Source organism: Sparus aurata, chromosome 3 (genome assembly GCF_900880675.1).
Source record: "Sparus aurata chromosome 3, fSpaAur1.1, whole genome shotgun sequence".
In the NCBI taxonomy this organism is placed as follows: Eukaryota; Metazoa; Chordata; class Actinopteri; order Spariformes; family Sparidae; genus Sparus; species Sparus aurata.
The window spans coordinates 1,109,111-1,231,006 of NC_044189.1; the positions used below are offsets into that span (position 1 = coordinate 1,109,111).

The 121,896-nt window shown below is 40.9% G+C and overlaps 6 protein-coding genes and 1 long non-coding RNA gene across 9 annotated transcripts; 1 reads left to right on the plus strand and 6 right to left on the minus strand.

The window, feature by feature from the left end:
• Positions 1-3,684: 3,684 nt before the first annotated feature.
• LOC115579211 (sodium- and chloride-dependent betaine transporter-like) lies at positions 3,685-23,861 on the minus strand. Its single transcript, XM_030412771.1, has 14 exons — positions 23,723-23,861; positions 18,688-18,828; positions 17,216-17,353; positions 15,698-15,800; positions 14,890-15,022; positions 10,355-10,489; positions 10,062-10,165; positions 9,811-9,935; positions 8,826-8,938; positions 6,751-6,888; positions 6,562-6,664; positions 5,534-5,634; positions 3,928-4,098; positions 3,685-3,786 (listed from the first exon to the last, which is right to left on the minus strand). Exons 1-14 carry the CDS (start codon positions 23,844-23,846, stop codon positions 3,685-3,687), a joined length of 1,731 nt encoding a protein of 576 aa, XP_030268631.1. The 5' UTR covers positions 23,847-23,861.
• Positions 23,862-26,142: 2,281 nt separating this feature from the next.
• Positions 26,143-30,192, minus strand: LOC115577312 (uncharacterized). The gene is made up of 8 exons (XM_030410323.1): positions 30,095-30,192; positions 29,166-29,450; positions 28,768-29,079; positions 27,737-27,829; positions 27,473-27,547; positions 27,216-27,275; positions 27,031-27,094; positions 26,143-26,278 (listed from the first exon to the last, which is right to left on the minus strand). Exons 1-7 carry the CDS (start codon positions 30,153-30,155, stop codon positions 27,051-27,053), a joined length of 930 nt encoding a protein of 309 aa, XP_030266183.1. The 5' UTR covers positions 30,156-30,192; the 3' UTR covers positions 26,143-26,278; positions 27,031-27,050.
• A 2,332-nt stretch (positions 30,193-32,524) lies between these two features.
• LOC115577575 (uncharacterized) lies at positions 32,525-35,196 on the minus strand. Its single transcript, XR_003983207.1, has 3 exons — positions 35,134-35,196; positions 33,412-33,475; positions 32,525-32,835 (listed from the first exon to the last, which is right to left on the minus strand). It is a non-coding gene; the product is annotated as an uncharacterized LOC115577575 (long non-coding RNA).
• A 5,131-nt stretch (positions 35,197-40,327) lies between these two features.
• Positions 40,328-51,843, minus strand: LOC115577282 (uncharacterized). Its single transcript, XM_030410266.1, has 9 exons — positions 51,754-51,843; positions 50,664-50,942; positions 49,664-49,891; positions 46,188-46,319; positions 46,000-46,119; positions 43,114-43,167; positions 41,248-41,316; positions 41,079-41,150; positions 40,328-40,823 (listed from the first exon to the last, which is right to left on the minus strand). Exons 1-9 carry the CDS (start codon positions 51,812-51,814, stop codon positions 40,750-40,752), a joined length of 1,089 nt encoding a protein of 362 aa, XP_030266126.1. The 5' UTR covers positions 51,815-51,843; the 3' UTR covers positions 40,328-40,749.
• A 6,657-nt stretch (positions 51,844-58,500) lies between these two features.
• LOC115577219 (hemicentin-1-like) lies at positions 58,501-71,261 on the minus strand. The gene is made up of 10 exons (XM_030410188.1): positions 71,163-71,261; positions 70,067-70,345; positions 69,063-69,290; positions 65,846-66,052; positions 65,655-65,774; positions 65,395-65,460; positions 61,649-61,702; positions 59,888-59,956; positions 59,719-59,790; positions 58,501-59,462 (listed from the first exon to the last, which is right to left on the minus strand). The coding sequence occupies exons 1-10, from the start codon at positions 71,221-71,223 to the stop codon at positions 59,389-59,391; spliced, it is 1,230 nt and encodes a 409-aa protein (XP_030266048.1). The 5' UTR covers positions 71,224-71,261; the 3' UTR covers positions 58,501-59,388.
• A 21,972-nt stretch (positions 71,262-93,233) lies between these two features.
• Positions 93,234-105,325, minus strand: LOC115577285 (sialomucin core protein 24-like). Of its 2 annotated transcripts, XM_030410279.1 has the most exons (9): positions 105,206-105,325; positions 104,222-104,500; positions 99,942-100,226; positions 99,751-99,870; positions 99,491-99,556; positions 95,716-95,769; positions 93,952-94,020; positions 93,783-93,854; positions 93,234-93,525 (listed from the first exon to the last, which is right to left on the minus strand). In XM_030410279.1, exons 1-9 carry the CDS (start codon positions 105,264-105,266, stop codon positions 93,452-93,454), a joined length of 1,080 nt encoding a protein of 359 aa, XP_030266139.1. In that variant the 5' UTR covers positions 105,267-105,325; the 3' UTR covers positions 93,234-93,451. The 2 variants fall into 2 exon arrangements, with proteins under 2 accessions (XP_030266139.1, XP_030266149.1); XM_030410289.1 differs by lacking the exons at positions 104,222-104,500; positions 105,206-105,325 and adding an exon at positions 103,217-103,484.
• Positions 105,326-115,273: 9,948 nt separating this feature from the next.
• On the plus strand, positions 115,274-119,898 carry LOC115577209 (extensin-like). Of its 2 annotated transcripts, XM_030410173.1 has the most exons (7): positions 115,274-115,391; positions 116,647-116,738; positions 116,886-117,537; positions 118,821-119,099; positions 119,265-119,405; positions 119,545-119,610; positions 119,722-119,898. In XM_030410173.1, the coding sequence occupies exons 1-7, from the start codon at positions 115,331-115,333 to the stop codon at positions 119,733-119,735; spliced, it is 1,305 nt and encodes a 434-aa protein (XP_030266033.1). In that variant the 5' UTR covers positions 115,274-115,330; the 3' UTR covers positions 119,736-119,898. The 2 variants fall into 2 exon arrangements, with proteins under 2 accessions (XP_030266033.1, XP_030266025.1); XM_030410165.1 differs by having other exon boundaries at positions 116,647-117,537.
• The last annotated feature ends 1,998 nt before the right edge of the window (positions 119,899-121,896 follow it).

Genomic DNA, 121,896 nt, shown 5'->3' on the forward strand with positions numbered 1-121,896 from the left:
TATTAACATCTAAGTTTATAACAGGAGTAATACCTCAAAGCAATGTGTGTAGTGAAAAACCTTTTTATTCTGCTAAATTACATGTAAGCACAACTCAATGACTCAACCTTTATCTGTACTTACATCAAGATATTGTAAGTATTAGTGCTTCAAATGTGGCAAGCTCTAGCAAGAGATTCACCATTTATTAGAACTCATGCCCACAGCTTAACAGACGGGAAGTCTCTCCCGGAAAACACCCCTTCACTCACGGTGCCAACATTTTTATCATCTTTGTTAATTCGACACAATTTAACCACAGAACAAAGGATGTGAATTAACCCACAACCATCTTACACATCATCTTATTCACAACCACATTCACTAATCATAATTACACCAACAATAACAGAATACCCAAGAGTCTTTGCGCCACAGTCCACAGTATACTAAAGTACAAGTATAAGCTTTAGTATTAAAGTATAAGTCTAAGTATTAATGTACTTAGTCTCAGACTATTCTTTATATTTTTCAGTGTAAGCCAAGTATACTTCACTATACTTTTCTTAAGTATATAAAATGTAGTATATAAAAAGTACACTTAAAGTATACTGCCTCAGTTTTAGTATAAAATAAGTATACTTGTTGTACACTTGAATAAACTACTTTTTGCTAAGGGTGGTTCCTTTTGAAACAGTCTTTAAAGGTGCAATATAAGAATTGAATAATTATCTACAATTAAAAACAGAATGTAAAGAAATAAAAGTTTTTACTTTATGTCAAAGACGTCTGTGTCTAGTGTTGTTGAGATAAAACCTGTTTGTCCCAGCAGTCAACAGCTCCTCTCTTGCTAGCTGCACGGCTAACCGAGCTAACAAGCTTCATTAGCTACAGTCAGAACCTTTAATCTCATAAGTTACTGTTAACATTTATTGGTGTAAGCTGCTGTGATGAGATGAGGATATTCTTCAATTAAAAACAGTGATTAATACATAACACTAAAGATGCAACATCAGAACTGTCAGACACCATGCGCAGAAACTTCATTACTTTAATACCATCTGACTTTTCCATCTAATTCTATTACATTCAGTGTAAATAGTCACATTTAGTGTAAAAAGTTTTTATATGTCATGTTGAGTGTGTGTCATACATGAAGTTTGTTGATAAGTCTACATTGATTTGATTTAATTATTAAATGTATTCACACTGACTCAACATACAGTAAACAAAGGTGGCACTCTGAACTGTAGTGCTTGAATAGCTTCAGTCATAACTGTGAATAAGTAGTGCAGTCATACTCAATAATGAAACAAGGAGCGACAGTCATATTTTGTGCAACTTGATATATTTGCGAGGCATTCGTTGGAAGCTATTTTTTTGTTTAACTGGTGTTTTAGGTCGGTACACACACACACACTGAACTGTGGTGCTCAGAAGAAAGCTGGACAGAAATGAGTATGAAGTATTCATGTATTTTGCAGAATAACACAGTAAAGAAACAACATTAGAAGTCACACAAGTGTGCAACACCTATCCAAACATTTTGGACTGGATTTATATCAAGTATCATAAGACATCCTGTTACTTTCCACAACTTCAGATGGCAAAAACACTGATGAGAAAACTACAATAAAACTTAAAGTGAAACTCTCGCCAAAAAGCAACCGAGGCTTTATTTGTGATTGAATATGAGTCAAACCTTCGTATAAAAGCATAATTGCAATGAAAAAGGCACTATTTTCAACTCATTTTCAATGGGAGTGCTGCGGGCACTTTTACGATAGCATCAAAATCTCTATTTTTAAAACAGTAAGAAGTCTCGACACAACATGAAACTTTGCTCAAAGTATCACCAGGGTCTCTACACATGAGCACGAGCATTGAGAACATTGTTTGTGTACACAGAGATTGCAACCTAACAGGCAGGAGAGTAATGGTGGACCTCCTACCTGTTAGGTCGCACTCGAGGATCGACACTTTTTGTCTTACACGATGGCGGCGCGTCGGAGGTGCTACTGCTAACGTGCGTTGTCCGAAAACTTTTTTAGTAAACTCTGTCTCACTCAACAGAAACAGAAAGTCACACCAGGCATGCCTCTTTTCCCTTAACTCAACTTTAACTCACTCAGTGTTTTTGCAATGTTTTTTTTTCTTTTTAAAGAAAAGGAACATGTTCCTGTAATTTATTTTCAATATTCAAAGACATCGACTACAGCACTGGATATTAGAAGTTGACACCTTACTATTACTATAACTTTCATACAAAATAAACTGGACATACTTCATACAAGCTTCCATAAAACGCATACACACGAAAAACACAAAAACTAAATATATTTATACAAAATAAAAAACAGTCAGAGTCTGCACCATGATTGCCTTCCGCAGTTTTAATTCTGAACAACAATCACAAGTGTTTGAAAGAGCTGTTGGCAGTCTTTGTGCTGAGCTAATATGTGGCATTGGTACATTTCTATGATGTAAAACACAGAAGTCACCATTCAGTATGTATCTCAGTGTTTGGCATCATGGTTCAGTAACAAACATCAAGAATGTTTTTTGTGACAAAATAGTATGTTTGGCTAGGATGTTCCACTCATTCATCACAGAAAATGTATGTATATGTATATATGTAATATATGTATATATATATAAATATATATATTTTAGGGCTGGGTATCACCAGGTACTTGCAATATGATACTATCACGATATTTTGCCAATTATAACCATATTATCACGATACAGCGATCCTGCGATAATCGAGATATTGCAAGAAATTTCATCCACGATAGCCTACATCGCGATATCGGTCACTGAAGAAATTCAGAAATTATTGACTGCAATGAATCCATTTCACAGGAATTTCAAAACATTATCAATCTATTTTACATGAATGACAGCCAAGTAAGACAAATTGTATATTGCATAGTGGCTCTTCTTAACACACACACTGACTGCAACTTAAATATGATTAACTATAGATATTTGGCACCAGTGTATCGATAATGTGCCTCAAAATATCGCAATATATCGTAGTATCAATATTTTGGAACATCCCTAATACATACACACATATAGACATATAGACAGACAGAGAGAGAGATAAATAGATAGATAGAGAATGTGGTCCAGTTCCATTCAAAAAGACACTGATATGTAAATAGTGACAATAACATTTCTATGATTCAATATTTGAGATCGTCCATGTGTAATTAGTTTGTAAGTACTCTATTTTCTTCTTATATAAAATGGCTTCCCTCAGCTGGGTTGTGCAGAGTTATGAAGGAACACTTTAAGTAGATCATTTAATAACACATACAACTACATAGCTGATTGACACGTATCATATTCAGCATCTAAGTGATATATTACTTTCATAGAAATCAAACTTTTTATTCTTTACCTGACCAACAGCTAGGTTAATTTAGTATCAGGATGGTAACTTACTGTTAAATTTGAGAATCATTGTTGCTCAGTTCTGACATTTCTGTCATTAAAACCTCAAAAAGCAGTCTGGTATACCCTACTTACTAATTGTAGAGGCCAGTATCCCGAGACAAGATGGCGGCAGCAAGAGGAAGGAAATGCACACGTCTGCTAATCCTCAATGTTTTATACAACACTTAATGGAAACATGACGAAGAACTCCACAGCGTGCCTTCAGTAACATGTTCTTCTTTGGGCTGTCATACGCACATTTCATATTGACTCTGAGATCATCTCTGTTTCATTTAGGGACCGTTCTTCGATACTCTTGGGAATGACAGGATGTTTACCAGGATGCCACAGGACCGTCAGTCGCTGATGGACAAAAGGATAATTAGAGGAACGAATGATAAACAATTTCATACAATGTTTTTTTTTTATTACAGATGGCAATGTGAAATATTTAAAAAGTAAATCAGAGTAAAAATATTTAGCAGGACGTTTTGATGCTCTTACCTGCCTGAAGGTGCCCTCAGTGAGACACATCTTGACGACAGCCCAGATGGGTATTGGAACCACAGATGATAGGGCGATGGCCCAGCCCAGTCTGTAGGCCCAGTCTGGGTACACATAGCCCCCACTGGGTGTAAGAGGCTGAGAGTCCAGAAATGAGCAGATGAAGCAAACCTTAAAGAAAAAGCAGAGGAACAAACAGGCTGTAACACTAACCCTTTTTAGATAGCAAAGGTGTCACGTTTGCTCCAAGGTAAGGGCGGCAATGTGCCTTATATTCCTCCTTTTCCAAAAGCCACCTCTGAGGTAGGTGTAAACATGTGACGTGAAGCGCGAAGTTGGGCTGTGAACTGTGACAACGAATTTGTCTTCAAAATAAGAACTAACCACATTGGAGTTTAGAACTGGGTTCTCAGCGGGGGGCTTTTAATTTGAAAGTAGCAAAAGTTCCTAGCTTGCCGCTACAACAAACTGTTGACAGCTACAGAGACCGAGGTGACGCTAGCATCTCCTGGATCTCAGCGGCTGTCCAGTTGCACACACAGCTATATTTTTCACTGTCAAATGTGTACAACTCCAGAATGAATATCCTTTGTAATAATAGGATCTGATACTTACTACATCTGATACAATACTGCTAAAAAATCTATTGAAAATTCATTAAGTTGTGATAATTTGATCGGAGATTGACAGAGACTGCAACATTTGACTCAGAAATGAAAAAATCTGTTTTAAAAACAAAGTAGATACAGTATCTACTAGTTAACTGAACATATTTCAAGACAACTAACTCTGGATAACTGGATAAAACCTTCACCATCTGTAGCTTAACAGCACTCTTAATTGAGTAGGCTTTTGAACAATGCAGGATAAATGTTGCAGACAGCCTGAACCTGGTGCTTTTTGTAAATGGGATGTGTGTTGTTGTAACTTATGTAACTATGTCTGTGTGGTATACACACCTCTTACCCCGCGAAGCACGGTGTGAGGCGAAGCAGGTTCCGCCCACACGCTGCTGCAGCTGCTAGCTCCGCCCGTTGGAAAGAGTGTGCGGTGGACTTAACCATTTCTAGGAATGGGAGGGGGGGGACTACATCCTTAAAGATGTAAATAGCACATTATTGCGCGATTATTATGAGCACCGCTTACATTGTGCTTTCAATAAATGCTACTGCATTGTTCAAAAATTATTAATTGTGTCTCAAATTATGGTAAGCACGATCGTTTAAGAATAAGTAGCTGAGAACTGTGCATCACATGATTTACCGCTAAACGACGTTGTACCGGAAGCACGACTGAACAAACGAACGATATTAACGATTCTTCCTGCCGAACTGACCGACGGAAACTGAATCTAGACATCGAACGATGAAATCCACCTCTAATATATACTAAATGATATACTGAGACATGATATACTAAAAATGTTGTCATTTTGACCTTTAAGGTGAGGGTTAGGGTTGATTGGGTTGACAGGGGGCAGATTGGCCTGGCAGAGACACTATTCACCTTCTTATTGCTGGTAGTGGCCAGTTGTCTTAATTCAATTCCATTTCTGCTGTGTGTGTGTGTGTGTGTGTGTGTGTGTGTGAGTGTGTCTGAAACTCACCGTACAGATCAGAGGGGTGATGTAACGCCAGCACAGTTTGAAAATAAGCAACGGTCTCTGTCCTGTCATATCTTCAACCATGTCACACATCCGGTCAGCTCCTGCAGGATCATGACAGTTTGTTAGCAACAAATAACCGGACCTCTTGGTGCTGAAGCATGGTTTAGGTCAGATTTGGCCTGTAGTCGCCTTTTGACTCCTTATATAAAAGAGTTTTAAGCCTGGAACCAAGCCAATAAAATACGAGGTCAATCGTGACCATAAAACATTTAATTTGGCGCCAAAGAAATGTTGGAAAACTGAGAAAAAAATCTAAAGGTACAAGACTGTGTACATAATTATCTTAAGAGTAAAGGAACTACTCATCCCATAAACCATTGCGAACAGCGCCATCTCTGATTGGTGGAGCTCGCTGTTACCATGGAAATGTTTACCGAACCCGCAAATTTCATGTTCAGGTGAACCCTTTCAAACGCTTCTCCTCATCTCCAAAAAAACACAGTAGGTCAGAAAGTGACATCATGGCGGCTCTGTGGTAAACAATCGTAGATTTCAGTGGTAGCAGTAACTAGCTAACATGAAATTTGCAGGTTTGGTAAACATTTCCATGGTAACAGCGAGCTCCACCAATCAGAGACGTCGCTGTTACACTATAGGATTGTGGGTAGTGTCGTATTTGTCCATGACATATATTTCCGCGAATAAAACATGTTTTTCTTAAAACATGGTTGATATCATACAGACTTGTGGCTTCTCCAGGATCATAAACCATCATTTCGCAATCTAATAACTCGTGGTGAGTCTACTTTGGATGGTTACAACATTACAGAATATGAATGGCATTTTCACTTCCGGAACCTCACTGTTGAGCTCTTAGATGGACGTAAATTGTGAGGTGTAGAACAATCGAATATGAACATAATATGTGTGGAAATCTACACCCTTGAGACTTGGGAAAGATAAGTGGATAGTACAATTATGTCTAGTAAATTACAGAATAATTGCAACATCATGTTCACACCACTTACCAAAGGCCCAGCCGACAGCAACACACTGGACCAGGCACACAAATAAGAGAGATGCTCCATTAGAACCATAGTGGTCAAACAGCTGGAACAGGTACACTCCTCCCTGGACAACGCAGAAGAAATTGCTCCTTCAGTATGAGAATATGTTGAATGTTGGCTGATGAGTTTGATTTCACAGGTGAGTAGTACCTGAGTGATGAATGAGATCTGTATGAGGAAGCAGAAAGAGCAGAAGAAGATGAGGAAGATTTCTCTGCGCCAGGGTCGACGCATCTGTCCTGGGAACATGTCAATCACTGACGATGTTAGAGTCTCCAAACCTGCAAACTAAGAAAACAACTTTATCAAACATGTAGTGTGGAGAGGCCTGCTACTGACTGATGTCTGCTCTTCAATCTCTCTAAACTTCACTCAGTATTTGATATCGGAGATATAATTATTTATATCTGTGGTCTGTTTTCTCAGAGGTATTAATGCGTTTGCTGTTGTAGTTACAAACCACAATTTCAATGAAGTTGGGACATTGTGTTGTAAATATTCAATTGAATACACTACAAAGACAAGATATTTAATGTTCAAACTGATGAACTTTATTGTTTTGTTGCAAACATTCACTCATTTTGAATTGGATGCCTGCAACATGTTCCAAAATAGCTGGAACAGGGGCCACAGAAGACTGGGAAAGTTGAGGAATGCTTAAAAAACGCCTGTTTGGAACATCCACAAGTGAGCAGGTTGATTAGAAACAGGCGAGTGCCATGGTTGGGTATAAAAGGAGCATCCCCGAAAGGATCAGTCTTTCACAACCAAGGACGGGGCGAGGTTCACCACTTTGTGAACAACTGCGTGAGCAAATAGTCTTACATAGTCTTAACACAGTTTGTCGCTACATCTACAAGTACAGTTCTTACATTTTTAGCAATAAAAATGTTGATTTTTCAAAAAAGGAAACCAATTATTTGTGTCACAGTGTGTGCTGTGTCACTTTTGTTGTCACTTGTTAGCGGGTTCATTATTATGAACCTAGGCAGCAATTTCTATTTCTGCCCACATGTCATCTGCAATGTGCACAGACTCATTCCAGTCTAACCAGACAATGTTACTGGCCACTCAATAAAATAGCTTGAGATATTGACACTTATATAAATTGAATTTTAGCAGTAAGGCTTACAGGATCCATAGTTCATCCTCATTACTCCTGCTATAATACCTACATCAATGCCTTCTGTTTGTATTATTTGTGAAAATCATATTAAGGTTCAAACATATCGGCTAGGTTTCTTCTTTGCCTCATAGTTGCTCAAGTAAGTTTCAAGTTGAGTAAGATATTTCACCAAAAAATCAAAATGTCAACTTCATGTTGGCAGTGGAGGAAAAGTCGGTAGAAACTATCTTCTATGGACAACAAATATCCTTACAGAATACATCCAGTAGTTAAAGATGCTTTAGTCGCTGGAACTAGTCACTGCTAAAAAGGGCACACAAACAAAATGATAAAAGGATATAATCTACTGGGTGCAAGTATATAGCAAATAATCTGTCTGTTCTCAAAAATATCCACACACATATCTGACATGTCTGAAACCCCATCAAGTCTGTGAGCAGCTCAACAGGCTTCAGACTGGATCCTATGAAGTTACACTCTCCATCATAACCGCTGTGGTTACACCAACACTAGCAAATAATATGCCAAAATGAAGAACTTTGCTAACAGTATGCAGTTCAACTTGACAATGTTACAGACTTTTCTAAAGCTTAAATACACACTGCTACGACTGGGAAGAAAGTGGAATTTGAACACACACTGCTCAACAAATTCTGTACCATTAGGCAGCGCTGACCAAACAGGAACCATGATTTTGTTACTGCTCTGCCTCACAATACTGCATTTGTTGCATCAAATGTTTTTGAATCATATTTCTGTGTACTGTTCATATTTTAGCTGTTAAAACAGAATGTGTATGAGCAGAAAGCTGCTTTGGGTGCTTTGTAGCTTTCTTGGCTGTGTTGTGGATTATTGAAGAGGCAAATGTCTTTATTTCTAATTTAATGCTGAATAGTTCAATCAACAGAAATACATTATATGTTTGAAGAGCATCTGTTGAAAGGGCACTGCACTAGTTAAATTAAATACTCCACATATGGGCTTTTGTAATCTGCAGTCTGCAGTTGTTGTTCACTGAACTAGCATATCTTCGTATATTAAATGAATATTGTGCAGGTCACCAACAGTTGGTCTATGTGGTGAGTCTTCTTCGTCTTACCACTGTGTCAAGTCCCAACAGAAAGAGCATAATGAAGAAACAGGCAGCCCACAGCTGAGGAAGAGGCATCATGGTTACAGCTTGAGGAAAAGCGATGAAAGCCAGCCCGGGACCTGCAGGATCGAGGGGACATTTCAGTAGTTGTCCTCTCCACTTGCCATAGATTTTTGTTTATTCTCTTGCAGACTTGTGTAGGGACCAGCTCTAGAAGATAGATTAAGTTCTGTAAATTCTGCACTAGGAAGTTCCTGTTGTTTTGTGAATTCTATTGTGAAGATGAACCCTTTGAAATATTAGAACATGCTTCGCAGTGGTGTAGATGACTTACTTCTTAACGTGATGTCATGAGGTGGCCCATTCTGCGATACATTTTTCCCCCCATAAGTAATCTAATATTGGCTCCTGACGACACATTAAAATGAAACTCTCACCAAAAAGCAACCAAGGCTTTATTTGTAAATCTAGTCAATCCTTTGTGTAAAAGCATAACTACGACGAAAGAGGCACTTTTAAGATTTACTGTAGTTTTGTTTTCAGGCAAGCTAATTTTCAATGGGAGTGCTACGTGCACTCGTACGCTAGCATCAAAATCTATATTTTTAAAACAGTAAGAAGTCTCGACACAACATGAAACTTTGCTCGTAGTATCACCAGGGTCTCTACACATGAACACGAGCATTGAGAACATACTCAGGTTAGCAGTAGCATCTCCGGCACAACACCGTCATGGCGCGCTGGAGATGCTACTGCTAATGTGAGCTGTCCAAAAACCTTCTTTTTAGGAAACTCTGCGTACACAAACAATGTTCTCAATGCTCGTGTTCATGTGTAGATTTTAGTTTGACCCGAAAACTAAACTCCGGTAAATCTTAAAAGTGCCTCTTTCATCGTAATTATGCTTTTACATGAAGGTTTGAATCATATACAATCACAAAAAAAGCCTTGGTTGCATTTTTTGGCGAGAAAGCAGCGTTGGTCTTCATACCTGACTCGACCACCATGTTGATGGGCATTCCCTGTTTGTGGGCCATGAAGCCCAGAGAAGAGAAGACTGCGAAGCCTGCAACAAAGCTGGTGCAACTGTTGAGCGCACACAACCACAGACTGTCCCTGCACACACACACAGACACACACACACACACACACACACACACACACATACGCACACACACACAGCATTACAAAAAAAGCTTGGCGTTAGCTTGTGTTAGTTGAACTACTGATCACATAACTCACCTGTAACAGTTGTTTTTGACTTTGTTGTAGCTGCCCAATGTGATGATGGATCCTGATGCAACACCGTATGAGAATAATACCTGAGCACAAGCCTCCAGCCACACCTAATCAACACACATGGAAAACCACAGTGTGTCACACACACACGGGTTTTGTTTTGGTCAGGTAAATTCTTCACACATATCCAGTAATAACAGCCCAAGGTAGGTGTGACACTTACAGTTCATTATAAATAATAAAAAACCCTTCACCTTATACACCACTTCTCAAACAATTTGTCCAAGGTGTCTCACCTGGAGGTCTGCCAGACGAGAAGGATCTGGATACAGGTAGTATTTGACGCCCTGCAGGGCTCCTGGCAGGGTCAACCCCCGAACCAGCAGGACGGCCAGCATCACATAGGGAAACACAGCCGTGAAATACACCACCTGAAATATAAGTGTTATTCAGCATATAGCTAGCCATATACAATCACTGCATTAGGTTCTAGAAACATTCATTATTTTCTTCTGTTAGTGCCAATGACCGATTTGGTGCCCCGAGGAAAGATTCTAGCTGGTGCCCTATTGCATCGTGTCGTGGTTCTGTGTTTTGTGGTGTCTTGTATTTGATTTCCATTTCTTATGTCCTTTCAGTGTCTCCTGTGTTCCTCCCTCTGTGCATGTTTGTCTCCCTCTGTCTGTCAGTGTTTTCTGCTCTGTGCTTCCCTCCTTGTTACCTCACCTTGCCTCCTCCCTCCTCTCTCTCCTCACCTGTTCCTCGTCTCATCGTTAGTGTCTGTGTATTTAGCCTCTGCTTTCCCTCGTGTCTTTGTCCCTTCATTGCTTTGGTCTGGTGTTCGTGTTTGAGTGATGTCCTTCTTGAGTTCCTAGTGTTTCCTCACATTTCTCTAGTCTGCCAGTGGTATGTATTTTTTGGATTTTAATTCTTGCAGTTTTGCATTTTTGATTAGAAATTTGCTTTTGTTTGCACTTTGTTTAGCTGCTTTAGCCTTGGTTGCTACTTTGCTTTTTGTCCCCTTTTGTCTGTTTTTTGTATCATTCAGCTTTGGAAATAAAGTTAGCTTTGTGTTTCTCCCTGATCCTGCCTCCTGTCTGAGTAACTGCATTTAGGTCCACCTGCTATTTCCCTCAACTGCGTGACACATCAAAGTCATTTTCATAATCAATGTTCAGAGTCAAAAATATCACACCAAATAAAAACTGAAGAAAGAAACAAGCGATAAATTAAAAGTACAGTGTAAACGAGGCACAAACATTAAAGAATATTCTATTTACTTAAATAAAATAAAAACAGTGAACACAAAAGCAAGTGACAAAAATCAGATACCTACGGTGGCCCTGAAGGGCAAACGACAACGACAAAAAGAAAAACACAACAACATTAACAAAAACACAACCACAAAAACAAAAACACAACAACATTAACAAAAACACAATTACAAAAACACAACATTAACAAAAACACAATCACAAAAACAAAAACACAACAACATTAACAAAAACACAACAACATTAACAAAAACACAACATTAACAAAAACACAATCACAAAAGCACAACAACATTAACAAAAACACAACATTAACAAAAACACAATTACAAAAACAAAAACACAACAACATTAACAAAAACACAATTACAAAAACACAACGACATTAACTTCTACCGGAAAGGGTAGGTACCTTCTACGACACGGATCAATGCTGATTGGACAAAAGCACGTCCGTCTTTCTAACAGGTGGGAAGAGCTGCTTTACGCCACACCTGAGGGCTGTACTGCAAAGCCAGTTTAGTGGGTTTGCGAGGTATGTTGAGTCTAAAGCCAGGCTTCTCTGTACTACAAAGGTGGCTCTCTTTTAACCCGGCTAGATCACCATGGTAACTTATGCTTAGCTCATAACCTGGTCCCGACCAGGTTATGTTCAGAGTTTCAGCTCAAAATCGGCTATAAAAGCGCCGCTGTTTCACTATGTAACTCATTCGGAGATGGTGTCACCATTCATTGAGAACCCGGTGGACCTGGGAGCAAGAATAATTTGGGCAGCACTACGATGTGAGCGGCTTCTTCGAGATCGCGCTGATCCGCTGGCATTTCCTGATGAAATTCTCTATGAGCGATATAAGTTTTCAGCCGAGGGAATACGGTACACTCACATATTGAGCCGAGTGTCAGGAATGCCACTGGAAGAAGCTGTGCGCTCACTGTCGGGCAAACTGTTTGTGTAGCCCTTCGTTTTTTTGCCACGGGAACCTACTTACATTCAGTTGGTGATGCAGAAAATCTGAGCAAGAACACACTCTGACAAAATGATGGGCAGCTTGGCTACATAACACTTTGAATGATGTTTTTGTATTTGGCTCTAACTTGCTGCCATGTCCGACTTCTGCTACCACATCTTAATAAAATGCAATATGAAATATTAATTAGGCCAACCTAGTATTTATTTGTCACAGATAATGAGTAGAGTTAATGATTTCTTTGATGTGTCCATGAATAAACTGATGAACTGATCAATGTTTCACCCGTTGTAGGGCAGTGTACGCCCAAACACAAATCTTACAGGCTTGCTCCGCTGGCTGTTTCACGGAGGGGGGAACTCCCGTTTTTGTTTGCCCATGGTGCCAACCAGGCGATATAATACAACTATATAATAATTAACTTACAAGTTAATTCGCAAAGAAGCACAAACAATAACAATGAAACCCCGCAACATGATGTGCGGTCAATATGACCACTTGTGGCTGAAATAGGTTAAACATATATTGTCTTTGTCTTGCGTGTGATTTATATAAAAACTATTCTAAAATAAAATACAGACAAAGTTCTTGCACATTTGAAAATGGCCAAAATGACCATCTCTGCAGTTGAACTGCTAGCAAGCCCTCACTTGAACTCTTCACTGCTACTAATTATTACTCCGTGCTTCGATCAGCTGAGCTGGCTTCTCTTTTGTCAGAGTTTACAGAAACGGAAGTAAATTAAAATGTGGCGTTACATCGTAACGGTTGAACAAAGGGGATAATTAAGTACAGTAATTTCTATAGCTGCAAGTAGATATTGTTATATATTACTAACCTCCTAATCGCCTAATGATGCAACTTCCACTTCCTTTGTGTGGGTCCAGTGCAGTTGAACATGTGAAATAAGTTGACATTTGTAAATTCCTGTAAGACGCAGGGAAATATTGATATAGATTTCTAACCATCTAACCTTCATTTCTTCATTCATGACCTGTTATTTCACAGCCTAGTAGATGACCCTTGAATAGTTTCACCCCTGTAATCATTTATTGGTATTTCACATAATTACTGAATAATCAACTCTGGTAACAAGTACTGATTGGGAAGTGCTATGTGCATGCCATGTACAGGAAAATATGTTTCTAGGCATTGTACTGTACACATCAACGCTTAAATATAAAAGTGGCTGGTTAAAAATGTCGAGTGGCTGGTAGATTTTAGAATTTACCAGCCACAGTGGCAGGTGGACAAAAAAGTTAATTTCCATCCCTGCTACGCACACTCAGTCTCACTTTCAATAAAACACACACGCGCATTCTATAACTGAGATCAGTAAAATGTGAAAACAATATAGACATCATTCAAAAATGAAAAAAGATAGTTGTTGCTTCAGTTTATTTATTTTTAAATGGATGAGGGTTAATATGTAAAAGTTGCACAATATTGAGCATTCAGAAAATAAAACACTAAGGGCTTAATATAATATTGATCTTAATATTAATCATTGTTAACTTACGCATTTACACGGTCAGCAGTTTTCTGCCAGCAGCCCTCCCTCGCTCTATTGGCGGCGACAGTTTTACTTTTTGCCGTGATGGTTTCTTTGAATTCTTCATAGTCCTGCATAATAAGAATCTGCTCATCTTGAGTAAAATATGTGGCCTGGGATCGATCCATTTTCGCATGGAAGTAGAATAATATGACGTCAAACGCCCCCTTTTATGTGAACGCGCGCAGAGCACAAAGCAGAGAACCGGACTTGACAAATTAAGTTGATAACCACCGTCGCAGTACCGTTTAACTCTGACTGGGGACTTGGGGCTTTGTTGAGCTGCATCATGAGCACAAAGCCTGGCTATGTTGAGCCCCCTTCGCAGTACAGCCCTCTGGTGTGGCGTAAAGCAGCCCTTCCAACCTGAAAAAAAAGACGGACGTGCTTTCGTCCAATCAGCATTGATCCGTGTCGTAGAAGGTACCTCCCTTTTCCGGTAGAAGTTAATGTCGTTGTGTTTTTGTTAATGTAATTGTGTTTTTGTTAATGTAATTGTGTTTTTGTAAATGTTGTTGTGTTTTTGTTTTTGTGGTTGTGTTTTTGTTAATGTTGTTGTGTTTTTGTTAATGTTGTTGTGATTTTGTTTTTGTAATTGTGTTTTTGTTAATGTAATTGTGTTTTTGTAAATGTTGTTGTGTTTTTGTTTTTGTGGTTGTGTTTTTGTTAATGTTGTTGTGTTTTTGTTAATGTTGTTGTGTTTTTCTTTTTGTCGTTGTCGTTTGCCCTTCAGGGCCACCGTAGATACCTCCTGATCTACTGCTGTTTACAATGACTCCAACAGAGGGAGCTGTCTGCATGTTTGTATCAAAGACCTCAACAAACGCACTTTACAGCCTTACTCTTCACTTTCTTGATGCAAAGGTGCTAGTCACTGCTGAGGTGCCCATGAGCAAGGTACCACACTCCTAAATTCTATGTGACAGCCATGTCTCTGTGTGCATTTTGGGCCCATGTATGTGTAGTTAAAATAAAATGTAAAAACTGAATTATTTACCCAAGTTAGATTTAAACTACAGTGTGTGGTTGGTCCAGACCTTTCCTGTGGAGTGGACTCCTTTCCAGATGCAGAAGTAGCAGATGACCCAGCTGGCCAGGAGACACAGCAGCAGCTCCCACTGGACTGAACCCACCTCCTCGATTCCCCTCGACATAGACAGCACTCCTCTCCTGAGTCGACACTCCAGACAGTCAGTGATGTTACATGCATGAAGAGTTACTCGTAACACTCCTTTTTACAAGTCACCAAATGAGGTGAACTGAGTTAACAACTATAGCACCACTCGATTGAAGTATTGGTTTATTATGAATACCCTCCAGAACAACGCCATTATGTGATCGCTTAATTCAACGCATAATCAGCCGAAGTCAGCACATTTATGAAAATCACTCATTTGCCAACAAAAATAAGCGCAAAAGATCCAGCTAAGCATTATACCGGTGTGTTACATGACAGTGGAGCTGAAAGAGTCAAGGTCAGTAGCCTACAAGGTCAGTAGCCTACAAGATTAAAGCTTATAAAAGTATGAATAGGTTGGGTTAATAAAACAAGATGAGAACTTAATAATTCCCAGCACTTTCTGTGATGTAGTATGCTGCTTATCATAGGAAGTCAATAGAAATGACTCTTTACATTGAGGAAGTAGCCTTGTGAGAACAGAGTGTTGAGGGAATCACAACCGCAGTTTTTGCAAGTTCCTGCAAATGTAATTGCATAAAGTTGCATAAATATCCTCCTTCACATTTTTTAAGAAAATGAGCCTCATAATCAAGGATTTTTGCCCACAACAATCACAAAAAAAACTTTGCATTTTTGTGGAAGGACTGATTATGACTTTTACTCACTCCCAGAACTCAGAGACTGAAGACTTGTGTGACGTCCAGTTTGCTGTCAGGTTGCCACTGTTGACTGCAGTCCTGTTTGCAGAGGTGAGCTCCACACATCTGTCTGTTGATGGGAAGGCAAATCAATCTTAATATCATGTGACTGAAATGCTCATCAGAATGATAATCAGGTGGTTCTTATTTTCAGCCTCAGCACATCATTTTTTGGTAGTTGAATTCATTTAAAAAGGAAGACGGAAAGGACAGGAAAGAACAAATGGTGGCGTAAAAATGATTTTTAATCATATGTAAAACACTACACCAGGCATTTATGTGTTCACATAATTTTTAATACACACATAGTCTGGACTTGTACGATTAAGATTCAGAAGGAAAAATAAATATAATCTGTTCCCTTTTCTTGCTACAGCATTGACATTTAGCAGACTTGAGATGTGTTTTTCTGGTCTTTCTATTGGATTGTCAGTGTAAATCATTGAAGCTTATATGGCGAAGTTTCAGGAGCAGGACCACACCTCAACAGCACCAACTTCCGATACTCCTATAAATAACCACCTGACCCTCTCCTCGTCTTCAATCTCATATTCTGTGCCCCTCCCCCCCCACCCAATTTCTCTCTCCCTGTTTCTTCTTTCTTTTCTCTCCTTCGTAGGACCATGAGGGGGTCCGTCGCTGCCCGAGTGCGGCGGCGGCTTCTCTACAGAGCTTCCCCACAACGCGCTAGAAGAACCAAGCTCTTCAACGTTTTCGCTTTCTCTTTTTTTCATAATAAATCGTTCAAACGTATCTTGTTGAAGGTGTGGTCCTTGCTGGTGAAATGGCTGTTTTAAGGTTTTCACCTTAAGTCAACATTACTGTTTGTCTACCTCCTTTTCATATACAAACACAAACACACCACACCACTTACACATGCATACACACATTCACATTAACACACGCGTATATCTGGTTTTGTTTCTTCAGTTGGCAGCTGTCAGTCCTGCTGGGGGAAGTGAGATGCTAATTGTGTTGTGCAAGAGATGATTGAACTGGTGATGTCAGCTGACAATAACTGAGCCTATAGATTTCCCTCATAGTTACAATTTCAGTTAATATTTATATTTAAAGCTCCTGTTTGTAAGATGGTAAAACTGATGCTTTTGGTTTCCCAACTCGGGGCTTCTGTGGGAAATGCCAAGTCTGGGCCACAGTAACTTTACTGTCTTTGTGCAAGAGAGATTTAGATTGAAATGTTATATTTATGACAGTGATCTCAGAACGTGGTACACTGCATGCATTTCTCTCTGCATGCTTTACCTCATGCTGCTGCAGCCTGTAGGCGTTTGACAGCATTTAACTAAGACTTGTGCTGTGTTGAAAGTGACACAGTAATATCAGAGAGACTGCCATCACAACTTCTGCATAAAGGTGATCAGTTAATGTTTGGAGATGATGCCAACATGTAGTCATGACATTAATGTAAAGGGGTGCATGTCTGGTAGCTATGTAATCTGCTGCCCGCTCTGATCTGACACCGACCTGTGTTCCATGGATTGCTGCAGCTGGTCCAGGGCAGAGGGTCTCTGAAACAGTAGATGAGGTAGAGGAGCGCCCAGGCCAGAACGATGCTGTATAGTCTGGCATACAGCTGGACCATTATGATAGAAAAGCCAGTTCCTGGAGGGAGACGACACACAAAACACCTCAGTTTCAGCTTTACTGCGATAAGTCGTCCCAAATACTTTCAGGTAAATCATTTGCTGTGGCTATGCTAAACTGTGATTTGTGTTTAACATATTTGGATAATGGAATAGTTTGTAAATGTTGTGAAATTGCATTTGTTGTGTGGTTAAGTAGACCTGGAAGATACATTTAACATTATAATGTGGAACTGGTGAGCTTCGTTCAAGCTAATCTGCTAAATAAAAGTAGATTGAAAGATAATTTTGTATGTGGCTAATTTGAGTGGTACAGTTTCTCATTTTAACACAGGGGAGCAAGAAATGACTGTAATGTCAGTAAGCAAAGTAGACATCGTGTTTACAGAAAAGATAATCATTGTTTTTCCGATGTAGGTGGATGGGGGACGGCTGTGGCTCCGGGGTAGAGCCGGCGTCTTGTTATCAGAAGGTCGCTGGTTTGATTCCACTGGTCTGCATGTTAAAATGTCCTTGGGCAAGACACTGAACCCAAAACTGCTCCTGATGTTCTGGTCGGGAACTTGCACGGCAGCCACCACTATCAGTGTATGTATGAATTACTGTAAATCAGTTTGAACTGAAGCTTCTGCTAAATGTAAGTGTTCATAGCCCATTTGAAGTTTCCCTCCCCGTCCCACAGCTGCCAGTTCAGGAGCAGCTGACTGGAATCTCTTTTTGCCCTTTGATATGTGTTTGTGAGCCTAAGGCCTGTGATAGTCTGTGTTCTTTATAGGGTGGATCACATGGAACTTTATTGGGATTTAATTGAAATTGCTGCAACATCTTTAATGACAGCACATGACAGACGGGAAATCAAGAATGTGCTGAATGTTTTTGTCCAGTATGAATGGAAAGAACTCTAGTTTGAGATAAGACGGTGATTAGGTTCATCTTTGTTGTTTGCTAAAAGACAAATTATATTCAGTAGGTATATGGTTGTATTTTTTCCTTCAGTAAGTAAAATAGAGGTAAGACTATTTGACAACTTAACAGTTGATTTTATTCATTATTACTCTAACAGCTGCCATGTCTCCCAGCTCAAAGTCTGAGCTATTTGACTGTCACTTTCTGTACGAAATGGTGTCATAAGACAGGACTTTTCACCACCAGCTGTTTGCATGTTAATTCAAGTAGACATCTCTGCATCACAACACATAGACATCGAGGCGGTTGTTTCCACTCTCAAATTCTGGCCACATCTTTCAAATTGTTCCTTGTAAATGCTCAATACATTCAACATATATAGAATTGTTCAGACTCATAGAGCTGTGACATGTTGTCATTAAAGGTGACCAGGAATAATGTGATTACCCTGAGCCAGTGGGCAGAGCTTTGTCCAACAGGTAGCCGAGCCTTCCTGCGTGAACTGACCAATCACAGTCTCCATCAGGAAGACAGGCGCGCCACACAACATGGCGAAGATACAGTAGGGCAACAGGAAGGCACCTGCACAGACACAAACAAACAATTACTTTTGGAGGCCATCCACACTTCCTCTTACTAGAAATCATTAAAAGTTGGATAAATGATGCCTAATAACATGTTTATTTAATTGTAATATTCAGGTTTGATGATGTTCCACCACTGTAAACGCTGTTAATAATGTGTGTTTACTAATGAGGTACCATCTGACTTTGTATTCCCCAGAAACGACACTGATGGAAGAAGTTGCCACCATCAGTACTTCTGGAAGTCATTGGTTAGTGGTTGGTGGTTTTAATTGTTGGCACTTGATTGTATATTTTATTATAGCTGTTACTGTGTGTGTGGTTCCAAATTTCCAACAATTACTTTAATGAATAAGTTATTTGCGCTGGAGGTGAGGTTCAGATGTCGTGACACCACACCGACCAAACTGTTTACTTGTCTAGAACAAGTAATGGTGTTAATTGCAAAGCCATGTTAGCCAAGTTTCACTCATAAGCTTTGAAATAAACAAACTGATGTTAGCTTAAACAAAGGGGCACTATATAGTCTGTTGAAGAAATTCAAACAAAGAAATAAATTAAATAAGCCGCTACAAGGTGCTACGATACGTGAAATGTTTCCTATTAATTTGATCACTTAACTATTCTAACCACTAAAATACTCAATAAAACAAGCCCTTAATTATCACTATGTCTTGTAGGAAATCTATTATGAAGGCTTTTTTAAATTTCTTGTGATGTGCTCGCAGCAGACAGGATATATCTAATGGTATTGTTTTTTCCTTATTGTCACAACAGCACAACAAATACACAGTAAGGCTACGGTCCAACGTCAAAAGATATTCATTTCCATCCAGGTTAAAAAAAGAAAAAGAAGAAAAAATACATTCATCATTTTAACTCTTGTGTTACTCTTCATGTCTGATTCACCTGCAAGTGAAAACCTATAAATGTAGATAAATCTGGCTAATAGAAAGCTAAAGCGTCATTGGATGATAGTTAATGGCTTCGTATTCATAAAGCTTCCAAAGAAAATTCATGATATTTTTAAGCTTTTGAAGAAATTTGCCTTAAAATTATTCTAGTAAAGTTATTCACAAAGAGAGCTGCAGGGTGGAACTCTGTTAGAAGGGAGGAGGACTTTTAGCATCAGGTTTCTCAAACTGCTGGCCCAACTGTCCAGGGAGGAGCTCCATTACATATTTACTCTGTGCGAATATTGAACTAGAAGGAACTGTCTGACGAAGAGCTGCAAGCAACATGGTGCACTGCACACCTCCAACTCCATTCATCAGGAAAAAAGAGTTGAACTGTAAAAACTAATGTGCATACAGATGTTTACTTCAGTTTGCATTTTCTCTTGAATATGAAGAAAGTATGAGCAGAAGTGCTGTCAGGCATCTGGCAAGAAACAAAATAAAAACGTATTAAATGTGTAAGTTCAGTGCAAGGCTGCAATAAGTTATTTAAAGGAGCATTCTGTAGTTTTGGTGTAGAGTGTTTTTCTGCCTAAACAAGCTTAAAGATCAAACTCTCTGTTTTCATGACTGAATAAACAAACTTACGGAAGCCCTAAACGGCCATGCATTCATATATTTTATTTCCTCCGTTATCCCGAGATAACGGGATAATTTTCTCGAGATCTCATGATAACGAAACTTTGTTTCCCTGAGAACACACTTTTGGACACACCGTAAGAGCGTGTACCCTTTATCAGCCAGGTGCACAGTAAATCATTTCATCACGTTCAGCAAAAATCACGCAGGCACACTTCAAACACGCACACACACGATTCACAGGAACACAGATGTTCTCGGTTCACAGCGAGACGCTTTCAAAATAAAAGTCCCGCATTTAGTGTCTAATATAATTAATGAAATAATCACCTGGCTTCAAATAATATCAGTTAACTAAATGAAAACAAGATGTTCGTATTAACAATTATCACATTAAAGGTCATTTACAGTCGTTACACTAACACTAACTAAACGGAGGAAATAAAATGTATGAATGCATGGCCGTTTAGGGCTTCCGTACAAACTGACCTTAAAGGACAACAATATTTATACAGTTTTACTTTGTTTATACGTGGCGGACCCTGCCACCTTTCTAGCTTCAAACTGTGTTCTAGGACCTTATTGTCCTCCGAGAACAGCTTGTTTATTAACACATTGAAGAAGTTTGTATTATAACCTCATTAATATCATAAATATGAACTCCAAAAAAGAATGGGAAAAAGTTGCACTAACTTTGAAAAAACTTATATAGAATTGTATTTAAACTGCTGTTTAAATTTTTGTATTATTATGTTAATAATGTAACTAAAAAGTAAACTTAGAAATATTGCACTTTCTTTTATTACTGAAATATTCCTCCCTATAAGGTGATAGTACCAGCAGTGGCCCCAAACTGATGTGAGTTGCAGACAGCTGTTTTAGAGACTAATGAGTTTTTGAGCTGAGGAGAAAATGGTGGAAAGTCAAAGTTCAAACACAGAAGGACAGTGAGTTAATGAAACCCGACAGTTTAGATAGTGCTGGGATAATGTTTGTGGTTGATCTCTCTGGAGACGTGCTCACATCTCTGACACAACACAACCCACAAATCAAAGTGATCACAACACACAGAACTGTAGAAAAGTTTTTAAAAAGTGTAGAAATGCTTCAGTGATTTCTATTGTAACCGTCAATCAGCAGAGTGATCACTTCATTGTTAACTTAAGTGTTATTTCACTTGTCATAGTTTTGGTTCGAATGGTTTCTACCTTTAAAATATGTTAATAAGCCTCTGCATCATTGAGTTCTCTTCCTTTACGGTTAGATGTCAGTAATTAGCCCGAGGCCTGATGTTAAACTGGTATACTATCTTCCAGTTAATCTCTCTGCTCTGGCTGTGTTTCACTGTTAGCTGCTTGTATTTTGTGATTTTGTGCCTGACAAAAGTGGGAGTGGAACACGACTGTGTATTGGGTTTACACTTGATAAACACCAACAGACAGTTTTCAGTGTTCTCAGTCAAGGTTTAGTTACATCTCTGGACTTATGCAACATGGAGGCATGTTGAGTATTGATTAAATATGGAATTTATTGAATTTACTATTGTGGATAGTTTTTTTTGTGAGTGTTCAGTATTTTAACTTTTATAAGGTATGAAGCTTCAACCATAGCCTGTAAGTTTATGTTTTCATGGTGGGCTATAATATTGAGGAGTGGACTAATCAGCAGGTAGCAAAGCTAAAGCTCAGTGTGATAACTTTTGTTATTTTAATTTTACATTTTATATTTGCAGTTTGTTTTATTCAGGTTAATGTTAATATTAACTACATCTAAATCATAAATATCCTATCCAGTATATGTTGAACATTTTCTGTCTACCTCATTCTGTTTTGTAAAGGTTCACCTTTTATTAAAGTGACAGACAAGCAAACTGTTTTAAAGGATCGTGGGACCACATGTGTTACAGGTGACTGTGTGGAAATGACAAATGATTTACATGTGTCATGGATCAGTTGTGTGGGACCCTCAGCAGGATTTTGCTGTTTGGTGTCTTGTAAGAGTTCACGTGGTAGGTGTGTGAGCTCAAGCGTACAATTGTTCCAGCCCTGCTTGAACAACAGGTACACTGTGATATCACACAGTGAATAAACTGTTTACTTGTCTGGAACAAGTAACAATGTTAATTGCAAAGCCATGTTAGCCAAGTTTCACTCATAAGCTTTGAAATAAATGAACTGATGTAAGCTTAAACAAAGGGGCACTATGTAGTTTGTTGTCAGAGATCAGAGATAATTATAATAAATAATGAGATCCAATTACCTTCGATCACCTCGGTTTACCACCCTTTTAGTAGCAAACAAGGCCATCGGATCACAGAGAGGCCAATAAAAACCAGGACATATGGACAAACCTTTGCCCAGAGCCCTTTAGACAGAAAGCCTGCTAGAGATGATCAACAGTTAAAAGGTAACTAATACCCCGAGTAGCAATTCAGAATAATACTTTGTACTTTTACCATGACTGTCCATGTGTGTATAACCCCTCATGTGTCATTTACAGCAAGGTCTTTTTCATTTTGTTGGAATGTTCATGTTTGTTGTTATCTTAAGAAATTCAAATGAAGAATTTTAATATCTACAATATTAATAAGGCAATAATACATTATTTTCCCCCATAATTGAATGTACAAGCTGTTCTGAGAGGAAAATATAAGGTCCCAGAACACTGTTTGAAACAGTATATATAATTCTTATGATTTGTCTCTGATGCTGTCCATTTCCTGCCCATAAGAGTGTGTTTCTTTTATCTCTTTCTTGCTCAAGGTTGCATTGAGAAGTTACCTAAATAACTCCTAAACTAGGAGTCCGTACTCCTTACTCTGCAAGTCCTATGCTATCCTTTCCAAATTAGCATCCATTCATCCATCCATCCATTTTCTTCTGCTTATCTGGGGCCGGGTCCTGGGGCAGCTGTCTGAGCAGGGACACCCAGACTTCCCTCTCCCGGACACTTTCCCAAGCTCTTCCGGGAGGATCCCAAGGCGTTCCCAGGCCAGCCGAGCGACATAGTCACTCCAGCGTGTCCTGGGTCTTCCTCGGGGTCACCCTGAAGGCGTCCAGGCGGCATCCGATACAGATGCCCGAGCCGCCTCACCAAATTAGAATATGGTTAAAAATCCTACATGACATTTACATTAATTCCGTAAAATCTGTTCTGCTTCTTAATATACTGTGGATGTGATGAAGAAACAGATAATGGATTACCTTTCCCTGTAAAGACCTCATGAATGATTTTCATCAGTGGTACAATCATGTAAAACATTGTTCTTTAGACTTTAGACTTTTATTCATCCCACAGTGGGGAAATTCACTTGTCACAATAGAGAAAAGATAAAATAAAGGACTATGTTCCAGCTCACCTCCTCCGTTTTATAGCACAGGTAGGGGAATCTCCACACATTGCCAATGCCCACCACGTTCCCTGCTGCTGCCAGAATATATTCCCTTTTCTTCCTCCACTGTTCCCTGTTTTCATCTTTCTTCTCCATCTCTGTGTTACGTCCTCAGTCCCTGATCACTACTGGCAATTAGTACCTCAGTCAGCCTGGTGTTCTGCTAATCTATCAACAGAACTGACTGTTTGGCTAAGAGCAAGCGTGGTGAGTTCAGGAGGTGTTTGTTTATAGCAGGTCTAGATTAACTGTTTCATCACGTGTCCTGAGTAGAGGTTTCAAATCAGTAGTGCCCTGAACTGAACATGAACCATAATAAAACAGGACCAACTGCATGTATGGCACCTGATGGACCGAATCACTTGAAAGCAAATTAGGAGCTCTGAAACCTGCTAAAAAAGTTGGTGAATATGACCCCTGATCTGTCTGGAGTCATTTTTATGGGTTGTCCGAAAAACAGTCAGTTCTGCTGTAGTGCTTCATGCAACATTAATAGAGATATCTGTGTTACATTTGGTTATCAATGATAATGATTGTCAGAGATGATTATTAATTATAATAAATCATAAGATCCAATTTACCTGAGATCACCTCGGTTTACCACCCTTTTAGTAGCAAATAAGGCCATTGGATCACAAAGAGGCCAATGGACAAACCTTCGCCCAGAGCCCTTTAGATAGAAAGCCTGCTAGAGATAAAGTACCGTATTGACGCGAACATAGGACAAGGTTTTTTTTCGATGAAAATAATGTGAAAAAGTGTGGTCGTCTTATAACCGGGGTCTAACCTGTGACACATGCTGATAGTTGACTGGGTGTCGATACACGACCGCAACGGCAGAGGGCGCCAGCTTATTGTAGAGACGTCACTAGCCCTTTTTACACAGCGTCTCCGCTTTATCTCTGGACAGTTGGTTTAGCCAGTTCTCCGCCGATGGTGATTCACACAGAGCGAAGCATCTCTGCCGTACCACCGTGTAATTTATACAGAAAGCCAGCGCTGCGGCTCCGAAAGAGGCGTGACGGTACACGTCATCCCCCTGTCAATCTAAACCTGCTGACAGTTTATAATCATATGGATGCTGTTATGTGTAGTGATTGTGATCCTGACCCACCAAACATCCTGGAAAGTGACAAAGTTACGTTTTCCGCGCTAAATTACATAATTACATAATCACCATCAGTAAACAGGACACTGTCGGACTCTGTCACTCGCAGTACACAGACTGTTTTCTGGGACAAAGTTCTCGGTTGGAAGAGGTGACGGTCGCAGTGATTTCTTTTCTTTTTTTGTATTTAAGTATTTTTTGGCCTTTTTATGGCTTTATTGATAGTACAGCTGAAGATATGACAAAAAACAAGGAGAGAGAGAGAGGGGGAGTGACATGCAGCAAAGGGACGTCGAACCCAGGTCCGCTGCAGAGCCTCAGCACATGGGACGCGCGCTCTACCAACTGAGCTAAACGGCGCCCCGCGCTGATTTATTTTCATCACAAACACTCAGTGAGTTAAAGTTTGTTACTGAGAAACGAAACGAAGGCATGCCCATTATCTGAGCTATCATCCAGCAGAAAGTCTTTTTTTTTTGTAAGATTAGTCTTGAAAAGAGGGGTTGTCTTATAATCAGGGTCAATACGTTATTAAGCATCAACAGTTAAAAGGTAACTAATACCCTGAGTAGCAATTCAGAATAATTGCTACGGTAGTTTTACTTGTAATTGAGTAATATTCCAGGAATGCAACGATAGTGGTACTTGAATACAGATTTTCAGCACTCTTTCCATGACTGTCCGTGTGTATAACCCCCTCATGTGTCATTTACAGTAAGTTCTACTTCATTTTGTTGGGTTATGCTAACAATTAAGTCTCCCTATTGCTAAGTTGACCTCTTTTGAGTTTAGGGTTTGTATTTTTGTAGTTCTTTTTCTTCAAATTAGAGCAACATTATGTTTATGTTTATGTTACCCCCCACAGTTTCTGAGAGTCCCAGGTGTGAATAGTTTGTCCTTCTAACACGAGGGCGACTTGTACTGCTGTCTCTTTGGTCTCTTCAGCTGTACTTGGATGAGGTAGGTCTCTGGTGGCTCTTCCCCATTGTAGTGTGGTAACTTCATTGCACTATGCCAGCGGGGGTGTGCTGGGGAAGTGCTGGCACCATTGGCAAAGCTAGCTTGCTGTCTGGGCGTTGATCTTCTGCTAGTGGTCGGGGAGCGCTGGTGCCGTCGGCTAAGCTAGCATACTCTTTCCCATGGAACTGTCTCACGAGTATTTAACAAAATTTTGACACGGAGTTTGGAGGAACACAAGTTCAAAACATTACACCTTCTAGAATAATTAACAAAAAATCAGATTACCTGTAAATGTGAAAATAATGAAGTACAGCAGAACATTGATGTAGTTACATGTGATTTTATTAAGTAAAGGCTCAAAAAGAAAAACAATTTATTAAACTGCACAAACAACACATTTATTGAATCAAGTTCTTGGTGGAAGGTCACGACATGTTCTTTATTTGGTCCTGAGGATTTTCTGTAAAACACAAAAAAGCTACAATTAACTAACTAATAGGAGTTAATTTTTCAGGAGTCATTCATCTGTGTCATACCTGTGGATCGAGAAATAGTACAGAAAGGCAGCTGAACTAACCAAACAAGAAACAAGCTCAAGAATCTGTCTATGCCAACTCTAGCCAAAGATAACCGACTCTACGCCAACGTGTCCAACTCTAAGCTGACAATAGACCAATTCTACACTGGTGGAGACCAAGAACAAAGCTAAAAGCAGAGTGAATATTGGACTTTTTGTTAGCATGTTAGCAACAACAACAGCAACAATAACAACCGAGCTAATAGTTTCTGATCTGATCCTGACCATTGTTGTTTTAGCTGCCTGACTCTAATCTTACTTTTCCCTCACACTGTTTTTTTGTCCCAGTACATCAACAGGAAGATGTTCAGAGGTAAACATTGATTAGTTTGATATACTTAAATAAAATGTTAGAGTAAAATTTCTATTTTGATCATCAAGTCGTCGAAATCGTCAAAACCACCAAATCATTAATTGGTGTCTTTCTCCAAATTTTGACTATTTGTTGATTTACTACAACTTTGGGTTTTCTCCATTGGTTGGACATTAGAGGGATTTGAAGATTGCAAATTTTGCTCATTGATTAATTGATAAACTGCGAGAATTTTTTTTGCTGTTTTGTCAACATTGAAACCAACATTTAGTTGCAGCTGTAGTTTATTATAACATCTGCTCCACATTACATAGATAAATACCTTCACTCCTGCTGACAGCGTCAGTTGACCTGAGAATAAACAGTCTCGTTGGGCCGAGGTGTCGCTGTACAGAGAGATAAATATAAATATGTGCAGTATAAATAACTAAACATACATCACATCAGTGAATTAAGGTCAGACTGTGTTTCAGCAGCTAACGATTCAGATAACAGCTCGTTGTTTACCGTGTTGCGACGCTGGAATGCTCTGGATGACGGAGTACGTGAGCTCTTGGTTTGATCCAACTGGAAATTAAAAAACATTAATTCAACACACATTTATGTAAATTAACTTTTTCGTTGGCCACATCCAGTTGATTTCTGCCATCTGATACCAACTACTTCATGTTTCAGGAGTGTTTTTAAAATCAAAACTACATAATTGACTTTCTGGCCACACAGTATTTAAATTCAGGGATATTTTTTTTCTTCTCATTTCTCACCCTGTGCTGATTCAAACACAGGGATATCTGATGTCTCAGCATAGACGACCTCGTCCGTTTGTTCTCCTCTTCCTTCTGAACAAAAACATGAATGTGACAAGATTATTAATTCAGTGCACAGTGATCGAAAGCTGATCACAGAATTAGTGTCAAATAACAACTAAAACATGGCGATATGCAGTCGTTTCAACCAGAGATGTTATTTCTACAACCACTGTGATTAAATCTACTAGATGCTGCAGTTCTGTGACGTCCATCGCTCACCTCGTCTTTTGATGCTGCATCTCCAAGTGACGAAGACGATGATGACCATGAGGAGGAGGAGGGGGACGAGCACTGCAGGGACCAACACAGCAGCTGGAAGGTAAATTAAATAAGTAATTAGAGACAGACATGATGCTGAACTGTGTTAAACTGCATTTCCCATGATGCAATCCCCAAATAAGCACGTAATTTAATTGAGTGTAAGTATCGATGTTCAGACTGAATGCTAGTTTTCAGTGTGTGCGAAGATGCTAATTGATGCAAATTAAAGTCCATTCCAGCCATGAATGACACAAAGACGCAAAAGTCTCATCAGATTATGTTCTGATCCGACAGGAGGAGAGCTCAGAGATACATTTTTAACTTCTGGATTCAAAAATGGATTTCTTTTCACTCGTGTTTTCCTGTTCTGTAATGTTGACTGCTGACTGGAGGAGAGAGAGAACCAGAACCAGAACCAGAACCAGAGTCTCTGCTGAGTGCTGACTTCACTCAGAGGTCGACCTCGACACACTGACTGTAGCTGGTGTAGTTTACGGCTGTTGTGCAGTTAAATATCTGGCTGTTAGGGGAGAATAAACACTGATGGTGAACACACAGTTAACAGCCACTGTTGCTGAAGAAAAGCTGATTTATGTTATGTTTTGTCTCATTTCGACTTCCTTCCTCGCTCTCTGACTCTCTCCAGGAGGTTATAGCAACAGACGTTCCAATAAAACTCTGAGTAAACTTGTGGATTTCTCTGGTTTGAACGTTTTGGAAACATTTGTGATGATGTGAGTGAACAACTCAACAAAGATCTGGTAGTTTTTAGATATTTTGATGCAGAATTCTTTCTATTTTCACGCTATGTCTTTAAAAAGGACCCACAGCTTCTTGTTCATCAAGGTTTCTTTGATACATTTACTTTCCCACACATCAATCTGACCAGTTTAACTATGGTCATATTGAACCAATGTTTTCACCATATCAGACACATTTTGTGCCTGTTAGCATTGTTTTCTGTTTTAGCAGATTGTAAAGTTAAATACCTTCCTTCGACATTCCTTCACCTCTGTCGGTGTCAGACTGCTCATCTTCCATCACATCCAGGTACACAACAGGTTTTCCATCACAGTAGTACTGTCCAGCATCAACACGCTGCACTCGTGTTATAGTCAACGTCTTTTTGTCGGTTGAATAGAGAAAGTGTGTCATGTGCTGTGTTTCAATATTCTGAGAGTAAACAGTGATGTTTGTTCCACTCTTCTGTCTGGTCCATGTTGGAACATGTGACCCAGTGGGATCAGACGGGCATTTGAGAACGACGCTGGTTGTTACTTTAACAGGACGTCTGGTTGTTCCTGAATAATGAGAAACATATTGTTTATTATATATTCTGTTCCACACTGTCTAACTCAGAGGCCAACGGTGTGAAACTGGATGTTACCTGATGGGATCACCGTCAGCTCCACCGCTGCTTCATTATTACACAAGTATGTTCCAGAGTCTGAGATGTTAACTCTGCTAATGTGAAGTGATTTAAAAGGATCTGCCTGTGAATTGTATCGTCTGCCAGGGTCAGGAATGTGTTTCTTCTCCCCGTCACCATCAGCTGTAAAAATGTCAACTCTGTGTCCGTTCGTCTCTCTGCTCCACGTCACTGCACCGTCCACAGAGTGAGGACAAGGCAGAGCGACTGACTGCTTCTCCTGGACTATCACATGTTTTATTGCTGCAGGAGAAACACAAATAGAAACATAAATACACATCTGTGTCCAGACTGTCTGCATTTTAATGTTGCAACAAACTCAAAGTGGTTTAATATTGTAGTCAGGATCAGAAACACATTCTCCTTTACAATTTAATGTGAGCTTGAATTTGAGCATCATGTTCCTACATTCAAACCTCACACATGTAGTCATCAAGTAAAGCTAATGTTGTGTGATTCATATGCAGTTAAACATTGTGTAAATTGAGCCCTTGTCGTGTGATTTGAATGCCTGTCAGACATACGGGGGTTTTCTGGGCCTGATGAAAATCTGTCTGATGCAACTGAGACGGAGATGTTGTCATGTTTGTTTTAAAGCTTTATTAGTGTTCATCTGGTTTCCTGACTTCCTCCTTCAGTTTTCTAAAGAACTGTGTGAAGTTTCCCACAAGTTAAAGCGACAGGCGACCGAATGAAACGCACTGTTACTGTGAATAAACGTGTGGATTTTAACAGTCAAGATGTTTTTAAGTGTTTTAATGAAGAAATGTTACATAATATATCTTTAAATACACAAAAGTTTTCCTATAACAAAGTGCAACAAGATATAAAGCACTAAAGAGAGATAAAGAAACGTAGCCTACCTACAGATGGACTTAAGTTCTTACCTGTGCTGATGTTGCAGCCCAGGACAGAGAGCAGCAGGCAGCTGTAGACGTTCACCTTCATGCTGATACCGACTGAAATGATCGCTGAGTTCACAGGATCATGTGTGACATCACGCTACATGTGGGCTGAGAACAGGAAACTGTCTGCAGACGTGTATTTCTCAAAAAAGCATCTTGCTCAACACATCTTCTTCTGTTGTTTCCTCATTTAGTTAAAGGCTCTGTAGGTGTTAATCTGTAGGAGATCAAACACTGACTTATTATTATCATTATTATTAATTATGACCTCAGAATTAATCGTCTGAGAGTAACAGGAGCATTACACTCATTATGTCTGCTGATTGGTCTGTTCCCTGCAACAGCATCGACCAGCACAAAACCAGCATATGTTGTGCTGGTTTTGTGCTGGTCGATGCTGTTTTTTTCCAGTAGGGTGTTTATTTGTTGATGTGGATTCTCTTGAAATTGTTTGCACCAACCGAAAACTGTCTGTCCTTTTACTTAAATACAACTTCTTGTGCATCATGAAGGTGCAGTGGAGATATAGATTGCGACGCCCAGAGAAGGTTCGGTAACCTGGATCAGTTCTGTGCATACACAATGTGAACATGTACAGTTGGTTAATCACATACTGTGTCTCAGTTCAGGGTCTGCATCCTCTGAAGGACTCGGCCTTTGTGGTCTTTGAAGGCGACTCCTTCAGAGAGACCTTGTTAACCTCGTCAGCCGTTGTTAAATGTGACGGTCTAGCCTTTGGAGCATTTCCTGGTTGTGTCACCAGATGTTTTACCCTTACGTCACGATTTCTGCCACCCAGGCCCGCGAAAGTGACGATCTACACCACGTGATGTCGCCATTTTCTGTCCTTCTTTCTTCTTTTTCAGGCGCCCAAAGAATCTTTGGATATGTGAGGCCACGAAGGATCGTAGTGGTGCATCCTCCAGAAACAGGGAGAAGAAGGCAAGTCAAGTTTATTTGTATAGCACAATTCAGACACAAGACAACTCAAAGTGCTTTACAGGCACACACAAATTACATTAAAAGACATAACATTTTCATTTAAAAGACATTAAAAATTGCATTAAAAAAAAAATTCAAAATAACATTTCAAGACCAGTAAAAACATGAAGAAACAAGCATCAAAACAAGTAGGCTAAAATGGAAAAGCTTTAAAAGAAACAAGACTGTAGAGTCAGAGTCATAATGCAGTTCAAAGACTTGAATTGCTTCAGTTAAAAGCAGTGGCAAAAAGAAATGTTTTAAGTCTTGATTTAAAAGAGGTGAGAGTTGGAGCAGACCTGCAATTTTCAGGGAGTTTGTTCCAAATATGTGGCGCATAGTAACTGAAAGCTGCTTCTCCATGTTTACTTCTGACTCTGGGGACTGAAAGCAGACCGGTACCTGACGATCTCAGAGGTCTGGATGGTTCATAACGCTGCAGCAGATCAGAAATGTATTTTGGCCCGAAACCATTCAATGCTTTATAAACCAACAACAGGACTTTGAAATCTATTCTTTGATAGACAGGAAGCCAGTGTAAAGATCTAAGAACTGGAGTGATGTGATCTACTTTTTTGGGTTCTTGTTAGGACTCGAGCAGCAGCGTTCTGAATCAGCTGCAACTGTCTGATGGAGTTGTTAGGGAGTCCTGTAAGGACACCATTACAGTAGTCGAGCCTGCTGAAGATAAATGCGTGAACAAGTTTCTCCAAATCCTGCCGAGACATAAGTCCTCTTATCCTGGATATATTCTCAAGGTTATAGTAGGCTGACTTTGTAACTGTCTTAATATGGCTGCTGAAATTCATGTCTGAGTCCATAATTACACCAAGGTTTCTGGAAGGAGCATCTGGAGGAGCCTTGAGACTGGGACAGCCTTCACATGCTCCTCTGAAGGATGCAGACCTGAACTGAGACTCAGACACTGAGTTCATGACCCGTGTGAGACCAAAAAAAGAAGAAGAAGCTGTCAGAGCGCAGAGAAAGTCAACAGTGAGTTGACTGTGTGTGGGTGTGTGACACTGACACTCATAGTGTCCATCCAACAAACTCATAGTGTCCATCCAAACAGAGCATTATTTGTGGCTTTTTGGTTGCGGTTTATATTTGGATCCATTTACTGCAGTGTATTGTTGTCGTGCGGTCGTTTCTGAGGTTGATAAAACTCCGTAAATTGGCGGTCTGCTAACTTGATCTCTGGAGAGGGAGTCTAACACAGTTTCACGGTGATTTAGACCATGGATTAAACTTACACCGGAATATCCCTTTAAAGCCGTCTAGAATAATTAACAAAAAAATCAGATCACCTGTAAGTGTGAAAATAATGACGTACAGCAGAACACTGATGTCGTTACATGTTATTTTATTATGTTAAGGCTCAACAGAAACACAATTTATTAAACTGCACAAACAACACAATCAAGTTCTTGGTAGAAGGTGACAACATGTTCTTATTTGGTCCTGAGGATTTTTTGTAAAACACAAAAAGACTTGCAATGAACTTTTCAAGCAGTTTTTTTCTTCAGTCAAACAAAATGTCAAACATTCCTGAATTTTTTTTTTTTTTTGTAAAACCAGAGCCTGTTTTGAAAAAAACACTGTAAAATTAACATGAGTATGTTTTCTTTATCATATTTTTTTTGACAGTTTAAAAAAAAAAACTAAACATAATTCTTGCAGAAGTAGCTAATTATTCACCCAATAGGAGTTCATTTTTCAGGAGTCATTCATCTGTGTCATACCTGTGGATCGAGAAATAGTACAGAAAGGCAGCTGAATTAACCAAACAAGAAACAAGCTCAAGAATCTGACGACGCTGACGATGAACCAACTCTACACCAAAGATAAACTGACTCTACCCCGACTGTTTGTTAGCATGTTAGCAACAACAACAATAAGAATCAAGCTAATAGTTTCTCTCTGATCTGATCCTGACCATTGTTTCTTTAGCTGCCTGACTCTTTGCTTACTTTTCCCTCACATTGTTTTTGTGTCCCGGCACATAAACAAGAAGATGTTCAGAGCTAAAAATCAATTAGTTTGATAAACTTAAATAAAAATTTAGAGTAAAATTAATAGATCGGTGCCTATTTTGATCATCAGTTTATCATCAAATCCACCAAATCATTTATTGCTCTCTTTCTCCCACTTTTGATTATTTGTTACTACATCTTTGGGTTTAGGTTCATTAGACATTCGAGGAATTTACAGATTGTAAATTGCAGAAAAAAATCTGCTGTTTTGTCAACATTGAAACCAACATTTAGTTGCAGCTGTAGTTTATTATAACATCTGCACCACATTACATAGATAAATACCTTCACTCCTGATGACAGCGTCAGTTCACCTGAGAATAAACAGTCTCGTTGGGCCGAGGTGTCGCTGTAAAGAGAGATGAATATTAATGTGTGCAGTATAAATAACTAAACATACATCACATCAGTGAATTAAGGTCAGACTGTGTTTCAGCAGCTAACGATTCAGATAACAGCTCGTTGTTTACCGTGTTGCTATGGAGCCAGAACAGTCTCATGATGGATAAATGCATAAAAGTATAAATGCACGAAAAAGGACTCACAAATGTGTTTGGGGAGTTGTGTGTATATATAAATGACTCAATACACAAATGCATTTTCAATGCACACACAAATATGTTTCAATCCATATATAAGTAAAAAAAAAAAAATCGCATATAAAAGTAAGATTTATTAACATATTTTTGATGCGCACACAAATATTTCTTGTTTTAAATATGTGCAATAAAAATTCACAAATGTACAAATCGTCAGTTATTTGCAATTTTCACCAAAAACATATTTGGAAGATGTTACATTGATATATGAACTGTCAAACATTTGTCTCAGTGCTTTTAATTTATAAACCTCCCTGCATTTGTGCGCAGATTTTTGAGACTCATCTAGCGTGACTCCGATTCACAAATGTATTTTTTCTACAAGGGGGTCTTCTGCAGCCAATCAGATGTCTCACTCCTTTACAGCCAATCACATAAGTGCCTCCCCACGAGGGGTTTTTAACTGACGTCATTACAGCGCCATCAGATCTAGCCTATGGGTGCTGCCATGACAGATAACTACTTCCACTGGCAGTGTTCTGTCTCCAGTTGCCTTGCAACTGCATGCTAGCCCTAAACAACTAGCGGTATGTCATAAGTGCTAAATTGTTTTAAAATGAGCTCACGTACAACATGTGCCGTTGTTGGTTGCCACAACAATTCATGAAAATTGAAGGTTTTTTCAGAAACGTCTTGTGTAGAACATCAACAACTTCAACAAACATGTCCGTGCCCTACACGCCATGCTGACGGAAAAAAAAAACCCCTCGTGGGGAGGCACTCATGTGATTGGCTGTAAAGGAGTGAGACATCTGATTGGCTGCAGACGACCCCCTTGTAGAAAAAATACATTTGTGAATCGGAGTCGTGCTAGATGAGTCTCAAAAATCTGCACACAAATGCAGGCAGGTTTACAAATTAAAAGCACTGAGACAAATGTGCGTTTGACAGTCATATATCAATGTTACAACTTCCAAATATGTTTTTGGTGAAAATTACAAATAACTGACGATTTGTACATTTGTGAATTTATTTGGCACATATTTAAAACAAGAAATATTTGTGTGCGCATCACAAATATGTTTACAAATCTTATTTTCATATGTGAATTTTTTTTTACTTATATATGGATTGAAAATGCATTTGTGTATCGAGTCATATAAAAATGCACAACTCCCCAAATACATTCATATTCATATTCATACAATCCATATTTTGCGGCGCTGGAATGCTCTGGATGACGGAGTACGTGAGCTCTTGGTTTGATCCAACTGGAAATTCAAAAACATGAATTCAACACACATTTATGTAAATTAACTTTTTTGTTGGCCACATCCAGTTGATTTCTGCCATCTGATACCAACTACTTCATGTTTCAGGAGTGTTTTTAAAATCCAAACTACATAATTGACTTTTTGGCCACACAGTCTTTAAATTCAGGGATATTTTTTTTCTTCTCATTTCTCACCTTGTGCTGATTCAAACGCAGGAATATCTGATGTCTCAGCATTGACGACCTCATCCGTTTGTTCTCCTCTTCCTCCTGACCAAAAACATGAATGTGACAAGATTATTAATTCAGTGCACAGTGATCGAAAGCTGATCACAGAATTAGTGTCAAATAACAACTGAAAGATGGTGATATACAGTCGTTTAAACCATGTTACTTCTACAACCACTGTGATTAAATCTACTAGATGCTGCAGTTCTGTGACGTCCATCGTTCACCTCGTGTTCTGATGCTGCATCTCCAAGTGACGAAGACGATGATGACCATGATGAGGAGGAGGAGGGGGACGAGCACTGCACGGACCAACACAGCAGCTGGAAGGTAAATTAAATAAATAAGTAATTAGAGACAGACATGATGCTGAACTGTGTTAAACTACATTTCCCATGATGCAATCCCCAAACAAGCACGTAATGTAATTGAGTGTAAGTATTGATGTTCAGACTGAATGCTAGTTTTTAGCGTGTGTAGATTAAATGTGAAGACGCTAATTGATGCAAATTTAAGTCCATTCCAGCCATGAATGACACAAAGACGCAAAAAAGTCTCATCAGATTCGGTTCTGATCCGACAGAAGGAGAGCTCAGAGATGAATTTTTAACTTCTGGATTAAAAAGGTGATCTATCATCACTCCTGTCCAGCCTGACTGCAGCAGTGATCCGGAAGTGACCTCCACTGTCAGGGAAATGGACTTTACTTCATGAACGTGACGCTACAGAGAGGAGAGAGAGAACCAGAACCAGAACCAGAACCAGAGTCTCTGCTGAGTGCTGACTTCACTCAGAAGTCGACCTCGACACACTGACTGTAGCTGGTGTAGTTTACGGCTGTTGTGCAGTTAAATATCTGGCTGTTTGGGGAGAATAAACACTGATGGTGAACACACAGTTAACAGCCATTGTTGCTGAAGAAAAGCTGTGACAGAGGTACAAATGTTGACAGACGAGCTAAAGTTTGATTTAGATTATGTTTTGTCTCATTTCGACTTCCTTCCTCGCTCTCTGACTCTCTCCAGGAAGTTATAGCGACAGACGTTCAAATTAAGATGAGTAAACTTGTGGATTTCTCTGGTTTGAACGTTTTTGGAAACATTTGTGATGATGTGAGTGAACAACTCAACAAAGATCTGGTAGTTTTTAGATATTTTGATGCAGAATTCTTTCTATTTTCACGTTATGTCTTTAAAAAGGACCCATAGCTTCTTGTTCATCAGGGTTTCTTTGATACATTTACTTTCCCACACATCAATCTGACCAGTTTAACTATGGTCATATTGAACCAATGTTTTCACCATATCGGAGACATTTTGTGCCTGTTAGCATTGTTTTCTGTTTTAGCAGATTGTAAAGTATAAATACCTTGTCCCTCATCTTCCATCACATCCAGGTACACAACAGGTTTTCCATCACAGTAGTACTGTCCAGCATCAACACGCTGCACTCGTGTTATAGTCAACGTCTTTTTGTAGGTTGAATAGAGAAAGTGTGTCATGTGCTGTGTTTCAATATTCTGAGAGTAAACAGTGATGTTTGTTCCACTCTTCTGTCTGGTCCATGTTGGAACATGTGACCCAGTGGGATCAGACGGGCATTTGAGAACGACGCTGGTTGTTACTTTAACAGGACGTCTGGTTGTTCCTGAATAATGAGAAACATATTGTTTATTATATATTCTGTTCCACACTGTCCAACTCAGAGGCCAACGGTGTGAAACTGGATGTTACCTGATGGGATCACCGTCAGCTCCACCGCTGCTTCATTATTACACAAGTATGTTCCAGAGTCTGAGATGTTAACTCTGCTAATGTAAAGTGATTTAAAAGGATCTGTCTGTGAATTGTATCGTCTGCCAGGGTCAGGAATGTGTTTCTTGTGCCTGTCACCATCAGCTGTAAGAATGTCAACTCTGTGTCCGTTCGTCTCTCTGCTCCACGTCACTTCACCCTCCACAGACTGAGGACAAGGCAGAAGGACTGACTGCTTCTCCTGGACTATCTCATGTTTTATTGCTGCAGGAGAAACACAAATAGAAACATAAATACACATCTGTGACCAGACTGTCTGCATCTTAATGTTACAAGAAACTAAAAGTTGTTTAATATTGTAGTCAGGATCAGAAACACATTCTACTTTACAAACTTAATGTGAGCTTGAATTTGAGCATCATGTTCCTACATTAAAACCTCACACATGTAGTCATCAAGTAAAGCTAATGTTGTGTGATTAATATGCAGTTAAACATTGTGTAAATTGAGCCCTTGTCGTGTGATTTGAATGCCTTTTCAACAGAAGGTGGTTTTCTGGGGCTGATGAAAATCTGTCTGATGCAACTGAGACGGAGATGTTGTCATATTTGTGTTAAAGCTTTATTAGTGTTCATCTGGTTTCCTGACTTCCTCCTTCAGTTTTCTAAAGAACTGTGTGAAGTTTCCCACAAGTTAAAGCGACAGGCGACTAAATGAAACGCACTGTTACCGTGAATAAACGTGTGGATTTTAACAGTCAAGATGTTTTTAATTGTTTTAATGAAGAAATGTTACATAATATATTTTTAAATACACAAACGTTTTCCTATAACAAAGTGCAACAAGATATAAAGCACTAAAGAGAGATAAAGAAACGTAGCCTACCTACAGATGGACTTAAGTTCTTACCTGTGCTGATGTTGCAGCCCAGGACAGAGAGCAGCAGGCAGCTGTAGACGTTCACCTTCATGCTGATACCGACTGAAATGATCGCTGAGTTCACAGGATCATGTGTGACATCACGCTCCATGTGGGCTGAGAACAAGAAACTGTCTGCAGACGTGTATTTCTCAAAAAAGCATCTTGCTCAACACATCTTCTTCTGTTGTTTCCTCATGTAGTTAAAGGCTCTGTAGGTGTTAATTTGTAGGAGATCAAACACTGACTTATTATTATTATTATTATTATTATTGTTATTAATTATGACCTCAGAACGCCTTGTCTGACAGAAGCATTACACTCCTTATAGTTCTTTATCTCCTTATTTACATTAACGTTGAATATAAATCTGTCAAAAACAGGAGCAAAGGCGAAAAAACAGCCTTTGCAAATTGTATAAAATGACATTAACCAAGCTTAAAGCTTTAAAACCCATTTAAAAGAGTTATTCACAGTTTAGAAATCTCATTGGTTACATGGTGTGTCAGTCATGTGAAGGCCGGCGTGTCATTGGCTCCAGAGAGAGGGGCGGGAACAAGGTGTGGGTCTCATGTCTATGAAATCCCTCATTGGCAGTTGCAGGCCACAGGGCGGGCGTACACGCTCCTAACTGGTCAAATGAGCTGTCAATCAATAGGTCAGAGGTCGGCTGCCATCTTATGTTTTTTTTTTTGATGGATAGAAGCATGAAAAAGCATGTGAGGTTACAGTTTGTCACTGGTTATAGATGGAATACTGGTTTGACGCACCACACGAACACAGATGCTCCATCGGTGAGTTTCCAAACATTCGTGCATGTTTGCTGTCTGCTGGTTGGTCTGTTCCCTGCAACAGCATCGACCAGCACAAAACCAGCAAGACCAGCATATGTTGTGCTGGTTTTGAGCTGGTCGATGCTGTTTTTTTCCAGTAGGGTGTTTATTTGTTGATGTGGATTCTCTTGAAATGGTTTGCACCAACCGAAAACTGTCTGTCCTTTTACTTAAATACAACTTCTTGTGTCATCATGAAGGTGCAGTGGAGATATAGATTGCGACGCCCAGAGAAGGTTCGGTAACCTGGATCAGTTCTGTGCATACACAATGTGAACATGTACAGCTGCTGAATCAGTTGCTGTGTCTCAGTTCAGGGTCTGCATCCTCTGAAGGACTCGGCCTTTGTGGTCTTTGAAGGCGAGTCCTTCAGAGAGACCTTGTTAACCTCGTCAGCTGTTGTTAAATGTGACGGTCTAGCCTTTGGAGCATTTCCTGGTTGTGTCACCAGATGTTTTACCCTTACGTCACGATTTCTGCCGCCCAGGCCCGCGAAAGTGACGATCTACGCCACGTGATGTCGCCATTTTCTCTCTTTCGTAGTGGTGCATCCTCCAAAAACAGGAAGAAGAAGGAGCATCTGGAGGTGCCTTCAGACTGGGACAGCCTTCACATGCTCCTCTGAAGGATGCAGACCTGAACTGAGACTCAGCCACTGAGTTCATGACCCGTGTGAGACCAAAAAAAGAAGAAGAAGCTGTCAGAGCGCAGAGGAAGTCAACAGTGAGTTGACTGTGTGTGGGTGTGTGACACTGACACTCATAGTGTCCATCCAACAAAGCTATTTCCACCAAATCATATATATAATTAATGGGTTCACTGTCACAGCTCGGTCATTGTTTGAAGTCAGAAGCATTATTTAAAGACTTTCATTCCTGTTCTCTCAAATTTAACATTTTCAAGACCGTTTTAATGGAACACTTCCATTTATAGGTCACTAAAAACGCTATTTAGCTGTTAATGATGCACAGAAATAGAAAAAGGGAAGAACAGCAGTCAGCGAGGAAATCAGTGGGTGGAGGAGGATTATATCATTCTATCAAGAAGTGAGAAATTGGAGAGATGTGAGAAAACTTTATTAAAAACCACACTGACATCTTTAACGATGCCTTGCTCAACAGTACTGTTCCATTCACAGCAGATTGAAACGTTCTCTTGATATCACGATGATGTCGGTAAGTAAATGATCAAAACTCAAATGTTGATGTTTTTTGATAAATAATGTGCATTTACAGAGAGATTTAAACTCAAACGGGGAACAAAGGCACGAGAAGGAAGTTCTTACAGAAAACATGATTTGTTTCAACGAGCCGAGTCGTCTGGACATTTGTTGAAGTCTGAACGTGTCAGAGGCTGCGTACCATGTTTGTCCAAAGTGTTCCATGTCACCTTCACAATACATGTTTATTACCTGATCTGTACATCAGAAGTGGAGGGGATACACCTGCAGTGTGAAACTACTGGATGTTTGTGATGTCAGAGTGACATCAGTGGATATTTGTAAGGACATGTCAGTACATCTCCAGTCGTGTTTCTGGTGACCAAATCTGGGTGTTTTAACAGAGACTGCTGGTCATTTTAAACCGTGTATGTGGCATCAAAACTGGATATTTCTTTGCTGGAAGTTGGGCCATCTGTAATTGTGTTTATGGCGACTAAACCAGGCGTCGTTAAGGAAACTGCAACATTTTCAGACAAGTTTGTAGCGACCAGAGCAGGTACTTTAAGCCAAACCACAATGTGATGAAGTGGTTTTTCTGTCCAAATCCAACCAGAGCATCAGCACAACATTGTGACAAGAGAGAAATACAAACGTAAACAAGCGTAAAGTTGCAACATAAAGAAATAAAAGCTTCAGGTTATTTGCGGTTTTCCAGAACTGTACAAACATTTATTTTGCAGACTGGGTCGGTTTGACAGGTAAGAATCTAAAAATAACAAATGTTGTATTGTAAAAAAATGTATCTATCTAATATTTACATAAAACACAAGTCAAATATTATACATGTTCACAGTTTAAATAAAACAACTGACATCATCAACCCAAGTCATGTCTGACATCACAAACAGCTGATTGGTCACTTTGGATGCTTTCCAGATGTTTTGGGGTTCTGCAGTAAACAGTACGTGTTGTCAGTCGGCTGTGAAGAACCTGTGGATCCAGAGACAATCACAAAAAATTACTTTTCATTCATTATTTGATGATGTAGACTTTTATTCCTGTTATCTCAAATTTTACACTCAAATGGTCGTTTGAATGGAAAATTCCCATCGGTAGTTTTTGTAGATTTCCACTTTGTTCGTTCTCTCGTTTATTTTGCTTTATTTGGAATGGCAAAAAATACAATCGGCCTCGTTTAGCATCTCATGTTATAAACTTCACAGAGGAGCTGAAGCTTAAAGTTACCTTCATTATTATTTCCACCGATGAAAGGCTCGCAGATCTCAGAGTACGGGGACTCGTCAGGTCCAGAAGTTTCTGTGAGGAAAAATGATAATATGATGAATATGAACTGTTTTGTCTTCAGAAGTATATCAACAGAATATTTGGTTATAAATGTCTGTAAAGTCTTTACCGGTCGCCTTTATCATTGGTTGAAGGTCGGGGATGGTGTAATATGTGGCATCATTTGGGTTTGATCCACCTATTAAAACATTTAGAAGCAAAAACTATAAATTAGAACCAACTTATAATTAATGTTAGCATGCTAACGAGCTAGCCCTAGAGACAACAACTCTTTCGTAACCATAATGTCCTGTAACCTGAAAAACGGTATGAACTTTCATCTAACGCATTCTCATCTATTTAGGCCTCTTGTTCATTGGGCAAATGTTATAATTATGATATAAAGAAATACCAATTATGAGACAACTATTGTGTCATGAATGTCAGGGATGGTAAGTCAACATAATATTCTTTGGGATTGTGAGAGAAATGTTCAAATGTCCCTTCTTATTTTGATATATTGTTCTTACATATGAAACTTAACAATATAGATACATTATTATTTATGTAAAGTGAAATCTTGTGATAGTTTTGTGGTTGCAGTATGAATGGGGGTCGATGAAGCCTCTTCTGTGTAAAAGTGTTTTGACCTTCGGTTGACGTTTGACACACAACAATGGTTGAAGTGTAAAAGAAGTTCATGTGTATCATGAGACGGATGTGGAGATGATTTTAATAATGTTTTGATAGAGATCATATGTGATATTGTGACTGTTACAACTGAGTGTATTGTTTTCTATCCTCTTTTTAGTCACCATCTATTCATGCTCTCACTTGCAAGCAATAAAGAACTTCTAGAAAATAAACATTGTAAGATTCGACCAGATATGTATACGGTGCGTTACGGCTCCAGTCTGGTTTTGCTCCACCAACATTTATGTTTCGAGTCCACCACGCCGAGTACGGTCGGACAACTGGCGTCACGAGACCGAGGAGATCCCGCGATAATCACATAACTACTTGCGACCGCAGTTATAGGTATGTGCTATAAAAACAACAACATGAAGTGTTCCCGACCAAAGTATTATTAGAAGAGCTTGTGTTTGTCTCTTTTTTGAGATATTTGCTGTGTCTCAGTTCAGGGTCTGCATCCTCTGAAGGACTCGGCCTTTGTGGTCTTTGAAGGCGAGTCCTTCAGAGAGACCTTGTTAACCTCGTCAGCCGTTGTTAAATGTGACGGTCTAGCCTTTGGAGCATTTCCTGGTTGTGTCACCAGATGTTTTACCCTTACGTCACCATTTCTGCCGCCCAGGCCTGCGACAGTGACGATCTACGCCACGTGATGTCCCCATTTTCTCTCTTTCTTTCTTTCTTTCTTTCTTCTTTTTCAGGCTTGCAAAGAATATTGGGATATGTGAGGCCACGAAGGATCGTAGTGGTGCATCCTCCAGAAACAGGGAAAAGAAGGAGCATCTGGAAGAGCCTTCAGACTGGGACAGCCTTCAGGCCGCGTTGTGACATAATTGGCCTTCAATTGCTCCTCTGAAGGATGAAGACCTGAACTGAGACACAGCAGTTGTTGTTTCTGTACGTGACTTCCTGTCTGCTCGGTGCTAAATTCAGCTGTCGTGCTCCGGCATCCGCCAGAAATAGAAGTCCTGCGTATCTGTTTTTGAGGGCTTCAAACTGCCGGAGCTGGATGGAGCAGATACGCAACGCAGTGGACCTGGTGGAGGTTAACAGATAGACTACAGTGAAACTTATCAGCTCCCCCACGCAGTGGACCTGGTGGAGGTTAACAGATAGACTACAGTGAAACTTATCAGCTCCGCCACGCAGTGGACCTGGTGGAGGTTAACAGATAGACTACAGTGAAACCATCAGCTCTGCCACACGGCGGACACTCATCTGGTGGAATCGTGGGGTTATCTGCACTAAACAAGAAGCTTTTTTTTGGCGCTTCGTAAAGGTAGTGGAGACAAGTTGAATTATTTACCTGGACATTCTACCATGTAGAATGCATCCGTAGGTACAGGGACTCGTTCTACACCTGCAGGAAGAATCAAAAATAGAAGAATACTCATTTGTATATATGAAGTGGTACTTACATACATTAATACAGCTTATTTGGTTCAAGTCATATAAATCAGGTTGTACTTTAGGAAACTCAGCACAAATCCATCAGTGTGGGATTTCATTTCACATCAGTCTGGATCCTCACAGAAAGAGGAAGGAGGAAGTTTTTTATAGAATGAAACACTTCTTATTTCTCACCGTTTGTAACCTGAAACTCTGCTCCACCCTTTATCTCATCATAGACGTGGCATCTTCATACTTGCCAACATTGGGTTGTGAAAAATAGGGAGATTTTTTTCATCGGTGTATCGGCCCAAGTAACAAGGTTCCTTCGCCAGGTGTGCGATTTATTTGTCAGAATTTCTTGCCTTGTATTTTAAACCACACATGTCCAAAATTCTTAGAACAGTGTTTCCCCTATTTTTTTTTATAGCAGCTGTGCTCTGAGTTGATAACCTAGCAACACTAGGGGGGTCTGGGGGCATGCCTCCCCGGAAAAAAAATTGAAAAATGACCCTTTAAATCTCACCTACCTGTGAGATTTTTGAAAAGAAAATCATTTTCAGAATTTCAGAATCAGAATCTAAGACATGAGACAAAATAGTGTAGAAGCTGACATTGCTGCTTGAAAATATGTTAACATCCTGAGCATTTCAGAAGTCAGTGAGCCACATGACATGGAAGCTATTGAGAAATAATTCATAATATTTATCATCATAATTCATCATAATTTCTGCATATTAATATTCATATTAAATAGAGGAAGCACTAAAATACAATAACAATAGGTGTCTTACTCGTCCAGTTTACTGATACAATCTGCAGCTGGTTTGGAGTCACTGGGTCACATGACATGAAAGATATTCTAAAAAACAGCAGTTATTTTGTATTAATTTATTTATGCTAAGTAATTTAATGACGGTCCCTAAATCAGTCTCAGTGTTTCAGCGCGAGGCTCTGAGAGGTGAGCTGACCGTCCTCCTGCTGCTGACACTGGGTGAACCTCAGTAAAGTCTCAGCTGGACCCGATTTCCACAGAATATCCAAACTGAAACTAACTTCACCCCGGTTTGATGAGTCGCCTGTTGCAGCCTTTGAATAGGATGACGAGGATTTCAGTCACTCAACTTCACCGGTACAAATAGCAGTAATGACAATAATAATCGATTTCAAGATAACTTGGGGTGTGGTGCTTTCACTGTGTGCAACTTAAATTCCCCATTCGCTCGTGATATTAAACCGACAAAAATCACGTCATCATCAAAATCAAATGTCATTATGTTTATCAATACCCGACCGACCGTGCCTTGCGCAACGCCCCCCCCCCCAAAAAAAAAGAAAAGCGGATTTGCATGATTCACGAGAGCCTAATTTTCAGGTCGGAAAAGCCGTATTGCGGGATTTATCAGGAACAATCACACACCTGCTCATCCACACAGGCAGGCCAGGGTTGCCAGATACTGCAACAAATATAGGGACACAATCTTACTCGTTTCCTTTACTGTAAAATCGGGAGATTAACGGGAGAAATTACTGACCGGGAGCATCGAGGGAGATAGGGTTAAAAATCGGGAGTCTCCCGCGTGAATCGGGAGAGTTGGCAACTATGCATCTTTCCTCAGTTCCTGTGAAAAAGAGTATGAATGTCACAGAACTGATAATCTGTTGAGTAATAATCAACTGAGACAAAAACATATCTGAGTTATAACCTGTATCTACGGAGCCCTGGAGGTGACATGGATGGGATTTTTTTTATCTCGTGAGTGTGACTTACTATCTCGCGCGCGCCAGTTACTATCACGCATGTGCGACTTGCTGTATCTTGTGCGCGCGAGATGGTAAGTCGCGCGCGCGAGATAGTAAATAAGATGCAGTGGCACTCTGGCTCAAATGATTGAATGAAGTGAACGTTGTTAACTCAACAATGCTGGGACGCTGGAATCATGAACAAGTGCCGTTTACTTCAACAACTTATACTGTAACATTGTTCTCAGTAGCAGCGTCGTATCGTACATAGTCGCCATGTTGTTGCACTCTGACCTCTCTCCGTGCAGCGTGTTAACTATGACCTGTCTTATACAACAGCGCCCCCTTGTGATATAAAGAGCAATAGTATCTGTTTTATATAATAACAGAAGAAAGCAAACGTGTTTAGTGTACTGTGAAAGCCGGGAGAATGTGGTCTGTGTGAGAATGTCGTGGAAAATTGAAAGTAAATGTAGGTTTTGTGTCACAACTTTTACATGAATATGATACTATATGCACCTGCATCCACTGTTAATCGTTTGTCCTGATTGCCAGTTGTGACTGCTGCAACGTTATTTCATAAATTAATTATAACCAAACTACTATTACCTTTACAACTCCTACATCATGGCTAGCATAATAGTCGTTGAAATAGCTATGAAAACACCTGGACATTCATCATGGATCATCAAAATACCTGTTACATGTACCTCTTACCGTTACACAATAACAATAAGACACTTTATTAACTTTAATTAATTAATTAATCAATTAAAATTCTGAGATGGTCTCGATCCATGATAATAAGCCTGCATTTAACCGACTGCACTGTTTAATTACGTCAAAATGCGCTTGAATTAATATCTCGCACGTGCGAGATACTAAGTCGCGCGCACGAGATACAGTAACTCGCGCGTGCGAGAAAGTAACTGGCGCGTGAGAGTTACTTATCTCGCGCGCGCGAGTTATTTTTACAAATTAAAAGCATATCCAAATATAAATTAACATATTAAAGTGTTGCGGAAAATGTTACACTCATACTGTGTCAGGTTTTATTTACCTTGTATTCTAAACCTGCGTCTATGAATCAGGTAGAAGATGAGGAGGAGGATGATGAGGAGCAAGGGGACAACGATACCAATCACCAAAGGGAGAGGTGGTTTTTGTTCTGGAGGAGCGACTGGAAGACAAAGTAAGAATTAATAACTCAGTAAGACTTAAGACTTCGGATCATTATTGTAGACCTACCTGTGCTTGACAATGATGATGTTGTTGTTGTAAGTTTCGTTGTAGCCAGCTTCGTAATCGTAGTTCTCTTCTTAGTCGGCTTCGTAGTCGTAGTCGGCTTCTTAGTCGTAGGTGGTGTGGTTTTCTTTTTTCCTTGCGAGTGGGGCAGAAACAAGATTCAGTTCAGTACGTAAATCCCATCAAACTTACAAAAATGTACATTAAACAAACCCATAATACATTAATGACCACTAAAAATCTTAATTCAGAATATCTCCTATATTGTTCTGATCAGTAACTATGGACCATTGAGTTGTATTGAGTTTAGACATAACAACAATTAAACGTGTCAATAGTCGATCATAAAGTTCTTGTGTTAAAATGACCTGACACTAAGAGATTATCCATGACTCTGTAGTAAATATCTTAAAATGACGTTCTAACTCAAACTTTAGATCTTTGTTCCAGTTTCAGATCTATAATTGAATCTTGACTTTTGATATCTCAGTGAGAGAAAAAGATGTTTATATCCTCTAAATCAAATTGAATTAAGACTATAGTCACGATGCCAGTGATCATGTATTTAATTTGTATAAATCTAAATGGAGATATCGAGTCTTCACCTTTCAAATTCAAACAGTCTTTCAGGAAACAGCTGGTGGTTGAACATCACACAGATGGTTCTGTTTAATATTGTTGTTATAAATGTAATCAAATAGTTTCTAAGTGACACTTCAGTATAGTGGTCAACAGGGGCGGGCTGGGGTTGAAATTCAGCCCGGGAGCTTGGTTTGGAGAGGCCTTTTATCTGATTGCATGACGGACGTAAGTGGAACCGTAATTTTAACATGAATACTTCATTTGCACATTAATAACTGCAGGAGAGGATGGGCTTATTGTTTCTGTGTGACTGGAATTGGAACATCAACATATGACATCTTAATATAATTCTATGCAAACACCTATTGCCAACCCAGTCCTGCACACTGCACCTGTACCTGGCACTCTTTCTTTGGTGGTTCCTGCTCCACTTCCCTCCTTCTCCTCCTCCTCCTCTTCCATCTCATCCTCCTTCTCCTGTCCCTCCTCAGCTGTCTCTTGCTCCTCACCACTCCTATGACTGGCATTATCCTCTGCATCAACTCCATGACTGACACTGGCCTTGTCAGCTAATAATAACAATAACAGCAACAAAGATAAACGTTATGGCACTTTTGCAAATAATTCACAGTGTTAGAACACAAATACAATATAAAAATCAACATGACAAAAGTGCCACACACACACACACACACACACACACAAACACACACACACTTACAAACTGTAAATAAATTACTCACATTAATGTATTTTTCTTGAGATGGTAAAAATTGCTATATATTAATGTAGAAACAGAACAGAAAAACAGGATGCCTACATATAACAGCCTATATATTAAAGTATTATCTTTTAAACTTTGAACACAGACTCCCTCCTGAAATATGTTTTCTTTTGCAATAAGGAAATTTGTGTGTTTTTCTGGTCAGCCAGTATGGATTTTATTTTTAATTGATAAAGCAGATTAATGATTCATGCAGGTGTAACAGGTGTTCAACAGAAAACACATTTAAACCAATGAGATGTGTTTGTTTGTTAAAAGCAAAACAAACACGTCTCATTGGTTTAAATGTGTGTTTTATGTTTTTGTGGCGTTTATGTTTTGAGCCCTGTCACTATGTGACGGACAATAAAGTTTTTTGAATCTTGTATCATTAGCTAGCAACATCATCACTAGTAGACACAGGTGTCGGTGCTGTGGAACTTCTTTGGAGTAAATGAGACAGATAAAACACACCATCTGTAATCTATGCAACTGGGGCATCTGCAAACAGTTTCAACACGACAATGACGTCATTGATCGGATTGGTGAATTAAGACATTACGCTGATCTCACGAATTGCTCAAAATGCAAAATATCGTCCAATCCGATCGCAAGGAGCCAAGTTCTGTGTGCCCTGAACACATCCAAAAACACAAACTAGAGTTCTCAACGGGCCTAAAAATTACAACCCGACCCACCGCAGCCCAACATACCGGCATTGGGTCTGCTGCTGGTCCCGTGTCTTGACTGGCCTGGCGGACTGTAGCGTGCTGACCTTCACCCCTCCTCCACTAAAAGCTCTGTTAATATGGAGCATTAGGCTGCATCCTGTATTAACAGGTTTTTCTTTTTTGCCCTTAATTTTTCTGCTCCACCCATCTCTTTCTACGGCTTATTTCTTTTAAACATGTTTGCTAACTTGAATTTATCCCACTCCTCTTTCTTATTGTTCTTTTATTAAACAGGAACATAACGGTTTAATGACTGACTGAGCGGCTGAGCCAATCACATTTCAATAGAAACAAGAATCAGCTCAAGTAAAATATGCTGAATATGAGATTGACCCAGTCTGGCGTTCCACTCTGTGCCACCTGTGGCCGTTTTATGGGGTAAAAAAACGATCCAACCACCGGCTGGTTCAGCCTGGAACAGAGCGGCCGATCGGGAATACTTTCGAACCTCCGATGGCCAGCCCACCTCTGGTGGTCATTCGTTCTCGCGAGTTGATCTTGCATTCAGGACAGTAGCGTAAGTATCGGCGGTGCAACCGGTGCAGCTGCGTGTGCTTGTGTTTAAGGGCACAAAAAAAATATTTGCGCCGGGGCCTATCACCATGATGTTGCACTACTGATTCAGAGCACGTCGTGCGCTCGACTTCCTTCATTAGACCACAAACTTTAACTTTAACACAGTGTCAAAGAAACATGTCAGCACTGACTGTAGATCTGTATCTGTTTGAATAACTGCTCCTCACGTCTTCATGCTGTTGGTTTTTATTTGTGTTTGAGCTCTTTTAGATTTCACCAATATAAAAACCTGTTTTTATCTTCCTGTTGTTGTTCTTTCCCTTCTTGCCTGTTTGTCTGGTTGCTGTAGGTGTCTCAGTGTTCTCTGCTGGTGTTAATGCTGCAGTTGTTGCTGCTGTTTGTCTTCTTGTTGGTTTAGCTGCAGTTTGAGTTGTTGGTGTTGAGTTATTTTAGGTGAAGCCTCGGTACGCTCAGTGTTCAGAGGACATTTATACCACAAACACAAACACGTCTTCACCACAGAGACTAAATCAGACACTCACACACTATAAACAGTCTTCATCCTCTCTGTGATGTGAGTTTTAGCAGAAGTGTTTTTACAACATAAAGCAGCTGAATGCAGAAGATGATGTTTACTTTGTAATTCAGCATCATTGAGACTGGAAACAGGGGAAACAGTTATCTTGCTCTGTTCAAAGGTAACAAATCAACTGACCAGCACCTCTAATCGTCCAATCACAGACTCGCTGCTATAAGCTCAACTATCAGATCAGGTGTAATTATAAGAAAGAGGAACTCACACCAGGCACGTTGTTCTACAGGAGAACAATGTTGGTTCTGCTCAGCTAACCAGCGACTAGCTGAGCTATGAATATAGCATGTCTCACCTTTGATCACAGTCAGGTACACAGCAGGTTTTCCATCACAGTAGTAAAGTCCAGAGTCGCTAAGCTTCACATCTCTTATACTCAATGTCTTGTCCACAGGTGAAACGGAAAACCTTCTTTTTGGTTTTATTTCAGTCCCGTCTTTGCTCCATGTTGAAGCATCTGATCCTCCATGAGGACAGTTCAGAGTGACATTTGTCTTCTCTGTAGCGTTACGTATGATTGTTCCTGTACACAACAAACAAAACATGATCATGATCATCACTCGGGCGCCACCATAAACTTATCACATGTATTCAGGGTGAAGTCAACAGAAGCCGTCACCTGTTCACCTTTACATATTCTAAATGTCCTCCATGTTTAAGTTCTTGAATTAGGTTTCAGAGAAGAAGATAGAAGCTGAGACAGTTTGATGCAGTTTTAAAGATAAAGTAACTTAAAAAATAATATAGTAATGGGCCGTCCACACCAAGAACTATAACTATAAGGATAAGGACATCAAAACAAACTTCAAAGATCATCTGTCAGTACATCTCTGGTAAAATGATGTTCTTTATGTTTAATTTGAAGCCTGATAAACATTATTTTAGCTTTTAATAACTTGTATAAATAACAAAGACTGAGTTATTAGAGTAGACCGTCTGGAAAATGTCCCAAAATATGCCATCAGTTAGCAGCCAGTAATATAATCACCTGTGTGACTCAAACTAACTGATGGTCCTGCAGATCCCAACGATATCATGCAGTCCTGTCGGTTGTTAAAACAATATATTTAAAGTTGCAGTTCACCCTGAATGCTAAAGTGCAACAACAGGCTTCTCCACTACAGCATCAGGAGTGAATCACCTGCTGCTGCCAGTCCACTGTGGCATGAATTTAAGTCTAAAGTGTCCAAGTTATGAATAATGATAACATTATATTCTGTGATATATATAGCTGTTAAACATTTAGCTAAGAAACATGATGTTGAAACAGGAAGAGAAACAAAGTGTGATGTTACCTGATGGGATCACCGTCAGCTCCACAGCTGTTTTGTTATCACACAAGTATGTTCCAGAGTCTGACATGTTAACTCTGAGAATATAAAGTGATTTATCTGTCTGTGAACCGTAACGTCTGCCAGGATCAGGAATGTGTTTTTTATCCGCGTCACCACCAACTGTAAGAATGTCAACTCTGTGTCCGTTCGTCTCTCTGCTCCACGTCACTTCACCCTCCACAGAGTGAAGACAAGGCAGAGAGACTGACTGCTTCTCCTCGACTACTTCATGTTTTATAGCTGCAAAAAAGAGACAATTTTCAATGTACAATAAATACTCAGGAAACTCAAAAGTGATTTAATATCAGTCAGAATCACATTTTATTGAGTACTTATTGAACACGAACTTGAGTGAAAACCACCTTCAGACTAAAGAAGCAGACGAGGTTTCAGCCACAATCATCTAAAACATCCTCATGAGTGAAAACTAAAGTTCATCTGACTTTTACTTTGGCAGCTAAATGAGTTCTTGTTATGTTGTGTGTCTGGTGGCATTCTGACAGAAACTGGACCAGATTTGATCGAGACACATAGACGGACCACCCAGCATTGAGTCCGGCTGTGCTCGAGGGTTTCTTCCTGTTACGAGTCAGTTTTATTCATGCTGCTGTTGGATCCTCGTGCTCATGAGGGAAATGTTGGGTCTCTGTGAATAAATGAATCCAGGAGTTTGTTCTGAACCTGCTCAGTTTGTAACGTGTCATGACTTCTGTTGTGAGTTGGTGCTGTTGTACAAATAAAGAGCGATTGACTGAATCGGTTCTTTATCCGCAAAAAAGCAACAATCAAATATCTGATCAGATGAAGGTCAGACGTTTGGAGAACAACAGTTAAAGCTTTAGTTCTGCTCTTTATTAATGTAAATACATCGCGACTAGCTTCTAACGCACTTACTGAACTGATGTTAACCACTTTATGACACTTTGACTACGAGCTGTCAGACTTCTTGTGAACTTCACGTCGATGTTGAACCACAAACTCGATGAAACTACGACTCTGAACAACTCTGAGGACAGACGGCACCGAACAGAATCTAATAAAAAGTTCTTACCTGCAGTGACTTTACATCCCAGAACAAAGACCAGCAGGCAGCTGCAGATATTCAACCTCATCTTCTCTCAGACTGAAGCGACTGAACTGACCACAGTTTCCATCTGTGCTGAGAACAGGAACTCAGCTGTCTGGGTGTTCACACATGTTCCTAAAACAGCACAAAGCCACAGAGTCTTTATCTGTGTCTGTCTTTATTTGACTAATGAACACCAATGCTTCCTATTCGTCAGTAACACAGTTACATCAGATGTCAGACATTTATCACAGATTCCAGAGAAAGATTAAGTTTTTATCGACTTGTATGTGTTATATAAGTAAATGATTGCATCATCTGATACTGAAGCAGCTCAAGGAACTGTCTCGAGAGCTGATTTGTGTATTTTGCAAATAAATGTGCACTCAGGCCTCATGGAAGAACTACTGAGGCTTGTTTGGAGTCACGTGACTGTCGAACTTCATGATGCCTGCTGTGTTTTTTAAGATAAATACAGTGACAGAGGAAAAACAGCTGGAAATGTGTGTTTCTGCAAACTACACGTGTTCAGATTTGTTTGTCTCATCTATACTGAACTGACGGTCGTATGATACTTGTCATGTCACTTTCACACACTTGGACATGAGCTGACTTTCATGTCAGGAAGTGGACGTAAGGACGGTGGTGGTGTACGAGCTGGGTGAGGGCTGCAGAGTCGGAGAGAAAGTTGACGCTTATTGTGTCCGATCGGCACCAGAACACGAGCAAAGTGACGCCACAGCAAAGAAACATGAAGAAACTTAAATGTTTAACATGTCTGTGGGTTCTGGTGATTGGGTTGAGAGCCTTTATAGGTCACAGGTGTACCGAATAAAGTGGTCACCATATATATTTCTTCAGTTTAAAGGTAATCCAGTGATGGCTGTCTGTTCATCATCAGGTACACACCAAACAGAAGCTGTTAATACATAATTAGACAAAGAAACCTGACCAATCACCAAAAGTTCAAACTAAACATTTCAACTTTACCGTTGTTTAGGTTGAAAGCTGGGTTCATGCTCTGGTTAGGGTTGGTAAAACATCAACACTGATTTGGTTTCAGACGTCACTAATGGAGACGGTTCAACTTCATGGAAGAATAGTCGGTTTCGGTCACAACAGAAACAGTTGGACTGTCTCCAGTGGTGAGACTCGAGGTCGACATCTGTACCAAACATGTCATTTCACATTCAGCTGTCTGTCACATCAGGATGTGGAGAAGACCGTGGTGTTAGTAAAGGCCAATAAGACTGTCGTTCCACTCTGTGGGGAGATTTCCAGCAGTTCTTGTCGCCACAGAAATGACTGGAGATCGTCCGCCATCCTGTGAAAATCAGTCATCTTTGGTCAGCTGGAAATCTCGCCCACGTGCAGCCTTGTTGACTGTAACAACACCACCCACACCTCCACCTCCCGATGCAAAAGTCTAACAAACATATAATATGAACCTGATACGACACGTTTGGTATGAATGTCAACATTGGACATATCTGTGGTTTGCAAATACGTTAACTGCCAACATTAACTCCTGGAGACTGGGCTGTTGAAAAGGGCAGCCATTTTCAAAAAATACTTCTCAGGCAATTGGACGAACCATCATGTCTATCACACTTCAGCCAATCAGATCAACAGCAGGAGGGCGTCACCACCAGCGGAGTCAGCTGGTGAATCCAATCCTTCCTGGAGTCAGTGGAGAGAAGACTGAAGACATGTTTCCATCAGTGTTGCTCGCTGCTCTTCTTTCAGTGAAATAAACCCTCCAGTTCTGATAGAACTGATGCTAAAGAAGCTATGCTAACCTTTTCATCGGAACCTGATTGGCTGAATGACAACAGCCTGAAGCCTGGCAAGAGATCACGTTATCCCACAAACCCATCTGCCCACCAGTGTGACCAAACACAACTTTACACTGTTCATGAAGGAAAGTAAAGTGGTACCATCGACTGTCAAAGGTCACGAAAAACAAGAAGAGACACACCGAGAAATGAAGTGACTTTTTTTATAAATGATGCATAGGATGTGGGCGTGGGTGTGGGCACTGGGCCGGGTGGAGAATGTAGGTTTGAAGGGTGATATCATGTTCTCACCAGTGATGAAAAAAAAAGATAGAGCTGCTGGAACTGATACCAGCTAACTCTCGTGTCATTTGTGGTTCAACTGTTTGTTCAAAGTCATCAAACTCAGTTCCTCATTTCACTATCTTTACAAACTACACATTAATGGTACATTCTGTAGTTTTTGGGGAAGAAGTTGAATTGATTTTGAAGAAAGAATCTCTGTGTGTGGCCAAGTTCCCAACATGTGAGCGTGTAGACGTTTCAAATAGCTGAGGCTGTCGTCTCGAGCGGCGGTGGGAGTCCAGACTCATTCTGCTGCCAAACACTCAGCTGGTAACACAGAAAAGAGGAAGTGAACCTCTCAGTTGGGGAAAGAGCTGCAGCACACCATGTACAACAGAAATATTCTGTATATGATAGAAGCTATCGCCCCCACAGTGTTGTGGTGTGACCTCTGTGTGTCAAACATGTTCGTGCCATCATTGAACACTGAGCTGTACTGGTATTATTAGCTCGACCTCCACAGACGACATCTTGAATCAGAGAAGTCAGATACTGAACTTTAATCAGACTCACTTCACTGCCTGTGTTTAGACAGTTCACTGTGCACCGGGATACTGGACTTCCTCAGCAACAGACCACAAAACGTCAGGATGGGAGGCCGCACATCATCCACCCTCATCCTGAACACTGGCACACCACAGGGGTGTGTCCTCAGCCCCCTCCTCTACTCGCTCTTCACCCAGGACTGCTCCCCCATCCACCCCACCAACACCATGATGACACGGCCATCGTAGGACTGATAACAAACAACAACGAGTCAGCCTTCATATATTCCAGATTCATTTATCATGTTTTTCTCTCATTTGTTTTAGTTTTGATGATAAGGACAAGAATCAAAAATCCAGTGTCTCAAAATATACGATTATTACATGAGACGGTTAAGAAAAAGGATTTATGATATAAAGATGTTGACCTTCCGCAAAGTATGGCTCCAAGGCATCAGCCAATCAGCTCCCCGGGGCAACCTGCAATCATTCTGACACACCTGCAATCATTCACACACGCAGGAAACAGAGGATTATAGAAACATTTATGACCTCTAGGGTCGTAACACCATGACCTTCATACTTGATCTTTGGACCTGCAACTGCTTCAAAATGGGTCCAAGTGTCTCTCCTGACTTTTTCAAATCAATTACAGATCAATGCTGAGCCACTTAGACTCTCCCATTGTAGTGTTTGTGGCCCAGAAAAGTCACCAGCTGGTCTCAATCACAATCACTCAGAAGAAGTTAAGATCAAATTGTGATCACCTACATGACAGGAGCTTCTGCAGGAGCTTTGTGGAGTTTATTGTAGAGAACCCTTTCTGCCACTGGGAGGAGACAAAAGTACAGCTTTAATGTGTCTTCAGAAGTTCAACAGTTCTGCGTTCTACATGTTGACATTCTCACAGCTCTCAGATCTTTTACTTGCTTCTTGTTGGGATGTTCGTCTTGTATACACGTCAAAATATTCAAAACAAGATCAGTCTTTCTCTGTTTCTGTGTTTTGTACTCGTTGTCATCACTAACAGACCATACTAAGCTTCACACTGATAGCTGTGGTGGAGACGGAAGGTGTGAAGTGTGACATCATGCAAAAGAAAAGTGTGAACTTCTCAAGAAAAGACTCATCTGATTCCTTTTAATTTGTTATTTTAATAACCGAATATACTGATTGTGCATAAAAGTTTGGCCAAATTCATCAAATCCAGTTCCTCATTTTAGTATTTCCAGAACTCCCCATCACATAAAAGGTGCACTCTAGTTTTTGAGAGGAAATTTATAGATTTTGAACGAACTGAATAAACAAGCTTTCATCAAATGACAACCTAATCTCGTGAATGTGTTTTATTGAGAAACCCTCCAGTGTCCATCCCTCGCCCATCCAGAATTCAAACCTCCCCCTCCAGTGTCCAACTCTCAGCTTCTAGAAATCAAACCTCGCCCTCAAGTGTCCGAATCTCGCCCTCCAGTTTCCAACCCTCGTCTTCCAGCATCCAAAAGTCGCCATCCAGAAATCGACCCTGAACTTCTAGAGCTTATCTTTGGCCTTCCAGGGCCCAACCCTAACCCTCCAGCATCCAACCCTAACCCTCCAGCACCCAACCCTAACCCTCCAGCATCCAACCCTAACCCTCGAGCGTCCAACCCTAACCCTCCAGCACCCAACCCTAACCCCACAACATCCAACCCTAACCCTCCAGCGTCCACTCCTCGCCCTCCAGTGTTCCATCTCCTTGACTTGCAGACAAACAAAACATTGAACAAATTCTTGCAGACCCAGACAGATTCTTATGTAACAGAGAGTCAGTGGTGCAGCTTCCCGCTATCCAACCAGGTAACCCTTCATCAGCTCCCAGGCCACCAGCTCCCTGCGAACCTCTGTCGGTGGTCTGGCCAAGACCCAGGAGGGTTTCCCAGCCAGCTGTCCGGCCTCAAGAGAGTTTCAGCCTTCATCTTCGCCGCTGGCCTCCAGGGTGGTCTGGCCCACGCCTTCGCCGCCGGCCTCCAGTGGATCCCAGTCCACGCCTTCGCCGCCAGCCTGCAGTGGATCCCAGTCCACGCCTTCGCCGCCGGCCTGCAGTGGGCCTTCAGCTTTGGGACAAAACTCGGCTGCCCGCCTCCTTACCCACACCCGCTCCCACGAACACATCACCCCTGTTCTGCAAAACTTACACTGGCTCCCTGTCTCACATCGAATCAACTTCAAGCTCCTCCTCCTCACCCACAAAGCCCTACATAATCAGGCCCCTGCCTACCTCACAGACTTGCTCCACCACCACACTCCCTCCCGCAACCTTAACCTCATCCGATGCAAACCTCCTCTCACGACCGCTCAGGACCAAGCACCGCACCTGGGGCGACAGAGCCTTCTCCATGGCCACCCCCTCCCTCTGGAATGCCCTCCCCAAACACATCTGTGACTGTTCTAACCCATCCAACTTCAAATCATTACTCAAGACCCACCTTTTTAAATCTGCTTTTAACCTGCAACAATAGCTGTCTTTCTCTGTTCCCCACATCAGTTTCCGTAATCACAAACACACATAGTTATTGGTCCTCCTATGTACTTTTAATTTATTTCTCTGTATTTTTCCTCTGTATTTGGTCTTATGTTAAGCATCTTTGAGAGCTGTAAACGCGCTGTATAAATAAAATGTATTATTATTGTGGGTTCTTGTATTTGATTTCCATGTCTTTGTATCATGTCTTGTGTCTTATGTTTTGATTTTCCTTGGACTTGAGTTTTGCATTTTGCAGTTTTTTGATTTGAACTTTGCCTTTGATTTGTACTTTGTCCTTTTGTTTGTACTTTGTCTTGTTGTTCTTGGTTGCTACTTTGCTACGTTGCTCATGAGGGAAATGTTGGATCTCTGTGAATAAATGAATCCAGGAATTTGTTCTGAACCTGCTCAGTTTGTAACGTGTCATGACTTCTGTTGTGAGTTGGTGCTGTTGTACAAATAAAGATCGATTGACTGATTCGGTTCTTTATCCGCACAAAAGCAACAATCAAATATCTGATCAGATGAAGGTCAGACGTTTAGAGAACAACAGTTAAAGCTTTAGTTCTGCTCTTTATTAATGCATATATCTCGCAAGTAGCTTCTAACGCACTACCTGAACTGATTGTTAACCACTTTATGACACTTTGACTACGAGCTGTCAAACTTCTTGTGAACTTAACTTCGATGTTGAACCACAAACTTAAAACACTTGATGAAACTACGACTCTGAATGATGCTGACAACAGACGGCACCAAACAGAATCTAACAGCAAAGTTCTTACCTGCAGTGACTTTACATCCCAGAACAAAGACCAGCAGGCAGCTGCAGATATTCAACCTCATCTTCTCTCAGACTGAAGCGACTGAACTGACCACAGTTTCCATCTGAGCTGAGAACAGAAACTCAGCTGTCTGGGTGTTCACACCCAGTCCCACGAAAGTGACGATCTACGCCACATGATGTCGCCATTTTCTCTCTTTCTTTCTTCTTTTTCGGCCACCCAAAGACTCTTGGGATATGTGAGGCCACGAAGGATCGTAGTGGTGCATCCTCCAAAAACAGGGAGAAGAAGGAGCATCTGGAGGAGCCTTCAGACTGGGACAGCCTTCAAATGCTCCTCTGAAGGATGCAGACCTGAACTGAGACACAGCCACTGAGTTCATGATCCGTGTGAGACCAAAAAGAAGAAGCTGTCAGAGCACAGAGAAAGTCAACAGTGAGTTGACTGTGTGTGGGTGTGTGTCACGGCTCAGTCATTGTTTTAAGTCAGAAGCATCATTTAAAGACTTTCATTCCTGTTCTCTCGAATTTAACATTTAAAAGACCCTTTTAATGGAAAACTTCCATTTATAGGTCACTAAAAACTCCATTTAGCTGTTAATGATGCACAGAAATAGAAAAAGAGAAGGTCGAACAGCAGTCAACATGAAAGTCAGTGGGTGGAGGAGGATTATATAATCCTATCAAGAAGTGAGAAATTGGAGAGATGTGAGAAAACTTTATTAAAAACCACACTGACATCTTTAACGATGCCTTGCTCAACAGTACTGTTCCATTCACAGCAGATTGAAACGTTTTCTTGATATCATGATGATGTCGGTAAGTAAATGATCAAAACTCAGATGTTGATGTTTTTTTAATAAATAATGTGCATTTACAGAGAGATTTAAACTCAAACGGGGAACAAAGCTACGAGAAGGAAGTTCTTACAGAAAACATGATTTGTTTCAACGAGCCGAGTCGTCTGGACATTTGTTGAAGTCTGAACGTGTCAGAGGCTGCGTACCATGTTTGTCCAAAGTGTTCCATGTCACATTCACATTACATGTTTATTACCTGACCTGTACATCAGAAGTGGAGGGGATACACCTGCAGTGTGAAACTACTGGATGTTTGTGATGTAAGAGTGACATCAGTGGATATTTGTAAGGACATGTCAGTACATCTCCAGTCGTGTTTCTGGTGACCAAATCTGGGTTTTTTAACAAAGACTGCTGGTTATTTTAAGCTGTGTATGTGGCATCAAAACTGGATATTTCTTTGCCTGAAGTTGGGCCATCTGTAGTTGTGTTTATGGCGACCGAACCAGGCGTCGTTAAGGAAACTCTGGAACATTTTCAGACAAGTTTGTAGCGACCAGAGCAGGTACTTTAAGCCAAACCACAATGTGATGAAGTGTTTTTTTCTGTCCAAATCCAACCAGAGCATCAGCACAACATTGTGACAAGAGAGAAATTCAAACGTAAACAAGCATGAAGCTGCAACATAAAGAAATAAAAGCTTCAAGTTATCTGCGGTTTTCCAGAACTGTAAAAAACATTTATTTTGCAGACTGGGTCGGTTTGACAGGTAAGAATCTAAAAATAACAAATGTTGTATTGTAAAAAAATGTATCTATCTAATATTTACATAAAACACAAGTCAAAATATTATACATGTTCACAATTTAAATAAAACAACTGACATCATCAACCAAAGTAATGTCTGACATCACAAACAGCTGATTGGTCACTTTGGATGCTTTCCAGATGTTTTGGGGTTCTGCAGTAAACAGTACGTGTTGTCAGTCGGCTGTGAAGAACCTGTGGATCCAGAGAAAATCACAAAAAATTCCTTTTCATTCATTATTTGATGATGTAGACTTTTATTCCTGTTATCTCAAATTTTACACTCAAATGGTCGTTTGAATGGAAAATTCCCATCGGTAGTTTTTGTAGATTTCCACTTTGTTCGTTCTCTCGTTTTATTTTGCTTTATTTGGAATAACAAAAAATACAATCGGCCTCGTTTAGCATCTCATGTTATAAACTTCACAGGGGAGCTGAAGCTTAAAGTTACCTTTATTATTATTTCCACCGATGAAAGTCTCGCAGATCTCAGAGTACAGGGACTCATCAGGTCCAGAAGTTTCTGTGAGGAAAAATGATAATTTGATGAATATGAACTGTTTTGTCTTCAGAAGTATATCAACAGAATATTTGGTTATAAATGACTATAAAGTCTTTACCGGTCGCCTTTTTCATTGGTTGAAGGTCGGGGATGGTGTAATATGTGGGATCATTTGGGTTTGATCCACCTATTAAAACATTTAGAAGAAAAAACTATAAATTAGAACCAACTTACAATTAATGTTAGCATGCTAACTAGCTAGCCCTAGAGACAACAACTCTTTCGTAACCATAATGTCCTGTAACCTGAAAAATGGTATGAACTTTCATCTAACACATTCTCATCTATTTAGGCCTCTTGTTCATTGGGCAAATGTTATAATTATGGTACAAAGAAATGCTAATTATGAGACAACTATTGTGTCATAAATGTCAGGGATGGTAAGTCAACATAATATTCTTTGGGATTGTGAGAGAAATGTTCAAATGTCCCTTCTTATTTTGATATGTTGTTCTTACATATGAAACTTAACAATATAGATACATTATTATTTATGTAAAGTGAAATCTTGTGATAGTTTTGTGGTTGCAGTATGAGTGGGGGTCGGTGAAGCCTCTGTGTAAAAGTGTTTTGACCTTCGGTTGACGTTTGACACACAACAATGGTTGAAGTGTATAAGAAGTTCATGTGTATCATGAGACGGATGTGGAGATGATTTGAATAATGTTTTGATAGAGATCATATGTGATATTGTGACTGTAACAACTGAGTGTATTGTTTTCTATCCTCTCTTCAGTCATCATCTATTCACGCTCTCACTTGCAAGCAATAAAGAACTTCTAGAAAATAAACATTGTGTTGTGTTTTGATCAACTCTCATCCCGAGATTCCACAAGATACGTATACAGTGCGTTACGGCTCCGGTCTGGTTTTGCTCCACCACGTTTGTGTTTTGAGTCCACCACGGCGAGTACGGTCGGACAACTGGCGTCACGAGACCGAGGAGTTCCCGCGATAATCACATAACCACTTGCTGCCACAGTTATAGGTATGTGCTATAAAAACAACAACATGAAGTGTTCCCGACCAAAGTATTATTAGAAGAGCTTGTGTTTGTCTCTTTTTTGAGATATTTGCTGTGTCTCAGTTCAGGGTCTGTATCCTCTGAAGGACTCGGCCTTTGTGGTCTTTGAAGGCGAGTCCTTCAGAGAGACCTTGTTAACCTCGTCAGCCGTTGTTAAATGTGACGGTCTAGCCTTTGGAGCATTTCCTGGTTGTGTCACCAGATGTTTTACCCTTATGTCATGATTTCTGCCGCCCAGGCCCGCGAAAGTGACGATCTACGCCACGCGATGTCGCCATTTTCTCTCTTTCTTTCTTTCTTCTTCTTTTGGGCATGCAAAGAATCTTGGGATATGTGAGGCAACGAAGATAGTAGCAATGCATCCTCTAAAAAACAGGGTAAAAAAGGAGCATCTGGAGGAGACTTCAGATTGGGACAGCCTTCAGGCGGCATTGTGACATAATTGGCCTTCAAATGCTCCTCTGAAGGATGAAGACCTGAAGTGAGACACAGCAGTCGTTGTTTCTGTACGTGACTTCCTGTCTGCTCGGTGCTAAATTCAGCTGTCGTGCTCCGGCATCCACCAGAAATAGAAGTCCTGTGTATCGTTTGTGAGGGCTTCAGACTGCCGGAGCTGGACGGAGCAGATACGCAGCGCAGTGGACCTGGCGGAGGTTGACAGATAGACTACAGTGAAACCATCAGCTCCGCCACACGGCGGACACTCATCTGGTGGAATCGTGAAGTCATCTGCACTAAACAAGCAACTTTTTTTGACGCTTCGTAAAGGTAGTGGAGACAAGTTGAATTATTTACCTGGACATTCTACCATGTAGAATGCATCTGTAGGTACAGGGACTCGTTCTACACCTGCAGGAAGAATCAAAAATAGAAGAATACTCATTTGTATATATGAAGTGGTACTTACATACATTAATACATCTTATTTGGTTCAAGTCATATAAATCAGGTTGTACTTTAGGAAACTCAGCACAAATCCCTCAGTGTGGGATTTCATTTCACATCAGTCTGGATCCTCACAGAAAGAGGAAGGAGTATGGGCATAGAATACTGCCATAAATCAAACATCAAATCAAATCAAAAATCAAACATCCGCGAGCGCATTTTTTTCCCTGAGCGCTTTTCCAAGCACTGGCGAGCTTTTTTTCATCCTGCATCTCTGCCCCCTGGAGCAATATTGTGGCCTGCGAGGTGAAAAACAGCTCGAGCGTGCGCAGAGTCAGCTCGCAATACTTTCCCTTGCTTGCGCGCACGCAGACTGCTCGCTCGCGCACCACTCCTCTCCTCGCTCGGGAAAAACTTTCACTCTGATTTTTTAATGGCCGTTTTTGTCAGTAAGGGGGCGGGCCTTGGGGGCATGCCAATCACCATTGTATCCCCGAATAATTGGTTGAGCGTATTGGCCAATCGGATAGCAGGGTACGGTAACACCACTAGGACAAACGGGACAAACCACACAGCCCTGAATGCCTGAATGATAAGTATTGCGATTTGGTGTCCTGACTTGAATGTTTGCAAAATGTCACACAGAGCAATGAACTTCAGTATGTTTGTCTGAGTGCTGTCTTGTCCTGTTTCCATCGTTGACATTAATCTGATAAAATGCTGATCATTTTTTGTAACTTGGACCCTGTTGCACACAGACATTTTTTATTTTGGTAAAACTGTATTGTTTATATTCTCGATCTAGGCTACTTCTTTCTCCCTGAAAATTATAAACGTAATATTAAAAAAATTATTTTCCAGCTTTAGCCACCAGTAAGAGTTGGGCTCTGAAAACATTCGATCCTTCTTGTCTGGTACGTGTCAGCTTCCTCTTAACTATGCATCATAGTTTGTAGTTCAGACTCTCCATTTAAAAACCCTGATGACATCACTAAGACGCACAATGACATCATCAGGACTATTATCAGACTTAAGACATACAACAGAAACACAAACAGAAGTCGTTATACATATACTGTCCCTTAAACTACATCTATTATTTTAATAAGATTATTTTTATTCATAAGCATGGTGTATTTGAAAAGACAGATAATGTGGATCTTTATCCTGGTTAAACTGAACCATTGTATTTATCCTCCTTCTGTTGTTCTAAGTCAATTATATTAGCTGTATATTCATCATTTTAGAGGCTTTGATATTAACGTAGTTACATTAAGTTTTTCCCTTTCTGTCCTTGGAGTTTTTGAAATCAGCTGCTCTGTGAGCAGAGCAGATATGAAGGTCTGCAGAGAGTCGCTTGTGACATAACGGTTAACAGTGGTTAAACACTGTATAAGTCTAATTTTCTTCATTAAGCAGCGATAAGACATATAGTGTTAAAAAAGACAGTGACACTTGAAGTTAGTAAAACAGTCAGCCGTTCTTCTCAATCTCTTTACTTGTTCATACAGTCGCTGCCAGCTTTCTTTCTGCAGCTGTTTGACAGTAGATATTATCAATCATGTACTGTCCATTCACACAGACAGCTGACATGTAGGATGTTCAAAGACTCTCACATGGGAAAAGCTCAAAAGATATTGTGAAGCCAACACAACTTTTGTTTAGAAATGCTAAATCAAATGACATCAACCAGTGATAATAATAACAACCGCATATCATTTTTGTCTGGTGAAGATTTTGTGCACGTTTTTGTGTAGTCATTAAAAGGCAAGGCAATTTCATTTGTACAGCCCATTTTTACAAGCAGTTTGTCTCAAATGTAATAAAGTATCTGTATTGTCTGTCAATCAAAATAAATGATACGGCAAGCTATGCTTTTCTTAGATACGAGATTAACGTTACCTCCTTGCAGTCGGCCACGGTTACTGACGGAACACGAACAATTGTCAGGTGCATACCGCCACCTGCACGACAGTCTCATCATTTTACATTATTTCTTATTCTGCACATCAATCTTGTGTCTCTTAAAAAGAGTGTCCATGGCCATCTTTGCCTAACTCGTCTTTTGTTCTGTAGACCTGTAGTAGGCTAATCGTTGCCCTATTTACTGCATGAACTGTATGGGGCTTAACAACAGCTTATATGAAATCTCAGTGCCTGGTCCTGTTTTAATGCATGAACGAGTAGTTTATTTGCCGTCACTTCTCCCATCCTCTTTAATGCCAAGACAATTGCAATTTGGTCAGCAGCGTACACTCAAATACTGATCCCAGTCTGCGACGCTGTCCTCTACTGGACCAGGTCTGGATACAAGTTTGAGTACAAAATAGCCGGCCTCAATTAGAAGCCGGGTCTGTTTCGAGGTTATTAATGTTTTCGATCCGAATCGCTGCTTGGCTGCATGTTCTTAATGAAATGCTGATTTATGTTTGGAAACATGTCGCTGTGTTTGCTGACAGCACTCGCTGCCTGTTAACACCTCTTTTTTTTTTTTTCTTAACCCAGCACGTCTGGACAGAGTTGTTCGAGCCTGACCACTGAGAGCTCGGACTGACCCAAGGAAAGAGCTGGAGCCTGTATGGCTGCAGTCTGTGGCCGGAGCAACACATTTATTTATTATTATTATTATTATTAGTTTAATCGCTAGTAAACTTAAATGAATGTGTGCTCCAGATCCGGCTCTTTCTCTCTATTACTCTTTTAAACAGTAATAATGAGTTGATTATATTATAATTTTCCATCTTTGCTGAGCATAAGATTTGTTCGGAATTAAATAAAAGCCTCTCCCATATAGAGAAATAGCCTACTATATTGACACACATCTGCATCTGGACATAGGCTTATGTGCTGCTCTCATATCGAGAGTTGCTGACGCCTATTATTAACTACAGGCCTTCTATCTTTATTATTATTATTATTATTACGTTTAATATTTTAGATCGAGAATATGAACAATACAGTGTTACCAAAATAAAAAATGTCTGTGTGCAACAGGGTCCAAGTTACAAAAAATGATCAGCATTTTATCAGATTAATGTCAACGATGGAAACAGGACAAGACAGCACTCAGACCAACATACTGAAGTTCATTGCTCTGTGTGACATTTTGCAAACATTCAAGTCAGGACACCAAATCGCAATACTTATCATTCAGGCATTCAGGGCTGTGTGGTTTGTCCCGTTTGTCCTAGTGGTGTTACCGTACCCTGCTATCTGATTGGCCAATACGCTCAACCAATTATTCAGGGATACAGTGGTGATTGGCATGCCCCCAAGGCCCGCCCCCTTACTGACAAAAACGCCCATTAAAAAAAATCACTCGCGCACGAGCAAAGTGACAGTTTTCCCGAGCGAGGAGAGGAGTGGTGCGCGAGCGAGCAGTCTGCGTGCGCGAGCAGGGGAAAGTATTGCGAGCGGACTCTGCGCACGCTCGAGCTGTTTTTCTCCTCGCAGGCCACAATATTGCTCCAGGGGGCAGAGATGCAGGATGAAAAAAAGCTCGCCAGTGCTTGGAAAAGCGCTCGGGGAAAAAAAATGCGCTCGCGGGTGTTTGATTTGTGCGCGTGGATGTTTTATTGCGCGTGCGATTTATGGCACTATTCTATGCCCATAAAGGAGGAAGTTTTTTATAGAATGAAACACTTCTTATTTCTCACTGTTTGTAACCTGAAACTCTGCTCCACCCTTTATCTCATCATAGACGTGGAATCTTTCCTCAGTTCCTGTGAAAAAGAGTGTGAAGGACACAGAACTGATAATCTGTTGAGTAATAATCAACTGACATAAAAACATATTTGAGTTATAACCTGTATCTGACTTTCTGATGTCATTTTTACAAATTAATTATTAAAATATAAATTAACACATCAAAGTGTGCAGAATATGTTACACTCATACTGTGTCAGGTTTTATTTACCTCGTCTTTTAAACCTGCGTCTATGAATCAGGTAGAAGATGAGGAGGAGGATGATGAGGAGCAAGGGGACAACGATGCCAATCACCAAAGTAAGAGTCAATTGATGGTCTGTAGGAGCAACTGGAAGACAAAGTAAGAATTAATAACTCAGTAAGACTTGGTAAGACTTCGGATCATCATTGTAGACCTACTTGTGCTTGACCATGGTGATGTTGTATTAGTAAGTTTCGTCATAGTCGGCTTCGTAGTCGTAGTCGGCTTCGTAGTCGGCGTCGGCGTCAGCTTCATAGTCGTAGTCGGCTTCATAGTCGTAGTCGTAGTCGGCTTCATAGTCGTAGTTGGCATCGGCTTCGTAGTCGGCTTCGTAGTTGTTGGTGGTGGTGTGGTTTTCTTTTTTCCTTGCGAGTGGGGAAGAAACAAGATTCAGTTCAGTTTGGAAATCCCATCAAACTTATAAAAATGTACATTAAACAAATCCACAATACATTCATGACAACTAAAAATCTTAATTCAGAATGTCTCCTATATTGTTCTGGGCCCGTATTCACAAAGACTTTTATCTTAACGTTAGGAGTACTCCTAAATCGGACTCAAAGTTTTTATGTAGGAGTCGTTTCTTAAAAGTAATTCACAAAGCCGCTGAGACCTACTTTTAGTTATGAAAACAGTGAACTCCTAAACTAGAAGTAACTCTCTGTTGCTATGGATGACGTCATTTTATTAGGACGCACTTAGAAGCGGTGACAACGGTGATTGGTTGTTGAGTGACAGGGCAGCCCATTGAAAAGTCATTTAGGCTACGCAATGCATGAAGTGAAAATAAGGAAGTTGCCTACAAGCCCATGACAAAGCCTATGAAAAGATACTGGATAAAGAAATGTATTTATGAGGAGAATTAAGTGCCCCCCAAACAACAAAAACGCTTCGGACAAAAACTACAAATTAGAAGATTGCGATGAAAAACGTGATTTGCCAGTAAAAGCGGCATTTGCTCGAAAAGCTGTGTCAAACCTCTCTGTATTAAAATTCGGGAATCGTGTGTTGATCCGGGCCATTTCACAACAATGTCCAGTATACTGTAACATGCGTCAAAGACAATTTGTGTATTGATGGAATGCAACTTTTTCCGATTGACAAAAGCCCTATTCACACGGGACTAGTATAACCTGGGGACCTCCAGTAATTTGTAATAATTGCGGAGGTCGTCTGTGATGAATCTACCATATCCGTAATTTGTAAAGTAAAAATTCCATCGCAAATTACCTACCATATTTCACCAAACACAGAGGTCATGTGATAATATCAGTCCTGTGTGAATCGGCATCTCTGTGATTTGGGGTCGTTTTTTGTTTTTCTTAAGGTTTTTTGTGTTTTCCACCTTTTTTGGCCTTTTTCCCAGTTGATAATTATGGAGGCTGCGTTTGGAATTATAAATGAAAGTTTTGACAGCATTTTGAGTGCAAATTCAGGAGGCTCATCAGAAGAGCGAAATCTCAAAAGATGATTAGATGGATTACATGCATGGCAGCATGCGGTAAGGAACATTTTTCCATCTTTCAACAGGCTCACCAGTTATTATATTAAAAATATCCATATCTAACTGTTGTACTGCTCCAGCAAGGGCTTCGGTCGATCGACCCGGGGGATTATCTCAGTAAAACACAGACTTTGCTTATTCTGTGTGAATGCGCTGCACGAAACACAGACGTGGTGGGATAATTTCTAAAACACTTGAGGTCTCCAGGTAATACTAGTCCCGGGTGAAGAGCTGCATTTTCCCCGTAGCCAAACACCGGAGTGTTGCCAAACATTTTAACTCTGGCGTTATTGGATTGTTTCGGTTGGTTGGGAACGTTATTGCGTCCCTCACCAACTCAACCACAACTTCAGTCCCTTTGCGGTCCATCTGACATCGTTTTAATAATTCCCTGTCATTTAGCGTCTCCAGAACATTCTGGCTGTGACCAGGTCTTAGCGAGTCAGGAGTCCTCTGGACTACTTCTAAGGTCTCCCAGACTGAGCTGCTACTTTTAGGCTTAAAATGTTTTGTGAATAACTCTTATTTTCAAAAATTAGGAGTCCTAAAGTTCCAACTGACACGCCCATTATTTTTAGGAGTTGCTCCTAAATTCGCCTGTTAGGAGCTACTTTTAGCCTTAAGATTCTTTGTGAATATGGGCCCTGATCAGTAACTATGGACCATTGAGTTGTATTGAGTTCAGATATAAAAGCAATTTAAACGTGTCAACAGTCGATCATAAAGTTCTTGTGTTTAAATGACCTGACACTAAGAGATTATTCATGACTCTGTAGTAAATATCTTAAAATGATGTTCTAACTCAAACTTTAGATCTTCCCTCCAGTTTCAGATCTATAATTAAATCTTGACTTCTGATATCTCAGTGAGAGAAAAAGATATGTTTAAATCCTCTAAATCAAATTGAATTAAGACTATAGTCATCATAGTATCGAGTCTTCACCTTTCAAATTCAAACAGTCTTTCAGGAAACATTTAATTGTTATAAATGTAATTAAATAGTTTCTAAGTAACTTGATGAAGATGTTTTCTAGTCTGAGACACACTTCTTTCATTATTGTGATCATTTGTTCTCTTGAGTTGAACTGGCATTCAGAGCACGTCGTGCGCTCGACTTCCTTTATTAGACCACAAACTTTAACTTTAACACAGTGTCAAAGAAACATGTCTGCACTGACTGTAGATCTGTATCTGTTTGAATAACTCCTCACGTCTTCATGCTGTTGGTTTTATTTGTGTTTGAGCTCTTTTAGATTTCACCAATATAAAAACCTGTTTTTATCTTCCTGTTGTTGTTCTTTCCCTTCTTGCCTGTTTGTCTGGTTGCTGTAGGTGTCTCAGTGTTCTCTGCTGGTGTTAATGCTGCAGTTGTTGCTGCTGTTTGTCTTCTTGTTGGTTTAGCTGCAGTTTGAGTTGTTGGTGTTGAGTTATTTTAGGTGAAGCCTCGGTACGTTCAGTGTTCAGAGGACATTTATACTACAAACACAAACACGTCTTCACCACAGAGACTAAATCAGACACTCGCACACTATAAAAAGTCTTCTGCCTCTCTGAGGTGTGAGTTTTAGCAGAAGTGTTTTTACAACATAAAGCAGCTGAATGCAGAAGATGATGTTTACTTTGTAATTCAGCATTATTGAGACTGGAAACAGGGGAAACAGTTAGCTTCCTCTGTTCAAAGGTAACAAATCAACTGACCAGCACCTCTAATCGTCCAATCACAGACTCGCTGCTATAAGCTAAACTGTCAGATCAGGTGTAATTACAAGAAAGAGGAGCTCACACCAGGCACGTTGTTCTACAGGAGAACAATGTTGGTTCTGCTGAGATAACCAGCCGACTAGCTGAGCTATGAATGTAGCATGTCTCACCTTTGATCACAGTCAGGTACACAGCAGGTTTTCCATCACAGTAGTAAAGTCCAGAGTCGCTAAGCTTCACATCTCTTATACTCAATGTCTTGTCCACAGGTGAAATGGAAAACCTTCTTTTTGGTTTCATTTCAGTCCCGTCTTTGCTCCATGTTGAAGCATCTGATCCTCCATGAGGACAGTTCAGAGTGACATTCGTCTTCTCTGTAGCGTTACGCATGATTGTTCCTGTACACAACAAACAAAACATGATCATGATCATCACTCGGGCGCCACCATAAACTTATCACATGTATTCAGGGTGAAGTCAACAGAAGCCGCCACCTGTTCACCTTTACATATTCTAAATGTCCTCCATGTTTAAGTTCTTGAATTAGGTTTCAGAGAAGAAGATAGAAGCTGAGACAGTTTGATGCAGTTTTAAAGATAAAGTAACTTAAACAATAATATAGTAATGGGCCATCCACACCAAGAACTATAACTATAAGGATAAGGACATCAAAACAAACTTCAAAGATCATCTGTCAGTACGTCTCTGGTAAAATGATGTTCTTTATGTTTAATTTGAAGCCTGATATACATTATTTTTGCTTTTAATAACTTGTATAAATAACAAAGACTGAGTTATTAGAGTAGACCGTCTGGAAAGTGTCCCAAAATATGCCATCAGTTAGCAGCCAGTAATATAATCACCTGTGTGACTCAAACTAACTGATGGTCCTGCAGATCCCAACGATATCATGCAGTCCTGTCGGTTGTTAAAACAATATATTTAAAGTTGCAGTTCGCCCTGAATGCTAAAGTGCAACAACAGGCTTCTCCACTACAGCATCAGGAGTGAATCACCTGCTGCTGCCAGTCCACTGTGGCATGAATTTAAGTCTAAAGTGTCCAAGTTATGAATAATGATAACATTATATTCTGTAATATATATATATAGTTGTTAAACATTTAGCTAAGAAACATGATGATGAAACAGGAAGAGAAACAAAGTGTGATGTTACCTGATGGGATCACCGTCAGCTCCACAGCTGCTGCATTATTACACAAGTATGTTCCAGAGTCTGAGACGGTAACACTGCGAATGTAAAGTGATTTATCTGCCAGTGAACTGTATCGTCTGCCTGGATCAGGAATGTGTTTCTTATCCCTGTCACCATCAGTTGTAAGAATGTCAACTCTGTGTCCGTTCGTTTCTGTGCTCCACGTCACTTCACTCTCCACAGAGTGAGGACAAGGCAGAGTGACTGACTGCTTCTCCTGGACTACTTCATGTTTTATTGCTGAAAAAAAGAGACAATTTACACTTTTACGATAAAAAACACATCTGTCTGCATCTTAATACTGCCAGAAACTCAAAAATGATTTAATATCAGAGTACTTATTGAACACGACCTTGAGTGAAAACCACCTTCAGACTAAAGAAGCAGACGAGGTTTCAGCCACAATCATCTAAAACATCCTCATGAGTGAAAACTAAAGTTCATCCAACTTTTACTTTGGCAGCTAAATGAGTTCTTGTTATGTTGTGTGTCTGGTGGCATTCTGACAGAAACTGGACCAGATTTGATCGAGACACATAGACGGACCACCCAGCATTGAGTCCGGTTGTGCTCGAGGTTTTCTTCCTGTTACGAGTCAGTTTTATTCACGCTGCTGTTGGATCCTCGTGCTCATGAGGGAAATGTTGGGTCTCTGTGAATAAATGAATCCAGGAGTTTGTTCTGAACCTGCTCAGTTTGTAACGTGTCATGACTTCTGTTGTGAGTTGGTGCTGTTGTACAAATAAAGAGCGATTGACTGATTCGGTTCTTTATCCGCAAAAAAGCAACAATCAAATATCTGATCAGATGAAGGTCAGACGTTTGGAGAACAACAGTTAAAGCTTTAGTTCTGCTCTTTATTAATGTAAATACATCGCGACTAGCTTCTAACGCACTTACTGAACTGATGTTAACCACTTTATGACACTTTGACTACGAGCTGTCAGACTTCTTGTGAACTTCACGTCGATGTTGAGCTACAAACTCGATGAAACTACGACTCTGAACAACTCTGAGGACAGACGGCACCGAACAGAATCTAATAAAAAGTTCTTACCTGCAGTGACTTTACATCCCAGAACAAAGACCAGCAGGCAGCTGCAGATATTCAACCTCATCTTCTCTCAGACTGAAGCGACTGAACTGACCACAGTTTCCATCTGTGCTGAGAACAGGAACTCAGCTGTCTGGGTGTTCACACATGTTCCTAAAACAGCACAAAGCCACAGAGTCTTTATCTGTGTCTGTCTTTATTTGACTAATGAACACCAATGCTTCCTATTCGTCAGTAACACAGTTACATCAGATGTCAGACATTTATCACAGATTCCAGAGAAAGATTAAGTTTTTATCGACTTGTATGTGTTATATAAGTAAATGATTGCATCATCTGATACTGAAGCAGCTCAAGGAACTGTCTCGAGAGCTGATTTGTGTATTTTGCAAATAAATGTGCACTCAGGCCTCATGGAAGAACTACTGAGGCTTGTTTGGAGTCACGTGCCCGTCGAACTTCATGATGCCTGCTGTGTTTTTTAAGATAAATACAGTGACAGAGGAAAAAACAGCTGGAAATGTGTGTTTCTGCAAACTACACGTGTTCAGATTTGTTTGTCTCATCTATACTGAACTGACGGTCGTATGATACTTGTCATGTCACTTTCACACACTTGGACATGAGTTGACTTTCATGTCAGGAAGTGGACGTAAGGACGGTGGTGGTGTACGAGCTGGGTGAGGGCTGCAGAGTCGGAGAGAAAGTTGACGCTTATTGTGTCCGATCGGCACCAGAACACGAGCAAAGTGACGCCACAGCAAAGAAACATGAAGAAACTTAAATGTTTAACATGTCTGTGGGTTCTGGTGATTGGGTTGAGAGCCTTTATAGGTCACAGGTGTACCGAATAAAGTGGTCACCATATATATTTCTTCAGTTTAAAGGTAATCCAGTGATGGCTGTCTGTTCATCATCAGGTACACACCAAACAGAAGCTGTTAATACATAATTAGACAAAGAAACCTGACCAATCACCAAAAGTTCAAACTAAACATTTCAACTTTACCGTTGTTTAGGTTGAAAGCTGGGTTCATGCTCTGGTTAGGGTTGGTAAAACATCAACACTGATTTGGTTTCAGACGTCACTAATGGAGACGGTTCAACTTCATGGAAGAATAGTCGGTTTCGGTCACAACAGAAACAGTTGGACTGTCTCCAGTGGTGAGACTCGAGGTCGACATCTGTACCAAACATGTCATTTCACATTCAGCTGTCTGTCACATCAGGATGTGGAGAAGACCGTGGTGTTAGTAAAGGCCAATAAGACTGTCGTTCCACTCTGTGGGGAGATTTCCAGCAGTTCTTGTCGCCACAGAAATGACTGGAGATCGTCCGCCATCCTGTGAAAATCAGTCATCTTTGGTCAGCTGGAAATCTCGCCCACGTGCAGCCTTGTTGACTGTAACAACACCACCCACACCTCCACCTCCCGATGCAAAAGTCTAACAAACATATAATATGAACCTGATACGACACGTTTGGTATGAATGTCAACATTGGACATATCTGTGGTTTGCAAATACGTTAACTGCCAACATTAACTCCTGGAGACTGGGCTGTTGAAAAGGGCAGCCATTTTCAAAAAATACTTCTCAGGCAATTGGACGAACCATCATGTCTATCACACTTCAGCCAATCAGATCAACAGCAGGAGGGCGTCACCACCAGCGGAGTCAGCTGGTGAATCCAATCCTTCCTGGAGTCAGTGGAGAGAAGACTGAAGACATGTTTCCATCAGTGTTGCTCGCTGCTCTTCTTTCAGTGAAATAAACCCTCCAGTTCTGATAGAACTGATGCTAAAGAAGCTATGCTAACCTTTTCATCGGAACCTGATTGGCTGAATGACAACAGCCTGAAGCCTGGCAAGAGATCACGTTACCCACAAACCCATCTGCCCACCAGTGTGACCAAACACAACTTTACACTGTTCATGAAGGAAAGTAAAGTGGTACCATCGACTGTCAAAGGTCACGAAAAACAAGAAGAGACACACCGAGAAATGAAGTGACTTTTTTTATAAATGATGCAGAGGATGTGGGTGTGGGCACTGGGCCGGGTGGAGAATGTAGGTTTGAAGGGTGATATCATGTTCTCACCAGTGATGAAAAAAAAAGATAGAGCTGCTGGAACTGATACCAGCTAACTCTCGTGTCATTTGTGGTTCAACTGTTTGTTCAAAGTCATCAAACTCAGTTCCTCATTTCACTATCTTTACAAACTACACATTAATGGTGCATTCTGTAGTTTTTGGGGAAGAAGTTGAATTGATTTTGAAGAAAGAATCTCTGTGTGTGGCCAAGTTCCCAACATGTGAGCGTGTAGACGTTTCGAAGAGCTGATGCTGTCGTCTCGAGCGGCGGTGGGAGTCCAGACTCATTCTGCTGCCAAACACTCAGCTGGTAACACAGAAAAGAGGAAGTGAACCTCTCAGTTGGGGAAAGAGCTGCAGCACACCATGTACAACAGAAATATTCTGTATATGATAGAAGCTATCGCCCCCACAGTGTTGTGGTGTGACCTCTGTGTGTCAAACATGTTCGTGCCATCATTGAACACTGAGCTGTACTGGTATTATTAGCTCGACCTCCACAGACGACATCTTGAATCAGAGAAGTCAGATACTGAACTTTAATCAGACTCACTTCACTGCCTGTGTTTAGACAGTTCACTGTGCACCGGGATACTGGACTTCCTCAGCAACAGACCACAAAACGTCAGGATGGGAGGCCACACATCATCCACCCTCATCCTGAACACTGGCACACCACAGGGGTGTGTCCTCAGCCCACTCCTCTACTCGCTCTTCACCCAGGACTGCTCCCCCATCCACCCCACCAACACCATGATGACACGGCCATCGTAGGACTGATACCAAACAACAACGAGTCAGCCTTCATATAGATTAATTTCTCATAACATGCTGGTCAACTGGGACAGCAGAGGTGAGCCTCCAGGAACTGGGTGGAGCCGGACTATAAACCTCTGGCTCCAAGGCATCAGCCAATCAGCTCCCCGGGGCAACCTGCAATCATTCTGACACACCTGCAACCAATCACACACACAGGTAACAGAGGATTATTGAAACATTTATGGCCTCTAGGGTCGTAACACCACGACCTTCATACATGATCTTTGGACCTGCAACTGCTTCAAAATGGCTCCAAGTGTCTCTCCTGACTTGTTCAAATCAATTACAGATCAATGCTGAGCCACTTAGACTCTCCCATTGTAGTGTTTGTGGCCAGGAAAAGTCACCAGCTGGTCTCAATCACAATCACTCAGAAGAAGTTAAGATCAAATTGTGATCACCTACATGACAGGAGCTTCTGCAGGAGCTTTGTGGAGTTTATTGTAGAGAAACCTTTCTGCCACTGGGAGGAGACAAAACTGCAGCTTTAATGTGTCTTCAGAAGTTCAACAGTTCTGCATTCTACACGTTGACATTCTCACAGCTCTCACATCTTTTACTTGCTTCTCGTTGGGATGTTCGTCTTGTATACACGTCAAAATATTCAAAATAATATCACTCTTTCTCTGTTTCTGTGTTTTGTACTTGCTGTCATCACTAACAGACCATATTTAGCTTCACACTGAGAGCTGTGGACACTGGTGGAGACGGAAGGTGTGAAGTGTGACATCATGCAAACTTCTCAAGAACAGACTCATCTGATTCCTTTTAATTTGTTATTTTAATAACCGAATATACTGATTGTGCATAAAAGTTTGGCCAAATTCATCAAATCCAGTTCGTCATTTTAGTATTTTTCAGAACTTCCCATCATAGAAAAGGTGCACTCTAGTTTTTGAGAAGAAATGTATAGATTTTGAACGAACTGAATAAATAAGCTTTCATCAAATGACAACCTAGTCTCGTAAATTTATTTTATTAAGAAACCCTCCAGCGCCCGACCCTAATCCTCCAGCGTCTAACCCTGAACCTCCAGCATTCACTCCTCGCCCTCCACTGTTCCATCGTCCTCGACTTGCAGACAAACAAAACATTCAACGAGTTCTTGCAGACCCAGACAGATTCTTATGTTACAGAGAGTCAGTGGTGCAGCTTCCTGCTATCCAACCGGGTAACATCAAACTTACACAAAGTCCTTTTGATTCCTGTTTCCTCTCTGGCTTTCAAATGTTGCGAGAGCATAAATGATGAAAACGTGATGAATTCAGGTAACATCAAACTTTAATAAAATCCACAAATGAACTGCACCGGGCCCAGAACAGAACCGTGTGGAACACCAACCCAAATCGGGAGAAGTTTAAAGTAACATAAAACAATAATAAACTAAATGTTTTTGTGCAGATGTTCTAAATACAGTGTGCATTTGTCTTCCATTGGCTCCTAAACAGGGACATGCACATGATTATAGAGGGGCAGGGGCTCAAAGTCAGAAAAGGGCAGTACATTTGCGTGCATAGCGTGCGCCTAATTTTTTCTTTACACGATATGTAGATAAATTAATGTAAAATTAATTTAAAAAGTACTTATAGAAAGCTAACTACTTAGCTGTGTATCCTGTGTAGCTGTGAATGATATGCAATTGCCATTTATTTTGTGTCAACAAATTATATTCAACATGAGTTTATTCACATTATCATGATACTGAGGTTTGGAAGACATGCAATTCAGCTGCAATTCTTAAAAAGCAATAAAACACAGGTTTATTATTAGGCAATTTATTGGAAGGCAAGTGCAAACTACAAATACAGGCCACACATCGAAAAAAAGGGGACAAAACAAATAAATGACTACTGTGACAGCAAAGTCACAGTGAACTCAATATCTGGAAGAAGTTTAAGATTTGTGGCGAGATAAACAGCCGACACAGACGGCTGTCAGATTAGATTATTTTTAACTCTCTCATTAACAAGCAGTGCTCTTAACAAGCACAAATTGGCGCTCTTCTGAAAAATGACTCATATTTAAGTTATTGATATTTGAGTTATTGATCCAGGAAGTTCGAATCTGTGAATATATTTCCAACTTTACCGAACTGCTTCTCTCTCTCTCTCACACAGAGGATAGAGAGAGAGAGAGAGAGAGAGAGACCGGAGCCGCACAGAGAAGCGGCTTTAGGCTCAGCACACACACAACACCGTATTACCAGGAAATGCGTATTGTAGATAAGAAAACCGTCTCGTTTTTATACTGCCGTTTTTTTTGACATCCCTCTGCACAACAGGAAATTATCTATTCATTAAAAACACACAAAAAGGGCACTTTTTAATACGAGGCAAAAAGGGCAGGGGCTCAAGCACCCCTTGGGCCTTATGTGTGCATGTGCCTGCTCCTAAACACCACAAACATCATGATTTGATGGATGAAGTGTCCACCGTCGACTACGGCATCCTCTTCCTTGGCTCATTCGCCACTGCCTTCCTCTTTGTCCTCCTGTTGTGTGTGTGGTACGGGTACAGCAAACAAGGTAAATACAGTCTGACCTGAACTTGTTTGCCAACAGTTGCTTCTCACCACATCCTGTTAGTCATCAAACTGTAAAAGTCGTTAATCAATGATTATTCCCCGGATTACTAAGACTCTGACATTCATGTTCTCGTTTGTCAGGAAATAAAGGGAAACGGCACGTTCATGAAAAGATACAGGATGGATTAGAGTGTCTGTCATGACTGTAGATTCATGTTTGTTGTGTTCTTGTGTCTGGTTTTGTCTTGTGGGTTCTTGTATTTGATTTCCATGTCTTTGAATCATGTCTTGTGTCTTATGTTTTGATTTTTCCATGCCCTCATGTGTTCTTTAAGTGTCTCCTATGTTCTTCCCTCTGTCTCCCTCTGTCTGTCAGTGTTCTCATCCATGCATTCCACTCGTTATCTCACCTGTTGGTCCACCTCACCTGTTCCTCGTCTTGTCATCAGTGTTTGTGTATTTAGTCTCTGTGTTCCCTTCACTCCTTGTCCGGTCATTGTATTTGTCAGCTTCTGTCTGCGTCCATGCTCCTGTTCTTGCGCCTGCTCCTGTCTGTTCCTTGCTCCACACGGTATGTGTTTTTGGACTTGAGTTTTGCATTTTGCAGTTTTTTGATTTGAGCTTTGCCTTTCATTTGTACTTTGTCCTTTTGTTTGTACTTTGCCTCTCGTTCCCGTTTTGTCTGCTTTTGGTTTTGTGCTCAGCTTTAAAATAAAGCTCGCTTTTTGTTTTTCCCCTGATCTTGCCTCCTGTTTAACTGCATTTGGGTCCAACACCTCCTTTATCCATGGTTTTCCCCTTAAAACCCCAACCTGACAGAATGACCGGACCAGAAGAGGACCCAGCAGTTGATGGCTTGGCAACAATTCGCTGGTACCAAGACTGGTACAAATCCGGCTAGCAGGGCTTGTCAAATTGCTGCTAGCAATGTTTTTATTCAAGCCACAGCCAAGCTACCAGCTACCAGCCCATGCCTCAGCTCTGGCCTCAGCCCATGCCTCAGCTACAGCCCAGCTACCAGCCCATGCCTCAGCTCCAGCCTCAGCTCCAGCCTCAGCTGAAATGTCTCCTTTCTGGGGAACCCGGCTGGCCTACAAAGTGCCCCCACCAAGAAAGCGACATTCTCGGCCGTGTCCTGGCTCCCTGTAGTCTGGCTCTGGAGCCCCAGCTCCATTGTCAACTGCCCAGCCAGCGCTTGCCGGGTTTGCTCCGCTAATGGTGTGGCTGACACCTGCCAGTGGCCCTCAGTCGGTGGACCGGTCGACACCTGCCAGTGGCCTTCAGTCGGCGGCCAGGTTGACACCTGTCCCTGCTCCTCAGTCAGAGGCCCGGCCGAGTCCAGTCCCAGCTCCTCGGTCGGAGGCCCGGCCGAGTCCCATGCCAAGTCCAGTCCCAGCTCCTCGGTCGGAGGCCCGGCCGAGTCCCATGCCAAGTCCAGTGCCTGCTCCTTGGTCGAAGGCCCGGCCGAGTCCCATGCCGAGTCCTGTGCCTGCTCCTCGGTCGGAGGCCCGGCCGAGTCCTGTGCCTGCTCCTCGGTCGGAGGCCCGGCCGAGTCCTGTGCCTGCTCCTCGGTCGAAGGCCCGGCCGAGTCCTGTGCCTGCTCCTCGGTCGAAGGCCCGGCCGAGTCTTGTGCCTGCTCCTCGGTCGGAGGCCCGGCCAAGTCCTGTGCCTGCCCCTCAGTCGGAGGCCCGGCCGAGTCCCGTGCCAAGTCCAGTGCCAAGTCCTGTGCCTGCTCCTCGGTCGAAGGCCCGGCTGAGTCCCGTGCCAAGTCCTGTGCCTGCTCCTCGGTCGGAGGCTCGGCCGAGTCCTGTGCCTGCTCCTCGGTCGGAGGCCCGGCCGAGTCCTGTGCCTGCTCCTCGGTCGGAGGCCCGGCTGAGTCCAGTCCCTGCTCCACGGTTGGAGGCCCGTCCAAGTCCTGTGCCTGCTCCTCGGTCATAGGCCTGGCCGAGTCCAGTCCAAGCCCCTCGGTCGGAGGCCAGGCCGAGTCCTGTGCCAAGTCCTGGGCCTGCTCCTCGGTTGGAGGCCCGGCCGAGTCCAGCGTCAAGTCCAGTGCCTGCTCTTTGGTCAGAGGCCCGGCCGAGTCCTGTCCAAGCTCCTCGGTTGGAGGCCCGGCCGAGTCCCGTGCCAAGTCCAGTGCCAGCTCCTCAGTCGGAGGCCCGGCCAAGGTCGTTTGCTGCCAGCGACCCTTCATCAGCTCCCAGCGACCCTTCATCAGCTCCCAGCGAACCTCTGTCGGTGGTCCGGCCAAGACCCAGGAGGGTATCCCAGCCAGCGGTCTGGCCTCAAGAGAGTTTCAGCCTTCATCTTCGCCGCTGGCCTCCTGGGGGGTTCGGCCCACGCCTTCGCCGCCAGGCTCCAGTGGGTCCCAGCTCACGCCTTCGCCGCCGGCCTCCACTTCAACCACGATGTGATGAAGTGTTTTTTCTGTCTAAATCCAACCAGAGCATCAGCACAACATTGTGACAAGAGAGAAATACAAACGTAAAAAAGCTTGAAGTTGCAACATAAAGAAATAAAAGCTTCAGGTTATTTGTGGTTTTACAGAACTGTACAAACATTTATCCTGCAGACTGGGTCAGTTTCAACAGGTAAGAATCTAGAAATAACAGATGTTGTATTGTAAAAAAAATTTATCAATCTAATATTTACATAAAACACAATTCAAAATATTATACATGTTCACAATTTAAATACAACAACTGACATCATCAACCACAGTCATGTCTGACATCACAAACAGCTGACTGGTCACTTTGGATGCCTTCCAGATGTTTTGGGGTTCTGCAGTAAACAGTACGTGTTGTCAGTCGGCTGTGAACAACCTATGGATCTAGAGAAAATCACAAAAAATTACTTTTCATTAATCTTTTGATGATGTAGACTTTTTTTCCTGTTATCTCAAATCTTACACTCAAATGGCCGTTTTAAAGGAAAATCCCATCGGTAGTTTTTGTAGGTTTCCACTTTGTTCGTTCTCTCGTTTTATTTTGTTTCATTTGGAATGGCAAAAAATACAATTGGCCTCATTTTGCATCTCATGTCAGGGTTTCCCCTACATGTAATTGACTGTGGCGCACCGCCACGGCAAAATAAAAGCCGCCACACCTTAAAAATTCAAATAAATCCAGTGTTAGAGAAAGGAAATATTTTACCATCATCTTCCACCGCAGTCTTTGACGTTAACTAGCATGTTGGTTATTTAGCTTGATAATTAGCTAGAGGATTAAAATGGTCACCCTGCATGGGTCACCGCATCCGACCCGTTTTCTGACAGTAGCACAAATTACATTCCGTACCCGAGCCGACCTGCTATAAATTTATACCGATGCCCGAAAGAAAATTGATGGACACAATTTTTAAAAGTGAAAGTCAGACAGCGTGGGGAATGGGAGTTCTGGGGGGGCGCAAGCACGCATGAATGAGCTCATATAAAATACAAATGCTTATTATTTGTGTCGCTAATAATGACTGATGATAAGTGACGCCTTGAAAATGGCAATCGTAAAACCCGACCCGCCTCTACAGGCGTCAGACCCGATCCGCATCTGTGTCCAACACAGTACATTGTTTTTCACCCGTGCAGGACTCTGACTTAGATAACTCCTCTCTTGAAACAAATAATAAAAATAGTATTTCTTTACAATATTAGAGTTCATGATGGTTGTGTGAGAGCATCATAACCAGAAGAAGAGAAAGAGAAAAGAGAAAAAAATGAAATTCCCTAAGTAGCCTATGACATAAGTATAAATATTACAGTATGATTAAACCCCCCCCCCCACTGGCGCCACAGTCTCAGAAAATACTGGGGGAAACACTGCATGTTATAAACCTGTGTATTTACGGAGTTCACAGAGGAGCTGAAGCTTAAAGTTACCTTCTTTATTATTTCCACCGGTGAAAGGCTCGCAGATCTCAGAGTACGGGGACTCGTCAGGTCCAGATGTGTCTGTGAGGAAAAATGATAAAATGATGGATATGAACTGTTTTGTCTTCAGAAGTATATCAACAGAATATTTTGGTTATAAATGTCTGTAAAGTCTTTACCGGTCGTATTTTCCATCGGTTGATGGTCGGGGATGGTGTAATATGTGGGATCATTTGGGTTTGATCCACCTATTAAAAAATGTAGAAGCAAAAACTATAAATTGGAACCAACTTACAATTAATGTTAGCATGCTAACTAGCTAGCCCTGCCCTGCAGCAGCTGGTGGACTAAATGCCCGCTACTTTATGTGATTATGAATTCAACAACTGGCCAATTCTTACATATCGCACCTTTTTAAGGAAATTAAACTCTTTGGTAACCATAATGTCCTGTAATCTGAAAAACTGTATGAACTTTCATCTAACACATTCTCATCTATTTAGGCCTCTTGTTCATTGGGCAAATGTTATAATTATGACATAAAGAAATACTAATTATGAGAGAACTATTGTGTCATAAATGTCAGAGATGGTAAGTCAACATAATGTTCTTTGATTGTGAGAAATGTTCAAATGTCCGGTTACACCCCGCCTTTCCGAAACCCTGCTGTTCCGAACATAGAATTCAATTCATCGTAATGGAGGGGTTTCCCTTTTTTTGAAAGACCCCGCTATTCCGAAAAAGGCTATTGGGGAAACCCCTCCATTCTGAAACCCCCCCACTCCGAACTTACCCTAACCTTAACCCACTTCAGAATTGTGTGAGTGCGGCTGGAAGTGGGGATTTCAGCACCACGGATAGCGGTGTTTAATTTAGGAACAGCTGTGTTTTGGGGGGAGGGTCAGAACAGCGGTGTTTCGGAATGGAGGTGTGTCGGAATGGAAGGGTGTCCCCCAAATGTCCCTTCTTATCTTGATATCTTGTTCTTACATATGAAACTTAACAATATAGATACATTTTTATTTATGTAAAGTGAAATCTTGTGATAGTTAAGTGGTTGCAGTATGAGTGGGGGTCGGAGAAGCCTCTTTCGTCTAAAAGTGTTTTGACCTTCGGTTGACGTTTGACACACAACAATGGTTGAAGTGTATAAGAAGTTCATGTGTATCATGAGACGGATGTGGAGATGATTTGAATAACGTTTTGAGAGAGATCATATGTGATATTGTGACTGTTACAACTGAGTGTATTGTTTTCTATCCTCTTTTCAGTCATCATCTATTCATGCTCTCACTTGCAAGCAATAAAGAACTTCTAGAAAATAAACATTGTGTTGTGTTTTGATCAACTTTCATCCCGAGATTCCACCAGATAAGTATATGGTGCCTTAAGCCAGGAACACACCGACCCAACCGTTTGACATCTGAAGCATTTGGAGAGACTCGGACGAGTTCGGGAACAAATATATTTGGTGTGTTCAGCTGCGTCGGAAGCTTTCGGAGCTTCGTGGATGTTGTCTGATCCGACTGAACATGCATAGTCTGAGGAGGAGGGCTGTCGGACATCTGAGCCATTGGATTCTCTGATTGGTTGTGTGCTAGCGAATCAGTGTGATGTGTGGGAGGGGCGGAATACTGTGTGGGCTTCGTTTTACTACGCACTCCGTTTCGTCATTTCTTGTCTTCATGTTTTGGAGTACTGGCATGAGACTAGCTGTTATTATGTCCGTTCAGGACGAATTAATCTGTGTTCGTTTGGTAATGCCTCGCTGCATGTTTAGTATGCAGCTGTTTTTGTCTGAAATAGTTAAGTTTCGTTTCGATCGAAAGTAAAGTGTTGCGTGCATAAACCTCTCGTCCAGCGTTGTTAAAACTAGAGCCACCGGCTTCTTGCATCTCGCGCATGCGCAGAACGAACACACTATTCAATGCAACTTTTCTGCCGAATGGGTCAGACAAGAGGCAACAGAGTGGTCGGATTAGGCAGTTGGACGTCTAGGCAGTGTGTGGGGGCCTTTACGGCTCCGGTCCGGTTTTGCTCGTGGTGCAGTACGGTCGGACAACTGGCGTCACAAGACCAAGGAGTTCCCACGATAATCACATAACCACTTGCGGCCACAGTTATAGGTATGTGCTATAAAAACAACAACATGAAGTGTTCCCCACCGAAGGATTAGCAGAAAAGCTTGTATTTGTCTCTTTTTTGAGATATTTGCTGTGTCTCAGTTCAGGGTCTGCATCCTCTGAAGGACTCGGCCTTTGTGGTCTTTCAAGGCGAGTCCTTCAGAGAGACCTTGTTAACCTCGTCAGCCGTTGTTAAATGTGATGGTCTAGCCTTTGGAGCGTTTCCTGGTTGCGTCACCAGATGTTTTACCCTTACGTCAAGATTTCTGCTGCCCAGGCCCGTGAAAGTGACGATCTATGCCACGCGATGTCGCCATTTTCTCTCTCTCTTTCTATTTTTTCAGGCGTGCAAAGAATCTTGGCATATGTGAGGCCACGAAGGATTGTAGCGGGGCATTCCTAAAAAACAGGGAAAAGGGGGCGCTTTTTATCTCAGTTGGTAGAGCGTGCTTCCCATGTGCCGAGGCTCTGCAGCGGACCTGGGTTCGACTCCCGGCCCGGGTCCCTTTGCTGCGTGTCACTCCCCCTGTTTACTGTCCTATCTTCAGCTGTACTTTCAATAAAGCCATAAAAAGGCCAAAAAAATACTTTACTAAAAAAAAAACAGGGAAAAGAAGGAGCATCTGGAGGAGCCTTCAGACTGGGACAGAATTCAGGCGGCGTTGTGACATAATTGGCCTTCAAATGCTCCTCTGAAGGATGCAGAGCTGAACTGAGACACAGCAGTCGTGGTTTCTGTACATGACTTTCTGTCTGCTCGGTGCTAAATTTAGCTGAATTGCTGTGTCGTGCTCCAGCATCCACCAGAAATAGAAGTCCTGCATATCTGTTTTTGGGTGCTTTAGACTGCCGGAGCTGGACGGAGCAGATACGCAGCGCAGCGGACCTGCTGGAGGTTAACAGATAGACTACAGTAAAACTTATCAGCTCCGCCACGCAGTGGACACTCATCTGGTGGAATCGTGAAGTCATCTGCACTGAACAAGTGACTGATTTTCAGTTGCCACGACAGGATGTATGATCTCAATATAAAACGTTTACATGCTAAAGCCCCCAAAACTATGGTGTTTTGTAAAGGTAGTGGGAAAATATGTTGAATTATTTACCTGTATATTCTACCATGCAGTATGCATCTGTAGGTACAGGGACTCGTTCTACACCTGCAGGAAGAATCAAAAATGGAAGAATACTCATTTGTATATATGAAGTGGTACTTACATACATTAATACAGCTTATTTGATTCAAGTCATATAAATCAGGTTGTACTTTAGGAAACTCAGCACAAATCCATCAGTGTGGGATTTCATTTCACATCAGTCTGGATCCTCACAGAAACAGGAAGGAGGAAGTTTTTTATAGAATGGAACACTTCTTATTTCTCACCGTTTGTAACCTAAAACTCTGCTCCACCCTGCATGTCATCATAGGAGCTGTCCACACTAGCCCGGTTAATTTTGCAACCGTTAAATTATGTTCCCGGTTTTACTGTTGTGTCCACATGCAACCGTGTTTTTGGAACACTGAAACCGTGGTCGTTTGAAACCGGGGTCCAGGGTGAGGTTTTTTGGCCAGTTCGGGTTTCGGTGGTTGCGTGTGGATATGACAACCGCGAATATTTCCATTGCTTACGTCAGAGCTGAGCGCGTGCTGAGCGCGTGCCTCTGTAAATATTGCACGCACAGCAATGTAAACACAGAGCAACAACAGTTAGAAGGTGGTTAGAGGTTAACTAGCTTCACTTGATAACTCGGCTAATATGGACTTGACAAAGTTGTTGTTTATTGGCTTGCTGTCAGCTGTGTTCGGCTGTCATGTCCAGCTGCTCAACCAGATGCAACAACAGCGGCGCCTGGAAGAGCAACGAAGGAGACTGCTCCTCTTGCTAGCAAACAAACAATGCACCCTTGCGAGTCGCCATTGTTGTTTGTGTTTTGGTATTGGCCACACTTCCCCTTTCCGGTTTTAAACTATTTTCATTGGTTAAAACAGCTTTCCTGTTTTACCTTACATCGCCACCTATTGCTGTGGCATATGTATTACACGTATATTGCATCACTTGGTGGCGGATTTACGGTTGCGTGTGTACAGAGTTATTCTCTGTTATTTTTATTACACCCCTCGTGTGGACGCAGTTTTTTATTTAACAAAACCTCGGTTGTAAAATTAACCGGGCTGATGTGGACAGGGCCATAGACGTGGCATCTTTCTTCAGTTCCTGTGAAAAAGAGTGTGAATAATCAACAAACACAAACTGACCTTGTCTTTTAAACCTGTGTCTATGAATCAGGTAGAAGAAGATGAGGAGGATGATGAGGAGCAAGGGGACAATGATACCAATCACCAAAGGGAGAGGTGGTTTTTGTTCTGGAGGAGCGACTGGAAGACAAATTCATAATTAGTAACTCAGTAAGACTTGGTAAGACTTCAGATCATCATTGTAGACCTACCTGTGCTCGACGATGGTGATGTTGTTGCAGTTAGTATCGTCATAGTCAGCTTCGTAGTCGTAGTTCTCTTCTTAGTTCTCTTCTTAGTCGTAGTCGGCTTCGTAGTTGCTGGTGGTGGTTTCATTGTCTTTTTTCCTTGCGAGTGGGCCAGAAACAAGATTCAGTTCAGTACGTAAATCCCATCAAACTTATATAAAAACAAATCTTAATTCAGAATATCTCCTATTACCCTTTAATGTTGTTCTGATCTGTTGTTCAGTTGATCATAAAGTTCTTGTGTTTAAATGACCTGACACTAAGAGATTATCCATGACTCTGTAGTAAACATCTTAAAATGACGTTCCAACCTCGAACTTTAGATCTTCGCTCCAGTTTCAGATCTATAATTGAATCTCGACTTCTGATATCTCAGTGAGAGAAAAAGATGTGTTTAAATCCTCTAAATCAAATTGAATTAAGACTATAGTCACAATGACAGTGATCATACACTGAGTCTGTATAATAGTGCAGCAGATTAGTAAAAAAAATCGTTCACTTTGGTGTACAAGCATGAAATTTGGCACAGATACTCTCTAAGGGCCACTATTTTGGAAAAAAGCGCTGGCCACTCAAAAATTAAATTTGGCTGCCATTTTTCAAGATGGCCGCCATTGCTATTCAATGTTTATTATATCAGTTATTCAAACAGTGATCCAAGCATAACATTTGATACAAATACTCTCTAAAGGACATGTTAATGGAAAAAGGTGCTTGTCCCTCAAAAATTCAAGATGGCAACCATTTTTAAAGATGGCCACCGTTCCTTTCAAATATTAATTATTTCAGTTGTTCAAATGGTGATGCAAGCATAAAATTAGGCAGAAATAGTCTTCAAGGAACATATTGCTTGCTAATGCTTATTATATCAGTTATTCAAACAGTGATCCAAGCATAAAATTTGATACAAATACTCTCTAAAGGACATGTTAATGGAAAAAGATGCTTGTCCCTCAAAAATTCAGGATGGTGACCATTTTCAAATAGTCATAATGTCTGCTTTGTCTGCCTCCTCTCCTTTGACCTGTCTGGCTTAGTTAAACTTGCCAGGGATATAAATTCCCTGCCGGCATAGTTCTCAGGTTCCTTGGAGTACACAAGCCTCTCCACCACGGCAAGGTGCAGTCCACAGAGAGGAAGGCCAGTCAGAATTCAGGATGGAAACCATTTTTCAAGATGGCTGCCATTCCTGTCCTATGTTCATCGCAGAGCGGAGTGGAGCGTGGAGCGAGCGGGGAGCGGAGCGTGCAAAATATAGTCGGAGCACAGAGCGGGTTTTAATCCAAAGGCCAAAGCGATGGTTCCGTTTCGATCCAGTTCCGTTCCGATACCGCTCTCCACGAGTCTAGGGCATGCACAAGTCCACACAGACTCACATGTGCCTTCAAGGGTTAGCCTACATCAGAGGTCATTCGTTGAGAGATGGAGTTTGTAAAATATTTCGAAAAGCAAGCAGACAGGTCATATAGGTGCAACGTCAGGAATTACTCCCTCTTTTAAATTTGAGCGAGCGTGGAGTGATTTCACCGGAGCTGAATGAAATTTTAGGTGAGCGGCGAGCGGTCTTTGAGCGGAGCGGTCTGGTTTCACTTTGAGCGATGAAACGAAGGAATGAACACCCACGTAAGCGGAGAGCGGAAATTCTCGCCGATCAGCTCCGCTCACATGCTCTTGTTCATCGCCACTGTTTCCAAAGAGTGATACAGAAAATATGCCACAAATACTCTGTTACGGCCACTTTTTGGAAAAATTGGATGGCCAATAAAAAATTCAAGATGGAGACCTTTTCCAAGATAGCCGTCATTTCGGTAGTATGTACACTGATGCACACGTGCATGTTAGCAAAAATACTCTAACTGCCACACTTTTAGAAAAAGGCAATCGTAACAATTCAAGATTAATTTTTCAAGGTGGGTGTTGCTTTAATAGTGTACTCTGTTGGGACTGAGTTAAAAGGAAGGATTGAAAAAAAAAACAGAAGTTCTAATCACATTTTTCTTGAGTCATAATAAAGACTGTTAAAAATGGTAGCCAATGCCTCCCTGCTTGGCAGTCAGCAAGTGTTGTATTGGGGGCAACATATCCAGGAAGGTGTACATACACATCACGGTCCAGAGTCAGGAAATTTGCCCTCGGCCCACTGCAAGGCTACTTACTTTTTTATTCACATTTGCAACTGCACAGTTCTGTGCAAGTGAAACCCAATCTAAACATTTGCATCTTCCACGGCACTCTGATTAGTAGGGATGAGTAGTATCTGTTAACCATGTGAATTATCTGTATCTGTATCTGTACTCGGAATGGGCGGGACCTAACCCGGACGGGGGCGGGGTTTAACCCGGAAGTGGGTCAGGTTGGCTTGAAATGGGCGTGTCTTTAACCGGTATGTTATTTTAAGCATGCAATTGATATGGGTTGATCAGAAATTGTTATATTTATTGCTGATTAGAAAACTATTTACAGGACAGCATCAGCATTGAGCTTCAGATCAATGGTTTTGATCAAGATAGCAAACAAACTATTTACAGAACAAGTTTTGCAACAATTAATACAACACATGCGGTTGCAATTATGAAGTAAAATGTAATGAACAAGAGTTTCCATACTCAACATAACTTCCTTTTTTTAACTTTTAATTTTTTTGTGATCAGTGTGATTTTTTTGGTTCTTTTTAATTTTTTTATTTCCACACCAGGTGTGTGTGTGTGTGTAGCTTAATTTGTAATATTTATACCACTACTATCTTTATTTTTTCATGAAATACAGCAAGAAAGTGTCAGACAGCTGACGGTTTGAAAAAAAACAAAAAAAACTCTGACAACCGGCAGAGAGAGGGAGAGAGAGAGAGACAGAGAGAGAGAGGGAGCGCCAGCTGACGGTTTAAAAAAAAAAAAAAGAAAAAAAATCTCCGACAGGCAGAGACGCAGCGCAAGTCACATTCTACCAAGCACCACGTCTGAACGAACCCACGTTTACCAGAACTCTACTGGTTAATAAGTGAGTACAAACCGAAGTAAAAACAAACCTGAAGCTGAATAAACCCTAAACGTTAACGGAAAAGACCGCGAACCTGAATGACTGAAGGAGAGACAGACAGCTGTTCTGTGTGTGAATGAGCAGAGCGGACACAGAAACACATCTGTATGTGTGTGAGGGAGGGGCGCTGTGAACACACAGTCAGCTACCCAATGAGGATTTCATTAATTCCGAGCACAGATATTGACTCGTATTACTCGTATAATACTCGTACTCGGCAAAAGTGCTTTATCCGTACCGGATACTCGTTTCAGCCAAGTGTCCGGCTCAACTCTACTGATTAGCAGCCACACGTGGCTAGTTGTTCACAACTTTGTGCAACTGGTGCATTTGCTGTCCAGAAGACCCCCCATTGTTCACCAAGCTTTTTCCATCGCCAGGCTTCATATGGCAAACATGTCAAGTCTAGCCTCATCTACACTAACAGCTGTGCTTGATCGATCATACAGCAGGACCACAAACTTCTCAAGGATCTCCAGGTCACTACCAGTCAGAACAGGAGGGTATTGACTTAGTTTGCTGAAGATGAGAGAGGCCTCAGGGAAAGTGTCCCAGGTTTGCCAGGCACCTCAATCATAGACACAGTACACATTCAGGTATTGGATACAACTAGGTTCGGGTCACCTACACCTAGCCCAATCATTCATCCAGTATCATTTAAGTCCTGTGTGATCTGTACACCTTCCAGGTAAACATACATGAACAAGTCATGTATTGGCCAACTTACCCTTGGTCATCAGTATGCCCTGGTTGTGTAATGACGTTCACTCTATTAAACAAAACCTTCTTCAACACATTAAATTGAGCTCTGACAGAAATGGTGGCCATCTTGAAAATGGAATTTTTGAGTGGCACACACCTTTTTCCAGGAGAATGTTCCTTGAAGAATATTTTTACCAAATTTGATGATAGCATCACCATTTTAAAAATTGATGTAAGGATTCAAGAGAAATGGCAGCCATCTTGAAAAATGGTTGCCATCTTGAATTTTTGAGGGACAAGCACTGTTTTCCAAAAAAACATTCTTAAGAGAGTATTTTCACAAAATGTTATGCCTACATCACTGTTTGAACGATTGACATAATGAGCATTTGACAGAAATAGCGACCATCTTGAAAAAATGTCCGCCATGTTGAATTTTTGGGTGGCCAACGCCTTTTTCCCCAAAAGTGACCCTTAGAGAGTATCTGTGCGAAATTTCATGCTTGTATACCAATTTGAACGATTCTCTTGAAATATGCCATTAATCTGCTGCACAATAAATCTAAATGTGGATATTGAGTTTTCATTTTTCAAATTTAAACAGTCTTTCATGAAAACAGCTGGTGGTTGAACATCACACAGATGGTTCTGTTTAATATTGTTGTTATAAATATAATCAAATAGTCTCTAAGTGACTTGATGAAGACGTTTTCTAGTCTGAGACACACTTCATTATTGTGATCATTCGTTCTCATGAGTTGAACTGGCATTCAGATCATGTCGCGCACTCGACTTCCTTCATCAGACCACAAACCCACAGGTTTCACTTTAACACAGTGTCAAAGAAACATGTCTGCACTGACTGTAGATCTGTGTCTGTTTGAATAACTGCTCCTCACGTCTTCATGCTGCTGGTTTTTATTTGTCTTTAAGGTTTTTCTCTATTTTATCAATATAAAAACCTGTTTTTATCTTCCTGTTGTTGTTCTTTCTCTTCTTGCCTGTTTGTCTGGTTGCTGTAGGTGTCTCAGTGTTATCTGCTGGTGTTAATGCTGCAGTTGTTGCTGCTGTTTGTCTTCTTGTTGGTTTAGCTGCAGTTTGAGTTGTTGGTGTTGAGTTATTTTAGGTGAAGCCTCGGTACGTTCAGTGTTCAGAGGACATTTATACTACAAACACAAACACGTCTTCACCACAGAGACTAAATCAGACACTCACACACTATAAAAAGTCTTCTGCCTCTCTGTGGTGTGAGTTTCAACAGAAGTGTTTTCACGACATAAAGCAGCTGAATGCAGAAGATGATGTTTACTTTGTAATTTAGCATCATTGAGCCTTGTATGAACTCACCTGTCTGCAGGATCTCTCTAAAGGAATAAGACTCTTCTCTCTGAGAGCAGACTGACAGCACTCTCATGTATTTACACTCAATAAGCTACACCCAGAGGCCTGTTAGCTTAGCTTAGCTCAGCACAGAGACTAGGAACAGGGGAAACAGTTAGCCTGTCTCTGTTCAAATGTAACAAATCAATTGACCAGCACCTCTAATCGTCCAATCACAGACTCACTGCTATAAGCTCAACTGTCAGATCAGGTGTAATTATAAGAAAGAGGAGCTCACACCAGGCACGTTGTTCTACAGGAGAACAATGTTGGTTCTGCTGAGATAACCAGCTGACTAGCTGAGCTATGAATATAGCATGTCTCAGCTTCCATCATAATCAGGTACACAGCAGGTTTTCCATCACAGTAGTAAAGTCCAGAGTCGCTAAGCTTCACATCTCTTATACTCAATGTCTTGTCCACAGGTGAAACGGAAAACCTTCTTTTTGGTTTTATTTCAGTCCCGTCTTTGCTCCATGTTGGAACATGTGATCCTCCAACATCATGAGGACAGTTCAGAGTGACGCTTGTCTTCTCTGTAGCGTTACGTATGATTGTTCCCGTACACAACAAACAAAACATGATCATGATCATCATTCGGGCGCCACCATAAACTTATCACATGTATTCAGGGTGAAGTCAACAGAAGCCATCACCTGTTCACCTTTACATATTCTAAATGTCCTCCATGTTTAAGTTCTTGGATTGGGTTTCAGAGAAGAAGATAGAAGCTGAGACAGTTTGATGCAGTTTTAAAGATAAAGTAACTTAAACAATAATAGAGTAACGACAGGCCACACCAAGAACTATAACTATAACTATAAGGATAAGGACATCAGTTAGCAGCCAGTAATATAATCACCTGTGTGACTCAAACTAACTGATGCTCCTGCAGATCCCAACGATATCATATTTAAAGTTGCAGTTCACCCTGAATGCTAAAGTGCAACAACAGGCTTCTCCACTACAGCATCAGGAGTGAATCACCTGCTGCTGCCAGTCCACTGTGGCATGAATTTAAGTCTAAAGTGTCCAATTTATGAATAATGATAACATTATATTCTGTAATATATATAGTTGTTAAACATTTAGCTAAGAAACATGATGTTTAAACAGGAAGAGAAACAAAGTGTGATGTTACCTGATGGGATCACCGTCAACTCCACAGCTGCTGCAATATTACACAAGTATGTTCCAGAGTCTGAGACGGTAACACTGTGAATATAAAGTGATTTATCTGCCAGTGAACTGTATCGTCTGCCAGGATCAGAAATGTGTTTCTTGTCCCTGTCACCATCAGTTGTAAGAATGTCAACTCTGTGTCCGTTCGTCTCTCTGCTCCACGTCACTTCACCCTCCACAGAGTGAAGACAAGGCAGAGAGACTGACTGCTTCTCCTGGACTACTTCATGTTTTATTGCTGCAAAAAAGAGACAATTTACACTTTTACAATAACATACACATCTGTCTGCATCTTAATACTGCCAGAAACTCAAAAATGATTTAACATCAGAGAACTTATTGAACACGACCTTAAGTTAAACCACCTTCAGACTAAAGATGCAGACGAGGTTTCAGCCACAATCGTGTAAAACATCCTCATGAGTGAAAACTAAAGTTCATCCAACTTTTACTTTTGGCAGCTAAATGAGTTCTTGTTATGTTGTGTGTCTGGTGGCATTCTGACAGAAACTGGACCAGATTTGATCGAGACACATAGACGGACCACCCAGCATTGAGTCCGGTTGTGCGCGAGGTTTTCTTCCTGTTACGAGTCAGTTTTATTCACGCTGCTGTTGGATCCTCGTGCTCATGAGGGAAATGTTGGGTCTCTGTGAATAAATGAATCCAGGAGTTTGTTCTGAACCTGCTCAGTTTGTAACGTGTCATGACTTCTGTTGTGAGTTGGTGCTGTTGTACAAATAAAGATCGATTGACTGATTCGGTTCTTTATCCGCAAAAAAGCAACAATCAGATATCTGATCAGATAAAGGTCAGACGTTTGGAGAACAACAGTTAAAGTTTTAGTTCTGCTCTTTATTAATGTAAATACATCGGGACTAGCTTCTAACGCACTTCCTGAACTGATGTTAACCACTTTATGACACTTTGACTACGAGCTGTCAGACTACTTGTGAACTTCACGTTGATGTTGAACTACAAACTTAAAACACTTGATGAAACTACAACTCTGAACGACACTGACAACAGACGACACCGAACAGAATCGAATAAGATGTTCTTACCTGCAGTGACTTTACATCCCAGAACAAAGACCAGCAGGCAGCTGCAGATATTCAACCTCATCTTCTCTCAGACTGAAGCGACTGAACTGACCACAGTTTCTATCTGTGCTGAGAACAGAAACTCAGCTGTCTGGTTGTTCACACCCAGGCCCACGAAAGTGACGATCTACACCACATGATGTCGCCATTTTCTCTCTTTCTTTCTTCTTTTTCGGGGAGCCCAAAGAATCTTGGGATATGTGAGACCACGAAGGATCGTAGCGGCGCATCCTCCAAAAACAGGGTAAAGAAGGAGCATCTGGAGGAGCCTTCAGACTGGGACAGCCTTCAAATGCTCCTCTTAAGGATGCAGACCTGAACTGTGTTGACTGTGTGTGGGTGTGTGACACTGCAGTGTGAAACTACTGGATGTTTGTGATGTAAGAGTAACATCAGTGGATATTTGTAAGGACATGTCAGTACATCTCCAGTCGTGTATCTGGTGAACAAATCTGGGTGTTTTAACAGAGACTGCTGGTTATTTTCAGCCGTATATGTGGCATCAAAACTGGATATTTCTTTGCCTGAAGTTGGGCCATCTGTAGTTGCGTTTATGGCAACCGAAAAAGGCGTCGTTAAGGAAACTCTGGAACATTTTCAGACAAGTTTGTAGCGACCAGAGCAGGTACTTTAAGCCAAACCACGATGTGATGAGGTGTTTTTTCTGTCCAAATCAAACCAGAACATCAGCACAACATTGTGACGAGTGAGAAATACAAATTTAAACAAGCGTGAAGTTGCAACATAAAGAAATGTAAAAGCTTATTTGCGGTTTTCCAGAACTGTACAAACATTTATTCTGCAGACTGGGTCGGTTTCAACAGGTAAGAATCTAAAAATAACAAATGTTGTATTGTAAAAAAATGTATCTATCTAATATTTACATAAAACACAAGTCAAAATATTATACATGTTCACAATTTAAATAAAACAACTGACATCATCAACCGAAGTCATGTCTGACATCACAAACAGCTGATTGGTCACTTTGGATGCTTTCCAGATGTTTTGGGGTTCTGCAGTAAACAGTACGTGTTGTCAGTCGGCTGTGAAGAACCTGTGGATCCAGAGAAAATCACAGAAAAATTCCTTTTCATTCATTATTTGATGATGTAGACTTTTATTCCTGTTATCTCAAATTTTACACTCAAATGGTCGTTTGAATGGAAAATTCCCATCGGTAGTTTTTGTAGATTTCCACTTTGTTCGTTCTCTCGTTTTATTTTGCTTTATTTGGAATGACAAAAAATACAATCGGCCTCGTTTAGCATCTCATGTTATAAACTTCACAGAGGAGCTGAAGCTTAAAGTTACCTTTATTATTATTTCCACCGGTGAAAGGCTCACAGATCTCAGAGTACGGGGACTCGTTAGGTCCAGATGTTTCTGTGAGGAAAAATGATAATATGATGAATATGAACTGTTTTGTCTTCAGAAGTATATCAACAGAATATTGGGTTATAAATGTCTATAAAGTCTTTACCGGTCGCCTTTTTCATCGGTTGAAGGTCGGGGATGGTGTAATATGTGGCATCATTTGGGTTTGATCCACCTATTAAAACATTTAGAAGCAAAAACTATAAATTAGAACCAACTTACAATTAAGGTTAGCATGCTAACGAGCTAGCCCTAGAGACAACAACTCTTTCGTAACCATAATGTCCTGTAACCTGAAAAATTGTATGAACTTTCATCTAACGCATTCTCATCTATTTAGGCCTCTTGTTCACTGGGCAAATCTTATAATTATGATATAAAGAAATGCTAATTATGAGACAACTATTGTGTCATGAATGTCAGGGATGGTAAGTCAACATAATATTCTTTGGGATTGTGAGAGAAATGTTCAAATGTCCCTTCTTATTTTGATATGTTGTTCTTACATATGAAACTTAACAATATAGATACATTATTATTTATGTAAAGTGAAATCATGTGATAGTTTTGTGGTTGCAGTATGAATGGGGGTCGGTGAAACCTCTTCTGTGTGAAAGTGTTTTGACCTTCGGTTGACGTTTGACACACAACAATGGTTGAAGTGTATAATAAGTTCATGTGTATCATGAGACGGATGTGGAGATGATTTGAATAACGTTTTGATAGAGATCATATGTGATATTGTGACTGTTACAACTGAGTGTATTGTTTTCTATCCTCTCTTCAGTCATCATCTATTCACGCTCTCACTTGCAAGCAACAAAGAACTTCTAGAAAATAAACATTGTGTTGCGTTTTGATGAACTCTCATCCCGAGATTCCACAAGATACGTATACAGTGCGTTACGGCTCCGGTCTGGTTTTGCTCCACCACGTTTGTGTTTCGAGTCCACCACGCCGAGTACGGTCGGACAACTGGCGTCACGAGACCGAGGAGTTCCCACGATAATCACATAACCACTTGCTGCCACAGTTATAGGTATGTGCTATAAAAACAACAACATGAAGTGTTCCCGACCGAAGGATTATTAGAAGAGCTTGTGTCTGTCTCTTTTTTGAGATATTTGCTGTGTCTCAGTTCAGGGTCTGCATCCTCTGAAGGACTCGGCCTTTGTGGTCTTTGAAGGCGAGTCCTTCAGAGAGACCTTGTTAACCTCGTCAGCCGTTGTTAAATGTGACGGTCTAGCATTTGGAGCATTTCCTGGTTGCGTTACCAGATGTTTTACCCTTATGTCATGATTTCTGCCGCCCAGGCCCGCGAAAGTGACGATCTACGCCACGCGATGTCGCCATTTTCTCTCTTTCTTTCTTTCTTCTTCTTTTGGGCATGCAAAGAATCTTGGGATATGTGAGGCCACGAAGATAGTAGCAATGCATCCTCTAAAAAACAGGGTAAAAAAGGAGCATCTGGAGGAGACTTCAGATTGGGACAGCCTTCAGGCGGCATTGTGACATAATTGGCCTTCAAATGCTCCTCTGAAGGATGAAGACCTGAAGTGAGACACAGCAGTCGTTGTTTCTGTACGTGACTTCCTGTCTGCTCGGTGCTAAATTCAGCTGTCGTGCTCCGGCATCCACCAGAAATAGAAGTCCTGTGTATCGTTTGTGAGGGCTTCAGACTGCCGGAGCTGGACGGAGCAGATACGCAGCGCAGCGGATCTGGCAGAGGTTGACAGATAGACTACAGTGAAACCATCAGCTCCGCCACACCGCGGACACTCATCTGGTGGAATCGTGAAGTCATCTGCACTAAACAAGCAACTTTTTTTGACGCTTTGTAAAGGTAGTGGAGACAAGTTGAATTATTTACCTGGACATTCTACCATGCAGTATGCATCTGTAGGTACAGGGACTCGTTCTACACCTGCAGGAAGAATCAAAAATAGAAGAATACTCATTTGTATATATGAAGTGGTACTTACATACATTAATACATCTTATTTGGTTCAAGTCATATAAATCAGGTTGGCCACCATCTGTGTACTTTAGGAAACTCAGCACAAATCCCTCAGTGTGGGATTTCATTTCACATCAGTCTGGATCCTCACAGAAAGAGGAAGGAGTATGGGCATAGAATACTGCCATAAATCAAACATCAAATCAAATCAAAAATCAAACATCCGCGAGCGCATTTTTTTCCCTGAGCGCTTTTCCAAGCACTGGCGAGCTTTTTTTCATCCTGCATCTCTGCCCCCTGGAGCAATATTGTGGCCTGCGAGGTGAAAAACAGCTCGAGCGTGCGTAGAGTCAGTTCGCAATACTTTCCCTTGCTTGCGCGCACGCGCAGACTGCTCGCTCGCGCACCACTCCTCTCCTCGCTCGGGAAAAACTTTGATTTTTTTCAATGGGCGTTTTTGTCAGTAAGGGGGCGGGCCTTGGGGGCATGCCAATCACCATTGTATCCCTGAATAATTGGTTGAGCGTATTGGCCAATCAGATAGCAGGGTACGGTAACACCACTAGGACAAACGGGACAAACCACACAGCCCTGAATGCCTGAATGATAAGTATTGCAATTTGGTGTCCTGACTTGAATGTTTGCAAAATGTCACACAGAGCAATGAACTTCAGTATGTTTGTCTGAGTGCTGTCTTGTCCTGTTTCCATCGTTGACATTAATCTGATAAAATGCTGATCATTTTTTGTAACTTGGACCCTGTTGCACACAGACATTTTTTATTTTGGTAAAACTGTATTGTTTATATTCTCGATCTAGGCTACTTCTTTCTCCCTGAAAATTATAAACGTAATATTAAAAAAATTATTTTCCAGCTTTAGCCACCAGTAAGAGTTGGGCTCTTAAAACATTCGATCCTTCTTGTCTGGTACGTGTCAGCTTCCTCTTAACTATGCATCATAGTTTGTAGTTCAGACTCTCCATTTAAAAACCCTGATGACATCACTAAGACGCACAATGACATCATCAGGACTATTATCAGACTTAAGACATACAACAGAAACACAAACAGAAGTCGTTATACATATACTGTCCCTTAAACTACATCTATTATTTTAATAAGATTATTTTTATTCATAAGCATGGTGTATTTGAAAAGACAGATAATGTGGATCTTTATCCTGGTTAAACTGAACCATTGTATTTATCCTCCTTCTGTTGTTCTAAGTCAATTATATTAGCTGTATATTCATCATTTTAGAGGCTTTGATATTAACGTAGTTACATTAAGTTTTTCCCTTTCTGTCCTTCGAGATTTTGAAATCAGCTGCTCTGTGAGCAGAGCAGATATGAAGGCCTGCAGGGAGTCGAAGGCAGAGTTGCTTGTGACATAACGGTTAACAGTGGTTAAACACTGTATAAGTCTAATTTTCTTCATTAAGCAGCGATAAGACATATAGTGTTAAAAAAGACAGTGACACTTGAAGTTAGTAAAACAGTCAGCCGTTCTTCTCAATCTCTTTACTTGTTCATACAGTCGCTGCCAGCTTTCTTTCTGCAGCTGTTTGACAGTAGATATTATCAATCATGTACTGTCCATTCACACAGACAGCTGACATGTAGGATGTTCAAAGACTCTCACATGGGAAAAGCTCAAAAGATATTGTGAAGCCAACACAACTTTTGTTTAGAAATGCTAAATCAAATGACATCAACCAGTGATAATAATAACAACCGCATATTATTTTTGTCTGGTGAAGATTTTGTGCACGTTTTTGTGTAGTCATTAAAAGGCAAGGCAATTTCATTTGTACAGCCCATTTTTACAAGCAGTTTGTCTCAAATGTAATAAAGTATCTGTATTGTCTGTCAATCAAAATAAATGATACGGCAAGCTATGCTTTTCTTAGATACGAGATTAACGTTACCTCCTTGCAGTCGGCCACGGTTACTGACGGAACACGAACAATTGTCAGATGCATACTGCCACCTGCACGACAGTCTCATCATTTTACATTATTTCTTATTCTGTACATCAATCTTGTGTCTCTTAAAAAGAGTGTCCATGGCCATCTTTGCCTAACTCGTCTTTTGTTCTGTAGACCTGTAGTAGGCTAATCGTTGCCCTATTTACTGCATGAACTGTATGGGGCTTAACAACAGCTTATATGAAATCTCAGTGCCTGGTCCTGTTTTAATGCATGAACGAGTAGTTTATTTGCCGTCACTTCTCCCATCCTCTTTAATGCCAAGACAATTGCAATTTGGTCAGCAGCGTACACTCAAATACTGATCCCAGTCTGCGACGCTGTCCTCTACTGGACCAGGTCTGGATACAAGTTTGAGTAAAAAATAGCCGGCCTCAATTAGAAGCCGGGTCTGTTTCGAGGTTATTAATGTTTTCGATCCGAATCGCTGCTTGGCTGCATGTTCTTAATGAAATGCTGATTTATGTTTGGAAACATGTCTGTTTGCTGACAGCACTCGCTGCCTGTTAACACCTCTTTTTCTTTTTTTTTTTTTTTTCTTGACCCAGCACGTCTGGACAGAGTTGTTCGAGCCTGACCATTGAGAGCTCGGACTGACCCAAGGAAAGAGCTGGAGCCTGTATGGCTACAGTCTGTGGCCGGAGCAACACATTTATTTATTATTATTATTATTATTAGTTTAATCGCTAGTAAACTTAAATGAATGTGTGCTCCAGATCCGGCTCTTTCTCTCTATTACTCTTTTAAACAGTAATAATGAGTTGATTATATTATAATTTTCCATCTTTGCTGAGCATAAGATTTGTTCGGAATTAAATAAAAGCCTCTCCCATATAGAGAAATAGCCTACTATATTGACACACATCTGCATCTGGACATAGGCTTATGTGCTGCTCTCATATCGAGAGTTGCTGACGCCTATTATTAACTACAGGCCTTCTATCTTTATTATTATTATTATTATTACGTTTAATATTTTAGATCGAGAATATGAACAATACAGTGTTACCAAAATAAAAAATGTCTGTGTGCAACAGGGTCCAAGTTACAAAAAATGATCAGCATTTTATCAGATTAATGTCAACGATGGAAACAGGACAAGACAGCACTCAGACCAACATACTGAAGTTCATTGCTCTGTGTGACATTTTGCAAACATTCAAGTCAGGACACCAAATCGCAATACTTATCATTCAGGCATTCAGGGCTGTGTGGTTTGTCCCGTTTGTCCTAGTGGTGTTACCGTACCCTGCTATCTGATTGGCCAATACGCTCAACCAATTATTCAGGGATACAGTGGTGATTGGCATGCCCCCAAGGCCCGCCCCCTTACTGACAAAAACGCCCATTAAAAAAAATCACTCGCGCACGAGCAAAGTGACAGTTTTCCCGAGCGAGGAGAGGAGTGGTGCGCGAGCGAGCAGTCTGCGTGCGCGAGCAGGGGAAAGTATTGCGAGCGGACTCTGCGCACGCTCGAGCTGTTTTTCTCCTCGCAGGCCACAATATTGCTCCAGGGGGCAGAGATGCAGGATGAAAAAAAGCTCGCCAGTGCTTGGAAAAGCGCTCGGGGAAGAAAAAATGCGCTCGCGGGTGTTTGATTTGTGCGCGTGGATGTTTTATTGCGCGCGCGATTTATGGCACTATTCTATGCCCATAAAGGAGGAAGTTTTTTATAGAATGAAACACTTCTTATTTCTCACCGTTTGTAACCTGAAACTCTGCTTCACCCTGTATCTCATCATAGACGTGGCATCTTTCCTCAGTTCCTGTGAAAAAGAGTGTGAAGGACACAGAACTGATCATCTGTTGAGTAATAATCAACTGACACAAAAACATATCTGAGTTATAACCTGTATCTGACTTTCTGATGTCATTTCTACAAATTAATTATTAAAACATAAATTAACATATTAAAGTGTGCAGAAAATGTTACACTCATACTGTGTCAGGTTTTATTTACCTCGTCTTTTAAACCTGCATCTATGAATCAGGTAGAAGATGAGGAGGAGGATGATGAGGAGCAAAGGGACAACGATGCCAATCACCAAAGTTAGAGTCAATTGATGGTCTGTAGGAGCAACTGGAAGACAAAGTAAGAATTAATAACTCAGTAAGACTTGGTAAGACTTCGGATCATCATTGTAGACCTACTTGTGCTTGACCATGGTGATGTTGTATTAGTAAGTTTCGTCATAGTCGGCTTCGTAGTCGTAGTCGGCTTCATAGTCGTAGTCGTAGTCGGCTTCGTAGTCGGCGTCGGCTTCGTAGTCATAGTCGTAGTCGGCTTCGTAGTCGGCGTCGGCTTCATAGTCGTAGTCGGCTTCGTAGTCGGCGTCGGCGTCGGCTTCGTAGTCGGCTTCATAGTCGGCTTCATAGTCGGCTTCGTAGTCGTAGTCGGCTTCGTAGTTGTTGGTGGTGGTGTGGTTTTCTTTTTTCCTTGCGAGTGGGGCAGAAACAAGATTCAGTTAAGTTTGGAAATCCCATCAAACTTATAAAAATGTACATTAAACAAATCCACAATACATTCATGAGAACTAAAAATCTTAATTCAGAATATCTCCTATATTGTTCTGGGCCCGTATTCACAAAGACTTTTATCCTAACGTTAGGAGTACTCCTAAATCGGACTAAAAGTTTTTATGTAGGAGTCGTTTCTTAAGAGTAATTCACAAAGCCGCTGAGACCTACTTTTAGTTATGAAAACAGTGAACTCCTAAACTAGAAGTAACTCTCTGTTGTTATGGATGACGTCATTTTATAAGGACGCACTTAGAAGCGGTGACAACGGTGATTGGTTGTTGAGTGACAGGGCAGCCCATTAAAAAGTGGTGAAAATAAGGAAGTTGCCTATAAGCCCATGACAAAGCCTATGAAAAGATATTGGATAAAGAAATGTGTTTATGATGAGAATTAAGTGCCCCCCCCCCAAAAAAAACGCTTCGGACAAAAACTACAAATTAGAAGATTGCGATGAAAAACGTGAATTGCCAATAAAAGCGGAATTTGCTCGAAAAGCTGCGTCAAACCTCTCTCTATTAAAATTCGGGAATCGTGTGTTGATCCGAGCCATTTCGCAACAATGTCCAGTATACTGTAACATGCGTCAAAGACAATTTGTGTATTGATGGAATGCAACTTTTTCCGATTGACAAAAGCCCTATTCACACAGGACTAGTATAACCTGGGGACCTCCAGTAATTTGTAATAATTGCGGAGGTCGTCTGTGATGAATCTACCATATCCGTAATTTGTAAAGTAAAAATTCCATCGCAAATTACCTACCATATTTCACCAAACACAGAGGTCATGTGATAATATCAGTCCTGTGTGAATCGGCATCTCTGTGATTTGGGGTCGTTTTTTGTTTTTCTTAAGGTTTTTTGTGTTTTCCACCTTTTTTCTGCCTTTTTCCCAGTTGATAATTATGGAGGCTGCGTTTGGAATTATAAATGAAAGTTTAGACAGCATTTTGAGTGCAAATTCAGGAGGCTCATCAGAAGAGCGAAATCTCAAAAGATGATTAGATGGATTACATGCATGGCAGCATGTGGTAAGGAACATGTTTCCATCTTTCAACAGGCTCACCAGTTATTATATTAAAAATATCCATATCTAACTGTTGTGCTGCTCCAGCAAGGGCTTCGGTCGATCGACCCGGGGGATTATCTCAGTAAAACACAGACTTTGCTTATTCTGTGTGAATGCGCTGCACGAAACACGGACGTGGTGGGATCATTTCTAAATCACTTGAGGTCTCCAGGTAATACTAGTCCCGGGTGAAGAGCTGCATTTTCCCCGTAGCCAAACACCGGAGTGTTGCCAAACATTTTAACTCCGGCGTTATTGGATTGTTTCGGTTGGTTGGGAACGTTATTGCGTCCCTCACCAACTCAACCACAACTTCAGTCCCTTCACGGTCCATCTGACATCGTTTTAATAATTCCCTGTCATTTAGCGTCTCCAAAACATTTGGCTGTGACCAGGTCTTAGCGAGTCAGGAGTCCTCTGGACTACTTCTAAGGTCTCCCAGACTGAGCTGCTACTTTTAGGCTTAAAATGTTTTGTGAATAACTCTTATTTTCAAAAATTAGGAGTCCTAAAGTTACAACTGACACGCCCATTATTTTTAGGAGTTGCTCCTAAATTCGCCTGTTAGGAGCTACTTTTAGCCTTAAGATTCTTTGTGAATATGGGCCCTGATCAGTAACTATGGACCATTGAGTTGTATTGAGTTCAGATATAAAAGCAATTAAAACGTGTCAACAGTCGATCATAAAGTTCTTGTGTTTAAATGACCTGACACTAAGAGATTATCCATGACTCTGTAGTAAATATCTTAAAATGATGTTCTAACTCAAACTTTAGATCTTTCCTCCAGTTTTAGATCTATAATTGAATCTTGACATCTGATATCTCAGTGAGAGAAAAAGATATGTTAAATTCTCTAAATCAAATTGAATTAAGACTATAGTCACGATAGTATCGAGTCTTCACCTTTCAAATTCAAACAGTCTTTCAGGAAACATTTAATTGTTATAAATGTAATTAAATAGTTTCTAAGTGACTTGATGAAGACGTTTTCTAGTCTGAGACACACTTCTTTCATTATTGTGATCATTTGTTCTCTTGAGTTGAACTGGCATTCAGAGCATGTCGTGCGCTCGACTTCCTTTATTAGACCACAAACTTTAACTTTAACACAGTGTCAAAGAAACATGTCTGCACTGACTGTAGATCTGTATCTGTTTGAATAACTCCTCACGTCTTCATGCTGTTGGTTTTTATTTGTGTTTGAGCTCTTTTAGATTTCACCAATATAAAAACCTGTTTTTATCTTCCTGTTGTTGTTCTTTCCCTTCTTGCCTGTTTGTCTGGTTGCTGTAGGTGTCTCAGTGTTCTCTGCTGGTGTTAATGCTGCAGTTGTTGCTGCTGTTTGTCTTCTTGTTGGTTTAGCTGCAGTTTAAGTTGTTGGTGTTGAGTTATTTCAGGTGAAGCCTCGGTACGTTCAGTGTTCAGAGGACATTTATACCACAAACACAACAACATCTTCACCACAGAGACTAAATCAGACACTCACACACTATAAAGTCTTCAGCCTCTCTGAGGTGTGAGTTTTAGCAGAAGTTTCTTTCACGACATAAAGCAGCTGAATGCAGAAGATGATGTTTACTTTGTATTTCAGCATTATTGAGACTGGAAACAGGGGAAACAGTTAGCTTCCTCTGTTCAAAGGTAACAAATCCACTGACCAGCACTGCTATTCATCCAATCACACAGAGACTCACTGTTAAAAGCTCAACTGTCAGATCAGATGTAATTATAAGAAAGAGGAACTCACACTAGGCACGTTGTTCTACAGGAGAACAATGTTGGTTCTGCTGAGATAACCAGCCGACTAGCTGAGCTATGAATGTAGCATGTCTCACCTTTGATCACAGTCAGGTACACAGCAGGTTTTCCATCACAGTAGTAAAGTCCAGAGTCGCTAAGCTTCACATCTCTTATACTCAATGTCTTGTCCACAGGTGAAACGGAAAACCTTCTTTGTTTTATTTCAGTCCCGTCTTTGCTCCATGTTGGAACATGTGATCCTCCAACATCATGAGGACAGTTCAGAGTGACATTTGTCTTCTCTGTAGCGTTACGTTTGATTGTTCCCGTACACAACAAGCAAAACATGATCATGATCATCACTCGGGCGCAACCATAAACTTATCACATGTATTCAGGGTGAAGTCAACAGAAGCCATCACCTTTTTCTTTACATATTCTAAATGTCCTCCATGTTTAAGTTCTTGGATTAGGTTTCAGAGAAGAAGATAGAAGCTGAGACAGTTTGATGCAGTTTTAAAGATAAAGTAACTTAAAAAATAATATAGTAATGGGCCGTCCACACCAAGAACTATAACTATAAGGATAAGGACATCAAAACAAACTTCAAAGATCATCTGTCGGTATGTCTCTGGTAAAATGATGTTCTTTATGTTTAATTTGAAGCCTGATATACATTATTTTAGCTTTTAATAACTTGTATAAATAACAAAGACTGAGTTATTAGAGTAGACCGTCTGGAAAGTGTCCCAAAATATGCCATCAGTTAGCAGCCAGTAATATAATCACCTGTGTGACTCAAACTAACTGATGGTCCTGCAGATCCCAACGATATCATTCAGTCCTGTCGGTTGTTAAAACAACATATTTAAAGTTGCAGTTCACCCTGAATGCTAAAGTGCAACAACAGGCTTCTCCACTACAGCATCAGGAGTGAATCACCTGCTGCTGCCAGTCCACTGTGGCATGAATTTAAGTCCTAAGTGTCCAAGTTATGAATAATGATAACATTATATTCTGTAATATATATATATAGTTGTTAAACATTTAGCTAAGAAACATGATGTTGAAACAAGAAGAGAAACAAAGTGTGATGTTACCTGATGGGATCACCGTCAGCTCCACAGCTGCTTCGTTATTACAGAAGTATGTTCCAGAGTCTGAGACGGTAACACTGCGAATGTGAAGTGATTTATCTGCCAGTGAACTGTATCGTCTGCCTGGATCAGGAATGTGTTTCTTATCCCTGTCACCATCAGTTGTAAGAATGTCAACTCTGTGTCCGTTCGTTTCTCTGCTCCACGTCACTTCACTCTCCACAGAGTGAGGACAAGGCAGAGAGACTGACTGCTTCTCCTGGACTACTTCATGTTTTATTGCTGCAAAAGAAACAATTCTCAATATACAATAAAATACACATCTGTCTGCATCTTTAATGTTGCAGGAAGCTCAAAAGTGATTCAATATCAGAGTACTTTTACTTTTGGCAGCTAAATGAGTTCTTGTTATGTTGTGTGTCTGGTGGCATTCTGACAGAAACTGGACCAGATTTGATCGAGACACATAGACGGACCACCCAGCATTGAGTCCGGTTGTGCTCGAGGTTTTCTTCCTGTTACGAGTCAGTTTTATTCATGCTGCTGTTGGATCCTCGTGCTCATGAGGGAAATGTTGGATCTCTGTGAATAAATGAATCCAGGAGTTTGTTCTGAACCTGCTCAGTTTGTAACGTGTCATGACTTCTGTTGTGAGTTGGCGCTGTTGTACAAATAAAGATCGATTGATTGATTCAGTTCTTTATCCGCAAAAAAGCAACAATCAAATATCTGATCAGATGAAGGTCAGACGTTTGGAGAACAACAGTTAAAGCTTTAGTTCTGCTCTTTATTAATGTAAATACATCGCGACTAGCTTCTAACGCACTTCCTGAAGTAACGTTAACCACTTTATGACACTTTGACTACGAGCTGTCAGACTTCTTGTGAACTTCACGTCGATGTTGAACCACAAACTCGATGAAACTTCAACTCTGAACGACGCTGACGACAGACGACACCCAACAGAATCTAATAAAAAGTTCTTACCTGCAGTGACTTTACATCCCAGAACAAAGACCAGCAGGCAGCTGCAGATATTCAACCTCATCTTCTCTCAGACTGAAGCGACTGAACTGACCACAGTTTCCATCTGTGCTAAGAACAGGAACTCAGCTGTCTGGGTGTTCACACATGTTCCAATAACAGCACAAAGCCACAGAGTCTTTATCTGTGTCTGTCTTTGTTTGACTAATGAACACCAAGGCTTCCTATTCGTCAGTAAAAACAGTTACATCAGATGTCAGTCATTTATCACAGATTCCAGAGAAAGATAAAGTTTTAATCGACTTGTATGTGTTATATAAGTAAATGATTGCATCATCTGATACTGAAGCAGCTCAAGAAACTGTCTCGAGAGCTGATTTGTGTATTTTGCAAATATATGTGCACTCAGGCCTCATGGAGGAACAACTGAGGCTTGTTTGGAGTCACGTGCCCGTCGAACTTCATGACGCCTGCTTGTTTGTCTCATCTATACTGAACTGACGGTCGTATGATACGTGTCATGTCACTTTCACACGCTTGGACATGAGCTGACTTTCATGTCAGGAAGTGGATGTAAGGACGGTGGTGGTGTACGAGCTGGGTGAGGGCTGCAGAGTCGGAGAGAAAGTTGACGCTTATTGTGTCGATCGGCACCAGAACACGAGCAAAGTGAAGCCACAGCAAAGAAACATGAAGAAACGTAAATGTTTAACATGTCTGTGGGTTCTGGTGATTGGGTTGAGAACCTTTATAGGTCACAGGTGTACCGAACAAAGTGGCCACCATATATATTTCTTCAGTTTAAAGGTAATCCAGTGATGGCTGTCTGTTCATCCTCAGGTACACACCAAACAGAAGCTGCTAATACATAATTAGACAAAGAAACCTGACCAATCATCAAAAATTCAAACTAAACGTTTCAACTTTACCGTTGTTTAGGTTGAAAGCTGGGTTCATGCACTGGTTAGGGTTGGTAAAACATCAACACTGATTTGGTCGCAGAAATCACTAATGGAGACGGTTCAACTTCATGGAAGAATAGTCGGTTTCGGTCACAACAAAAACAGTTGGATTGTCTCCAGTGGTGAGACTCGAGGTCGACATCTGTACCAAACATGTCATTTCACATTCAGCTGTCTGTCACATCAGGAGGTGGAGAAGACGGTGGTGTCGTTAGTAAAGGCCAATGAGACTGTCGTTCCACTCTGTGGGGAGATTTCCAGCAGTTCTTGTCGCCACAGAAATGACTGGAGATCGTCCGCCATCCTGTGAAAATCAGTCATCTTTGGTCAGCTGGAAATCTCGCCCACGTGCAGCCTTGTTGACTGTAACAACACCACCCACACCTCCACCTCCTGATGCGAAAGTCTAATAAACATATAATATGAACCTGATACGACACGTTTGGCATGAATGTCAACATTGGACATATCTGTGGTTTGCAGAAACGTTAACTGCCAACATTAACTCCTGGAGACTGGGATGTTGGAAAGGGCAGCCATTTTCAAAAAATACGAACGAACGAACCATCATGTCTATCACACTTCAACCAATCAGATCAACAGCAGGAGAGCGTCATCACCAGCGGAGTCAGCTGGTGAATCCAACCCTTCCTGGAGTCAGTTGAGAGAAGACTGAAGACATGTTTCCATCAGTGTTGTTCGCTGCTCTTCTGTCAGTGAAATAAACCCTCCAGTTCTGATAGAACTGATGCTAAAGAAGCTATGCTAACCTTTTCATCGGAACCTGATTGGCTGAATGACAACAGCCTGAAGCCTGGCAAGAGATCACGTTATCCCACAAACCCATCTGCCCACCAGTGTGACCAAACACATCTTCACACTGTTCATGAAGGAAAGTAAAGTGGTACCATCGACTGTCAAAGGTCACGAAAACAAGAAGAGACACACCGAGAAGTCAAGTGACTTTTTTTATAAATGATGCAGCAGAAAAAGGAAGGATGTGGATGTGGGTGTGGGCACTGGGCAGGGTGGAGACAATAGGTTTGAAGGGTGACATCATGTTCTCACCAGTGATGAAAAAAAAGATAGAGCTGCTGGAACTGATACCAGCTAACTCTCGTGTCATTTGTGGTTTAACTGTTTGTTCAAAGTCATCAAACTCAGTTCCCCATTTCAATATCTTTACAAACTACACATTAACGGTGCATTCTGTAGTTTTTGGGGAAGAAGTTGAATTGCTTTTGAAGAAACAAACTGTCATTTTATTCTTTTACTTTGCGTGTGGCCAAGTTCCCAACATGTGAGCGTGTAGACGGTTTCAAATAGCTGACGCTGTCGTCTCGAGCGGCGGCGGGAGTCCAGACTGATTCTGCTGCCAAACACTCAGCTGGTAACACAGAAAAGAGGAAGTGAACCTCTCAGTTGTGTAGGAAAGAGCTGCAGCACACCATGTACAACAGAAATATTCTGTATATGATGGAAGACGACATCTTGAATCAGAGAAGTCAGATACTGAACTTTAATCAGACTCACTTCACTGCCTGTGTTTAGACAGTTCACTGTGCACCGGGATACTGGACTTCCTCAGCAACAAACCACAAAACGTCAGGATGGGAGGCCGCACATCATCCACCCTCATCCTGAACACTGGCACACCACAGGGGTGTGTCCTCAGCCCACTCCTCTACTCGCTCTTCACCCAGGACTGCTCCCCCATCCACCCCACCAACACCATGATGACACGGCCATCGTAGTAGTGATACCCAACAACAACGAGTCAGCCTTCATATATTCTAGATTCATTTCTCATAACGTGAAATATTTTTGTTAAAAATACTTTTGTTTTAGTTTTGATGACAAGGACAAAAACCAAAAAACCCAGCATCTCAAAATATACGATTATTACATGAGACGGTTAAGAATTGTGAGATTTAAGATATAAAGATGTCGACCTTCTGCAAAGTATGTTCATTAATCCACTCAATACTTGCAGGAATGACGGGTCCATGCAGGTTTCTTAAACTCAGGTAAAGACCGCCCAGCTGGGATTTTCATGTGAAGCGTTACGTTGTACGTTGCCGACGTCACATCCTGAATTTACCAGAAGCAGTTGTAACAGAAGAGAAAACAACAACAGAGTGCACCCTAAACTCCTGAATGTCCTTATTGACGCAGGATGGTAATAATGGGTTTATGCTGAGTGTACAGTTTCCCATTGAAGACATAGGCCTGGTCTTGGTGGGATTTTAGACCAGTGGAAAAGAGGAATTCCTCATGGTGCCATGTGTTATGACCAGGGCCTCGGGGAAACCCTGGCACAACATGAAAATGAGACTCCCCTCTTCCCGTCCCCCAAGCACCACCAGCAGCCAAGCATTTTTACATAGTTTTACTGACAAACACAGTTTGTCCACAATCACACATGCTGGTTGTCTGGGACAGCAGAGGAGAGCCTCCAGGAACTGGGAGGAGCCGGACTATAAACCTCTGGCTCCAAGGCATCAGCCAATCAGCTCCCCGGGGCAACCTGCAATCATTCTGACACACCTGCAACCAATCACAGGTAACAGAGGATTATTGTAACATTTATGACCTCTAGGGTCGTAACACCATGACGTTCATACTTGATCTTTGGACCTGTAACTTCTTTGAAATGGCTCCAAGTGTCTCTCCTGACTTGTTCAAATCAATAATGAGCTCTTTCAGATCAATGCTGAGCCACTTAGACTCTCCCATTGTAGTGTTTGTGGCCCAGAAAAGTCACCAGCTGGTCTCAATCACAATCACTCAGAAGAAGTTAAGATCAAATTGTGATCACCTACATGACAGGAGCTTCTGCAGGAGCTTTGTGGAGTTTATTGTAGAGAACCCTTTCTGCCACTGGGAGGAGACAAAACTGCAGCTTTAATGTGTCTTCAGAAGTTCAACAGTTCTGCATTCTACACGTTGACATTCTCACAGCTCTCAGATCTTTGACTTGCTTCTCGTTGGGATGTTAGTCTTGTATACACGTCAAAATATTCAAAATAATATCAGTCTTTCTCTGTTTCAGTGTTTTGTACTCGCTGTCATCACTAACAGACCATATTTAGCTTCACACTGAGAGCTGTGGGCACTGGTGGAGACGGAAGGTGTGAAGTGTGACATCATGCAAAAGAAAAGTGTGAACTTCTCAAGAACAGACTCGTCCAATTCCTCTTAATTTGTTATTTTAATAACAGAAAATACTGACTCTGCATAAAAGTTTGTCCAAATTCATCAAATCCAGTTCCTCATTTTAGTATTTTACAAACTTTCCATCATGTTAAAGGTGCACTCTTGTTTTTGAGAGGAAATTTATAGATTATGAACGAACCGAATAAACAAGCTTTCATAAAATGACAACTCAATCTAATTCATTTACTTTATTAAGAAATGATGCAGCAAACTAACAAAAAGAGAAGGATGTTGTTGTGAGTGTGGGAACTGGGTAGAGTGGAGGCGGTAGGTGTGAAGTGTGTCATCATGCAAAAGAAAAAAAAGAGTAAACTTCTCAAGAACAGACTCGTCAGATTCCTCTGAATTTGTTATTTTAATACAGAAAATACTGAAAAAACAGTTTATCCAAATACATCAAATTCAGTTCCTCATTTTGGTATTTTACAAACTTCCCATCACATTAAAGGTGCACTCTGTAGTTTTGGGGAAGACATTCATTGATTTGACAAACTGTCATCTACACAATTTGTTTTTATATTATTCACAATTGCAGGAAGTGTTGTGAGTTTAGTCACCTCTCTAGCGCCACACAGCTTTCTGGGGACCGCATTACACTCTGAGGACTGAAACAGATTTTTCTCTTATTCATTTGGTAAATCCAAAACGACATAATGCACCTTTAAGGCTGTCAAGATAAGAAAGTTTTAAACTCAATACAAGATATTAAAACACCTCTTGTGAAAAGAAAGACAGTCACACAGGATAAACATTTTGTCTTCTTAAATCAGCAGTCACAGTTCTGGAACAGAAGAAGGCATCAAAATAACTTAAAAACACCAGAATCAGAGCACCATGACATTTTGAATGACAATAGTATAAACTGAGTTTTGACGTGATTCGCGCCTCGTTGTGTTTCGGAGGCGAGTCCCCCAGAGGTCCCTTCACTCCTGCGGGAATCGCTGTGATATCCGATGTGCCTGTGAAACTCCCCGATGTAATGTTTTGGTCTGGAATTTGCCTCGAGTGCGTTAAAAAACATGAAGATTTCGGAGAGGCTGTATGACAGTGTGCTAGCTTAGCTAACAGGCTGCTAACTAGCTAACATTATTGGTAATGAGTGATGTCAGGGTGTTTTTTGGTTTTCTCCAGTCAAACATATGCGGAGTCGTTGGGCCGTGGTGTACCTGTCGATTGAGAAAAAATCACAAATTGACCACCACTAAACATCAGGAGGAAAAAAAGATAGAAACATTCTCCCGTCTCATTATTTACCTGCAACGAACACCATGGAGTAAGCTCCACCCGCCAAAATAAAAGTAATGATTGTGTATGAAGATATGAAACATTCATGAAGACAAAACTACTCTCATTTTGAGCAAGAAAAAAGGACCGTCTGTGCTTAGATTTGAAATTGGCTTTGGGAAACATCGTAGTCATTGCTGCATAGATGCTCGATTCTGTGGGAACATTTCCAGCCTTTTGTTTGGCGACAAAACCAGCTGTTTTTTACAGAAAGGTGGATAATCTCTGTGTTTGTTGTGACAAACCTGGGTGTTTTTAAGGAGACCTGAGGACATCTCCGGCCATATTTGTGGCGACAAAACTGGGTATTCATCATGGGAATGTGGACAATCACGAGTGTTTTTTATGGTGGTTTTTTTAGGGAGACCTGGGAACATTTACAAAGTTTTTTGTGGTGACCAATACATGCAGGCTTCTTGAAGCCGAACCCTGTTTTCTCCACCTAACCAAGTGTTTTTTTGTGTGACTGAACCAGATGAGACCATAAGCAACTGCATTCTGACGAGGGGGGAATAGAAAACTGAACTAAACCAAGCGTCAGGTATCAACATGAAGAAAAGTTCAGGTTGAGCGTTTCTTACCTCGTGTAGGCTGAAGATTCAGATCATCCCATATCTCTTCATACACGTGCTGTTTGCCTTCATTCACTGCCAAACGACAACATGAACATCAGAGTTTTAGTAATCCAGAGAACAATCCGTTATTAACGACATTATAGTTTGATGACTATAGGCTTTATTTACCTGGTCTGTTGAACCTGCACCTCTCAGTGGACACGAAGAGGACGAGGAGGATGATGTTGATGATGATGAAGGTAATGAGGAGGGGGAGGGTGGATCTTCCAAACATCCAACCACGAGCTGGTTTCTGGTGGTTCAGAGCAACTGGAAGACAAATAAATCACGGTATTAATAAAATGGGATATTTCTATAATTGAAGATGGTCCGTGTGTCAGATCAGTCATGACAGACTGCATGTTGGTCCCCGACCAATCATAGTCTGCTGTCTTTCCTAACCTGTTTGGATTGGTTGCAGTTTGTTTGTGGACTTTATTAAAGTTTGATGTTACCGTAGTCGAGCACACTCAGCTGCACAGCTGGCTCATTGTTACAGAAGTATTTTCCAGCGTTGGAGACAGCGACTCTGAGAATGACAAGTGATTTATTTGGCAGTAAACTGTATCGTCTGTCCAGGTCATGGATGTGTTTCTTTCCTTCGTCACCATCAGCTGACAGTATGTCAACTTTGCTTCCATTTGTCTCTCTGCTCCAGGTCACGTTTCCCTCCACAGACGGAGGACAGCTGAGAATGATGGACTGCTTCTCCCTGATAATTCTGTACCTTATGTCTGTAAAAGAAACAGAGTTTTCAATCAATAAACAAACATCTCATGAAAAGTAGCATTTTTGTCAGTCATATTTTGTGATGTCTGATCCAGAGTTATTTATGGATGGGACAGTGGGTGAAAATGTGGGACTGCCATGCAAAGTATCAGCAGTAACATTAGACAGCTAGCTAATTAGCTACAGAGACATCAGCACATTTGTAGTGATTGTTGGACCATAATATACTGAAATGACAGAGAGTTCTCATGAACATCAGTTTGAAGTGTGCCTCTGAAAAACCTCCGTCTGGAGGGCAGGTTCACCTCCTCTATCACAACAACAATCTGCAGCTCTTTGGTCAGTTTCACGGTGGACAGACATCTTCACCAAAACAACCTGGATATGAAACTGGTGTTAAGTTGTTTCCACACAACGAGTATAAAACAGAGTAGAGAGAGAAGACGTTCAACAGGCTCGTCTGTGCTGATACTGCTAACAAACTGGTGATGTGGCTATGAAAGAGGATTTGGGCCACGCGTGAAACACGTTTTCTTTATTCGCAGGACAAAAGTAATAATTCTGAGATAAATATCAGAGTTTGGACATTAAAGTCTGAACTTGTGTGTATCTCAGCATAGTGAGGGTTCAAACAACACTGAATAAAAAATAAGAAAAGAAAATACAGGAATGAGAAACAGCATTGCTCAGGATTACTGATCAGTGTTAAAAAGATCTTACCTGCAGCGACAGCGCAGCACAGAACAAACAAGGCTAACAGGCAGCTGCAGATGTTGGCCATCATCCTCACACTGACTGAAGTGACTGAATACTTGAAAGCTAACAGGGATCGTATTTTTATTCAGAGCTGAAAAGAGGAACTCAGACGCCGGGAGACATAAAACCCACACTGGCTTTCTTTAGTCCTTTTGTGGTTAATGATCACTGATGACTCCTTAGGTTGTGTCGGGGCTCATCTGGATATACTGTACCATATTTGGTCCATAGTGAAATGACTTATGAGATGACTTGTCAGACAACGTTAAAGAAAGTGAGAGAACGTTTCCTGGATCCAAGTTTAGTGGAAGTCTGTCAGTAGTTTTCTTGGATCTCTTCTGATCATCTTGTTTGTTGGTTTTTATTTTGATGCTTTTGTCTTGCCGTCAGCAGATTTGATCCAAATAAGGAGATGTGACAGAGCTCATAAATCAAGATAGTGACGTTAATCACCCTCCACACCCACAACACTAAGTTTTAGTTCCCATAAACAGAAGTGGGGGATGTTCTGACCACCGGCTGTGTCAGGCAGGGTTGAGCTAACATCAAAGTGTGATTAGGAAAAAAAAACTACTGCAAAGTGCCACAAGTCTGCAGAATCATCAGAAAACAACACATCTGTATTTTTTAATTTAGAAAATCCTTCATTATCACATCAACTGAAGCCTCATGGACGAGGCGTTGAAGCACAGACACTAAAGTTTGTGGCTGAGGTCAGGATAGTAGAAACAAGGGGATCAATATGAGGTGTACAAGTTGTCAAATGATTACTAGATATTACCTTCTTCTTTCTGGTTTATTTTGAGGTTTGTCTCTGAGAGGTCTGAACTTTTAATTTAACCTAGATGGTCAGCGGTTGATGACTGAAACAGTTTGGGGGAAATTAGCAGAAAGTCCCAGTTGAAACCAAAAACTGTGTTAAGACCAAGTTCAAACCAACAAACTAAACCTAATTCAGCTTGACGTCAGCCGGAGAGATCAACAGGTACCGCCTGACACTGAGAAGTTTCTTTCAGCTTCTGTCGGCGTTCAAAGACACAGTCTGCAGATTTACACCCACGTTTTAACCACATTTTCAGGTGCCATCATACCACTGAAGAAGACGGGGGTACAATGAGTTGCTGTCGCCCAGTCAAAAAGCTGATTGCTGTTCTTCCCTCCCTCCGCACTCATCTGATGTTTTCAGCTTTTCTCTGAAAGTGAAGAGTTGTTTTAGTCACATGTTTCATGCACATTATCATTTATTAAATAAGTCAGTTTTGTATTTTGTCTGGCAAACCAAGAAGTAAAAAAACGAGTGAGAATGTCGCATATTTGACCTTTCTGTATCCAAAGATTCAAAAACGACATTTGTTTTCCTGTCATCCACTTCAAAAGAGAAACTTGGCAGCGGTGAGCGGATTGCCAGCTGGACTTTCTCCTTAAAACACACCGACTCCTGGACTAGAGACAGCGAACAGGTAGAGTGTTTGCAGGGAGGGTCGCCTCTCCATACAAGCCTGGTTTGAACAACTTGTTTTCCATTCAGCCTGTCGGCTCTCTCTCACCCAGAGACACTGTGGCAGCAAAGTGTAATCAAAGAAGAGCAGAAGCTGAAACTCGGGGAGGAAAGCAAGTGCCAAAGAGTGCAGTGTGTTTACTGAGGAAACTACAAGACACAATCCCATTATTAGCACCACCGCTAAGCATGGTGAGATAATTTTTGCGTGACATCAGGACATTTATGCTGTAGTTACCTTTTCCTAACTGCGTCTTCGCCGATCGAAATGTTTGACTTCCAGCTAGAAACCTCTGCATCAAGAAGCTTACATAAAAGTTTTCATTGTGTTATTTTAAACTGTATCTCTTTATTTAAAATGCATGTTTGATGTCTTCATATCTCCTTAATAACAACACTGATGTTAGCTTGGAGACCTAACTTACCTGGTGGCCCACAGACTAAGACACAAAACAAAGCAACAAGCCAAAAGTGACGAGACGTTTCAGTCACATCTTTCATGCACATCATCATTTATTCACTCTGTTTTCTTTGTCACATTTTATTTGTATTACCCACGTAGTGTTCCAAAAGGCACTTCTCTAATCTTACCACCATAATGTGAACAGCACAAGAGAGCCCTTACATGGCAAACTGAGCATCAGCAGAACCTGTGTTTCCTGTGGCTTTGTTAAAAAACCCCATCCTGTTTTCAGCTACAACACCTCGCTGCATGTTTCCACTATCACCATCATGAGAGTGTGATGTAATTATCTGTGTGCTTTGCTCCCCAGGCAGCTGAAACTTTGTTTCCTCAAAATGTGGTTTTGTTTTTAGTCTTCATTCTGAATCTTAAAATCAGAAGATTGCTTAACTTCTCTTTCCTTCTAACAACTGGACATAATGGCTTCATACTATGATGTTTGTATAACAGGAAGCCACAGTGGCCGTTAACCACAAAAAAACCCCAAAAAACAAAAAAATGAGACCGTTGGTTTTCCATTTCACAGCAGTTCCTGTTCTCTGCTCTGAATAAAACCGGGTGACAGGTTAGTGCTCGGGTGTTCAGGTGTTCAGTCAGTCATGAATCATGAGGGTGGACATCAGCAGCTGCCTGTTGGCCTTGATCCTGGGCTTTAATGTCACTGCAGGTAAGAACATTTAAAAGATGATCAATAATTCTGAGTGATGCTTCTCATCAGGTCAAACACATTTCTGTGTTTTCAGATTTTTTCAGTGTATTGTATTCCATGTAACACAGTGAGCATTTCACCACTGGTTCAGAATAGTTTGAATATCTTGATTAGACGCTCTAATTTAGACCAGATTTGAAAACTGAGAGAATTCGGTGTGGTTTCTTTGTCTTTTCAGCAAATTCTTCAATTTAACATACAGCTGTAGGAGCAACCCAATCACCAGAATACATGTTGGATACATAGATTTATGCAAAGCAACAAATAAGTAAAAAATTAACATGTCTTAACAAAATTTCTCTCGTCACAATACTGTGCACATCCCAAAAACAACCTTGTTAGGGTTCGGAAAACATCGTGGTTTGGCATAAAATACCTGTGAACGCCATGTTCACAGATGGAGATTGTCCAAATTACTGTGAAAACATGCTGGAAATGTTCCTCACTGCACAATTTAAACTAACATGTTTTAAAAATGTTGTGTACATTTCAATACTGGGAAATCTTTTAAATATAGGATATTTGAATGATTTAAGTTAATGCGAGAAAAAAATAACTAAGTTTTGTACCATCGCATATAAGAATTGAGTCGACTTAATTCGAATCCTGAGTTCAATAGTCACCTCGAGCCAAACTACAAACGAAATGAAGTAGACATGACTGGAATACATTATCTTTTAAGACAAACGTGCTACATTTACTAAATGTGACATATTATTCTCAAAATAAATGTAACAATTACTTAATACGAATACAAGAGTACCAATTTGGAACAATAGTTACTGCATAAGTCTGAGCAGCTCACATTATCGCTCTGAGGGCGATTCTGGACGAGGCACTGAAACCTGGACAGAACCATCATTTCTAAACAAGGATCAGCTCCCTGTCAAAAATATGTGCTTTTTATGTCTGTATTAATTATTGACTTTCAATCAGACATAAATACATTTCTACCTCTGGACAGTTGGAGAGCCTGTGGACAACCACATGACAGAATAGTCGGGGGTCAAAGTTCAGTAATTTTTTTTTAATGTGATGAAATGTTTAGGAGAGAGCATCATTCTCATAGAGAACAAAGTGCCCCTTTAATGACGGCTGCACTCGTTTTCTTTGATGAGTGAATGTAAATCTGTCAGATCTCAGAGTCAATCACAATGAAGAATACTTTTTTAGAATTCATGTACATTTATTAAAAAGTGTTTTTCTTTTACAGTAATGAGCGGGAGGGGCTCCTTCTCCATGCCTCGTGTTCGCCTTCCGGTGTTCAAACCTCCGCCTCCAGTGTACGTCCCTCGTCTTCCAGAAATCAATCCTCGCCTTCCACAATTCAATTATCGCCCTCCAGTGTACAACCCTCGCCCTCAAGAATTTAACTTTCGCCCTCCAGTGTCCATCCCTCGCCTTCCACAATATAAACCTCCCCCTCCAGTGTCCAACAGTCGGCTTCCAGAAATCAATCCTCGCCTTCCACAATTCAATTATCGCCCTCCAGTGTACAACCCTCGCCCTCAAGAATTTAACTTTCGCCCTCCAGTGTCCATCCCTCGCCTTCCACAATATAAACCTCCCCCTCCAGCGTTCAACGGTTGGCTTCCAGAAATCAAACCTCGCCCTCCAGTGTCCAACTCTCGCCTTCTAGAATTCAAACTTCGCCTTCCAGAATTCAACTTTCGCCCTCCAGTGTACAACTCTCGTTCTCCAGAATTTAACTTTCGCCCTCCAGCGTCCATCCCTCGCCGTCCAGAATTCAAACCTCCACCTCCAGTGTCCAACTCTCGGCTTCCAGAAATCAAACCTCGCCCTCAAGTGTCCAACTCTCGCCGTCCAGCATCCAAACGTCACCATCTAGAAATCGACCCTGAACTTCTGGAGCTTATCTTTGGCCTTCCAGCGTCCAGCCCTAACCCTCCAGCGCCCGACCCTACAACATCCAGTCCTAACCCTCCAGCATCCAACCCTAACTCTCCAGCGTCCACTCCTCGCCCTCCAGTGTTCCATCATCCTCGACTTGCAGACAAACAAAACATTCAACGAGTTCTTGCAGACCCAGACAGATTCTTATGTTACAGAGAGTCAGCGCTGCAACTTCCCGCTATTCAACCAGGTAACATCAAACTTCCACAAAGTCCTTTTGCTTCCTGTTTCCTCTCTGGCATTCAAAACTGTTTCTCCTCTCTAAATGTTGCAAGAACATAAATGACAAATTGCATTTATTCTTTTAAGTCAGTTGCAGAGTTTCTATCGAAATGCAGTGCAAGTTTGAACCACGTATAAAAGAAAAACAAATGGTAGAAGAAAATATGAATTCATCCACTCCAGTTATGTGAATATCAGCAGATGGTTCATTGAGATCAATGGTAGATGGAGCAAACACTCCAGTCAAGCAGCGTTTGAAAGAAGATGACAGCAACAAGTTAAACATTTTATGTTTATTTTGGTTTAATTTTCTTTTTCTCTCTTTTCACAGTGTTGTTCTGATGCTCTGGTTAAGTTTAAGCACTAACACCACTTGGTTATTGTTAGGAACATATCATGGTTTGACCTAAAATACCTGTTTCGGTCGCCACAATCACACGTGCAGATGGTCTGACTTCCCATTATGTCTACAGGTGTAAGGTCGTCCGTTCGGCGGCTTTGTTGGCTGTAATAATGACACCGCGTTCAGAAGGGGCTAATAATCCTGTAATGTGAACATGATGGTGTAAATGTCAACCCTGGATAGATCTGTGATTTAAAAAACATTATGCCCTGGAGACTGGGCTGAATACTGATATCTCTGATATTCATGTTCATATTCATGAGTTTCATGAGGAAGGTTAAAGTCTACAGTCATCGCTTCACGTATCTAATGGCTCAGCTCAGTTTAAGTCACATGTTTTGTGTACATCATCATTTATATAAGAAGTCTCTTGTTTATAACCACATTTTTCTTTTTCTGACCACTTTCGCTTTGATAAGAGCAAAATCAGCAGTTTTTCTGTCAAAGACCGTTTTGCACAATGTTGGGACTTAATGATTCAATATGTGCAAAACCAACAGCCAATCACCAAAACTGACCTCTGTATGGAAATGAGTTCAGTGGGCAGCCTCGACCCTCCCCTGGTGTATTAAATAATTTTTATACACAAGGGGGCACTAGATTACACATTACCTGAACACATTATATATTATAAGCACATCAGAAACGTCAGACAGGTCGGCCCATCAGTATATATCTTTAAATGTTATATTTACAGAAACAGACAAAAACGAGTTAGCCAGTCTGTTGCCATAATGTAAAAGAAGCAACAGTTCAGTGGTTTGGTCTCAGCTGTGTTTTAATGCAGACAGATTCACTATATTCTGAACATTTGTGCGTATTTATTCAAAACTGTGTTTCTTTTACAGAAGAATGCCAAAAACCCTTCGATCAGAACATGTCCATCATTCTTAGCTGTCCTCCGTCTGTGGAGGGAAACGTGATGTGGAGCAGAGAGACAAATGGAAGCAAAGTTGACATACTGACAGCTGATGGTGACAAAGGAAAGAAACACATCCAGGACCTGGACGGACGATACAGTTTACTGGCAAATAAATCACTTCTTATTGTCAGAGCTGCTGTCTCTGACGCTGGAAGATACTTCTGTAACAGGGAAGCAGCTGGGGAGCTGACCGTGATGAATTCAGGTAACATCAAACTTTAATCAAATCCACAAATTAACTGCACTGGGCCCAGGACAGAACCGTGGGGAACACCAACCCCAATCGGGAGAAGTTTAAAGTAACATAAAACATAATAAACTAAATGTTTTTGTGCAGATGTTCTAAATACAGTGTGCATTTGTCTTCCAGTTGCTCCTAAACACCACAAACATCATGATTTGATGGATGAAGTGTCCACTGTCGACTACGGCATCCTCTTCCTTGGCTTATTCGCCATTGCCTTCCTCGTCGTCCTCCTGTTGACTGTGTGTTACGGGTACCGCAAACAAAGTAAATACAGTCTGACCTGAACTTGTTTGCAAACAGTTGCTTCTCACCACATCCTGTTAGTCATCAAATTGAAAAGTCGTTAATCAATGATTATTCCCCGGATTACTAAGACTCTGACATCCATGTTTTCGTTTGTCAGGAAATAAAGGGAAACGGCACGTCCAGGAAGAGATGCAGGATGGATTAGAATGTCAACCTAGAAATGGTAAGAACTCAACGTTTCTGCACAACCACAAAAAAAAGTCCAAACTGAACTTTTCCGTATGATGATGTTTGACGCATGTTTAACTTCAGTTTTCTATTCCTCTCTCATCAGAATACTCTGCTTAGCTTTGGGCACAAAAAAACACATGGTTGAAGAAAAAACATCATGTTTGGCTTCGAAAAGGCTTCAATCGGCTGGAAATGTCCCCGGGTCTTCTTAGAAAAACAGAATAATGGTGATCATCGATTGTACCATTGTAATAAAAACAAATAAAGCTCTCTCTCTCTCTTTTTTTGATTCTGATTTATTCACAAAAACTACAAAATGCACCTTTAACCAAGCAACACAGTGTAGGACAAAGACTGAGCAGTTTGAAATACATAAAACACATTTTCCATCACAGTCAACAGTGAGCTTTTCTACCAAAATGGTTCTTAACGGAATTCTTAATCTTATAAATAACTTCAGTAACAAACAGCTCGAGGTAGAAATGGTTAAAAGGTTCATTTCATTGTCTGGTTTGTTAATTTAAGATGAATACTCTTCATGCTACAGAAGGAAAATGTTGATTTTGTTGAAGTGAACAGTAAGTCGTACATTTTGTTAAAGCCTCAAAAACATTTTTAAAACCAACATCTTTTATCAGAGGAACCTTTAAATATATAGTTTCTTGGCTATATACACCAAATATTATTCTATAAGACTGAAGCTAAAGCTATGGCCACTGAAAGCACAGTCCTCCTTGGCAGAGGTTTTAAAATGCAGAGCCAAAACCACCAGAAGAGACTGTTGAGGTGTGCAGGACGTCCAGCAGCTCCGTCCACCAGACACCTGTGAGGAGACACCAGAGGACAGAGCAGCAGATATCACAAACATAAGAATGAGAGCAACAAAACAACAGCTGAACAATACAAAGTGTATTTTAACATCAGATGTAAATTCCTCTGTCAGAGGTTTCTAGAGATTGTACCTCTTGTTTCTGTGTGACGGAGGATCAGACGTCATTTTCTCTTTGTGTCGCACGTCGCTTCTGTTTCTGTCGAGCTGCCAAAGACAGAAGACGAACATGGAGACGACATTTTAATTTAACTTCTGTATTAACTTCTTAGTTTGTTTGCAGAATATCTTATAAACACTTCTTCAGGTTCAGTGACGCCTGGTAGAAAGTTGGGACCAGAAACAGATCCAACAGTAGCAACAGTGCCACCATGTGGCCGTTCAAAGATTATAAATCATCAGTCGATCAATCAAACTTTAGTTGAATATCAACTTTCAATCAAATCAAATGAGATTAAGAGTTCTTTACTCGTGTTGAAAAATATGAATTAACAACAAATAATAAGATAAAACAAGCAGTGAAAATAATAAATATACAAAAACAATTATAAAGTTAATGAAAAACCTATTTTCACTAAATAATTTCACATCAATAAAATAAAATCCTGAGCTGTGAAGGTGAGAAACACAAACTCCACCAACATGTGCACCTGCACAGACTTTCTGCCATTTCTCCGTTTTCTCCAGATTAAATTTAAAGAACGGAAAACATTATTAATTATTCTGATTATCATATTTAATCCTTATTCTTGAATTAATCTTACAGTTGCTCTGCCCTCCCCCTTTTCAGACAAGACTGTCAGTGTGTGTTCATCAGATATGAACACAATTATATATATTTTCTCCTTTTTTTGAAATGTATTTCTATATTCTTATTTGATTTTCTTTAATTGATACAGTTTTTCTGTTTATTGCATGTTTTTAAAATGATATTTTACACTTCTAATCATCCGATCACACAGAGAAAGTAAAAAGCTTGTTTCCCGAAATTGTGAATTATTCCTTAAATTCATGAATATTTGACTCATATTTCTTTGTCGCTCTCAGACTTCTTGTCTCTCACCTCTGTCAGATGTCTCAGCTTCCATCACAGTCAGGTACACAGCAGGTTTTCCATCACAGTAGTAAAGTCCAGAGTCACCAGGCTGAACGTATGTTATAGTCAACATCTTCCCACCAGGTGAAACATAAACATATTCATCTTGTTGTATTTCACGCCCGTCTTTGCTCCATGTTGTAACAGCTGATCCTCCAACATCACCAGAACAGTTCAGAGTGACAGTGGTCGACTTTGGAGCAATAAGTCTGGTTGTTTCTGTACACAACAAACAAACAAGATTCATTTAATGTACTATGATAAAATTATCACTCATATTCAGGAGAAAGTCAGTGGCTGTGTGAAGAGATTTGATTTATAGTCTGTTAACCTTTATTCACAGTCAGCAGTAA

Coding starts and splice junctions, on each gene's coding strand:
- LOC115579211 (XM_030412771.1), bottom strand. CDS start 23,846: ATGGAGAAGAAAGATGAAAACAGGGAACAGTGGAGGAAGAAAAGGGAA. Junction 15,801..17,215: donor CAGCAATCCATGGAACACAG/GTCGGTGTCAGA, acceptor TCCCATCAACAG/ACAGATGTGTGGAGCTCACC. Junction 15,023..15,697: donor TCAGTCTCTGAGTTCTGGGA/GTGAGTAAAAGT, acceptor GTGTCGACTCAG/GAGAGGAGTGCTGTCTATGT.
- LOC115577312 (XM_030410323.1), bottom strand. CDS start 30,155: ATGAAGGTGAACGTCTACAGCTGCCTGCTGCTCTCTGTCCTGGGCTGC. Junction 29,080..29,165: donor GCTGACGGTGATCCCATCAG/GTAACATCCAGT, acceptor CTCATTATTCAG/GAACAACCAGACGTCCTGTT. Junction 27,276..27,472: donor TGTGTTTGAATCAGCACAGG/GTGAGAAATGAG, acceptor TTTAATTTCCAG/TTGGATCAAACCAAGAGCTC.
- LOC115577282 (XM_030410266.1), bottom strand. CDS start 51,814: ATGAGGTTGAATATCTGCAGCTGCCTGCTGGTCTTTGTTCTGGGATGT. Junction 50,943..51,753: donor GGGATGTAAAGTCACTGCAG/GTAAGAACTTTT, acceptor TCTTTTTTGCAG/CTATAAAACATGAAGTAGTC. Junction 43,168..45,999: donor ACGCAGGTTTAGAATACAAG/GTAAATAAAACC, acceptor TTCTTCCTGCAG/GTGTAGAACGAGTCCCTGTA.
- LOC115577219 (XM_030410188.1), bottom strand. CDS start 71,223: ATGAGGTTGAATATCTGCAGCTGCCTGCTGGTCTTTGTTCTGGGATGT. Junction 70,346..71,162: donor GGGATGTAAAGTCACTGCAG/GTAAGAACTTTT, acceptor TCTTTTTTTCAG/CAATAAAACATGAAGTAGTC. Junction 65,775..65,845: donor ATCACCATGGTCAAGCACAA/GTAGGTCTACAA, acceptor TTTGTCTTCCAG/TTGCTCCTACAGACCATCAA.
- LOC115577285 (XM_030410279.1), bottom strand. CDS start 105,266: ATGAGGTTGAATATCTGCAGCTGCCTGCTGGTCTTTGTTCTGGGATGT. Junction 95,770..99,490: donor AGAGTTTCAGGTTACAAACG/GTGAGAAATAAG, acceptor TTCTTCCTGCAG/GTGTAGAACGAGTCCCTGTA. Junction 93,526..93,782: donor CGGTGGAAATAATAATAAAG/GTAACTTTAAGC, acceptor CTGGATCCACAG/GTTCTTCACAGCCGACTGAC.
- LOC115577209 (XM_030410165.1), top strand. CDS start 115,331: ATGAGGGTGGACATCAGCAGCTGCCTGTTGGCCTTGATCCTGGGCTTT. Junction 115,392..116,646: donor GGGCTTTAATGTCACTGCAG/GTAAGAACATTT, acceptor TTTCTTTTACAG/TAATGAGCGGGAGGGGCTCC. Junction 119,406..119,544: donor TTACGGGTACCGCAAACAAA/GTAAATACAGTC, acceptor TTCGTTTGTCAG/GAAATAAAGGGAAACGGCAC.